This window comes from Taudactylus pleione, unplaced genomic scaffold, assembly GCF_031769625.1.
Source record: "Taudactylus pleione unplaced genomic scaffold, aTauple2 ptg000399l, whole genome shotgun sequence".
Lineage (NCBI taxonomy): Eukaryota > Metazoa > Chordata > Amphibia > Anura > Myobatrachidae > Taudactylus > Taudactylus pleione.
The window spans coordinates 2,922,428-3,054,329 of NW_028284801.1; the positions used below are offsets into that span (position 1 = coordinate 2,922,428).

General features: G+C 43.8%; 1 protein-coding gene across 1 annotated transcript; it reads right to left on the reverse strand.

Annotated features, from left to right (window-relative positions):
• Positions 1–62,002: 62,002 nt before the first annotated feature.
• DAPK3 (death associated protein kinase 3) lies at positions 62,003–99,186 on the reverse strand. The gene is made up of 8 exons (XM_088446478.1): positions 98,858–99,186; positions 90,502–90,862; positions 82,431–82,560; positions 74,300–74,348; positions 68,787–68,813; positions 66,890–67,042; positions 66,728–66,773; positions 62,003–66,507 (listed from the first exon to the last, which is right to left on the reverse strand). The coding sequence occupies exons 1-8, from the start codon at positions 99,091–99,093 to the stop codon at positions 65,974–65,976; spliced, it is 1,536 nt and encodes a 511-aa protein (XP_088302604.1). The 5' UTR covers positions 99,094–99,186; the 3' UTR covers positions 62,003–65,973.
• Between the last annotated feature and the right edge of the window lie 32,716 nt (positions 99,187–131,902).

Genomic DNA, 131,902 nt, shown 5'->3' on the forward strand with positions numbered 1-131,902 from the left:
GGCCACTAACTCCGTTTTTTTTTAATGACCCTGTACGGGTTGGGAAATGCCTTTACAGAAGGTTTGCAAAGGATTATTTAAGTCAATTGTTTTTGGAAGCACTCTTTCTGGTCTCCTGGGATGAAAATCCACTCCTAGTCGCAGAAGCAGGCACAGGATTCTTAAGAAAGACACAATGTAAGGCCTTAAATCAGGGGTAGCCAGCCTTGGTCCTCGAGAGCTCACGTTTTCCAGACAACCTAGCTGGTGCACAGGTGTATTCATTACTCAGCACCACATTTGAAAAGATCCACAGGTGGACTTAATTATTTATTACAGTTGTGATTCTGTGAGACCTGGCAAACATGCACTGTTGGTAGCTCTCGAGGACCAGGGTTGGCTACCCCTGCCTTAAATCATAGATCTTACGTTTGTACACATCTGTGCTGGTTAAGTGTCACTTTGAGGCCACTAACTATGTTTTTTTTTTATATCCCTGTACAGGTTGGGAAATGCCTTTAGAAGGTTTGCAAAGGATTATTTGTCAATTGTTTATTTGTTTTTGGAAGCACGCTTCCTGGTCCCCTTCTCGGATGAGGAAATCAACTCCCAGCAGCAGCCATGCTCAAGGATTCTTCTGTTACAAGGCTGCTGCCCGAAAAATAAATAAAAAAAATCATTTTTTGTGTGTGCATGTTAGCCACACCTGTCAATGTCCCAGTTTGTGCAGGGACAGATTAATTGCCAGCTTGTTTTGTGGGGGCCCAAATGAACCAATCATTTCAGCCGCAGTCATGTGGCAGACCCTGTCGCTGAAATGATGTCCTGTTTATACAACATAAGGGTGGGTACCCAAGGACAATTCCATCTTGGACCTCTTTTTGTTCTTTGCAGTATGTACTCTTTGGGGCTTGGGGCCTAGTTTTACAAACTGCCATTGTGTCTGCCACTGCAGTGCCACTCCTAACATGGGCCACGTGTTTGTGCCGCCCACTTGTGTCGCTTAGCATAGTCATCCAGCTACCTCGGTTCAACCTTTTGGCCTTAAACAATATTGTGAGGTGTTCAGAATAGACTGGAAATTAGTGGAAATGAATGTTATTGACGTTAATAGTATCGTAGGAACAAAAAATAAATACATTCTGTGATATTAGCTGTTTTTATGCTTTTTTCCAAAAAAATACAGATCCAAAACACAAAACACAGAAGGGTGGTTTTGGCAAAACCAATCCAGATCCAAAACACGAAGAAAGATCCAAAACCAAAACACGAAAAGTGCCCAGTGCACACCCCTAATTTAAAGGCTTCCTAAGTTGTTTTTTTATTAACCGGGAGGACTCGTCAAAGTCATCCTTAAGAAGTTGACCAATTTGTAGACCAACAAAAAACCCTTCCTTAGCTTTAGCAACACTCAGAAGTGGAAATCTTCCTCTCGTCTACTTGAAATCTTCACTATCTTTGATCATCTCCTTTACAGAGTTCTTCACAAGTCTAAGGGCCTGATTCAGAGCCGGACGCTCTTTGTGAGCGCTCGCTCTGAATCAGAGTGGCCTCTTTTGTTTTTTTGGGCGGCCTCCTGGTGACCACCCACAGCTTTAGCGGGCGGCCAGGTGATGGTTACGATGGTCGCGACCATCGGGCTTGCGACAAGACCCAGTGAGTTTACAGCTCTAATAGAGCCGGAAGCTCACTACTGACATCACTGGTGATGTCAGTAGGGCCGCCTACAAACGGCAGACGTTCCTTCAGGAACGCTTCCGTTTGTCCAGCCATCCCTCCACCTACAAAACGGGGCAGGTGTCGATCAACATCGACAGCCGCCCCGTTTTTAGCGAGCCCCGGAGCGAGAGAATTTCTCTTGCTACGGGGCTTGCGCTCGCCGCGCATGCGTAATGCACAACCATCAAACCACTTGCGAGCGCATAGCACTTGCGAACGGGTCTGAATCAGGCCCTAAGTTATGTGTAAAGGGGGAGGAAAAATTTTGCTTTGAGCAACCAGATGACTGTGATGGACTTTTTTTCCATGGCCTACAATGCATACTTGCCGACTTATAAATTCTTATGAATGAGAAGCAGGTGGGCAGCCTGGCCAGATCGCATCATTAAGCTGTTTCAAATAGGGGTCCGGGATAAATGACGCGATTCTCATAGAATCGCGTAATTAGGCCCCGTCCCCAATGCATGGACCCGCCAATCCCAGCTAATATTCTCCCCATTTTGCCCACTTCACTAGGAAGTGGGCAGAATGCGGGAGAAGTGCCTACCCTTCTGCGGGTGCGGGGGGGTCCAGAAAAATTTGGAGCCTCCCGGAAGGGTGGCATGTATGCTACGATGACTAGATGGCCTACAATGGCTCAGCATTCTTGTATTCAGGTTTGCCAACCTATATATTCCCTAGATGCCAAAAGTCCCCAGTATTTAACAAAGTACCCCATTATAAATGTACTATATATTGGAATGGTATGCAGTCAGGATGCAGACGGTCTAAATGCCGACCATCGGCATCCCGACTGTCTAATCCCGGCAAGTGTCTAATGACCGGCGTCAAAAATCCTGACTCCTGTCATTAGACCTACGCCGGGAGCCTGTTAGGTTTAGGCACTGAGAGGGGTGGTTAGGGTGATGCACTTGGGCGGGTGGTTAGGGTTAGGCACCCCTAAGGGAGGGTTAGGGGGGGGAGATTAGTAAATAGAAAAAATACTTACCTGTCGGGATCTTCACTGCCGGACTCCCGCTGTCGGGATTTGAACCGCCATGCGGCCAGCGATAAATCATACAGATTCCATTGGAACCAAGAGCTAACTGAGAGTTTTAAATGTCATATTTACTCTTCGTATGCGGAAATCAATTAGAAGTAATTATTACACGTCAGAAACATTTTCACTGTTGCGCAGTGTTATCAGACAGTAGAAGGAGAATCAGCTTTAACAGTAATTTGAATGTACTGCTTATGGATAATAACATTTATTATGTATTAGGATATAGGTGGAAAAGAAGGAAGGCATACAGCAATTTGAATGGCTGATTATTTATAACACTGAATCAAGCCTCTGAAATCCAAGTGTAATGGTTGATAACAAAGTCAAGGATATTCAGCGCAAATTTATACATTTACTAAAATTATTGGAGAATAGTTGGGATCGGGTATTGTAAGAAATCAAGTTGCTGAGTGTAACTGCAGAAATGCAGGGAAGATAAAGTAGGAACAATTCAAGAATGTAGTAAGTTACCTCAGATGTACTAAGCTCTGAAAAGTGATAAAGTGGAGAGTGATAAATGACCAGCCACTCAGCTCCCAACTGTCATGTTACAGGCTGTGTTTAAAAAATGACAGTTAGGAGCTGATTGGCTGGCAGCTTATCACTCTCCATTTTATCACTTTCCAGAGCTTAGTGCATCTGGCCCTGGTGTGATACAGAGAGCCTGATTCAGGTTGGATCACAATGCTGCGTTCGCATGCAACTGGCCACTGCGAAAATATGCTAATGAATGCATTGGCACTGCCGTCGCAGCACAAGATGCAGATGCCCAGCACTACATAATGCCGCACCCTTACCCTCTTCTCACATCCGTACTAATGTATGCAAAATCATCAGTAACATCAAGTATCATCAGAGCTTCATGCACATTTGTGGTTGACATGATCCTGCCGCAGAAGTTGCTAAACTTCCTGCATGCAGTGAGTACTCAGGCTGGGTATGGGTTGCTGTGAATAATATATGCATGCCCCTGCAATGGCTTTCTAACACACTGATACGCCTGCCACCACCCACAAATGGCACTTCCTGTCAATCACTGAGTGGTGGGTCTACGTACTGCCTGCAATCGCATTCCCTATTGCAGCGCCTGGTTCGCGTATGCACATTGGCCGGCTGTGAACGCAGCATTGCGATCCAACCTGAATCAGGCCCAGAGTCCAGTAATTGCAGAGAAACTGGGAGAACGATAAGCTGGAATGCAGGGCCTGATTCAGTAAGGATCACTATTCTGCTTACACGCACACAACGCAGTTGCTAATATCAGTGGTGATATGTAAATATTTGCATTCGCATAGCGATCAAAGCCTAACATAAGGACGCCCACTTCCCCTTACACACATCCGTATACTTTAGCAATATAGAAAAATAATCGGTAACATCGAGTAACAATGGAACCATGCGCACAGTTAAGGCAGGTCAGACCTCACTCAGGAATTGCTTACTTCAGCGCACACTATGAGGCCTCAGGCTGCATATGGTATCGCAGTGGATAATTTAAGCATGCCCCTGCAATGCCACTGAAACACATTGGCACTCCTGCGGTCACCCCACCGCCCCCTCCCCCCCCGTCACCACCCACAAGGCACTTCCTGTCAATCACTCTGAGACTGATCTGTGCAGTCCCGATGGCAGTGGCCGGTTTGCGCATGTATGCAATGGGATGTATACGCATGTGCAGTACGCAACAATCGGCTGATTGTTTGCGTATAAGCAACTGCAATCCTTGCTGAATCAGGCCCACAGTCCTAGGAATGCAGGGGATAATGCTGAGAATAGTGCCTGATCAACCATTAGGCTGTGTCACAAATCGTGGTCTAAGCCATCCATACAGGGTTAAAAATTCATTCATTGCTGTATATAAAACTTCCAACAGACTATCTCAGAGTATTATCGTTCACCTAGCTGCTCACCTTGTCAGCCTGACCAATTACCTGTTACCATTTCCTATATATTTCCAGGCATAGGAAAGGCTCATTGCATGAACAACTGTGGGCCTGATTCAGACCCGGTCGTTAGATGCGTACGCTCGCTCCCAGCAAATGCAAATTCATCTAAGTGACGGCAAGGCAGGCGATCGTATGGCAAGGCATAAGCACGTCCACTATGTCTTGGTGTGCGATCGCGGTGTGCATGCAGATGCCCACCAGCCTGTTTTTAGACGCTGTGATAGGATCACTGGTAAAGTGGTCTGTGACAGGGACATTTATCCCAGATTCCTGTCTTATGTGTTTTAAATCCCCAGGAGAAAGTCTGCAGTGTAGCAGGCTTGAGTCTCGGCTTTTTGAAAAGCCGGTTTGGGACCTGGGGGTTGTGGGTGAGAGGAGAGGGAGGGCTCCACCCACGGCCACTCCAGGTTTTGGTTCTCGCAGCCTGGTAACAGGCTTGTTAGGGTTTCCACCTGAGAGTGGCCAATATAAGCCTAGTATGTTTAGGGCTGAGTGTCTCACCTGGGAGAGCAGGCAGGGAGTACAAACCTATTTGTAAGTACTGTGCTGTGCCTTTGTTGCTGGCAAGGACATTAGGCCCTTCCAGGTTCTTGTAGTGAGGGAAGTCACTTGTGAAGTTAGCGCCCCGACAGGGCTAGGATTTATGTTTGTTTTCTTTATGTTAATTCTGACATTGTACAATAAAGACTGGCGCCGACCAGCTTGTACTCGAATCCAGTCTGGCGTACTGTTTCCCAGCTGCTGTGTGTGAAAGGAAGGAGTCCTCTACCCAGGAGAGGGACCCCCTAACCTGACTGTGTCACAATATGGTGGAGAATGCGGGCACCCACACACACTGAAGTTGCAGCGAAAGGAAAACTTTCCGTTTAAAAATTAAAGGGACAGACACACAATTTGTGAGTGTGGAAATAACGCTGTGTCCTTGGAGTCCCATAGAGGAGGCGTCAGCCAATGCTCAGAGAGGCAAGGTTCAGCTTCCAACCTACACCCCAGGACAAAATGGAGGACATTATTAAGGCCTTGCTCCAAGCTACAGCAGCTCATCTGGAATCTACCAGGGCTCAGCAGGAAGCTACAGGAGCTCAGCAGGAGACGAACAAACTTCAGCAGGAATCTATCAGGGCTCAGCAGGAATCCACCAGGGTGCAACTGTTGGCCTTGGAGACAGCCCAGAGGCAACAACAGGTCGCCATCGCGGAAAACAGCCAGGCCATAAAAGAGGTGGTACAGCACCTGGTCGCCCGGCCCAGAGATGTTAATACTGGTCCTCCCACCACCACTCACTCCGTACGAGCCAGTCACTTCCTCCAAAAGATTACTTCGGGCGATGATGTGGAGGCCTATCTCGCCGCATTTGAAAGAACGGCCGAAAGGGAGAGTTGGCCCAAGGAGCAGTGGGCAAGTCTGGTGGCACCTTTTTTGTCTGGGGAGCCTCAAAAGGCCTATTTCGACTTATGCCTGGCTGATGCCAAGGACTATAATAAACTAAAACAGGAGATCCTAACTCGCTTGGGAGTCACCACCTTTGTTCGTGCCCAACGGGTCCACCGCTGGGAGTTCCATATGGACAAGCCTCCACGTTCACAGATGCATGACCTCGTCCATCTGTCCTCAAAATGGCTACAGCCCGAGACGCTGACAGGGCCACAGATCGTGGAAAGGGTCGTGATGGACCGGTACCTGCGATCATTACCTGCGACTCTGCGCAAGTGGGTGAGCCATGCAGACCCTAAGTCCGCGGACCAGTTGGTCGAGCTGGTGGAGAGGTACGTGGCGGCTGAGGAGCTGATGAGTATGCCCCACCGAGCCCCGATGGCGCACCGGCGAACTCCCACAGACACTGGTAAGACTGTTCCAGGGGAGAAGGGTGCTGGGCGGTGGGATGTACCTAAGACTGAGGGCGTAGAACCTGGAGACAGGCCTGCCAGGCCAGGAAGGTTCTTGCCCCGTAAACGACTAGACATTAATATGACTCAGTGTTTCCGATGTGGTGGCTTCGGCCATATTTCCGCTAATTGTTCACTTACAACTGAACCTATGCAATGTGATACTGCTCATGTCTACCGCAGGGGGTCTTTCTTTGCACAGACAGCCTGTACGGCAGACCGGCAGGCTGAGACTGATAAGCACATGTGTGTACTCACTGTAGATGGCAACCGAGTAGAGGCACTGTTAGACTCTGGTAGCTTGGTGACACTTATGAAAGCTGAGCTGGTGAACCCCTTGAGGCATAAGGGGAAAACTGTTGGTGTGACCTGCATACATGGGGATACTCAATATTATGTTACTGCCGAGGTGAACATCGAGACACCATATGGTTCAGCTATAGTTTCTGTGGGTTTGGTTCATGGTCTGATGTACGATGCAATATTCGGGAGAGACTTTGCTCACTTCTGGAAGTTGTGGGAAAGTCATTTTGTTCCAGAAGTGAACAACCCCGGTCTATTTGAGAAGGTTGTCGATGTAGTGGAGGAGGGAGTTTCTTCTGAGTCAGAGTTATTCCCTTTTTCTACTATGGTTTGCGAAATAGAGAATGCGGAGCGTGACGGTGGCCCGCCAACTGATGTGCCGCCCACTGAGGTGGGAAGTGTTGTTGGGCCAGTGGATCGTCTGCCTGATTTAGAGGTCAGTCTTCTGAATGACAGAATGGCAGTTGAATTACCCTACTTTGGTAAAAGCCAGGGAGAATGTAAAAGTAGTTGATGGTAAACCCATAGACCCTGATAGTCCTTTGTCCTATCCCCACATGGCAATGTGTCAGGGTTTGTTATATCAGGTGAATAAGAAGGGGGAAGATATTGTGGAACAACTAATAGTTCCCAAAGCCTACAGAAGAACAGTGTTGGATCTGGCCCATGGTCATATAACGGCAGGCCATCTAGGGGTAGAGAAAGCCACAGAGCGAATAATGCAGAGGTTTTTCTGGCCCGGGCTTCATAAAGAGGTATCTGACTTTTGCGCATCCTGCCCTGAGTGTCAGTATCATGCTCCCAGACCACGTTTTAAGGGTACACTAGTTCCATTGCCTATTATAGAGGTGCCGATAGTGAGAGAGCACCTGGAACAGGCTCAACAGGCACAGCAGAGGGTATACAACCGCAATGCTCGGTTACGCAGCTTTGCTCCTGGGGACAGAGTGTTGGTTCCCACTGTGGAAAATAAACTTTTGGCTAAATGGCAAGGCCCCTTTGAAATCTTAGAAAGAGTGGGACAGGTCAATTACAAAGTTTACCAGCCGGGGAAAAGAAAGCTGGAACAGATATACCATATAAATCTGTTAGAGCCCTGGAGAGATAGAACGGTACTGTCGGCCGTCCGAGCCCCTCCAGTAAAACCAGGGCCCTTAGTTCCCGAAGTGACAGTGGCAAAACCCTGTCGGCAATTCAACAACAAGAGGTCAAGGAGTTTCTGATCAGAAATAGGGTGCTGTTCTCTGACGTACCTGGGAAAACCTCGGTCGTTAAACATGACGTCATCACTGACCCAGGGGTTAAAGTTAATCTAAAGCCAGTAAGGCTACCAGGCTATCTAAGGTTACCAGTAGCACAAAAAGAATCGGTGTCGAAAGAAATTAAAAATATGCTAGAGTTAGGGGTTATTGAAGAGTCACATAGTGAATGGTCAAGTCCCATTGTGTTGATTCCAAAGCCCGATGGGATGACTTCCGAAAGTTGAACAGTGTTTCAAAATTCGATGCCTACCCGATGCCACAGTGGAGAAGGAGGCGTTGGCCATAAAGAGGGCGTTAGGGGCTCTCAGGTACTACTTGGTTGAAAGAAAGTTCAAATTGATCACTGACCATGCCCCTTTGAAGTGGATGTCCGAAAATAAGGACAGTAATGCGAGAATTCCGAGATGGTTCTTGGCGTTACAAACTTTTACATTTTCAGTGGAACACAGGCCAGGGGGCCTGTTGTCTAAAGCAGACACGTTGTCACGCGTTCATTGTTTGGGGGCTTCAGTTGTTCCGCCCCATAGGTCGAAACAAAGGGGGGGATATGTGATAGGATCACTGGTAAAGTGGTCTGTGACAGGGACATTTATCCCAGATTCCTGTCTTATGTGTTTTAAATCCCCAGGAGAAAGTCTGCAGTGTAGCAGGCTTGAGTCTCAGCTGTTTGAAAAGCCAGTTTGGGACCTGGGGGTTGTGGGTGAGAGGAGAGGGAGGGCTCCACCCATGGCTACTCCAGATTTTGGTTCTCGCAGCCTGGTAACAGGCTTGTTAGGGTTTCCACCTGAGAGTGGCCAATATAAGCCTAGTATGTTTAGGGCTGAGTGTCTCACCAGGGAGAGCAGGCAGGGAGTTTGCTCAGAGACACTTGAAAACCTATTTGTAAGTACTGTGCTGTGCCTTTGTTGCTGGCAAGGGCATTAGGCCCTGCCAGGTTCTTGTAGTGAGGGAAGTCACTTGTGAAGTTAGCGCCCCGACAGGGCTAGGATTTATGTTTGTTTTCTTTATGTTAATTCTGACATTGTACAATAAAGACTGGCGCCGACCAGCTTGTACTCGAATCCAGTCTGGCGTACTGTTTCCCAGCTGCTGTGTGTGAAAGGAAGGAGTCCTCTACCCAGGAGAGGGACCCCCTAACCTGACTGTGTCACAACGCCCACTAGCGCACGTCATCTCCAGGAAGTGTATGCAACCATCGGTACATCAGGTTCCATCAGAAGTGAACGCAGCGCTTGAGGTTGACTATACCCTACCGCAAGCACTGCGAGCACTTCAGTGTATAATTCAACCAGGTGACGTGTACTATGAAGTTTTCAGAGAAAGCGTTTTTTTACTCCGCACAGAGTGAAAATATGTAAGTATCAGTATAGTTTGACCAAAATATATAATTATATGGGCGACAATATCTTCTCACATGATATTACTGTTGGTGGTGCACCCAGGAGCCAAATACAATCTTTAGACAAAAAGGAAGGGAAAAAAAGAAGGCTCTTTTTGTGGGGCACTCTTTTATCTCATAGTATGTATTAAAATATAACTTTTATTATATATTTTTTTAAAATAGTGGTACCTCAGGGTAAATGAAGGAGTATGCCCAATGAATGGGACTTTTACTTAGTCTACAGACATGTAACATGAACATACATGAAACACATAAGTGGTATTGTCACCAAAGAGTGGCGAAATACTATTCAATATAATTAGAAATTAGGAATTCTCATGCAGGGTACATTCTTTAAATGCCTTTCTTGGCACTTAAAAAAATCTTATCAAAGATATATAGCAACAGCAGAAATGTTACGTCCTCTGTATAAAATTCCAAGGTAATACATAGACATGTGACATAAACATACATAAAACATATAAATGGTTTTGTCACCGAAAAATGGCGAAATATGTTTCAATATATTTGGAGAATAGAAATTCTCATGCAGGGTACATTCCTTCTCTATATTGGTAAGTTGTGTATCAATGATATGTTACATCCATGTGTTATCATATATCTGAGGGTTAATCCTGAATACAGCAGTAGGATCGTTATATCAACTGTGTAGGACTCCCACAATTTATGCAACAAAGAAATTATCAAGATTTAAGATATATTATCTAGGTCATACACAGTATTGTATGCCATCCATAATCTCAGGTTTATCACCTATATATGTTATTCAATGCCTTTTGGCACCTCAAAGCCTCTTATCAGGGTTTATAGCAGCAACAAAGATGTTGTGTCCTCTGTACAAAATTCCCAAAATAAATGAGTAAATAAGTAAGAACAGAACTCATATAACAGAGGTTAAACCTTCAGTCATAACCCTTATATGTGTACAGGAGTGAGCATGAAAAAAACACAGAAACAAAAAACATCTTGTGTGTGTGTGTAGATACACATTACCACATTAGTAGATCAATGAGAAAGGAAGTGGAGGTCAGCGTGTGCACCCGCCGAAGTGATCCATCCATCACCGCTGCATAGCTTGTAGAGATCGGGACGCGCGTTTCGCCTGTTAGGCTTGGTCACCCGCACATGGCCAGAGAGTCTCCACTCTCTGTTTAAGTACTGGTCGTCGGGAATAGCTACCGGTTTAATGAAAGTAAAAGAGGATATTGTATTGGTTGTTCAGAGCACGTGATGTGTCCCTAATGTTATCTAACTGCCTATTGGAAAATCAGATCACATGGTGTAAATATTATGACAGGACAGAGGGGAGTGTAGTAAAAGTGGCCAGTATATTGAATATGTGTCAGAGCTGTTATCAATACGATCTATCAGAGTAAATAATGTTTGATCACACTAGAAAATGAAAAGAAAATTAAAAAGTTAAAAAATTGAATTGAAAGGATGCTAGAGAGTCATGGGTAAAATCGATTAGAATAAAACCCAGTGGTGCTTATGCATAGAATAGGACAGGCAGGCACATAGATCTATGTAAAGTCTAACTATTTGTGTTGGTAAGTATCAATAGTTCATGCTATTATTATTCTCTATTCAGAGCATCAGAGATGGAGAGAAAGGAAAATAAATTAGAAAGATTACTTCAGGGGTCATAAATAACATCAATTAGTATACATCCCATTAGTGTTTAGACATAAGTAGGACAGATGAACACATAGACATGAGAATTATCCTTGATTCAGCTGGTAGATATAGCACGTGCTGATATAGATAATACACTATATCCAACGCATATGTGGTGAAGGAGGAGAATAGAAAAATATGAAAATAGGGTATCTCTACACGTAGCCTATGACTGCAGCTGCTGCATGTCCTCTTGTAATGTTAGTGTTTAGACATAAGTAAGACAGATAAACATATTGATTTATTCTTAATTCAGCTGATAGATATAGCACGTGCTGATGTGGATATTACATTATATCCAAAGCATATGTGGTGAAGGAGGAGAATAGAAGAATCTAAAATTAGGGTATCTCTACACATTGCTTATGACTGCAGCTGCTGCATGTCATCATGTATGTCATAGGATGACATGTGAGCATACAGACTTAGCATGGTAGGGAAAGAATAAGAAAGATGAGCATCTACTGTTACATTGTATCAGCAGGATGGATCCTGATAAATGAATTGCAGGAAATTTCCCTGAAAGTCTGTAATGAGAGTGCCCAGGATTGAGTAAGAACAATAAATAGATGAATCATCACAGGGGCGGAAACCCGTGCTACTGCTAATCATGTGTCATCCGATATTGATGAAGAGTGAGCATTCGGGCCATGCATGGGATGATTCAGAAATCAGATGAAGAAGCCGTGATAATAGCAGTATTGACAAATGTATTTGCTCTGTTGCAACCGCATTGCAGAGCAATATAACCATCCACTTCCTGCGTAATCACATGCTTGAAATCTGAGAAACATAAAGCAGACAAAGATAATGCTGTTCAATTCAAATATGTAGCTCTGTCATTACATACATGTATGTATGCAATAGGGGTCAGGAATATTCCATGACACATATCCATTACAATTCTCTATTAATCAGGGAGATAAAAAAACCTGTATGTTTATAGTCAGAGATGAATTGACACTAGTATATGTAGATATACACTCCTATTGAGACTATCTATTCTATATCACCACACATGTATATAGACATTAAATCTACTGGTATTAATGAAGAATGAACATGTAGGACATAATAAGATGATATAGATATAAGATAAAAAGGTCTACAATCATACTGGTACTAATAGATAGATTTGTTACGACAGCATTGTAGAACAATGTAAAACTTCCATCTCCTATTATTGCAGGTATTGAAATGGGAATATTTAGCAGAAATAATGCAACTGAGTACAGATATCAGGTATTCTCACATAACCTATATAGCCCATAAAGTACACTCACATAACCTATATGTATATGAGTAATAATGATCCTGAATTGTCCATGATGTATATCTCTATCACATCTACACTAATCAGAGAGGATAAGGAAAGCCGCAAAAAATAAAAAATAATAAATAAAATGAAAATCAAATAACTAAAAGTAATATTCATATATATATATGGAATTTATCTATACTGTGTACCTATGCAAAGTGAATGGTTGATATGGTCATACATGTATATGTATGACCGTGCTATATGTGTAAGGTCTGCTAGAAAATGAGCAATATAAGAGAGTGCATGTGATATATGATCCATGTATACAGTGTGGTAAAGTTAACTGCGAAAGATTGTGAGTGCAGTATATTATTCGTGTGTGTTACATTTTGTATAAACCAGTTTTATATCTGGCTGGTTACTATACGTGTTATCTAGTAGAAAAAGAAATAGGGGGAGGGGGAAAGAAAAATCTTTTGAAAAGTATCATAAGCAAAGTGTAAGATGAGTATATTAATATAAAGAAACTAATTGATAATTGGTGTAGGTGAGGTATCAAAAAAAGATATCAAGAATTGTCACCCAGTGAATGAATAAATGCGGTCTTATCCAGATAAAATATAACTTGTGGATCAATATCTATTAGGGATATGTGTATCAAACTAATATATATCCTTATAGGAATACATTATAATTGATGTATTCGTTGAGTCCACCAGGTGTCAATGATCCAAGTTTGAAGGTCCAGGCACTTTCTCTTTTCAACCCCACGTATTCCTAGATTAACTTTCTCCAGACCAAAGATCTTAAATTCTTTATTTGACCCTTGATGATATTTAAGGAAATGTCAGGCTACTGAGGTCAGTTTTTTGTGTTTACTTAAGTCCGTGGAGGCTTTTCTGATAGAGCCAATATGCTCAAGTATGCGATGTTTGAAGGCACGAGATGTCATTCCCACGTATTTCATGTTACAACTACACGTAATGCAGTAAATTAATCCTACTGCATTGCAGTTCATGAAGTTCTTAATTGGAATTATCTGCCCATATTTGTCTTCCATTTGTTTGTTTTAAAAATAAAATGGCATGCCTTGCAAGTGCCGCATGGAAAGGTACCTGTAAATTTGGTCTCTCTTGGTGGATTCTTAACGAAGTGGCTCTTTACCAATTTATCTCTTAAATTCCTTGACCGTCTCCAACTAATGGAGACTTTGTTTTCTAAGATTTTGGATAAATCTTTGTCCAGATGGAGTGTGTGCCAATGTTTTTGCACGATATTCTGTATCTCCCCCCATTCATAACAGAAGTCACCCACAAAACGTAGTTTGTCCATTTTCTCTATATTGTCTTTTCTTGGGAATATAAGTGATTCTCTCGGAATATCCGCCATGAGTTTCTTTGCTCTTCTGATTGAGTGTTTGCTATAGCCTCTTTCAAGGAGTCTTTCAGCAAGTTCACAACTTTTCTTTTCAAATATTGTTTTATCAGAGCAATTACGTCTCAATCTAAGAAATTCTCCTTTGGGCAGGTTTTCTATAGTTGGTGGAAAGTGTGAGCTTGTCTGGTGTAGGAGATTGTTAGTAGCTGTTTCTTTACGGAATAAAATTCAGTTTGGATTAGGCCTGTGGGATCTTTATAAATTGTGAGATCAAGGAATGGTACTGATTGATGACTGACATAGTGTGTCAGTTTCAAATTTATCGAGATGTTGTTAAGTTTATTGATGAATGTCATCAAAGATTCTTCATTTCCTTCCCAGATCATCATAATATCATCAATATATCTCCACCACGCGGAGATATATTTAGTGAGGTTCTCATTCTCCACATGGAATACTGTTTCTCTCTCCCACCACCCAAGAAAAAGGTTCGCGTATGTGGGAGCACACGCTGCCCCATTGCCATACCTCTTATTTGTAGGTAATGGTGATCTCCAAAAGTAAAGTTATTTTTTGTGAGTATAAATTCAAGAAGTTCCAAGATGAATTGATGAAATTCATTGAATCCTTCCATCATAAGGAAATATTTGACCGCATGGAGTCCCAACTTATGTTCGATACTCGTATATAGGGATTCAACATCCAGAGTCACTAATATCTGATTCTCATCTAGTTTGATGTTGTGTAACTTACGTAGTATGTCAGCTGTGTCTTGGATGTATGAAGGTAGACTCAACACGTGATGTCTTAAGTGGAGATCTACAAACTTCCCTAACTTTTCTGAGATCCCTCCAATTATTGAGACAATGGGTCTTCCCAGGGGTTCCCTTAGATTCTTATGTATCTTTGGTAGTAGATAAAAGGTAGGTGTTTTGGGGTGTGGTGTTGAGAGGTAGTTGTATTCCTGTGTGAGGATCGTCCCATTAGATAAGGCCTTTTTCAATACCAAGTTTAAGATGATACTGGAGTTATCCGTAGGATTAAAAAGTATCCTTTTGTAGCATTTTTCATCTAATTGTCGCATAGCTTCTTTGACATACATGTCAGTGGGCCAAACTACAATGTTCCCACCCTTATCTGAGGGTTTAATTACTACATCATGCCACTTTTTCATTGTACTATGAAGTTGCCTGTTAATTATGCACGCCTCTGACACGGCGTTAAGATTCTTAGGCACGCCTGCGTTCACACCTCCACTCCCCCGTTTCCAGTAGCCTGTCCCTGTTACCACCCACAAACGGCTTGACCTGTCACTCATTCAGCTGGGCTGTCTCTGCTGGGTGAGCGAATGCTTCCCGATCGCTCAGACTAGTTTGCATACGCGCATTGCGATGCATACTCATGCGCACATTGCAAAACATTGCTCTGAGCAATTGCTTGCTGGCGAACGGGTCTGAATCAGGCCCTGTGTTCCTTTCTATGGATTGTTCCAGGCTCAGTGTCTCCTGTGTTTCCAGAGCTTTCTCCTGTGGATACTTTCCTTGCTAAAACTCAACCATTACCCACTTGTACCATAGATGTTTGCCTCTCAGCACTGCGGTTTCCACACCACATACAGATAACCACTGGGACTGTTTACCATCACCGCAGTGCATCATCTCTCAGCACTGCAGCTTCCACGCCACACACAGACTGATCATCATTGTCTGCATTCCATCTACAGCTGTGTACCATCTATCAACGCTGTGGCTCCCACACTGCACACAGACCACTTCCAGCTTCAGTTCTTACAGTGTACCTGTGGTGCATACCAACTGCTGTTGCCACACATTTTATCACCTGCGTAGATTCCACTCTGCATTGTGCGGGCATCATCTGGACTGTGTATACACTTTGTGGCTGTAGTAGGTTACTGTATAATCTAGGTTGACTATTTTGGTTATCCTGTACTGTGTGCTATTGTCTTGGGCCGACAGTCAGCGTTGGGTTCCAGGTCTTGAGGGCATGATCGGGTCACAGCCTTTTAGCATCGAGGTGTTCAGTACTGTGGGCCTGATTCAGACCCGCTCGCGAGCACTATGTTAGCATGCGCGAGACCCGGATAGCGACGGGCAAACCGTCGCTCCGGGTCTCGTACCAAAGGGGGCGCGCTGTCGATGTTGAGTGACAGCACATCCCCTTTGGTGGGCAGGCCGGGGGAGTGGCTGCCCAAACGAAGTTGTTCTCATGTGAACGCCTCCATTTGGGGGCGGCCCCACTGACATTACAAGTGATGTCAGTGTGAGAGATTTCGGCTCTGTGAGAGCCGAAATCTCTCTGGGGCTTGCGGCAACGAGACAGTACCACAACCCACAGCTATGCGAGCGGCCAGGAAGCCACTCTAAAAAACAAGAAGGCTGGCCCTGATTCAGAGCGAGCGCTCTGTCAGAGCGTCCGGCTCTGAATCAGGGCCTGTGTGTGCCTGAAGTGTCTCTCTATCCTGAGTTCCCCTTCAGGTCTTGCGTCAGAGCTGTACCAAGAATATAGCTTCATTAGTTCTTCCCTGGTTACATAAGACTCAGATTCCTGGCTTTGGTTCCGAGGCCCAGACTGTCAGTACTATACTGTTTTTAGTTCAGGTTCTTCTTGTCACTGGAGAAGTTCTCTGGCCTGATTGATCCTTGGACCATTAGGTGAGAGGCTGCCCAGTGGTTTGGGTTCCTGTTGCAATTCTAGTATCCTTGCATTGCCCAGGTCCGTGATTCCTAGTATCTCTTGTCTACCAGTACCTGTATTACCTATGAGTCGTGGTATCTTGAAGCCTCCCTGTTTCCTACATCCTCAGTTAATACCCTGGGTCCCGTGCCAGATCTACAGAATACCAGAATCGTGACAGGCTGATAAGACGCAGCCTAGGGCACCAGGACTTAGGGAGTGCCAATCCTCACTATTGGGGCACAGTCTGAGCCAGTGGGTTCCAAACTTTATTGAATCATGTTGCCCTAGAGTATCAGCATTTTTTCCATGGCACCCATAGGCCTAAAGTTTTTTATTGAGAAATTTAGGAAAAAATATTAAATTAAGTAAATTGTGCTTACCTGTCATCCTGAAGTTCAGTTATATAGTGGTTGTGCTTCTGTCCACCTATTTTATCATAGGCAAAACCAGAGCTAGTGGCTGCCAATCACATTAAACATTATAAATTTTATTTGGTCCTGGCCCAACAACCTGTGGCACCCCAGCAAGTACCCTACGGTACACAGGGCCAAATTCAGACCAGCTCGCGAGCGCTGAGTGCTAACAAGCGGGTTGATGTTAGCCCAGTGCGCATGCGCACGATGGAGGCGGCTCCGTCGTGCGCATGCGCAAGACCCGGATAGCAAGCCGTCGCTATCGGTCTCGCTACAAAGGGGGCGTGCTGTCGATGGTGAGTGACAGCACGCCCCCTTTGGTGGGCGTGCCGGGGGCGTGGCTGGCCAGACGGAGGCATTCCCATGGGAATGCCTACCGTCTGGGGCCGGCCCCACTGACATCACAAGTGATGTCAGTGGGAGTGCTTTCAGCTCTGATAGAGCCAAAAGCACTCCAGGGCTTGCAGCAATGAGACCCTACCACAAGGGTCTCGTCGCAAGCCCAATGGTCGCGATAGTCTTGACCATCGCAACCATCTCCCTGGCCGCTCGCTATAGCTGTGGGTGGTCACCCACAGCTATACGAGCGGCCAGGAGGACACTCTATGAATTCAGAGGGACAGCCCTGATTCAGAGCGAGCGAGCGCTCTGTCAGAGCGTCAGGCTCTGAATCAGGGCCACAGTTTGGGAAGCACTGGTCTGAGCAATCATGGACAACTTTGAGCTGCACCCGTCTCCTCCCTACAAGTCTAGTATCCTAGGGCGGCTGGGCCATTAATAAGGACCTGCCTGGGAATGATTCGCATAGAGATGATGAGACTGCTGGGAATACATAGAATGTTGTAGCTATAGGTACTGCATGTAGATTGAATATTATTTATTATTCATCAGAAGTACATTATAACCAGTGTGTAACACTTTGTGAGTTCTGCAAATAACCTTCGTAGGAAGAGAAACCATAAGAGGAGTGATAGCACTTGGTATCACAAGGAAGGGGCGTGGGTACACAATAGTACCCCCAATTGAAATTACTAACACAATCTTCTTTATTGCACCGTATATGGGGGCAGATTCAGACCCACTCGCAAGCGCTATGCGCTTGCAAGCGGGTCGATGTTTGCCCCCTACGCATGCACCACCTCCGGCGTGCGCATGCGCGAGACCTGGCCAGCAACGGGCGCTCCGTCGCTATAGGTCTCGCACCAAAATGGGGCGGCTGTCAATTGTGATTGACAGCTCACCCTGTTTCGGAGGTGGGCAGGGGGGGTGGTCGGCCCTACTGACATCACTAGTGATGTCAGTAGGTGGACTTCCTGCTCTATTAGAGCAGGAAGTCCACTGGGGCTTGCGATTGATGAGACCCTACCACTGGTCACCCACAGCTTAGCGAGCGGCCAGGAAGCAGAAACAAAAAAAAATAAAAATGCCCTGATTCAGAGCGAGCGCTCTTAAAGAGCGTGCGGCTCTGAATCAGGCCCATAGTGTCCTTAATTCACATTACACCACATAGTAGTGTCCCTGTGTAACAACACACAGTATTGCCCCTTATTATTACCCTTTATTTATATGGCACCAAAAGTGTTCTGCAGAGCCTTACAAAGTACATAAACAAATATGACCAGCGACTTACAGTAAAATACAATATAGAAGAAGGACATGGATACTATACATCAGGGCCGGATTTACCATTAACCAACCTAGGCACCCGCCTAGGGCACGTCGGGTTTCAAGGGGTCCGTAGCCGGGCCCCCCTACCCCTCGAAATCCGGCCCTGGAGTGACCTTTGTTCGAAGTTGAACTGCTGCTGGCACACAAAGCAGCAGCAGCATCAGCATCATGGTCCAGGGCCCTGCCCCTAGCCAGCCCCTTCTAACCAATCTCCAAGCAGCCTGCACTGCTGCAGCCAGCCCTCCCCCACGGTGTGACAAGCAGACTCCCCCCCCCGCAGCATAGCGAGCAGCCTTCCGCCCCCCCCCTCTGTAGTATAGGAGGCAGCCTTCCCCCCTCCGCACTGCCGCCCTCCGTGCCCCCCCCCCGCAGCATAGCAAGCAGCCTTCGCCCCCCCCGTAGTATAGGAAGCAGCCTTCCCTTCTCTGCACTGCTGCCATACGCCGCCCCTCCCCCACAACATAGAGAGCAGCCTCCCCCCTCCTCGGAGTATAGCAAGCAGCCTTCTGTCCCCCCCTCTGCAGTATAGGAAGCAGCTTTTCCCCCTCCGCACTGCAGCCTTCCACCACCACCCCTTCCCCCGCAGTATAGCAAGCAGCCTCTCCCCCCCTCCGCAGTATAGCAGGCAGCCTTCTGCCGCGTCCTTCCCCCGCAGCATAGCAAGCAGCTTTCCCCTCCTCCGCAGTATGGAATGCAGCCTTCTGCCACTCCTCCCTGCAGTGTAGCAGACAACCACCTCCGACATCGATCACCTAGCTGGATAAGTGTAACTGACATTATTTTTGTAAGGTGTAAAATAGCCCAGCTCTCTTTACCTGTGGGTGTGTATATATATATTTTTATTATATAGTACGTGTGTGTGTGCATATATATATATATATATATATATACACATATATACACACACTGCATGTGTATACATATACTGTATATATTGTACGTGTGTGTATATATATATATATATATATATATATATAATTATATATACACACATACACACTATATGTGTGTATATATATATAAATATTCACTGAGTCTACCTCTGTTCTTTCCCCTTTTCCTTCTCCCTTTGTTTGACCCCCCCATTCCTCCCGCCTACCTCTGTTTGCCCACCATCTGTTTCATATTTGATGTTTTCGCCTTGATCTCGTATGTATTTGATTACAGCAATAATTGCATATATTACAGTAGTGGCACTGGAGCACGTTAAACACATATATATACTGTATATGATATGTGTATATAATTTGATGTGTGTATCTTGCTCCAGCGACACCTACTGTAATATATGCACAGGATTGTTTGAGGGTGGGGGGCCCCAAACCGTTAAATTGCCTAGGGCCCCATGAGGTCTAAATTCGGCTCTGCTATACATTGCTACATTAGCGACCATAACACCCAGATATGCAACAGAACAAAGCAACCAAGCGTTAGGTGCCCTAGTGGGGAGTAAAAAAAGTAGATGAAAGTAAAGTAAGGAGAAGCACAAGAGGGTAGAGGGCCTTGTTCGTAAGAGCTTACATTCTAAATACATATACATAATGCCCACAGTAGTAGTGCCCCTTACACATAATGACACAGTTATAATGCTCCTTACACATAATGACAGGACACACAGACACACTATGCTTACATGAAACCGCTCTCCTGTGCCCGCCGCTGTCCAACAGCTCCTCGCTCTCAGAACTATGGGAGAGATGTGGGGTTCAGAAGGTGGAGTTCAGGAGTGAGCTCTAGCCTCTGGCTGCAGGGAGGGTGCCGCCGGGTGCCTGCTGGTAACAACATTTCAGCGGGCGCCTGGCAAATAGAGAAGGCGGCAGTGGTGCCTCTCCAGCCTGGCACCTCTCTACTGCTCAGGGCCGGCTTACCGTATCGCGCCAGTCCTGGCGACAGACACCTCCCACATGGGTCACCCTCTCTGCCATTTCCTGGGCTGTTGAAAAAAACAAGCATTTTCAAGCATTTTAAACAGCAATAGGATATTATTAGGAAAAGCTGTATATTACTGAGCTAAATCATATACCTAAAAATATGACACTATACCAAACAGTTAATTAATTCAGGCAACAGTGCATAAGTCACTCAATACCCATTAATTACCATTCATGTAAACTCATATACAACATTACTATTAGTTTGAGACTGGCCCATCGTAGGACCTGATTCAGACCCGGTCGCTAAGTTGCGCTCGCTCTGAGCGATTTTCGCCCGTCTGCGTATGCGTATAATTTGCAGTGTGTGTGCGTAAGCCAATCTTTGCAATCTGCTTTTGGTTGCTCGTAAGCCACTATCAGGTCGCTACTTTGAGTGACAGATAGCGCAGTTTGTGGGTGGTAACTGGGGAAAGTGCTTGTAAACGGGGGAGTGGTCTTGCGGGCACAGGCGCGCCAGGCCGCAAAAACGCAGTTTAAAGGGCGTGCATAATTAACAAGTAGCGTCATTGTACAGGTCACCTGCATGTATTTCAGCCCGCACTGATCGCTGTGCTTGCGGCCGGTTAAGGCAACCTCAAGGGCTGCGATCAGCTCCAATGGCTATTGATGGTCCCAATTAATCCTACATTTCCCAGAGATGACGTGTGCTGCGAGTGGCAAGGGGGCGTCTTTATACACTTGCGAACGCACTTTGCCATAGCTTGCTAAAACATAGTGGGCATCCTTACGCAATGCAGTGTGAGCACTTAATTTAAATATCTGGACCCTTTTTGCCAGCGAGCGGCTGCAACTTGCGATCAGGTCTGAATGAGCTCCTTAGTACGAATGCAGATTGCAGCACTGTTCAGCTTGGGAGGAGTTCATTTTAAAGTAAAGGTGACTGCTAGGTAATGCAGATAGTGTTGTAGTGAACCCCAGATAATATAGAGAGCGTCGCAGTAACCACCAGATAATGCAGAGAGCATCGCAATGAGCGTCTGATAATGCAAGGAGCGTCACAGATAACGCAGAGACCATAATTGACCCACATATAACATATAATATGAATACACCCCTCACACACACAAACACAATAATAGTACCCATGCACACACATAATACACTGGGATGTAATCAGGAAGCCGGTGGTTAAAATGCCGACCGCCAAAATCCCGACAGTGAAAGCCCGGTATGGGACTTAAGATAGGCGTCTAAATACCAATGCTTATCATTAGCCCCACGCCGAAATCCCGACGCCCAGCATACCGAATGTAGGTAAGCCGGGCGTCGGGAGCTCATAGCTGCAGTGGGGGGGGGGGGGTAGAGTTAGGTTTAGGGACTCCTGGGGGAACTTAAGGTTAGGCACCCCCCGAGAGGGTTAGGGTTAGGCCAGGGAAAGGGTGGGTTAGGCACTACCAGAGGGAAGTAGAGGGTTAGGTTTAGGGTGCGGGGAGGGGGGTTAGGTTTAGGCGCCCTTGGGGAGTGGTTAGCGTTAGGCACTATGGGGGGAGGTTAGGGTTAGGCACCACTAAAGGAGGGTTAGGGTACTTACTTACCCTAGTCGGGATCTTCATCTGCCAGCCTTCCGGCGTTGGGATATAATCCGCCGGGCTTAGATCCGGCGGTGTTCTATACTGATTCCAATACACAATTCCCAGCACAGAGAGTATAAACCCCACAAGTAAAAAACAGATACACCCCATCTCATTGCATAAGTTTAACATCCCCCTAGATAACATTTAAACATTTTCACCCCTCCATTAGCACTTACCTGTCCAGCAGGAGGAAGTGTCTCCCAGCAAAGCTCTAAGGTACAGGAAAACAGGATAGACTGGGAAAGGGGCGGAGACTCTGGGCTAGGGGGCATGGTCTTGGCAAGGGAAAGGACTGGAGTATAATAGAAAAGTCAGATAGGGTATATGAGTAGGCATGGGGCGGGGTCTTAGGAGGGCATAGAAGAGAATAGTCAGACACGGTGGATGAGGAGGCGGGGACTCTGTGTGAGGTGCGGGGTCTTGGCTAGGGACAGGAGGTGAGTAGATTCAGTAGAATAGAGTCAGAGTAGTGACAGACAAGAGGGGGCGGAGACTCGCGGTGAGGGAATAGATCCTTAATAGAATAGATCGGGAACAGTCACTGGAGATTCAATAGAGAAGAACACAGTCAGGGTAGTGATAGGGTAGGAGGGGAGGAGACTCGGGGTCTCGGGTAGAGAGGGGAGGGATCCCTGGGGCATCCGCACTGAGCAGGTAGCTGTTCAGAGGACTCAATAACCAGTTCCCTCCATCGTGCGCATGCGCATTTGGGTACCATCGACCCGCTTGCGAGCGTTCAGCGCTCGCGAGCGGGTCTGAATGAGACCCTGTGTGCGGTGGTATATCTTTCATCATCTGCACTCCAAAACAATTCTCGCAAGGGAGACCTGTTCCTGGTGCTTGAAAACAATTGCCAGTGTATGTGTAAAGAGAGGAATTATTTTAATAAAATTGCATATTGCTTTTTCTGGGATGTAGTTGGCATCCTGGCACATTGAATGCCGGCTGAGATCCCGAAAGTATGTTTTAGGGTTAGAGGTTAAGGTTAGTCACTAGGGGGAGGGTTAGGGTTAGGCTGTGGGATGGGAAGGTTAGGGTTAGGCTGTGGGAGGGGAGGGTTAGGCTGCAGGAAAGATAGGTTAGCAGTAGGTTTATGGAAAGGGTTAAATTACTTACCTGATGGTGTCGGTATTTCCAGACCCTCCAACATGACCCGTTCCATTAGGTACAAAATGCTCTGCTCTTGGACTTCCCTCTTAATGTATGATTGCAGTCACCTGTACTGTAACACCTGTCTCATCTATTATCTAGTTCAACACAGGTGACTGCAATCACACATTAGGTGGGAAGTCCAGAAGCAGAGTGGTTTGTAGTTTGTACCTAATGGAACGGATCATGTTGAAGGGTAGGTATTTCAACCATCGGGTTTCCGACGCAGAGTTTTCGAACGCCAGAATTCTGTGCGCCAGGATCTCATACACAACAGACTCTAGTATTTTAATAAAACTACATGATAAAAGTAACAGTCCCTCCTTTCCTTATCTAATTGTTGTACTTTCATTTGGTGGGGTAGCAGTTAAGTTGATCAACAGTAACTTTACTCCTGTCCTGATGTCAAAAATAAAACCAATAATGGATCAGTCGAGGAGCAGGAATGTTCCAGGTTCTTTGGATATATAGGCATTAATGAGACACACAAGGAGGTGCTAGTCCCAGCAATATAGTTTTATTGAGAAAATTATAAAATGAATATACTTAGTTTGGTATATGTGACAGAGGGCCTGATTCAGACCCGCTCGCGAGCGCTATGCGCTCGCAAGCGGGTCGATGGTGGCCCAGTGCGCATGCGCGAGACCCGGATAACGATGGGCAAGCCGTCACTCCGGGTCTCGTACCAAAGGTGGCGTGCTGTCGATGTTGAGTGACAGCACGCCCCCTTTGGTGGGCGGGGCGGGGGCATAGCTACCGTCTGGGGCCGGCCCCACTGACATCACAAGTGATGTCAGTGGGAGTGCTTTCGGCTCTGTTAGAGCCGAAAGCACTCTAGGGCTTGCGGCAACGAGACCCTACCACAAGGGTCTCGTCGCAAGCCCAATGGTCGCGATGGTCTTCCTGGCCGCTCGCTATAGCTATGGGTGGTTACCCACAGCTATGTGAGCGGCCAGGAGGCCGCTCTAAAAAAACAGAAGGCCGGCCCTGATTCAGAGCGAGCGCTCTGTCAGAGCGTCCGGCTCTGAATCAGGCCCAGAGTCTGATATTCCAGGGACCCCCTGCCACTTGCTTCAGTGTCTGATATCAGGTTGGTCTTCTTAATGTGGACACGCTGCAGGCTATTGTCCCAACAATGAGGCTGGCTGTTAATTTTAAAAAGGCTGCTTATATACCCTGCTCTCTGGAATAACTCCTGAATACGCATTTAAATGGTACAAAGCTTAACACATCTAGTGAGAGGGTCTGAATGAGCTCCCTTGTCCTCTCTAAATAAACACTTTTCAGTCAAAACATAATTTTAATTAAGCTTGTGGTATATAAGGATCTAACTCTAACTGTACCATAAACTACACCATTGTGTATCCATATGACAAGGAACAACATTTACTAAAAGTGGTCACGGGGAAAGAAGGTTTAAGAAAGGGCACCTGAAATTGAAACAATATTTCACAATTTTAAAGAAAAAAAACATCACCTCTAACAATAAAGGCTAAATTAACTGCTGAATAATGTAAACTTGCCAACACCACACAGTGGCAAGGAAACTCTCAGATCATAGACTTTCTTTGTGAGTGGTGGTCTTGCTAATGTTGTTCCATGCCCTAGAATGCCTATTGCGGAACCCAGGGCCAAACATAGTAAGGCATCGTCTGTAACCTCGCATGCAACACCTTCTCGCTCTGAGACCAGAGGTGTTAAAACAGATAAATCAGGGCAAAAAACAAACAAACTGTATGTTCACAATCTTCACAGATCCCTGAGGAGAGTCTAAGGGTGTCTATGAGTGCTATGTGTGAGTCTGATATTTCTAAAACTATAATTGTAGAGAAGCCTCCTTCCACCATATCTGCACCCTCTGCAAATGTGAGGATGAGTAGTAGTAAAAGCAATAATGGTGACATAGAAATTGAGGATGTCACTGTGGTAGTGCAAGTGGATGAGGAGAATATTTTTGTATCTGACACTAATGAGTATGTTGATGAATTTGTTGGACAAGAAAGAGTTGATATAATTCAGGAGATGGATGTTGTTTGTGTCCAAGTATATCAGCCACCAATGACAGCAGTTGTTTTGCCAGTCGTAAGAAGAGGGAGGCCGACATTAGACCAAAAAAGCCACCTCTTCTGAGTTGAATTATATTTGTCAAAATCCTGACATTTGTCAAGCCATTTGTGAGACCAAAGTAAGTAGAGGTAGGGATGTTAACCATTTAGACACCTCTTCCCTGTTATGTCATTTGCAGCAAGTTCATGCAAAATCTCAAAAATCCAGCAGCATGGATAGATCCCAGCACATGCAATCTCCACTGCCACACCTTCAACCTCCTCATTAATGATCGGCAAAGTCCATCGGCATCCAATGTGCAAAGGCTAACTGACTCCTCCCCTATCCAAGATTCCCAAGAAGAATCCTTGAACACTACTGCTGCTGCCACTGGGGGTGAATCTTCATCACAGAAGACTAGTAGTTTAAAACAACCATTGATTGTGAAACAATCATTTGCAAGAGAAAGCAAGTATGACAACTGCCATCCTGTTGCACAGCGAATCACTGAAGCCATAACAGCTATGTTAGCATTAGAACTGCATCCAATATCTGCCATTATTGCATCTGGTATTAGAGATGCATTAATGGCAGTCAAACAAAAGATTACTATGACAGGTCACTGTCCAAGTATGTTGGACTTGTTGATGAAAGGCCTGATTCATTACGGATCGCAATTACAACAGCGTATGCAGATCAGCCGATGGTGTGTACTGTGCATGGAAATGCATCCCAGTGCGCATGTGTGAGTTGGCATTGCGATTGCACTACGAGCACCTACGCAGATACAAAACCATCTCAGATCACGGGACGCGATGTCAGCATTTGGGGGTGGTGACGGGGGAGTGGTAGGAGAAATGCAGGCGTGCCTGTCTGTTTGAACGCTGGTGCATGGGCGTGCATAAATTAGCCATACACGACTGCATTCGCAGCTTGAGTACTCACTGTGTACGACGAGGTTAGTAATTTCAGAGTACGGCCAGACCTGTTGAAATTGTGCATGAGGGGCCGATGTTACTCGATGTTCCTGATGTATGCTCAGGACTGCAATCTATTACAAATATGAGATAACGGTAGTGGATGTCTCTATGCTGGCTGTACGATGGCGTTGCAATTGCATTCATTAGCATATTTTTTCAGCAGACCTGCGTGTGTAATCGCAGCCATCATCACAATAGCGATCCGGAATTAATCGGGCCCATAATTCTTTTTACGCTTCACCAGGAAAAGAATTTGCAACATCTTGAAATTAGATCACTACATTTTGGCAACCATGCTTGATACCAGGTTTAAATCGTACGTAATGTCTTTCTTTCCAACTGACACAACAGGGTCTGATTCAGACCCGGACGCTATTTGCGTCCGCTTGCTGGCTATAAGGGGCCGGCTATTTAAATCATGTGCTTGCACTGCATCATGTAAAGCCGCCCACTAAGTAATAGTGAGCAGCCGCACTATGTGCTCGCACCTGTATAAAGACGCCCCTTTGCCACTCGCAACACACGTCATCTCCGGCAGTTGTAGGATTAATCGGGAATATTGAGAGCCATCGGAGCTGCTCACAGTGCTTGTGTTAGCCTTTTCCCACCACAACATTACGAGAAGATCAGGCTAAAATACAACCCAGTCACGTGTATAATGACCCTACTTTGCTAATTATGCACACCCATTAAACGCCGTTCTGACGGTCGGGCACACCTGTGTTCGCACATCTACACCCCTGTGTACAAGCACCTTCCCGTTACCACCCACAAACGGCACTGTCATTCAAAATAGCGGCCCGACTACGGGTGAGCACTTGCCCATCACAATGACTGGTTTGCGCATACGCATTGCGACTCATACGCATGCGCGGATTGCGAAAGATCGCTCAATGCGAGCGAGTGCAGCATAGCGTCCGGGTCTGAATCTGGCCCACAGATCTTAAGAGATGCAAAGAGCTCATTGTGAGCAAGTTGTCAGCTCAAGTTGTACATGACACAATGATGACTCCTGTTTTATTTTCTCCTGCAAATGCTGATCTTTTCCAAGAGACCCACTGGTGATAATGATGATGTACCAGAGTGAAACACAATTATTACATCCCGTCAGGCTTAAAAGAATTGGACACAATTATTGACACCTCTACCAGGACTCAATCTGATAAGAGAAATCATCAATAGAATAGTGGAGGATTATTTTAATTGTATGACTGTATGTATATGTGTGACTATGTATATATGCATATTCCCCCAACTATTATGATTTGTAGGACAGTCCTGTTTTTTGAGCACTGTCCCACCTGTGGGCTGGAGGAAACGTAGGGGGGAAATGCTCCCACCTGCTGTATGAGGCTGTGGGCAACCATCAGCTAGGGAAGCGTGCAGTAAAATGGGGGCGTGACATGTGGCCAAACCCCTTGTTTATGTGCACGCTGGAAGATTACACACTATGACCTGATTCCCGTTTTGCACATGTTGGTCCCTAGGGCCACCCAGTCTTAAGTGCCCCAGGCCCTCCAAAGCCTTAATCCAGCTCTGCCTCCAGCATGCACATTGTGTCACACAATGCCCACACTATAAACATTATACTACACAGTGCTCCCAGTACGCCACACAATGACCCCTAAAATGCATATTATGCAACTGTACACAGACCCCCAATATAAACATTATGCCATAAAATGCCCCTTGCATAAATATTGTCACACAGTGCCCCAGTATGAAACACAGTGCCAGGGCTGTTGAGATAGCCTTGAGGTCTGGGTAGTGAAGGGGGCGTGTCCAAAGCTGAGATGCGAGGTCATGCTCCCTCTGGGATAGAAATAATGGAAAATACTATGCACTGTGCCAGGAAGCGGTGTTGCACAATGCAAAGGGGGACATTTGTTCCCCTCAGCACCTGGTCTTGGCACCCACCGAGCCCCTCCAAAAGGCCTTGGTCTGGGTAATTAGTACCCATTCCGCCCTCTCAGCATCCCTGCACAGTGCCACAGTATGCCACACTGTAGGGCATTGTGCTACAACACCCACAATGCCTCATTATGCCACACAGTACCCCAGTATACCAGTGTGCCCCATTATGCCACAGTGCCCCCAGTATACCACAGTGCTCCATTATGCCATACATTGCCTTCCGTATGACACATGGTACCACATTGTGCTGCATAGCGCTCACTTATGCCACACAATGCCCCATTAGGCTCACCTCAGTTGTGACGGGCTCCAGCCTCATGAGGACACACTGCTGCACTGCAGCTGTAGGGTGCAGGCAGCACAGCTCTCATCTTCCTTACCGATGTCATTATTAAGGGCTCAGGGAGCCAGGAGGCAGAGCTTTTCAGTGCTGGCACTCTGCTGAGCACTAGTACTAGGAAAATGGTGGATAGTATGGGGGTGATCACAATGGCAACCCCCCCCCCCTTCCCCCTCCTCACGTTAACATACCTCCCAGTTCTTTGAAATGGCAATTGGAAAAATGCCATGCGCACGAAAAGGGAATGTGGCCTTGTGAAATAGGCCGTGGCCTTGCAGAAAGAATTGCAGGACAGTGTCCAAAAAGCAAGACTGTCCCAAGACAGTTGGGAGGTATGAGTTAATTCAGCACTATCCTCCCAGGATCGCTGAACAATCTGGCAGTTAGTACTGGCCGAACAGTGTCTGAGATGCAGGAAAAGTGGCTGTAGTTGCAGGCAGCTGCAGAAGTCTGATTGCCATATGCTAATAAGAAAATCCATAGGACTAATACGGGGGCCCATGGGCCTGCATGCGGAAACCTGTATTGCCCATTGATTTTACACCAGCCTTCGCAACCTCCATTATTAGTATCGGCATTTGCACCAGCTACATGCAAGGTGCCAGAGAGCCATCAGTAATAGCTTCCCTTCCCCATACTCAAGACTCAAATCACAACACTCCAGCAAGTCAGGGCAGTTCTGTGCGCTCGTGTTGTTGCCGACCAGTTGCTGCCCTGAAGTGCGGAAAGACGGAACCACTGAAATCTGTACAATAGGACGGACATAAGTTAAAGTGTTTAAAGATAATTTACACCTGCTCATATGTAGTATGCAACAACTCCAAATCAGTGCCACAATGAGTTACGTTAGTGACAACTGGGCATTCAACAACAGGCCAACACTGGGTCCATCTACATATGGACCTCATGATTTTTATCAGACTGCCCATGCGCCAGGGCCTGTATACGTAGTTACAGCAGTTATGGCCAGGTAATTCAGAGTTGCCATATCTTCATTTGTGGCTGAGTGAGTGTTTGCATGTAGGATAGGTGTTTGGTGGGTGTGCCACTAGAATTGCAGGCTATTCATAGCTAATCGCATACAGAGATACACCTGGTTCAGTCGCGTATCTTGTACCAAGGATAGGGCTGGCACAGATGACTATATTCATGGGGGCAGATGCAGCCAACTCAATGCAGAGAGAAATATACATTTATATGTTTAAAGCAAAATATTTCATTATATTTTATTTGGATTATTGTTGATGAATATAATATATATATATATCTATTGCACTTGATATAATTGTTCACCCTAGGTACAGGACCTATTATCAGACACTAGCGCAAGACACAGGTCTTTAATGCGGGGCACACACTTAAACGCTGGATTGGTCAGCAAACCGTTCAGCCATCTATGAACAATGTAGTTCACAGACATATCAGGTGTACAGACATAAACGATGAACTCACAATATATCGTTAGCTGATCAAACAAATGATATAACGACAAGTGTGTACCCAGCTTAACCCTGGTTATAAAATACAGCTGATTAGTAATAGCATTCAATCTGTATACAGTACTTATTATCAAACACTAGAGGGAGACACAGCTCTGTTACACTGATTATAATAATGCAGCAGGGAAGGCACTGTCAGTGGAAGGGAGGCCCATTCCTGTGAGGCTCAGGAATGGAACAATCAGGGAGGCAGGGAGGGGCCCAGTGGGTACAGGGCCATTAGAACTTCGGACAGGGAGAGATAGGAGACTGTTGCTGCTCATTGCCAGCAGTCTCTCTCCCCAGCAGCGTGTGCTGGACAGCAAATGGAGGTTTCTGCCGCTGATATGTCCACTGGCTGGGGAGGCAAATATGCCCCCCTTCCCAGTGCAATTCGCAGCTTTTAAAATAAACATTTGAGAGGGGGCGTGGGCACACCTCAGTGATTTTGCCCCGCCCCCACCCATTACCCAGGCCCATCAATGCTCTTGACAGCCTTGGGAACACTTTGAGTAGACTATAAAATATAAAAATTGGGGTAGTGTTTAGGCCACATATTGGGTTTATAACCCAGTTTTAAAGTTTATGGTCAGTTTCACAAAAGCACTGTTCTGACATTTCAAGAAATTTAACACTGTTCCTTGCTGAATCAGGTCCACAGTCATGTGCTTTGCACAAAAAATAGAACAATGCCTAGGGCAATCAAAACTGATGTGATTTGCTGGTATGCATAAAAATGGTATGCAGTCATGTCTGCATTCATAATGTCAAAACCAGAATGTCAACATGATCTGAATGTTGACATTCAGAATGTCGACATGGAGAAAATGTCAATAGATGAAAAGTCGACAATGTAATTTTCGACAGGCATAATGTCGACAGTCCAGAGTACTGTTAGCAGGGGCGTTTTAAGAGAGGAGGGTGCCCGTGTGCAGCCTCCGTTTGGGCCCCCTCCTCTCTGCCAGCGGCTCAGATACACTGCGCGGGTGTCCGGGAAAATGGCGCCCGCGCCTACTTTCCTGAAGACTTCTTTTCTGCGCATGCGCAGATACCTGGGAAAATGGCTGCCGCCATTTTCCCAGTGAGTGTTTGCTGCTCTACAGCGCTGGTCCGGCACTGTGGAGCAGCACTTCGAGAAACGGCGGAGAGGTAAGTATAATTACCTGTGGGTGCAGGGTGTGCGGTGTGGGCCCCCCTGGACCTGGTAGCCTGTGCGCCCCGCACACCCTGCACCCATTATAGATACGCCCCTGACTGTTACAAACCCTATCACCGGGTTCCCCAGCCGAAACATTACCTCTGACTGCTAGTCAGCCCAGGCTTGGGGACCCCCCAATAAAGGGGTCCCCCTCTCCAGGGCACTCCAGGCCTAGACTGATAGCCCGGGGCTATCCCTGCCACCCCTGGGTGGTGGGTGGAGAGTTGATAGTGTAGGTGTAGTGTAAAAATAGATAAGTGTAAACATTGTCTTTACAGTAGAACTGCAAGTCCCAGCAAGCCTCCCCCGCATGCTGGTACTTGGAGAACCACAAGTATCAGCATGCGGGCATTAAGGGCCCGCTGGTAGCTGTAGTTCACCTGTAAAGAAATGTTTAAATAAACACAATACACACGCACCGTGATATTAAAGTTTTAATACATACATACACACTCACACATACTCACCTACATTATCTGGACTGGTCCACTTCTCCCTGTAGGCATCCATGGTCTTGGTAAATGAAAAAAATGAGAAATGCGAACCACGAACTAGGTAACTTGATGGTTGTTACCTCCCGAATGAAGAGCTCAGGCGCGGCTTCTCCCTTTGTAGAGCCATATCTGAGCGTTCATAGGCTGAGAGAGGTCAGCCCCCGCCTCTCTCAGCCAATGAATGGCTCACTCCATTGAAGTCAATGGAGAGCCGCAGGGTTACTAAAGTTTATTCTGCGGTTCCCACCATTGACTTCAATGGAGGGAGCCGTTCATTGTCTGAGATAGGCGGGGCTGACCTCTCAATGAACGCTCAGAGATGGCTCTACAAAGGCAGAAGCCGTATCTGAGCTCTTCATTAGGGAGGTAAAAACCATTGTGGTTGTTGCCTGTTGCGTGGATCGCGTTACTAATTTTTTTATTTTACCAAGACCATGGATGCCTTACAGGGTGAAGGGGACCAGTCCAGGTATTGTAGGTGAGTATGTGTGAGTGTGTATATACTGTATGTATTAAAACTTTACTATAACGGTGTGTGTGTATTATGTTTTTTTAAACATTTCTTTAAAGGTGAATTACAGGTACCAGTGGACCCTTAATGCCCCGCATGTTGGTACTTGTGGTTGTCCAAGTACCAGCATGTGGATTAGGCTTGCTGGGACCTGCAGTTCTATTGTAAAAACAATGTTTACACTTATCTTTTTTTACACTACACTTACACTATCAACCCATTGCCCAGGGGTGGCAGGGATAGCCCCGGGCTATCAGCCTAGGCCAGGGGTGCCCTGGAGAGGGAGCCCCCTTTATTGGCCTGGGCTAACTAGCGATCAGGGCTGATGCTTCAGCTGGGTGGCCCAATGAAAGGGCTCCCCTGGCTGTGGCATCAGCCCACCGCTAGAAAGGGTCCGGTGCTGGTTGTGGAAATTACAGGGGAACCCTATGCCTTTTTCCCCCTGTAATTCCAGAACCAGGACCAGATCAGAGCCTGGTGCTGGTTGTACTAAGTACAGGGATACCCTACACAATTTTTTCCCTGTACTTACACAACCAGGACCGGCTATGAAAAGTCCGGGGCTGGTTGTGTATTTAGGGGGGGACCCACGTATTTTTTTTTGTAACAGTAACTCTTTACAAGCTTGTTACAGTAAGATACATGCATGCATCTCACTGATGTATGCATGTATCTGTGGGAAAACGAACTGCTCATGCTGAAAATGAAAGCATGAAGCAGTTCTATTCATTTGGGGCTTTGAAGTTCATTTTGCAGTGGGATTTGCTGTTCGATTTGGACATGAACATGCAAAATCGAACAGCAAATCCCTTCTTAAACTGAAACCAGATCGAATTTGAGTTGAAAATCGAAAGCAAAATCCATTCTTAGTCAATTTGAGATATACTGAGGGATTTTGCTGTTCAAGTTCAATTTGATCTCAGGAGATTTCAGTGATTCATAAAAATGAATCTCTAATCGAACTTTAGTAAATTTACTCCCTGGTGAAGGCAAAACCATGTCACTTTGCTCCAGTACCGCTGCAAATATGGGGCGAAGATAAATAGACCCCTTTGCCACTTGTGCCTGCCTCCAGTGGCCTGTTTCTGAATTGGCAAAACAGAATGGGATGAGACAACGGTATGGCAATACCTTGCTTATGCAAATACTAACACGCAGACATGGAAAGGTTCAGACATAAGCCTGTGACATACACACTGTTAAATATGGGGTTATTTGGTAATTTGTTTTATTTGATAATTTTTCTAACTCATTCATCCACGGCTTGAGGATGCATCACTTTTAACAGTGAGATTACTTGATTATTTATCATTATATATAATTTTTTGGTTTATTTTTTATTTTTCATTTTTATGGCTTACAATTTTTTTAGTGTGATTTAAATATGTCTTTCATATCTACCCTTTTATTAAAAATATTTTTCTTATCTTATGCCATTTTATTGTCTGCACTCTGTACTAGTGAAAACACCTGTATATAAAAATGTGTTTGTCCATGACAATATATCTGGTGCACAGTAAAAGAAAAAAATTATTTTTTTTAAATAAAATCAATTTATGACACGCATTCATCATTGGAACATATTTTACACATGGCTCCTCTTTGGTGAGTAATAGATGGGCCTTCATTGCAACAGCGCCTTTGTGTGTACAATCTGGACCTCATTCAGAGCCGCTTGCAAAATGCGAGCGCTCGCTCTGAATGAGGGCGGCCGCATCTAAAAAATGATCCGGCCTCCTGGCTGCTCGCTAGAGACCATCGGGGTTTGCGACGAGACCCTTGTGGTAGGGCCTCGTCTGCCGCAAGCCCCAGAGAGCTTTCGGCTCTAATAGAGCCGGAAGCTCTCCCACTGACATCACTGGTGATGTTAGTGGGGCTGCCCACAAACGGCAAGCGTTCGCTTAGGAACGCCTCCGTTTGTGAAACCACCCCCCCCCGCCACGACTACAAAATGGGGCGAGCTGTAGATCAGCATCGACAGCCTCCCCTTTTGTAGTGAGTCCCGGAGTGAGACAATTTTTCTCTCGCTGTGGGGGGTGCGCACGCGCAGTGCAGCCGCTGCGCGTGCACACACTGCCAAACATCGACCCACTTGCGAGTGCTCAGGCACTTGCGAGTGGGTCTAAATGAGACCCTCTGTGTAATGCATGGGCCATACAAGTTTAGACATTTTCGCGCAGTTGCAGAAAATCGCTTGACTACGTGAACATCGGCATTACGTGCGGATTGTGTGTTGCTCTCAATCAGGCCCTGACTAACATAAAATACTGAGGGGCCCGTGTTACGTTTGACACATTTTGCACCAACTACGCAGCATAAAATGCCCCAGAAGCAAAGATGTGTTTTTTTCACTGGGTCCATCTCTGTAACGGCATATGCACCAGCTGTATGGATAGAGAACAGCAGTATACAGTATGTGCCAGGTGAAAACACTAGTACAGTATACAGCCATGGCCAAAAGTTTTGAGAATGACACAAGTGGATTGTTGGGAGAAGTTGCTAAAGCATCCTGAGACCATTCATGTGTGGGGTTTCTTCTCAGCCAAAGGAGTGGGCTCACTCACAATTTTGCCTAAGAACACAGCCATGAATAAAGAATGGGACCAAGACATCTTCCCAGAGCAACTTCTCCCAACCATCCAAGAACAGTTTGGTGATTAACAATGCCTTTTCTAGCATGATGGAGCACCTTGCCATACGGCAAAAGGGATAACTAAGTGGCTCGGGGAACAACACATGGAAATTTTGGGTCCATGGCCAGGAAAGTCCCCAGACCTTAATCCCATTGAGAACTTGTGGTCAATCCTCAAGAGGCGGCTGGAAAAACAAAAACCCACAAATTCTGACAAACTCCAAGCATTGATTAGGCAAGAATGGGCGGCCATCTGTCAGTATGTGGCCCAGAAGTTGATTGACAGCATGCCAGGGCGAATTGCAGAGGTCTTGAAAAAGAAGGGTTAATACTGCAAATATTGACTCTTAGCATAAACTTAATGTATTTGTCAATAAAAGCCTTTGACACTTATGAAATGCTTGTAATTTTACTTCAGTATACCATAATAACATCTGACAAAAAGGTCTGAAGCAGCAAACTTTGTGAAAACCAATACTTGTGTCATTCTCCAAACTTTTGTCCATGGCTGTACAGTATTTGCCTGGTTTGTCACAGGACTATCCACTAGGGCAGTGATAGCCAACCTCATACACTTTGGGGGCCATATTGGGAGGCCTTCTGAACCTTTATAAATGCCACACATGGGGATACTGTGATAAAGATGATGCTATGCTCTGCTAGTATGATAGGGATTAATAATAAATGTGAAACTGGTCTGATTTGAAAGGTTCATTTTTCTATTTATATTTTATACTATGGCGCTCCTATAATGACTGGCCACTCCCCTCTGGTTGAGGTGAGTTAGAGGGGCTGTACTGTCTGCTTTCAGGTTCCCCTTCAGGCAACTGACATCAAATATTAGCTGTACTGACTAATTCAGCTGACCACTTCAGGCCATTCATAGTCATGTTGGTGTGAAAAGTTGACACCTTCATTTTTTAAAGACAACAAGATTCAACAAAATATGTGGGTTAATTAAAACCTAAGCAGAAAGCTAAATTACTGGTTGAGAGGTTTGGCTGAAATAATTCTGGGAAATGTACTAATCTCAGTATAAATTCATGTACAATATACCTTACTGAAATAATAAATATGTTAAGTAGTAGAATAGAAACAAAAAAATACAGAATGTACAACAGGCAACGAGCCAAAGCAGAAGAAAATGTATGCGCCGAGGATGAAGAAGTCATACAAAATGCAGCAAAGTATGAAGATTTCTAGAGTTTATACAGACTAGAGTTAGCAGAGGGGTGAGAAAGTGTTGGGGGAGGAAAGCGGATTTTACTGCAAAGTATTGTGTGTATGGAGAAGACGTGCGGAAAGGTCAGTAAACAGAGGAAAGATTATTTCATTCAAAACTAGGGACAGCTGGACTAAATATATGCGTCTTTAGCAAATGTATACTCTGTAATACACTGTATGTACATGAGAAATTCCAGACACACTCCTTGCAATAGTCACCACACAAAAGCAACAAAAGAAAAAACACTAAATAGTTAATAAACAAACATGCTGTGTACTGTTTCTCCAACATTTTGTGGATAGATCTGAACATCAGGATGTCCATTTCCAATAATAAAATGACAAATAACCAAACCAGTTTTTCAATATGTACTCATGGTTTATTTACAGGATAGGCCTAAGCTAAGTCTATCCCAAGCATGCACAAATGTATTAATAATTACCTTCAGAGACAATTGATCCTCTAATTTGACTCCTTTCACTGTTAGGAAAAAACACAATCTACTCCCAACTTTCCACTTTATTCAGTCACAAGATTGGATCTTCTGTATCATGGGGCTAATTTATTATTAAATATTGGCAGCATATTCCCTGAAAACACATTTTCAGGGGGGTACATGCAAATATTAAGTATCACCCCAATGTATGAAGGAGGGACCGCAGCAGATATCTCCAATATCTCCTGCGGTCCCTCTATTTCCGGCAGCAGGCGCAACCCCTATAGGTTTCTATTGGGGTTGCAATGCTGTCAGATTTGTCAAGCATGAGTTTGGCCCCCGCAGCTAACGCCATCTAAAGATGGCGTTAGTTGCTGTAGCCTATAGGCTACACTTCGCAAAACTTACTGGTAGGGGGTCCCTCCGGAAACCTACCCGGTAATGGTCACCGGGGCTTTCAGGAGATCTGACGTGCACAGGTACAGGATATGTGGCCAAATCCGGATAAGTGTGGCCACGCACCCTTGAAAGAAAAAAAAACGGAATAAGCTATTATTTGCGGCTGTGCACTCAGATCGAACATGGGACGGCTGCAGAGAACACCCTTGCTCTCTGCTCACTACCATTGGCTGCGCCTGTATAGTAGCGCAGACCAGCAGCGCATCAGGCAGTGAGAGGGGACTGCTGCAGCGTATCAGGCAGTGAGAGGGGACTGCTGCAGCGTATCAGGCAGTGAGAGGGGACTGCTGCAGCGTATCAGGCAGTGAGAGGGGACTGCTGCAGCAGGAGTCTCCTCTTTCTCACTGCCCAATGCCGCAATACAGGCGCAGCCAGCAGTAGAGGGCAGAGTAGTGGGGCTGTGCACTCAGATCGAACATGGGACGGCTGCAGAGAACACCCTTGCTCTCTGCTCACTACCCTTGGCTGCGCCTGTATAGTAGCGCAGACCAGCAGCGCATCAGGCAGTGAGAGGGGACTGCTGCAGCGTATCAGGCAGTGAGAGGGGACTGCTGCAGCGTATCAGGCAGTGAGAGGGGACTGCTGCAGCGTATCAGGCAGTGAGAGGGGACTGCTGCAGCACATCAGGCAGTGAGAGGGGACTGCTGCAGCAGGAGTCTCCTCTTTCTCACTGCCCAATGCCGCAATACAGGCGCAGCCAGCAGTAGAGGGCAGAGTAGTGGGGCCCTCCAATCCGGCCTGGGTAAATAGTACCCAGACCCCCTACCTCTCGGCACCCCTGATGGCCACTACACATGCATTGTTAGTAGCCTGTGCATGTGCAGGAGTCCTGATAGAGAATGAAGAGTTCACTGATGCAGTCAGTTCACTCTGAGCACATTGCAAGGACCTTCGGAACCCCTTTCCCTGCATGTGCTATTTGATACATTCGGTCAGTATTATTACATACTGCAATGCGAGTTTAGGTATTATAATATCCCCATATCGCATTGACAATGTGATTATTGATAAATGGGCTCCTATATATTTGAATGTTGCATGATATGTTTATTTTTAGCTTTGAACCATTTGTATTTTAAGTTTAGTAGCCTTTATAAAACTGAAGAGCAGAATGGTATAGTGTATGTGTTATGTGTGTAAAGAGGAGACCTGGCAGTGAGACACAATAAGGAGGAGGGGTTCTCTATGAATGGAGGAGGTGGTGATGGAGCTGACTATTCACACATGAAAAGACAGTGTAATATGCAGGAAGGCTGAGTCACCACATATAACAGGAGCCACTACAGAGAGAGTCATCACCGCAAATTAGTTACTGTCAATTCTGAGGTTTAGCAGTAGATTCCAGATACCAGCAACCTTGTCCACTGGACAGATAAAAGTAATGGGGACCTTATGAACTAGACCACTGAAAGCGACAAGGCACCTGCAGTTTTAGCTAGATTTAGCTGAAAACGAAGCAAAAGAGCACCAAAATCCAGTAAATGACCAGTATAGCCTAAGGGGGAGTTTACCAATACCAAGAAAGTGAGCTTAAATTTGTTGTCTTTACTCTCAGACATGCCTCCTTTTGTCTTAATCCCATTTCTCCTGCTGCTCTTCACTCATGGGGCTCAACAAAATGGACCAAGGGGTTCCTGGAGCCGCAGATTTCGCTGGAAAACTAATGGGCGAGTGTTTAGTCTCCAGAGTTCAGGTTCTGACCATAGAGCTGGTACTTTCTATATCTCTGAGATTCGGAACCAGGCTGCCCCTAGAAGACATATGGGACCCAGGCTACGGGATGTGAGCACAATTGGTAGAACAGGAAATATTAATCAAAATCAAGGTATCACTCAAACCCCCACCCAAAGGAATTTTGCTACGTTAAGAATTTCTCCAAATGATGAAGCATATAGACTTTCCACTCAGAGGAGTGAGATCGATCATAGAGAAAACCTGCAGAGGAATGACATTACTCAGATATATCCTACAGTAGTAAAAGGCGAACTACAGCAAAATGGAATAATGAAGGCAACCAGTACGCAGAGAAATGATGCCACACAGAGAAGTGACACCAGAGAGAAAATGCTTACACAAAGGAATGATGTCACGCAGAGAAGTGTCATACAAACAAGTGATGCCACTCCAAGGACTAATTCTCAAAGAAATGACTTAATTCCTGCACAACCCAAAACGGTCAGTCACAGAACTGCGACACAGATAAATGCTTTGCAGAGCAGGGATGATGTCACACAGCGCAGTTACGTCAGTCAGAGAAGTATTACTCAGAGCAATGATATAACTGGAAATAGGGAGGTTATCCAGAGAACAAATTCCATCCAGAGAGATATAACTCCTGCAGATACTAATCACATTTCAAGTGATGCTTCCCCCCATGTCAGTCCAATAAGTCTCCCTCCTGCCATACAGAGAATGGCCGGGGATGAACCCAGGAGCACATACAGGAGTCGAAATTTTCTTTTGCCCAACTTTCCTCCTGCTGGAAGGAGATCTGGAGGACGCAACTACCAGTATGGTAAGGTAACTTATTAAGCTGGGTACACACTATAAAATACTCACTTAAGATGCAATGTTAGCTCACTGTTTTTTCTTGCAAGGAAACATCCGATTTGTGCGTATACATTATACAATTGTTCCTTCCAATCCTTATTTATCTGTCCTAATGATCGGAAGGAACAGAGAATTACATCACAACTATTTGGAAGATCTGTCTGCAAGTCGGTCGTTAGACTGCGCACATTATAAAGCTAGGTACACTACACACTATGCGACGGGTTCTGCCGATCAGATAAATGCTCCTATCCGACGGAACGATTATGGATCTGTACGCACCAGTACACACTGAGTAATTTCTTGCTGAGTATGTACTTTCCTTTGATCTCTTGAACAGGATCAGTTGGATCCAGTGTGCAGCTCATAAGATGCGACCTCCAGATATTTGTATGATTGGCCCAATAATTGTATAGTGTGTACCAAGCTTTAAATGTGCACAATATCGTGACCAAATGTATCTAATTTTTTAAGCATGCTTGAAGATCCAATCATGAAATGAGACTGATTTATCTGCGATAATTGGGGATTGTACAAGTGTACACACTATACAATTCTCTAGCCAATCATAACATTCTCAGATGATCTGCCAGATAATTGTATAGTGTGTACCCAGCCTTATACTCTGTTATGGTATGTTGCATCTCAAGTCGCCCATACACGGCACGATATGCACCTTGCAATGCGACCTGCGATCCGACGGCCGACATATCCGGCTGTCCTCACACACGGAGCGATACGCTGCCCGACCGCCTGTTATGCCAGCAACCCCCACCCGCATAGCGCTGCATGGCATCGTACATCGCATCCCCAGATCAAGTGAACATGCATTAAAATCTGGAGGTGCGATGTACGACCCCATGGGAGCGCGCACTGTCCAATATCATGCACATACACGGTACGATATAGCAGCGATATCGTACAAATCCGTTGGATCGGCTGCTATATCACACCGTGTATTGGGCCTTCAGTCTGACATTACAAAATCCAAAGTCAGTGATAAAGACTAAGGGCCTGATTCAGACCCACTCGCGAGCGGCTGTCCGCTCGCAAGTGGGTCGATGGTCTGCACTGAGCATGCGCACGACGGAGGGAGCTCCGTCGTGCGCATGCGCCAGACACGACGAGCGAAGGACTTTCCTTCGCTCGTTGTGTCCGATCAAAGGGGGCGTGCTGTCAATGTTGATTGACAGCACGCCCCCTTTGGTGGGCGTGCCGGGGGCGTGCCTCCCTGACGGGGGCGTTCCCACGGGAACGCCTCCCGTCAGAAGCCGGCCCACTGACATCACTAGTGATGTCAGTGGGAGTGATTTTGGCTCTGATAGAGCCAAAATCACTCCGGAGCTTGCGGTTGAAAACCTCAACCGCAGGCTCCGGCTCGCAATTTCGATGGTCGCGATGGTCACGACCATCGCGGCCATCAAAATGCACGCTCGTATAGCCTGTGGGTGGTGACCCACAGCTATACGAGCGTCCAGGAGGACGCTCCATGAAAATGGAGCCCGGCCCTCATGCAGAGCGTGCCTAAGGCCCTCATTCAGAGCCGTACGCTCTGAGCAGAGCGCACGCTCTGAATGAGGGCCGGGCTCCATTTTCATGGAGCGTCCTCCTGGACGCTCGTATAGCTGTGGGTCACCACCCACAGGCTATACGAGCGTGCATTTTGATGGCCGCGATGGTCGTGACCATCGCGACCATCGAAATTGCGAGCCGGAGCCTGCGGTTGAGGTTTTCAACCGCAAGCTCCGGAGTGATTTTGGCTCTATCAGAGCCAAAATCACTCCCACTGACATCACTAGTGATGTCAGTGGGCCGGCTTCTGACGGGAGGCGTTCCCGTGGGAACGCCCCCGTCAGGGAGGCACGCCCCCGGCACGCCCACCAAAGGGGGCGTGCTGTCAATCAACATTGACAGCACGCCCCCTTTGATCGGACACAACGAGCGAAGGAAAGTCCTTCGCTCGTCGTGTCTGGCGCATGCGCACGACGGAGCTCCCTCCGTCGTGCGCATGCTCAGTGCAGACCATCGACCCACTTGCGAGCGGACAGCCGCTCGCGAGTGGGTCTGAATCAGGCCCTAAGTTATTGTTTATGCATAAAAACATCTTGGTTGGGCTATCAGACTGCAGTGCTTGCTCTTGATCTGGGTTTTCAGTGTTTCCACTTACAGATTTTTGTTTTATTGATTAAAAAGGAAATTTAATTCAGGTCAACCTTTCCCTTGAAATAAGTAAAATTACCTTTCCAGCTGTTTGATTTTTTTTCTGTATTAGTTTAGCTATTATTTCAGAATTTCTAAGTGCACATTTTGTCACGATATGTATACAGGATTTTGACCAGGATAAAACAAATGTAGGAGTTTATTCAGGGAAGTAACAGCCGCTGGTCTTTGTACGAAGTGGCTGTGCTAACTTCTGCGAATGCAACAGGAGGTGTCTAGTGTAAAAAGACCCCTACTGCCGGTATCATAGATCCAAGGGCTGCGTCCAAAGACGCAGCATCGGATCACTCTGCATGAACGTCGGTCATCTAAGTAACCAAGTTACGCAGGATGGCCAGTGTTTTCATTCTGCCAGGGTCAGTGAAGCTGCATCGTAAGACGCAGACACTGACCTCGGCACGCTTCGAAAAATGAGGATGTCGCGTCCCCGTTTTCAAGAACGTTGTCCGCTCAATTCCCTTCCCCAAACAGCTTAAGGGGTACTGCAAGCGATCTCATAGAACAAGATCTGCACATGTGCAGTGTGACCTCTCACACCATCGGAGATGTACATAAATGATTGGGTTTGCAATTGCATACATCTCTGAATAAGGTCCATAGTTAGGAGAAAATCTGGACACTTCTAAGTGGAAACACTGGGTAACAGTCATAGCTCTTCCTTTCTTCTATGTGGACTGTCTGGCATAACCTTGTGACTGAAGAATGTATTTCTCCCGTCAGCCTGCCACCCCTTAATAAGAAATGTACTATGTCACTTGTGTATTCTAAACAGAATACGTAGTGTTTATTTCCATTCCCCATTATATGTTTCATTTTATTAAAGTTGCTATCATGGATATATATTTTTAAATGTAACATGGCAGCAATGTGAGGTCACAACTGTTGCATTAACAATCAGCATTACTATAAGTCAGCATTACAATTCATATTAATATCAATACCATTCGCAGCAGAAAATCACACTATACACATTATTATGACAAAACTTATGCAATATTTTAAATAATTATATGTATTGAATATAACCAAGTGTATTGCATTATCAGTAGGATAATAAGAAAATAATAACAATTATACCAAAACACTGATATCCAGATTTGACTTTCTTCTCATTTTGGCTTTGTGTTTGCAGGTCTCCCTGACCTGGTTCCTGATGCTCTTTTTATACAATCTGCAACCTACATCCAGAGAGTCCCTTTGTACAGTCTTTTGTGTGCGGCTGAGGAGAACTGTTTGGCCAGGTGAGAAAAAGGTCTATGACACACGCAATCACATTAAGATGCTCAATATCCAGGGGTGTAGAGATTAGAGGGTTTTTAAAGAGGTATATGGACTGAGGTGCTGCCTACTGTCCTATGACCCAGAGTATCACTCACATGAGTGTGGCCCACATTATGTTGGCTTGCTGTCACTGCATTAGTCTTAAACTCAGACTGCTCACTGAATTCACCCATTACAAGCAGCAACTGTCTTGAGTGGCATCATTTCAGGCACTGCTGCTGGACAATGGGCTTGATTCACTACCATACGCGACTGCGATTACGCACGCAATCGGGCGATTGTTGCATTCTGCACATGTGTATGCATCGCAGCGCACGTGCGTGAACCGGTCACTGCAATCAGGACTGCGATTGCAGTGACTGCACAGATCCATAGCAGAGTGATTGACAGGAAGTGCCATTTGTGGGTGGTGACAGGGGGACGGTCTGCGAAGTGTAGGCGTACCAATGCCGTTGCATTGGCATGCATAAATTATCCACTACAATGCCTTGTGCAGCCTGAGTACTTATAGCGAGCGAAAAGGTTAGCAATGTCCGAGTAAGGTCTGACCTTGGCCCTCATTCAGAGCCGTACGCTCTGAGCAGAGCGCACGCTCTGCATGAGGGCCGGGCTCCATTTTCATGGAGCGTCCTCCTGGACGCTCGTATAGCTGTGGGTCACCACCCACAGGCTATACGAGCGTGCATTTTGATGGCCGCGATGGTCGTGACCATCGCGACCATCGAAATTGCGAGCCGGAGCCTGCGGTTGAGGTTTTCAACCGCAAGCTCCGGAGTGATTTTGGCTCTATCAGAGCCAAAATCACTCCCACTGACATCACTAGTGATGTCAGTGGGCCGGCTTCTGACGGGAGGCGTTCCCGTGGGAACGCCCCCATCAGGGAGGCACGCCCACCAAAGGGGGCGTGCTGTCAATCAACATTGACAGCACGCCCCCTTTGATCGGACACAACGAGCGAAGGAAAGTCCTTCGCTCCTCGTGTCTGGCGCATGCGCACGACGGAGCTCCCTCCGTCGTGCGCATGCGCAGACCATCGACCCACTTGCGAGCGGACAGCCGCTCGCGAGTGGGTCTGAATCAGGCCCCTTGTGCATGAGGCTACGATTGTACTCGATGTTACCGATGGTTTTGCAGTCTTGCTAAGGATTACGGATGTGTGTAAGGTAAAGTTAATGTCCTTATGTTGTGCTGCTGTGGCGGCACAGCGTTCATAATGGATAAGCATACTATCGCAGTGAAACTGCGTGCGGAATCGCTATTGCAATTGCATTTGCGATCCGTAATGAATCAGGCCCTAAATTGTTAATACCCTGCACCAAAAACAAATATCACTTCTAAATATAAATTAAATCAAAAAATACAAAATTACCAAAAAATATCTAAAAGTAAAACGTTTTAAAACTCCCCAAAAATACAAACAAAAAGTACAAATAACCAGAAAAAAAAATGAAAGTTATATACACTTCAAACTTAAGGAATGTTTGTTGTTGTCTAGAAAAATAAAGTATTGTCTATATTGATTGAATAAACAAAAGTTAGGTTATCATGGTTCTCACAAAGCAGTTATTTAATTCAAAGATCCATCTGGATACCTTTTGTAACAAGGTTTCTCTCCGTCGCCTCCTCTCATCATTTCTAGTACATGGTCAATCAAAATACTCTGTATGGCTGATACTTGGGGGTAAATTTACTAAGAATCGTGTCTGATCGAGTTTTGCCGATAAGAAATGTTATTAGGCCCGCTGAAACTCGGTAGATTGTAGGCTTCTGAAACACTCAAATTTACCAAGACTCGTATTTTGCTGAGATTGTGTTTTCCGATGGTGTATGTGATCGAGATTTCTCACCCGAGTTTTCAGTGTCTGACCGCACATACATTGCTACCCGGCTAATGACAAGAAACCCCTCGTGGCATCTGTCATTAGCCGGAGCTGCCAGCCAGTCAGCGGCCGCTAGCGTGCTGGCGGCTCCAGCTACTGACAGAAGTCACGAGGGGTCTCCTGTCATTAGCCGGGTAGCAATGTATGTGGTCACACATGCATCGGTAAATGTCCGAAATGGTCCGGGGTCTAATTTTGTTATTTTACCAAGATGCTATGGAGACCAGCGCTAGGACGGAGGTGAGTATAGGATTATTTTTACAGGTAATCCATTGGATTTCTACCTCGAGAAGGCGACGTGAACATCTGGCAGTTTCTTCAGGTTTGGTCCTCTGGAGACTTATATGTACTAGAGTGCAGGTGTCACAAGCTGCCGCACTGCGAATACTGTGCGAGGCGAATGTCGGGCGAACATTCACTGAATCTCCACCTACCTCCTGTCCATCATTCTGGAATTACTCCAGATTGGCTCCTGCATCTATATCCTGCTGGTGCGAACGCTGCCCGGATGATAGAGTTTTCGTGTTTCCGATTCTGGCATTGTCTCCAGTCATCAGTCGAGCTCCAGTTCTCTTGTCCACTGTTTATTGTATCCTGCTGTTTGTGTCATCCAGACAGCATGGTTCACATATCATCTACCTGCCGTTAGTGTCATCCAGACTGCACTGTTCAAATATCATCTACCTGCCGTTAGTGTCATCCAGGTGGCACGGTCCGCATATCTGTCCTTTGCTGTTTGTGTCATCCAGGCGGCACGGACAGGTCTCTGTTTCATGAGTATGCAATCCAGCGTGCGCAGCTTGTGTCAACCCGGTGGCACAGGCTGCACTACAGCGTCAGCTGCTTGTGTCAATCCAGCGGCATTAGCTGCTCTACAGCGTCAGCTGCTTGGGTCAACCCGGCGGCACAGGCCGCACTCCAGCGTCCTCAGTACGCAATCCTGCGTACCCACGTCAGTGTCTTCACAACAGCACTTCTCTTCATCTGCCACAACGTGCCAAGTTACTCCAGTCCCCAAGGCTGCTGCATGGCCCAAAGGCCACTTCATATTCTAAGGCCCACCGGCCACAGCAAGCCAAGACAAATCCTTAACGTTGGGCTCAATAATATCCCCCCTGTAACTTTGGCAGTGCTTGGATTGAACATTTATCTTTTCAAGGCTGCTGCACGGCCCAAATGCTGCTTCATATTCTATGGCCCACCAGCCACAGCAAGCCAAGGCATACCAGCCCTCAAGGCTGCTCCATGGCCCAAAGGCCACTTCATATACTACGGCCCACTGGCCACAGCTAGCCAAGGCATACCAGCCAGGCTGCTGCATGGCCCAAAGGCCGCATCTCTTCTTACGGCCCACAGGCCCATTGAGCCAAGTTAGTCTAGCTCTCAAAGCTACTTCACAGCCGCATCTAGCCAAGAAATACCAGCCCCCAAGGCTGTTGCAGGACTACACCCTAAAGGGCCACGCCCGTGGCTTAACAGCAGGTTTTTAGAAGTGGAGATGTTGCCAATAGCAACCAATCAGATACTAGCTATTATCTTCTAGAAGGTGCTAAATAAATGCTAAATAGAATCTTATTGATTGCTATGGGCAACATCTCTACTTCTAAAAACTCTCACTTTAGTAAATATACCCCTTAGAGACACCTTGGATTGCATCAACTGTTCCAACAATGCGCCAGTATTTTTTTAATTGACCTACTGAAAACACTGCACAGTGTTTTGAGAATAATATCTGGTGAGTACCCTCTCTGGGGGAATCTTTCAACTGTTTACTCATTCTCTATTCTCTTTGGATCAATGTTTGTTCGCATCACTGTGACACTGGTAGTCCATTTTTTAATGGAGCTTTAGTGGTGGCTATATGCCTGTAAAGTGCTGTTGCGATCTGTTGCTTTTCTGTATAAGGTAGCGCCCATTGTCTTGCTATCACGGAATATTGTCACATCAAAGAATTCTATTGCATTAATATATATATTACTGGTAAATATTATAGTACTATCTAAACTATTCAAATTCAAAAAAGCACCAGTGAGTACAAGTAGATCAGTGGTTCTCAAACTCTGTCCTCAGGACTCCACACAGATCACGTTTTCCAGGTAACCCAGCAGGTGTGTTCATTACTCACTGACACATTTTAATAGATCCACAGGTGGAGATAATTATTTCACTTGCGTTTCTGTGAGAAGACCTGGAAAACATGCACTGTTTGTGGGATCCTGAGGACCGAGTTTGTGAACCTGTGAAGTAGATGATACTATTACTGCAGTACTGCAGCTAAGCCAAATTAACTCTTTAATTAACTAATTAATATTTGGGTATAAAGTTGTGCTTGGGATGAGAACTACATCCTAGCAATGTCACCGAAATAACATACTAGAATAGGCTGGCTGTTGTACTCAGAACATAATGGATAGATATGGGATGGTCACATGTTATCTAAGTTTCAAGTCTTATTTTACTGTCATGCCTCATTTTATTGTATTTGTTTTCTATTTAATATTCTTTCTTTTCTATAATTTCTCAGATCGGCCTACTCACCAGATGTTTCTGATGTAAGTTTCCGAGTTTTACTCCGCTTCCCTCAAAGAGTAAAAAATCGTGGGACAGCAGACTTCTTACCAGTGAAGCCAAGGCATACGTGGGAATGGCACAGCTGCCACCAGTGAGTACTAATTGTTGTCATTACATGATTTGTCTTCTCTACATCTTTGTACCAGTATTCATTCTTAGACCTATTTGTCCCCAAAAGGCATTATCACAGTATGGACTCCTTCAGTCATTATGATCTCCTGGATTCTGTGTCCCATCGGAAGGTTGCAGAAGGTCACAAGGCCAGCTTCTGCCTGGAAGATACCACATGTGATCCAGGAGTGAGACGGCGATATGCCTGCACTGCGCACACCCAGGTGACAATATTTGAGCATAATGCACACTTACTATATATAAATGATGCAGGCAGGAATGCACACTATAAATATGTTGCTGGCAGGTATATATATGGAGTACCATAATGTGTTAAAAAGTAAAATTTACAAAGTAAACAGGATTAAAAATATCCTGCGTACCAAAATAAACAAAAGCCCCCTGAGGAAGTATGCCATAGCAGATGAAACGCATTTGAGAACACCTACCTTTCCTGAGATGGACTTTGTGGAACCCACTCCTGGCCAGAGGATGTTTCTACTACTGTTTTCAGATCAGCTTCCTAAGGAATTTTCCATGTACAAGCATTACTATAATAAAACTTTATTATGGAAGATTGTTGTGGAATGGCCAGATGAGATATTTGGAGCGCTTTTATATACTATCTAAGGTACTTAGTATACTCACACTAGGTATTACTATATAGCCATTATATAATACACAATTGGTATTCCTTCTATTTGGAATAAACCATCATTCATCCAGATGTATCTAATCATCATGGAGAATGACTTCTCCAGCACTACTGGCTTATGAGCAGCATATTTTGTTTATTTTGTTACACAGGATAATTTTTTATCATGTTATTTAATTTGTAAATTTAACTTTTTAACACCCCTTGTCTTTTTGTTGGTTCACAGATTTAACACTTTGAACAGGTGTATCACACAATGATGCAGCCAATATGTTTGTATTTAACAGTTATGTTATCCACTAAATAATATTTCACTGAGTGCTAAAATACCTAATATATATATTATATTCAGGGCTGGAATTTACCTAGGAGCTGTGGTGGTGCAGCCCCCCTCCTCCACAGTAGAATCTGCCACTTCAGTGAGCCAGTTGTAGTCCGTGACTGCACTGGCTACACTATGACTAGAGGTGGCTTCTGATTGGAAGCGTCACCTGCCAGTCACGCACAGAACAGGCAGCCTGTTGCTACTGTACCTTCAGTCTGTCTCTATATTCCTTTTGTTTTTCTATTTTTCCCCCATCTCTGTATCCCCTGTTTATTTTTCTCTCTTCCACTTTCTTGTCCTGTTTGTTTCCATGCCCTGGATAAGAGCGAGTGCGAGCACTTCCCGTCTTACACACTGCTGAATGCTCCTGTTGGAGCCCTTACCCCTGTGACTGTATTCAGGTGAATCATAATTTTTTATTGACGCGAATAGACGTTAATGATTAATATGCCCCCAAAACAGCTGCTTTGGTGTAGCCTATTCACAGCTATATTCATTCTGTGCATGTGCATGGGAAGATGCAACTGACTGAAGAAATATTTGTGGGAATGAAAGGATAACAGGTTTTCGCAAACCACTGTCCTAGCTGAGAAAGTATCATACATTCATATAATGGAAATTGCATTGCAAAACACTGTGAATATGTTTCATAATCCGTGCAGCCACATTGATAAATATTGCCCAATACTAGGATACTTGTTTGCACAGCTGTTGGTAGCTCTGCACACAGACTGAACTACGTGGTCAACAGGGTAAGTATGGGGAGTTCATATATGCTAACATAGCGAGGCTCTTTAGTCGCTTCCACTGAATGCACTACTAAAATGCTCTACAGGCTTGTCCTTATTATAATTCATCACTTGTTACAAGCCAATAAGCTGACTAACTTGACCAATGTGTTTATGGAGGTGTGACTGTAGTAGGGAAATCAGATTGTGAACCCACTATAGGAGTGCATCAATAATAATCTGATTGTATTGTGCTACTGAATATAAAGAACTATAACAGCAATACAGTATGTTCACATTCTAGGGGCTGAGCCCAGGATGTTATGACACTTATCATGCCAATATTGACTGCCAGTGGATTGATATCACTGATGTTCCCCCAGGGAAGTATATTCTTAAGGTAAGTAGTAGATGTGATATGATAAACCTTTCTATCTGTATTAAATAGCTGATGAAACATGTTATACATATCATATCACATCATATATTACAGGTCTCTGTAAACCCCAATTTCCAAGTCATGGAGTCTGACTTCACCAATAATGCAGTGCGCTGTGACCTGACATACGCTGGAAGCCATGTAATAACTCGTAACTGCCGGCTGTCCAGGTACTAAAGGAATATATGAGTCAAATCAGATTAAAGAGATTTGTTTATCAACATACAGTATGCAAATAGAGTTTTCATAGCAACACAAAAGGAGACAAAACATTTAATTCTGCATTTTTTACTGGGTGTCTCTGTGTTTAATGGTAAGAACAAGGTGGCATCAGCAGGGATGGGTCAGTGTGTTCCCTGATAATGCTACTTATAGTAACATGCAAAATTAAATAACCAAGTCAAAAGAAGATTTCAATCAGGAGGCAGTTATGGTCCACCAAAGAAACACTATATAATTGCCACATTCTTATGGTACATACACACCGTCAGATTTTTCTTCAGATCTGAACGATAACGATTTAAAAAATCATTCAATCGTTCATATCTGAAGGAAAATCTGACATGCCTGAACGATGAACGATGCGCGTTCTCGATGATCAGATAACGATATCTGACATTTGATGTGTTTGTTTGCAGTCAGACTTGGACGATTCCATTCATTTTAATGCAGTCAAAAATCCTTCAATCGTTCAAATAGTTCAAATCTTTGGTAAAATCGTTCAATCGTTCATCTGACAGATCTGACAAATCTGACCGTGTGTATGCTCCATTACAATTGATGGCCTACCCAGACTGTCCCCAACCCAGCAGCAGTCTCTACTCTCTCCCTGCTCTGTGTGTCGCTGCGCTGCTATACATCGGCTTGTGGTAGTGGGCAGGGGAGAAGTGTTATGTGGGAGGGAGGGGGGTTGTTGCCCTAATCACCCCACCCCCTCCTGGATCCGCCCACACATAGGAACCAACTTTTTAAAATATTTGTTACTCCTTCCAAAATACAGGCTCTCCCCCACCCAAATAAGGGCCTGATTCAGTAAAGATTGCAATTGCAATCTCAATAGCGATTACGCACACAGGGCCTGATTTTGCAAAGAACGCACGCTAGCAGACGCACGCACCCAGCCGCAGCACAAGAAGCAGACACCCAGGAAAACGTAAAGCCAGCCACCTATGCCGTGATTGATAGCGTAAACATTGGGAACATCGAGTGCCATCGAAGCTGCGTGTAAGCGAAGTGTAGACCTAACCCTGCCGCAGGACTTGAGAGATTCCTGCACGTTGAAAGGCACCCGGCTGCGCACGGCGCCCGAGATTAATTTATGCACACTCCTGTAACGGCGTGCGAACACACAGGTACGCCTGTGGTCGGCCGACCATTCCCTGGGCACCACCCACAAACGGTCCTTCTTGTCAAACAACATCAAAGGTCTCTGCGGGCTCCCTGTGTACTCTGAGAGAGCCCTTACCGTACTCAGCAACCTGTTCGCGCACATGCAATGCGATGGATATGCAGATCGCAAACATCGGCTCGCACTGTGTGTTCTCTCACATTTGTTGACTGCTGAAGCAGGCCCACGTTCTCACTGCGAAGATATGTTAATCCTCTGTGATTGCTACACCATACGCAGCCTAACATAAGGATGCATGCATAATTGCAGTTCTGATCGCTGCTGTATCAGGCCCTAAGTCTGTAAAAATGTAATGGCAAGTGGCAGTAGCAGCACAAATACTGGGCATGCTCAGACACCCACAGAGCTGGCTCCTATGATCCCACCATGAAGCATCTATAAATGGTGCAGGGTGTGCTGTACACACAGGCTCCTGGATCAAGAGGGGCCCACAGCGCACACCCTGCACCCATTCACAACACTTATCTCTCTGTCAGTGCCACAGATATCACCAGGAACATTTGAAGATGCCATGTTTCCAAATGTCTGTGCATGTGCACTACAGAAATCACAGAGCAAATGGAGCCTGCCCCATTTTCCCAGATATCAGCGCATTCACAATAGACTCTGGCACAATGCCAGAGTCTACTTAGGACATCGCCTGCGAGATATGAGAAACCTGCACAGAGGCTATCTTGAAGCAACCCTGGATGCCACCGAGCAGGGCCGGATTATAGGCAGGGCAACAGTAGCGGTTACCCCTTGGCCCCCACACATAGGGTGCCCAACACATTGTCCCTGACCCATGGCCACATGCCCCAGATCAGGCCCGGTGAAAGGGTTGATCGCGATCTACTGGAAGTTCGCAGAGCTCTCGCTGGCAGATCTCGACCAACTTACTTACAGTAACTGGGAACACTGGCCTCTGAATCCTCTGATCACCAGTGTTCCCAGTGATGCAGTGCACGGTTGACATCATGATGTCACCCATGATGAGAGGAGCCTGCGTGCCTCTACTAGATTCAGTTAGATCCAGCAGGCAGCGTCAGCAACAGCGACGGCGGTACTCGTGAGCCCTGACGGCGTGGAGCGAGGAGAGGGAGCTAGTACTGGGGACACTACTTTAGGGGGCACGACTACAGGGGGCATTGAAGAAGGGGCACAACAACTGGGGGCATTGCAGAAGGGGCACAACTATAGGGGGCATTGCAGAAGGGGCACAACTACAGGTGGCATTGGACATCAGGCAGGTAGCCCGATGTGTGTGAGTATATATATAGATAGCAAGTAAAATAAGTATTGAACACATCAACATTTTCCTCAGTAAATATATTTGTAATGGGGCTATTGTAATGACATTTTCAACAAATGTCAGTAACAACAACCCATACAACCCACACATGCAAAGAAATCAAACCATAGATGTCCATAAATCAAGTTATGTGTACTAATGTGAATGACACAGGGAAAAAGTATTGAAAATGCTGGCTGCTGCGGAGAGAGGAGGAATGCACATGGGCCCCCTCCTCTCTTAAGATGCCCCTGGGTCACACAGTACCCCCCTGTGGAGTAAGTACTATTGTTTTTTTGTTTTGTTTTTGTAAGGAGGCGTGGCCATGGCTTCTTACTTAGGCCATGCCCCAAAACTACTGTGGACCAGCACAGCTCACTACGGCCCTGCATGTAGGAGGGGAGACCCACATGCCAAAGATGGTAGGGTGTGGAGAGGCTCGCTGCTTGGAGGTGGGGGGCACGCTGCACATTAATACAACCCTTTCTCAGATGATACGAATTGCAGTGTCTCACTTCCTGCAATTGTTCTCAGCAATTATTTTTAGAATGCTCACAAATATTATGCAGCACTTTACAAATACTATTTCTTTGTTCATATCAGTCCCTGCCCCATTTTACAGTATTGTGCACAATATACAGAGCTATACGTTGGTGGAGCTGACCGCCCACACAGGAACAATGACATACTTCCCAACAGTGGGCAGGAGAGGAACGGGACATTATGCGCGCACCGAAGTACAGGAGTGTGGCCTGGTGGTACAGAGGCATGGCCACGCATCACGTCCCTGTTTTTTGTCACGTTGGGGGCATGGCTAACTCTTCCCGAGCTGCTGGGCTACCCCCAGTTTCTCTTCATTCACCACTGCTCTGCTATCTCAATCATGCTCCCTCACTGGAGCCTGCGGGTGGGATGGAGGAACAGTGGCTGAAATGCGGGATTGTACTGCCAAAATCGGGACGGTTTGGAGATCTGACAATACATACAGCTGTAACACAACTGCACAAACCTCTTACACAAACAAAGCTGATCTCCATAATGAACCCCCTCCTATGTCAGTGTCACTGACTGTTGCAGGAAACAACATATTGTTCTCCTGTCATAGGGCCTGATATTGAGTTGGACACAGGGCCTGATTCAGACCCACTCGTGAGCGCACAGCGCTTGCAAGCGGGTCGACGGTCCCCCACTGCGCATGCGCGAGACCCAGCCAGCAACGGGTGCTCTGTCGCTACGGGTCTCACACCAAAGCGGGGCAACTGTCGATTGTAATTTACAGCTTGCCCCGTTTTGGAGGCGGGCAGGGGGGGGTGGCTGGCCAAACGGAGGCGTCCCCGATGGAATGCCTGTCGTTTGGGGGCGGCCCCACTGACATCACGAGTGATGTCAGTGGTGAGCTTCCGGCTCTATTAGAGCCGAAAGCTCACTGGGGCTTGCGGGAACGAGACCCTACCACAAGGGTCACATCGCAAGCCGCGATGGTCGTGACCATCTGGCCGATCGCTAAAGCTGCGGTTGGTCACCCACAGCTATGCGAGCGGCCAGGAGGCCGTCTTTAAAAAAAAACAGTGACTCCCTGATTCAGATCGAGCGCTCTCAAAGAGCGTCCGGCTCTGATCAGGCCCACAGTCCCTGAGCGTTGACTGAGATGTGGCTATTCAGATGCACAGAGATGCACTGTCTTATGGGCGTGTTATGGGAGTGTCACATAACTGGTTGTTAACTCAGATGCTTAATCGCTGGCCTTGTAGGCCATGCTCTGATGAGAATCTGCATCTAGCATGGGGCATGTGCTAATTTCGATGATTGTTGAGAAACAGCAAAAGCTGCCAGTTGATAAATATACCCCCAAGTGTGTTTTCTCCACAAATGTAGGCCATATCTTTACTGAAAAAAACCCGGCGTGTCCTAGAACTCACTACTCTATCCACAGTGGCGTCACAAGGGGGTGCAGGGTTTGCGGACCGCACCCGGTGTCACCTGCCGAGGGGTGACACCTCAATGCCTTCTCCTCATCAGTGACAGGACCCGGCACTGTAACAGTACATGCAGAACTCGGCTCCTGACACAGGGTGGGATGTACTAAGCATTGTATCCGTGATGCGGTACATCCCACCTGTCTTCGGGTAGATACCACTGTTCATTACCGCGTTATGTACCTAGAATATTGCAAAGGACAGCTCTCCCGATAAGAGCTGTTCTTTGCAATGTGTCTGGTCAGAGGGACCATTGGCATCGATAGGGTAACTACCCATTGGGACGAAGCTTTGCACATATGGTGAATGCGATAAAACCCCGAAAATGCCTTTTTCGGGGGTTTTATTGAAGTTTCACCCTTAGTACATCCTGTCGACAGTGAGGGAGCTGGTACTGCACACAGAGTGGTCCCAGGGGCAGTCCACACCTCCAGGACCCCCGGAGTGACTAAATCAGGGGTTCGGCCCACAAGATTTTAAGTACTTACTGTTCCATTCTCCAAGTCCATCTGGGAGATACTGGCACCATGGGGATGTGTTACGGCTGCAGGAGCTTCAACTTAATAGGTTAAAGTACAAGTATAAAGTTCCACCCCCTCAGCCCCTTATCACTTTTTAATTTGAAAAACCTCCAAGGATAGGGTGCAAACAGAATTAAAAAGAAAATAAAATTAATAAGGGAGGGAACACAGTATCCCCCAGATGGACTATGAGAGATGGATTTAAAAGTAAATCCTACAAATTCTGTTTTCTCCTATCTGGGGGACACTGGAACAATGGGGAGGTTCCAAAACTAACCCTAGGGGCGTAGGCGTATTTCTAATGTGTGTATGGTGTGCAGTGCACACAGGCCCCTGTGTCCAGAGGGGCCCCTTACAGCACATCCTGCACCCAAATTATACTTACCTTGCTCTGACAAGGGGGTCCCTACTTCTGCACGACATCACTTTCCCAGTAACGGAAGGATGGCGCCGCACAGTGGTAGCAAACACTCTGGCACTGTGCCAGAGCCTTTGCTCTCTAGTGCGGATGAACCATCTTCCCGATATTACTGGGAAGAAGGCACCGCAGAGGAGGAGGGACCTGATTGCCAGAGCAAGGAAAGATGATTGCATGGATCAGGGAGATCTGTGATGCATGCATCTGTGTAAACAAAAAATGAAGCACAGATGCTTGGACGGATCAGTGAGCTCCGTCTATGCATCTGTGTTAAGAAAAATTAATACAAAGTGAAAAAATAAAAGCACAACTAACCCCGGGCTTTTGAGACCCAGTACTGGTTGTGAAAATACAGGGGACAAACGACATAGGGGTCCCCTGTATTTATCACAACCAGCACCGGGCTTTTCAGAGCCAGTCCTGGTTGTCAAAATACTGGGGACAAAAAACGTAGGGGTCCCCTGTATTTAGCACAACCAGCACTGGGCTCAACTGAGCCAGTGCTGGTTATGGAAATACAGGGGACAAAAAGAGTAGGGGTCCTTAGTGTTATCCATAACCAACACCAAGCTCTTTCTAGTGGGGGAATAATGCCACAGCCAGGGGAACCCTTTCTCCGGGTCCCCCAGCCAAAGCATTACCCCTGACCAGTGGCGTAACTATGGAGGGTGCAAGGGGTGCACTTGCTATGGGGCCCGGCGGCTTAGGGGGCCCGCCGGCCCAGCAAGCAAGCACTCTCTGCACCGTGCAGCCTTTCCACTGTTTATACACACTTGGCCCCTCGATGGTCTTAAAGAAAGGGCCGGCGGGCAGGAGGCTGGGTCAGTTCCCCTCGGAGCCCAACAAGTCGGCTAGTGGTGATCGGAGGGGGAATGAGGACACCGTCGCACTCCCCTCCCCGGGCTTAAAGAAAGGGTCGGCAGGCTGGCAGGATAGAGGGAGCCCCGGCTGGTTCCCCATGGAGCAGGTCCCTCCCCTGGACTGAAGAGTCTACTGACTCACCTCACCAGATGGGGGATAGGGGACTCCTGGCGGCCGCAGGGCTGGACCGATACTCACTATACAGGCATGTGGAGCGCCGTCCGGCAGAGAGCAGAATTAGCTGCCAGGCCATAATTCAGTCCCCGCTGGTACTCAGACAGAGAGAGGACCCCCAGCTGTTAATTCACCCTACCTGCCGTCCTACCTGGACCCACCAGTGCTGCACTCTGCCTGGCCTGCCACCCAACCAGGACCACACAGGGCTACCCCTTTCTCTGTACACCCGGGCCCACCAAGGAGTGAGTAATATATACACATATAGATATATAAGTACTATATATATATATATATATATATATATATGTGTGTATATATATATATATATATATATATATATGTGAATATATACATAAATACATGTTTACACATATATGTGTGTATATACATACACACCCATGTGTGTGTGTGTGTGTGTGTATATATATATATGTGTGTGTATGTTGCTTTTTCATGTCCTGACAAAAATTATGTAACTGAAAGGTTGACGAGCAACGGCTCTGTGTTATTCTTTGGCATATTTACTCCGTGTGCCACCTAATATTTTCTGGACTATATATATATATATATATATATATATATATATATATATAATGTGTATATATATAATGTATGTATATACAATTCATATGGGATGTAATCAGCATCCCAACGGTTAGGATACCCACACTGCTGTAGACCCGAGTCGGTGGGGGGCCCTTCACAATTTTGCTATGGCCCGCAAAGTTCTAGTTACGCCCCTGCACCTGACAGCTAGTGAGCCCAGGCTGGAGATCCCTGGGGAGTTGGGGACCCCCCAATAAAGGGGTCCCCCTCTCCAGGGCACCCCAGGCCTAGGCTGATAGCCCGGGGCTATCCACGGCACCCATGGTCGGTGGGTACTGGATTGATTATGTAGTGTGATGCATATGAAATAGTTAAAAATATTGTCTGTTGCTGTGGAACTACAGGTCCCTGCAAGTTTGCCCCACATGCTGGTACTTGGAGAACCACTTCCGCCTCTCAGCCAATGAGCGGTTCTCACCATTGACTTCAATGGTGGGAACCGCTCATTGGCTGAAAGGCGGAAGGCTCGCCTCTCTCAGCCAACGAGCGTTCAGCAACGGGATTTCCATAGTGAAATCTCGCAGTTGAGCGGTCATTCTGGAAGTACCGGAAGTATGGATATTCTACTGGACAAGTGGACGTGATGGGTTTCAGGTATACATAGGTGAGTACTGTATGTGAGATAGTGTGTGTACAAGTGTGTGCATGTATGTTTTAATAAACTTTTACTTTCTATGGTGTGTGTGTTCTGTGGTTATTTAAAATTGCTTTTGCTGTGGAACTACAGGGACCAGCGGGCCTATAATGCCCCGCATGCTGGTACTTGTGGTTCTCCAAGTACCAGCATATGGGGGAGGCTTGCTGGGACCAGTAGTTCATAGTAAAAGACAATACTTTTAACTATTTCAAATGCATCACACTACATAATCAACCCAGCACCTACCAGCCAGGGGTGCTGGTGTTAGCCCAAGGCTACCAGCCTAGGCCTGGGATGCCCTGGAGAGAGGCAACTCCCCAGGGATATACAGCCTGGGCTGACTAGCGGTCATGGGTAATGCTTTGGCTGGGGGACCCGGTGAAATGGTTCCCCTGGCTGTGGCATTACCCCTCCCCACTAGAAACCGCTCGGTGTTGGTTATGGATAATGCAGGGAACCCCTATTCTCTTTGTCCCCTGTACTTCTATAACCAGCACCGGCTCAGCTGAACCAAATTCTGGACCCCTACGTTTCTTGTCCCCTGTATTTTGACAACAGTACTGGGTCTCTAAAGCCCGGATCTGTTTTTTTTTTATTTTTTCACTTTGTATTAATTTTTTTTAACACACATGCATAGACGGATGTCACTGATCCGTCCATGCGTCTGTGTTTAACTGGATTTTTTTTAACACAGATGATTGCAGCACGGATCTCACTGACCCGTGCAAGCATCTGTTCTTCATTTCTTTTAGACAGATCCGTCCATGCATTTGTGTCTAGATGCTTGCAGCACGCATCTCACTGATCCGTGCATGCAAGTGACGTCGGCATCGTATACTGATCTGAACGACATATTGTTCAGCATAAACTCTGAACGATATGCCGCCGGATCGTGTACGAGATTGGCAGATCTTGCCTGCTGTAGGCAAGATCTCAAGATGCGATGTACCACCCGCGGGACATATTTTACACAATTTGTCGCTCCTATGCGTTCAAATCAGGCAAATTGTGCAAAATTTTGTCCAGTGTGTAAACACCTTAACTAGTAATAAGACCGTCCCCAATTCATTAGGCTGTTCAGATGAAAACTCCTGAAATGAAGCCTGCTGTACTGGACAGTCTCGAAAGAAGATAAAAAAACATTTTGCATAGAAGTGTCACCAACTCTTATTTTTTTTTATTCTGGTAGATAAACTCTGTACAATGTTGTATCGAAAATGAACCCCAGTAAAAAGACTTGGGGCCTGATTCAGAGGCGCACGCTAATTGCGTTCGCTCGCTCTAAATCAGGGCGTCCCTACTTTTTTTAATTTCAGCGTCCAGGCCGCTCGCACAGCTGTGGGTGACCACCCACAGCTTGTGCGAGCAGCCTGGCAATGGTCGCGATTATCGCGATCATCGGCATTGCGAGGAGACCCTTGTGGTAGGGTCTCAGCACTCGCAATGCCAAGTGGACTTCCTGCTCTAATAGAGCCGGAAGTCCACTACTGACATCACGAGTGATGTCAGTAGGGCCGCCTACAAATGGCAGGCGTTCCTTCGGGAACGCCTCCGTTTGTTCAGCCATCCCCCCTACCCGTCTACAAAATGGGGCGAGCTGTCGGTCAACATCGACAGCCGCCCTGTCTTGTATTGAGCCCCGGAGCGAGTGAAGGTCTCACTCGCTACGGGGCTTGGCACGCCACGCGTGCGCACTGGGCCACCATCGACCCGCTTGCGAGTGCAATGCGCTTGCGAGCGGGTCTGAATCAGGCCCTTGGTTCATAAATATTTAAAATCCAACCATGAGACTGCAGTATTGCTACTGTTCTCTTGAGCTCTGCCTGCAATATGGCTGGTGAATTGACTTCGACAAGAGGTTTATCTAAATAAGGGATAAAATTGATCCCCTGAAAACAAAGCCCCCCAGGACTGCCATAATGTTTGACTCTAAAGCCATTACCACACTAAATGGAAAAGTCCTGAGCTCAAATAGACGGTTTGGATGATGAATCTGCCCAAATACAAACGAGCGGTACAGTAAGCTTCTTTTATATCTTAAGAAGCTAAAAATTCTAATCCATCCATAGATTTTATAATTGATCTTAAAAATTCCATCTTGAACCAGTCTATTTGCATGCTTACATACAAGGACTTTAGATTTAAGATTGGTCAAAATGTTTTGTGTTTTTTTTCACCAGAAAAGTATTGGAGTAAAAACTCAGATTTCTCTGCTCTGTAGGAACTGGATCAGGGCTGTAACTAGGAGTGTGTGAGCGGTGCTGCCACACAGAGCCCAGGGCCGCTTGGGCAGTATTGTCGCTGCCCCATGGCACCTGCATGTTGCTTCTTAGGTGCCTGGAATTGCACCCTGCAGCCTCTAGCGCTACTGCAGTGCCACCTGCATCCCGCTCAACTTACCAGAACCGGGGGCGCCGTCCCCTAGGCGTGACGTCATGCTATCACATGTTTAGGGAGCTGGGCTGGCATAAAGCCCTTTTTTGGCACTGACTTGAGCAACTAGTCCTGATGCAACTGGTGAATGGCCTGCAAAAAAGCCACTCTTTTTCACATGTACATCTTTAGCAAAAATCTTATGGGTGGTGGTGGTCCCAGAAGAAGAAAGATGTAGGCTCTCTCCATGACTCCCATAACCAATTTGTCTGAAAAAGACTCCCTCCATTATCCTTGAAACAAAGTACTAGCTCTCTAGCAGCATCAGCGACTGCTTACCTGTCATACCTCAGCCACGGCATAGCCGCATCATAGTCCTCGGTCCAGCCATCATGCAGCCTGGTCACTCCAGACCATGATTGGGCCGCTCCACAGCACTGTAATTCATTGTCATGCCATAGTCTGAAACCCTGCAGTACCACAGTCCCGGTCGCTCCTGCTCCATAGATAGTGACTATTCACCCAATATTTAGCAGCTTCATGCCTGGCAACCCAGTCGCACCATAGTCCCTAGAAACTCCTGAGATCATCTGTACTTGTCGCTACTAGTGAACCTTTTCCATCATTCCTGTGCAAGTTACTATCTGCCTGCAGCCTCACTCCAGCTAGATATTGTAGAGGAAGAACTGCCACTTCTCAGCTTTACCTTGTCTCGTCAGTTGTGTAAGCATCTACTGCTGGAGGCTTAAGTCCAGGCGGATACCTAAGCACCGGTGTGAACATTACTAAGGGAACAGCGAGTTCCCGTTACTGGCGGAAGATCCTCTCCTTGGCACTAGAGGTCTTGCATAACTGTGTGGCAGCCATAACAGATACCAGGGCAATTTCTATATATAATCTACTATGATTATAAAGACCTATACACCGGCAGTGAAGTTATCTTCTTTGTGCATATATAAACAGTGCTCCGAAACTATGGCTAATGTTTCTATGGCTATTACGTTACTTATGTAGGGATTATGTCATATTTGATTTGATTGTTGCTTTTTATTGTACCTAGGTATCCCTTTTATATAATTGTGGTTTGTGATTTTACTTATTATAGTAAATTTTTACAATGAACTAGTGTTGCGTGAATAAAAACTACCTCTCAGCCACTCCATAGCTTTCTTTCCTTTTCTTGTATGTTTTTTTCTGTTGGGGAGACAGATGGTTTTCCAATCAAGACCAGCTGTGTGACCATGAGGCATCTTTCATATAGGAACTTTTTGCCTTATGTTACATTTGTTATGTGCCTGAGATGCTGGCATATTACCAATACATGCAGCGGCCTCCACTCCCGAAGTGACTTGTATTATTTGGTTGACTCTGTGGTCTTAGTATGTGTTATTACAAAATATAATGAACTAGGGCCCTGATTCAGAGTCGGTCGCTCTGACAGAACGCTCGCTCTGAATCAGGGCCGGTCTTTTTAGAGCGGCCTCCTGGCCGCTCGCATAGCTGTGGGTTACCACCCACAGCAATAGCGAGCGGCCAGGAAGATGGTCGCGATGGTCAAGACCATCGGGCTCTTTTCTTTATTTTGTATGTGACTCTTGGGGGTAATGGTGAATTTTCCATGGCATCTGCCTGGGCGTGCCACTTGTTGGGGGTGGCAATTGGATTTTGTTTTATTGCTGTCAATCTAAAATTTACCAGTAACTATGTCAATCGACTGTTTTGACAACCTGCTGGTAGTATATATACCCCTTGGAATTGATCCGTTTAATGCAACAGAGCTGCAAAACAGGAAACTGAATTTGGAGTGAGCTCTTTCAGTTTCAACAGATATGATACTTATTCAAATACAATTTTTTTAAATGTCATTTAGTGTTTTATCTTGTTGGTATCAGTGCATGTAAAAACATTTGTGAAAGACTAAATTTATCATGTATAGCAGCAGGAACGCAGATTTACACTAGCAAATTATAAAAGACAAAAAATGAATCACAAATTTGATGCAATGGGGATTATTTTTATTTATAAAAGTAACTTGAAAGGTCCAGTAATATTTATTACACATTGTCACACAATACATTTAGAAATTCAGTATAACCCATTTCATCGGAACACACTCATTATTTAATTGATATAAAAACAACAGAGACTTGTTTAGCCCAAGAGAAAAAAAAAAGTGTGTTTTGAAACAGCAGATGGAATGTTAGGTTTCATGGGTATAATAGCAATGTTTTTATATATGAATGACATGTTTGTGTGTCCCTGAAGTCATGCTCATTTTTTTATTTCCGCCCTAGCCTATGATCCCCACTGTGAATACTGTAACTGGAAAGGAACTAACTGTTCAGTGACCTGACACATCGAAGACAGAGGCTGCGTCCAGACTGGAACTTTGCTTCTACAAAAAGTCACATATAATGTGACGACCCCTCCCCCCAAAAAGAAAACAAAAAACTTTTAGACAATTTTTTTTTTACACTGATTTATCAATATAAAACACCCAAATCTTTCTTTGAGATCATGTTCTACTTCAGAAATTGGTATATTTGGAGGCATTTAATTGCCAATAAGAAATAAGAAATTAAGTTCTTACCAAAGATCATGGTTTTGTAAAAATAAAAAAAATATATAAACAACAGAAGCCAGATACCTAACAAATATTTATATAGTTTTAGAACTATGGGCCTGATTCAGAGCCGTTCGCTATTTGCGGTCGTTCGCTCAAAAACAAGGGGCGGCTATTCAAATGATCCGTTCGCAAATTGCAGTCTGTTCACACCTCTAAGTCTGAACGAGCGAGCAAAACATACGCTCGTTTATTTGATAAAAACGCCCCCTGGCCGCACGCACCATACGTCATGTCCGCTATTTATTAGATTAACCGAGTACATCGTACAGCGTATGAACTGCTCGCTATTCTTGTGGTTGGTGTTTTCAACCGCTATTTTGCGAGCAGTTCTGAGTTAAAAAAAACCAAGTGACGTGGTCAATGACGCTGATGTATTAATTATGCACTCCCTTAAAACGCCCGTTTTGACCTTTAAGCACGTCTGCGTTCGGATCTCCACTCCCCGTTTTCAAGCACCTTCCCCTGTTACCACCCACATATGCCTCATTCTGTCACTCAAAAAAGCAGGCACTCGCTATATAGCGTACAAACGATTTTCGGCCGCACTGACTGGTTCGCGCATGCGTACTAAAAACCGTACGCATGCGCAGATGTGCGAACATCGCTCGGAACGAGCGTACTGCCGCTAGCGAGCGGCTCTGAATGAGGGCCTATATACAGAAAATCCTTTAGTTAATTATTAAACATGCTGAAGACCATTTACAAACCCAGGAAAGAGTTTGAGGGGGTGTAATACTGGTATACCCATTGCTACACGTGAACTGATTGGATCAATGTTTGAGGGAAACATTTTCTGTGTTGCACTGGTGTGAAACTTAATTAATCATTAAGGGGGTGTCAAAGTGGCTCTGAACCAAGTCCCCAAATTTGTATCTTAAAATAGGAATTTTCACCAACTTTTCACCTGGTCAGGGGGTCAAAAAACAAAACATAAAACTGTTAACTCCTATGGAGAATTAACGCATGTCATAGCTGAATAGTTTCAAATTAGCATCTTCCGTTGAAAAAAAAAAAAAAAAAATCACATTTCCAACTGTTAATTGGTCATCCCCCAGTTGCTTTATTTAATGAAATGTGATCTGTCAATAGCAATGAATTTTGCCGTGGAATTCCAAGAATTAATTTTCTTTCTCTTAAAGCCAACACTTTACATTTTCAATTGGAATAATATATACATACACATACCAACCAAAAACTATAGGTTTTCCCTTGAAAATCTCTGCTTTTACACCATGGGAAAAAATCATGAATTTGACAAATCGTACTTTATTAAATAACCACTAGGATTCAACTTTTTATTTTAACCTTACTCTGGTTTTACTATTCTCTCTCATGGGGGAGAGCTATCAAACCTTGGAGATATAAAGTACCAATTAATCAGCTTCTAACTCATTTTTCAAACACAGACTGTAAAATGACAGACGCCGATTGGTTGAAACTTTATCTCTCTGTATTTGATGGTGGTACATCTCCCCTTTGATCATGTACTTTGTTGATAAGTGATACAGTAGTAATGGAACTCAAAGTGTGGTTTAGAACAAATAAAAATGTGTCTATACAAAACTGTTTTGCCCAGGAGCATCTTTTATGGTGTTGGTTACTAGTGTGCAATGTGGTTTATAAATGATTTAGGCTTCCTGATGTCTGCAGATAGGGATAAGCCATATGAACATGCTAACACCATGTCACCTTCAATTTTGCACATCAAATCAGATGTTAAACCCCTTGGTTATTTGTATTTCTTTAAAGTCCTTTTGTATGGAAGATGGTTTCTAGCTGAATACATCCTCCGAGGCCTTACAATGATGCTGTATAGGTTTCCCTGCACTATAGCACCAGTGATGTACTGCTCACTATGATATAAGTTGAGCCTGTGCTCACAGCAGATTTGATCAGTGCTGTTTCCATAAGCTGCTGTGTTTACAGGTGATCATTCTCTTCTACTGATCACTATTTTGACGAGTTCTTAGTGATGTGTTCTTCTTCCTGTAGACAGAGCACAGCAATGCACACTACCTGTACTTATACACATTTTTTAATAAAAGATCCATATTCAAAAAGTGGAGTAACGATCATAAAAAGGCAATTCCAGACTTTAGTTAGCAGCTGTTTGCTCAAGTATGATTTAACTACTACCTTCTTAGTTTAGAATATATATTTTTATTTTGCTATATAGAATACAAAATGTAGACACTATAGTCTTCACTTTCATTTCTTAGCACAGGCCTCAGCTACAATCTGTATAACAGTTTAATTTCTAGCAGCCAGAAATAAAACCTATTTGATGCTCAAGGAGGTTCAGATTGAAAGTACAATTAATAATATATAGGTATATAATTTATCTCCACTATACACCATCTTTGTCTGCAGCTACATTACTTTCTTTCTTTTTCTGTCCACCACTGTTTGCTCTTGTACTCAGACACATGCAAATTTTGATACATCTGTGCGAGACAGAGAGAAAATCTCCATCTCTGTGTGAAATCCGTGGTCTTGTCCTTATTTCTTTCTTTGAAGGTCAGGAACTCCAAACTCTTACTAAGAGATGTGAAAAAAACCTTATATACACAGTCCTGTAAAAGTATTGAGAGCAGACAGATGGTAATAGTAACAAGATTCCTTTTTGTAATAGTATATTTTGGATGTACGCAACACTGCTCTCTGGTGGCAAATATACAGGATTACAACTGACTTAGTTTACTTTAATTGTATAACTATGGAATTTTTCCTAAGCCTAAAATAATTGAGGAGTCAAAACAGCTCATGTATAAAATTAATTTTGAAATGAAATATACACAACAGGGCGAAATAGGATGAGTAGCTTCCCTAATTCCATAATGAAGATACAAGTATGTGTGTATTGCTGTCTAAGAAAGGACAGAAACAGGACTACATACAAATATAAAAGAACCACATGGGTTTTCTGCCTTTATACACTTTAACATCAAAATGGTATAGTTCTAACTTTCTCTCCTGTTTAACTTTTTTTACCATTCATGGAGTTGCTCATCCCTTACTTTTCCTTCTCATATGCCATTAACATTCCATATAAAATATGGTTTTATTATCTTTGTTACACACTTTGCTTTACATAACCACTCCTACCCTATTGCAGTGCATCTATTAGTCCTATTTTACATCATTACAACTTGTGCCCATCTCTGTGACAGCGTATAACATCTTCTTGCCCATTATGGCTACAAAATGTGTCCGTACGCTCTATGTGTGAGAGAAAAAGATATCTCAAAAAATATTATAGCAAGAAGGCCATGTATAACATCATGCACACCCCTCTATTACCTTAGGTTAGTATGAGCACATCCCTACACTTACTAATTCTAGCAAACACCTCTAACACCCTCTACCCCTGGCCTCTCCATAGTTTTCAGCAACTCTTCTACAAAGCTCATCTCTGCAGTGACCTGTGCAGCTAGAGCCTCATATTTGTTTTCTAGTCGCCCAAACTTCCTCTTCAGACCATTTGCACTAAGCATTGCAGTCCGGAGATCTTCCTGAACCTGCCGACGTTGCCCTTCCCCACGCTGTAGCTCCTGTCGAAGCCCCATCAGCTGACGTGCTACCCCTTCTTGCTCTTCCTGATACCAACTTTCTTTCTCCTCATAAATTGAGCGTAGAGCACAAAGATCATCCCGGGAGGTAGACTGACACTTTTGCAATTCACGTAATGCATCCTCTGCTGCTCCTAGTTCTTCTAACACATGGCTGAATCGTTCAAAATTCACATAAGTATTATTAGGAGGCATGCTTGAGTGTGATTTGATGGTGTACTCCTTCAGTCGTGTGGTCTTTAACCTCCGGCGCTCAGGTCGCTTCCCGCTATCCTCATGGCGAACATTACGGCGCTTGATGGCCTGCGGAGACAGACATGCATTGTTATAATTCCCCTCTTTTGCCACTGTTACCCAATACCATGTTTATTATGTCCTGTTTTGTATTTAATATTAATCCAGCATCCAAAATCACCAAAGATAGTCAATTTAGAAAATCACTGCATAGTACATTTACCCCACAGGCGCACAGTACAGTGACATACAGTGAGCGGTATTAGAATATCTGGCACGATGATCTCACCTTAATCCATGAATGTTCCAAGCTCTGGTCAATAGTCATCCGCTTCCTAGAAAGAAAATTACATGAAAAGGTTTCACACTATCCGCTCTAGTACACATAACAGAGATTATAACTATAAAAAAAAACATTAAAAGTATATGGGGTTTTGAAATAATAACTCACTTGGGATCCTTGACCAAAAGTCTTCGTATGAAATCCTTAGCAAGTTCACTTGTATTACTAAAATATTCCTCATCAAAATCATAATTGACACCTGAAATATTGGTCAGTGTTTCCTGCTTCGTCTCTCCCAAAAAGGGAGATGCCCCACTCAAGCTGGTAGGAAAAAGAATATCAGGAAACTCAATTAATAAAAACATGTCACAAACCTAACAGAATTCCATGACAAGTCAGGCAAAATACTTCTAAGGTCACTCTCCCACACACCACACGGTGCGTCTTCAATTCTGAATTTACAGTAAAAGAGGTGGTCCATCTAATGAATCTGGTTCTCTCCCTGCAAACACCGTTTTTACCTGTGGTAAGTAGGTGGGACTGTACAATGGTGGATGTCACTTGGCTCTGAAGCGAGTGTCTAGTGACAAGACTTTGGGGCTGATTCGCAGCTGGGAGCAAAGAAAAACAGAGCCAGTAACTTTGCACCTGACAAACCAGGTTACACTGCAAGTGGGGCAGATGTACAATGTGTAGAGATTTAGATGCGAGAGGGACCTGTCCAAATTCAGACCTACATTGCTGTGTACAAATAAAGCTTTGTGGGTTACAGCCAGTATTTACACCTCTTGCAGTACAACTTGGTTTCTCCAGGTGCAGTTACAGGCTTTGTTTTGTTTTGTTTTTTTACTTTCTCCCAACTCAAAATCAGCTCCTTTACCTCATATATACATTGTATTAGTGATACTCCCAGAGAATATGGATAACTGGCAAGAAGACCTCTGTCTTCTCTACATAATTATATAGATACATAATTACAGTGTGCAATTATATCTCCTAAATCTATACAGAGAGATATATATACACACACACATACACAAGAAAACGGGGTACAACTTTTATTGCTCTCACACCAGATTAAAAATCACGTACAAGATAAACATCTTGATGAACTGCACAATTTGCACATACTTAGACACCATCGCTACCCTGCGTCCACAGTATTCACGCTTCCAGGTCTCCCAATAGTTCTGGCATCAGGGAACTGTGTGTGCATCACCAGTTCAGTCACACATGACCGGCTTCACACACACTATCAATGTTCCCCATGTGCAATGCTATAGAACCCATGTGGACCCTAATGAATAACACAGCCTAACAAAAATATTGTTCAGTTGCCAAGGATTTTTGAACACATTAAGGGTCTTTGGGGGGTTGTGGAATTAAAAAATGGAAGTAGTTTTTTCAAATTGGCTCTAGTTCTTGAAATAATGGATACCCTCAAGTAATAGGGAACTTAGATTCCCATATGCACGAGTTATGGCTGTCAGAACATTGTGGTAAGCGAGGCATGTGAATATACTAGGGGGTATATTTACTAACGTGCGAGTTTTTAGAAGTGGAGATGTTGCCCATAGCAACCAATCAGATTCTACTTAACATTTAACTACACCTTCTAGAAGATAAATGCTAGAATCTGGTTGGTATGGGCAACATCTCCACTTCTAAAACCCCGCACTTTAGTAAATATACCCTTAGGTGAGCACTCCACGATCATTCTCGAATATTCTCCCTCCGTAAAGAAGTCATCAGCCACCCAATCAATAGTCAGTGACAGTTGTGTATTGTGTTTTCCCGGTTTCTCGTCCGTGTATCTGAAAAATGTAGAGTCAATCTAGCAAAACTGATGATATATTCAGAATTGGCACCACAAAATTACTCCAGAATCGCTCCAATATGATTAGCAATAATAGGAGTGCCAGGAAATGTAGATAGACACACTTTCCACAAATCGAACACATAACGAATTACACAATTCTGTAAGTGGATAGCCCTGTAACATGTCCTTTCACTGTCTAATGAAAATAAGTTTTCTTGTTTATTAAAATGGTCAGTGCATACTCACAGGATATAAGTGATCACGCCAATGCTCCTGTGGGTAGATAAAATAATATGTCAATGTTAAATCCCTCAAACACATAATATTACTACATTTATTCTAGTTTTCCCAAAACCTTCTTCAGTGCAATGTTTTACGATATTTATATTTACCTGGATAGATTAATTTGAAATACTGGAAGCAAAAGTATTTACAAGTCATACCGATTACCTGGCAAACGTACACTTGGCATCAAACAATTACTTTTGTTTGTCTTTATTATGTAGGTACAGGATATATATTTTAGCAATATTAAGGAAGTATGAAGAAATCAAATTGCCAAGTTTCCAGAAATTTTATTATTACAAAAACCTGTAGTTATGACTGCAAAGGACAGTCCTTTCTCATACATGCAAAGAAATAGTAACGTACTCTGCAAAGGCTTACGTCAGATTTAAAACGGCTTTGGAAGATTTTATAGACTCCATGGCATATGGATTAAACCTTCCATAATACATTTTAGAGACAAATGATTCAATAGTGACACTTTAAGGGGGGGGATTCAATGAGACATGGTATATACCCCACAGCTAATTGACAGCGCCAAGCTGGGAATAGCTATTATTTAGCCTTTACCCCGACAGTAAACACTGGGTTCACACGCACTAACCAATAGATTCGGAGTAAAATGAGGAATAAATGGGTTTCCCTGCATGTTATGCTGTAGAATCTGCATTTTAACTCAGATTTTTCTATGCAACTCCTGAGGTTGTGAGGAAAAATCATCCAGCCTCTGGTAATTAGCACGCAGGGTTTCTGCAACTAATTGAATTCCCCCATATGAGTGTTACGTGTAACCTGCAGCTTCTCCAATAAAATGAGCATATATCACACAATAGCCTGTGATTTGTAGGCACTAGCAAGTTCCTGGCGAGTCACCCAGTATTTTAGAGGTGCAATCATTTAAATGCAAAACCAGGTTGGCAGACGGAACTCGTTGATGGCTGCAAGTCCCATGCTATTACATTTACTCAATAGTCTGATATATTCATGGCCTAAAAAGGAGGGGTGTCACACAAGCCTCGTCTTTTAGCAGAGCAAAGCAGATGTAGAGCAGAAACAGTTCTATTGTTAGCAAATGTATTTAGGACAGAGGATCTGGATGGTTCTGGTGCCACTTGCCAACCATTTCTACTCCCAGAGGTAGGAGGCATGTTATGCATGTCTCAAAGTTTGTAAAAGACTGCTCAGTATAAACAGCATGACCCGTGTGGGTGATGTCATCAAGACAATCGGTGCACAAGAAGATGTTAACCCTGCAGAATTGCTGCGTACTTCTACAGCTTCCAGTCAGTGGGTCGGAGGACAACAGGTATAGGGAAGCCCTACTAAGGAGTTTATTTGTTAGGTGCAAAATAGAAAAATAAACTATACTACTTAGTACTCTTACTGATCCTGTTATAGGGAAAATCTAACAAGACAAATTACAGTGTTTCTGGAGATTGTGATAAGGATTTACATTACAAATTACAAAGAAGCATTATGTATGGACTGTGGGCCGGATTCAGGGCCGGATTCAATGCCTATATGTATGCAGAACGAGTGATTGTTTTACCACACTGCGCACGCACAGCGATTGTTTTGCGACTATGTTCATATAGAGGAACCAATTGCAAAGTGAGTGACAGGTAGTCAGCGTTTGGGGGGTGGTGGTGGTTAAAAGAACGCAGGCGTGTCTGACCGTATAAACGCAGTTTCATGGGTGTCCATGAAAAGTCACTGCGATCTCTCGTGCAGCATGAGAGGTCTCTGCATGTCAGGAGAGCTGTAGTGTTACGGCTAGTCAGACTGGCCTTACATGTTGTGTGACCGCCTGCTGTGCGTCCATGTTACCGATGTTTGTGCTGTTGCAAGTCATCGGACGGCGGGCGTTCCTTTGCTCGGGTATGCTTTGAAAGGCATATTTTAGCAACTTGGATCTGTGAGAGAATACAGTTGCAATTGCATTAGCGTCAGTCTCTGAATCAGGCCCCGTATCCCGAGGAAAGCCAAATACACACTCAAGAAAAATATAAAGTTAAATGGATTAAATTCTTTGTATCCAAGGGGGAACTTCAGACAATTGACATTGTTAAAAGGGAACTTCTAAATAGTAGATACAGTGATAAAACAGTGAGTATACAGAATATAATTATTTTATTGGGAAAAAATGTGTATAAAATGCAAATTATTCATATTACTGTACATATGGTTATTAAAGCAAGATAAGGCATGGAATGAGCTGTAGAAAGGACAAACTTATTTTAAAAGATAAAAACAATCCTTTCAGGAGACTGAGCGCAACACTGGGACTCTACACCCAAAGTGGATTCAGCAGTAGCTTCTCTATGAGCAGAAAGATGGAGAAATGTTCTATAAAAACATGAAATGTGACTATCAGACAATCTGTATAATGATACTCAATAGCAAGTAAGCAAACAAAACTGACTAAAAGCTTTGGAGATTATAAGAAAGGAATGTATTCCCTTTGCCAGGCATTAGTGGATACTATTATGCTTCATCACAGTGGTTCCCAAACTCTGTCCTCAAAGCACCCTAACAGTCCAGGTTTCAGGATATCCATACTTAAGCACAGGTGACTTACAACCTTATTCAGAGATGGACGGTATTGCAGGTCTGCACACAAGCGGCTGTGCAATTCCATCCATCTAAAATGCTAATGCAGAAGAAGGTGTCTGTAGGAAACAAACATCTCCTAGCTGCATCTGCGCTCCCACCAAGGTCGCAGCCTGAGCGGGTTCTGGCAGCTACGAGGCCAGGAAAGAATCTGTCTCCACTGGCACAGGCCCTGGTCTCGTCCCTCCCGGAAAACAGCGAGGCCCCCGTTTTAAGGAACGGCTGCCAGCCCTATACCCCCCAGGTACAGGTATAAGAATGCTTTCAACAGAGGAAGTTTGGGTCCAGGACAGTGTAAAGAAATGGAAACAAAATATTATTCAAGGTAATGTCCAAAAAGATATGTGTTTATGAAGTCAAACTCCACAATTTTAGGTGCAAAGGATACCTGAGAATTATGCAACAGCATACGAACACGTGATTTCCAAAGTGCTCGCTTCCCAAAAGAAAGCAGGAGGTTAATTCCACATGCTTTCTGATAGAAAAACAGGAGAAGTTTGCACGGAGGTATTTCTGAATTGTCTGGAAGGTGCATCTTCAGCACTATAGGGGAAGTTCTTTTATCAATAGATTTAAAGGATGCTTACCCCCATATACCAACTGTACCACATCATCATTCCTTACTCTACCGTAGTATGGGAATCCATAAAGATACTGAGTGAGACAAAGCTTAACGCTGGGGACACACTATACAAGCTATTGTCCGATATATAGTTCCGACGTGAATCAGAACGATATATTGTACACATTGTACATTGTGTATGCCCAAGCTGTCGTTCATGTGCTACACATCAGATGGGATGATTACACGGCTGCGGCTGTTACATGCAGCATGTAACGACACAACGCAACGGATTTTGTAGTGTGTACAGCTACGTGATGTATCATTACATAGCATCGCTAGGTCGCACCATCGTAAGGTGTGTACCCAGCTAAAATGTCACAAGAGAGAATCCCAAAGATTCAACAACTGTGTTACTTTGGAATTTCCCAGAAGGACTTGCAGGCCATGGTTCGCAGAAGCATTGCTCCTCAAACAACCGCAGCCTCTTTGGCAAGACTAGTCCTACACCCGAATGCAGAAAGCGCTCTTTGATGGCATGAAAATTGAGAGGTCATTAATAAGCAGCTTGGAAAGGAGATTCTTGATGTAGTTGATCATTAAAAGATAATTATGTGCATGAATTAATTTGATTTTTTTTGTTTTTTTTAGACCCTTTTGGGTCCATCCCATACATCAGTGCTTTCAGAGATGGAAAAAAAAAATAATATAAACCTAGTAATGGCTTACATAATTTCATTACCTTGAAACTCTCCCTAGCTACGCAGTATTTATTTTCCATGTTACAGTTAGTATATTTTTTCAAAGGCAGCTTGGGAAGTTACTCATAGAGAAGGGACTCTGACAAGGGGGCAGAATTAATTACATGCAGGGTGCTACCGGATAGGCTTCACGATATGCATCGCTCACTCATTTCTGCCTGTGGTCCATGGAGACGCGAGCAGACATGAATGTACATTTCCCCACCGTAACTGCAGTTATGTTTGCAGGGCACATGTTTTAATGCTCTGACGGTACCTCAGGTGCAACTGAATCAGCCCCAGGGAATCACAGAGGAATCACACTATGTACCTTCCGGGGGAGGGAAGACGGGCAAATTATTCCTGTTACTACAGAATACATTAGGGCTGCCATAGATGCTGCAATCAAATTCAAACAGGTAAACAATTTACTTAAATTAAATCTGTTTCCTCTGTGTGCTGGCATAACCTTTCCTATTATATAGATAGAAACAAGATGTTGGAAACAGAATCAAACGTCTTTCCTGTATGTAAACCAGCACTAAACCAAGCTGGCTATTTTTCTCCCAGGTGAATACTGGAATTAAAGCACACTTCTCTCATTTATATCACCACTACACATCTTCTACCTTGAGAACATATGATGAGGTCCTGATGCCATTATTTGCAACTTGTATGTAAATAGTGATGAATAGTGTCCACCACTTTAGGTGGGAGATGCAGCTTTAGTTAGTGTTATGCATTTTGTGTAACAAGATGTCTAAGCAATGTTGTTGGATTCCACTTTATTATGATTTCCCACTTTTCACTGTGCTCCAAAGAAAAGGAAGTTGCTTTATCACAAAGTAACCAATAAATGTTGTATGTAAAATAGATTGGTAGCTTTAAATTTATTTAGCCCATTCACCAACTAGATTTGTTGCCAATTAGGCCACACATGTGGAGTGCCAATTTTTATAGATTTGCCAATTTAACCACTGGGCCAAATGACAATATTTCACAGAAAGGCGTGAACTACTTCTAGATATTTGTGACCAATGACCAAATGCAAGATGAAGCAACTGGTTTCCATTCTGCTCAATAAATACAATTCCAGAATGGCCTTCAGGAGTGCTATAACATCTGGCTAATTTAGTCTAGAACCACCACACTGCAGATTGATTAAGGGAATAGAGCAAGACCTACCTACAAGATCCAAGTCAAGTTAAATTTGAATACTCAAGTGGGTTACCAAATAAGGCAATTTCTGTCTCCCATAACCACTAAAGCCCAGTGGTATCTCGCTACAGCAATTTATGTCAGGCCAGTAATAGCACCTTAACCATTTGATATTTTAATCAGTTTGGGGTCACATACAGTGTGATATCAGACCATTTGGCTGATACAACAGAGAAGCTCAAATATATGTATAAGCTTCATCCATGTGCATTAGTAAGATTTAAAAGTATGTGCATTTGTGTACTGTATTTCTCTTCTCATCACATTGTCTTCCACAGAACAGTAGAATTCTATTGCATACCTTCAGTCACATATTACATATGTATATCACAAACATGTCTTACCACATATCAGCCTCCAACCCAAGCGGTTCATAGTTTACAATCTCAGGAGCTGTAAAAGGAGAAGATGGTAGTTGGTTTAGGTTTACTCTGAGTTTTTGCTACAACAAGGACTGTTAAGGTTATGTGCAACCCTAATTGGCCTCACCCCCTAAATGTACTGATGTCATTACATAAAACATTTCTACATTAGAATTCCCCTGCGAAATTAACAATTACATGAGCAATCACAATTACACACATCCAAGTTCATAAATAAGAGTAGAAGCCCTTCAGATGTATTTAGTGTAATGTAATGCTAAATATATATTGTGGGTTGCTGGCCAGGTGGCATAGGTTTGCCAGCTGCTGAAGCAATGGAGTTTGGAATACTCACCTTCAGGAGCAAAAAGAGGTGTGTGACCACACCAAACACCTGCTGAGTATACGGCTCAAGGTGCCAAGCAAGGGGAGAGAAAAAGTCAAGTTTGAAACCACTGTGCACTGAAAGAGGCGGCTCAGAGAGGATTAGGCCAAGTAGGAGTCTGCAGTGTGAAGAGAGAAGCTTGCAGGCACATGCAAGTTGGTGGCAGACAGGGTCACTGTCCATGAAGAGAAGCTGTTTCAAGATAGGAACTCAGGAGTAATACAGAGAGAAAGGCAGTGAAGGAACATCAGTTATATAAGGTCTTTGCACTCTTGTGTGCAGCCTCAAAAGTGTTATGTGGCCCACTGGTTAGAGAGGGGCCAAGGAGTGAGGTACTCCCCTAAAGAGGTGCTTCTTATTTTCAGATACTTTTATGCTCGCAATTAAAGCACAAGTTCAGTACCCATTGGAATCTTTAGATTGCACCTAAACACTAGGCACTGTTAGAGCGAAATTCCATCACAATATGTATTTACTAAAGTTTCATTTTACTGCTTGCATATTTCCTATTCTTTTTTAAGCAAAAGAAGTGTCACTATTATCAGTAGGGAGCCAATCCGCAGGATCCTAGGATTTAGCCTCCCTCACAACAGGATTTAATCCCGGGATTGCAGGCTTCAAAATTGGAAAGTCACAATCCTTATGGGTAAGTGGAGGATTTGGGCAGGGGCACTGTAGAGGTAATTCATTTTATAGGGGAGAGACAGATGGCCTAAGTAGGTGATGTGCAGCAGGACTGGATGTGGGTAGATGGATTTAGATGTAGACTGTGGCTGGGATGCAGCATCTACTGTTATTTATGCACATAGCGAAGCCTTGCATGGCTGCTGCTGGGCAGTATGGTGGTGGCAGGGCCCTTCAATGTGCTGCAATGCTGCCTGGCATTCCCCGTATGACAGAGTATGGGGAGGGCTGGGACAGCAGTGGACGATGTGGAAATATATTCTCTGCACTCATTTTCATTGGAGACTTTTTGTGTTGAACCACTGTACCAGTCGACCTTCATCCATGTCTAACTTTTGTCTCTGTCAATCTATTGCCTGTCTAACATCTGTTGTTTAGCTAGACATTGTCAACCCTTTTACTGTGTATCTACTGACTGGAACACCTATATAATATGTAAACACTGAAGCAATGAATCATGAATGTGTTTTATTTTTCTGTGGAGGTCAATGTGTGTTTGTTTTTTTGTACTGTAGGGACCAATGGGGGCGATTCAATCCCGAGATTACCAGTGAGCAGGATGGCAGTTTCTCTGCCATAATAACGAACTTCGCTCAATATCCTCATCCTTGTTACATTATTTGTAAGTCCAATTATATTAATGATCATTGTTGTCTTAGAGCATTTTGATAACTTACTTATTTCAATTTCTAATGCTGAGACTACACTGTCCAATTGGTCATATCATCTGATAATCATCTGACTGGGCCGATAATTGAACATTGCCATTATCTATCAGTAATTTTCGGAAAGAACGTCCAGCATGTCCGATCACTCCGATAATTGGTCGGCCGCATCCAGCAGTGTATGTACTGCCGCGCCCACCATTACCCCTGAAATAGCTCACAGTGTATGGCCATGATAGCTGATGGTTTCTGCTAGTCAGAAATAATGTCTGTCAGTCTGACAGTGTATACCTAGCTTAAAGAGATTTCTTGCTGTATGGATAATTTATTATCAAGATTTGCAGTTTCCTTAGATATAAGCAATGTGGTTAATGATGGGGCAATTCAGCAGTTAAAGTCCAATTCCGTCAGCATGTAGATGCAACATGGCTAAAATTAGAATATATAATAGAAGCTGCTGTCCAAAATGCAAGACTATGATCCTAAATGCAGGATTACACATTTCCTGTGTAGTTTTAAATCTAAAATATTTCATTTGTTCTATGGATGTCATCAGGGACGAGTAATGAGGTAATTTGTCATGTGCCTTTCTGAATTATATCAGAAAATCATTGAGAGTTGGGGCAGTTTGGCCACACACAACCTTAACAGCACAATCTCCAGTGTTCTTTGCTGTGGAAAGAAATGTATTTCTAAATAACTCCCTGCTTTCAACTCAAAAAGACAAGACAAAAAAGGAACATTTGAAAGTATTTCACATTTAAACCATACATGATGCATTACCAGTTGGGAAACTATGCAGAAAACGGTCTATTATTGTCACACTTCTTAAGGTTACTCATAATATATGTTTTTAGTACCCATGGCGTTTTCAGTAAATAGGGTTGTGAGGAAAAAAATAAAAATATGAGGCACTAAGAAGTGGCAATTATACAACTCACGTTGTGCCCCTCTTTAACTTCGGCCACCCTTAATCACTGCCAAAGCTGGTGTGATGGTTTTATAATTTTAGTAGAGGGAACCAAAAAAAAAATATATATATATATTATCCCACCAAAATAGCCACCAACCATTCTTTTAAACTACTTAATTGGCAAAGGGGTCTATTTACTAAGCAGTGTTAGGAGACAGAGTGAAAAGTGATAAGAAAGTGATAAGGTCCCAAGCCAATCAGCTCCCGACTGTCATTTTTCAAACACAGCCTGTGAGATGGCAGTTAGGAGCTGATTGGCTGGCACCTTATCACTTTTCACTCTGTCTCCCAACACTGCTTAGTAAACAGACCCCTAATTCTTTTTCCAACAATCACCCCAAAATAGTTTTTTTTCTATATTTATAATCAAATTATGTAAATACCAACTACTCAAACCTGATTCAGTATAGTATAAAAGAGTTAAATTGCTGATTTTTACATAATTTGATCATAATAAAAAAAAAAAAAAACTATTTCGAGGACAGCATGAAAATATATATCTACCTATATATCTCATGCGACCACGTCTGACAAGTGATTAAAGGAAAGACGCTCCAGAACTGAAAAACAGAGAAGCTCATAGAGAGGTTATGGTTGGTATAATGAACTGAAACTCACAGATGGTCTTATTTTGAATAGACATTGCCAGAAATAGAGGGCAGACCAGTATGCATGTTGCTACCAACAAGCAGCAATGACAAATACAGGTGCCTCCCCTAACATTTATCAACTTCTAGATCCCTCCAATAATTCTGTTTACAGAAAATTGTTTGCCCATTACTCAACAGTTCTAGCCAATCAGCTGTCAACCATGATTATAGAAATAACAATTACAATGGGCACGGGCACTCAAATAAAAATGGCAAGTCTGTGCTGGGCTGTTCAAGCCCCTGTATGGAATAGTTTCTGAGAAAAAACAAAACAAAAACACACAAGAACACACCTAAGGTACTAAGGCCCTCATTCAGAGCCGTTCGCTATTTGCGGTCGTTCGTTTAAAAACAAGGGGTGGCTATTCAAATGATCCGTACGCACATTGCAGTCTGTTCACACCTCTAAGTCTGAACGAACGAGCAAAACATACGCTCGTTTATTTGTTAAAAACGCCCCCTGGCCGCTCGCACCATACGTCATGTCCGCTATTTATTAGATTAATAGAGTACATCGACCAGCGTATGAACTGCTCGCTATTCTTGTGGTTGGTGTTTGCTACCACAAATTTGCGAGCAGTTCTGGCTCTAAAATAACCCAGTGACGTGGTCATTGACGCTGCTGTTTTAAATATACACACCCATAAAACGCCCGTTTTGACCTTTAAGCACGCCTGCGTTCGGATCTCCACTCCCCATTTTCAAGCACCTTCCCCTGTTACCACCCACATACGCCTCATTCTGTCACTCAAAATAGCAGGCACTCGCTATATAGCGTACAAACGATTTTCGGCCGCACTGACTGGTTCGCGCATGCGTACTAAAAAGCGTACGCATGCGCAGATGTGCAAACATCGCTCGGAACGAGCGTACTGCCGCTAACGAGCGGCTCTGAATGAGGGCCTAAATCCACGAGAGGAGTCTCATTGCCACATCTCAGGAATACCTGTGTAATAGATATGACATTCACAGAACTCCATGACAAATATGCAGCAGCCAACGCACAAGCACCATCATTTTGAAAAAACTCAAAATGTGATCCCTCTCAATTTTGGGTGTTCCGCTAGTAACAGATTGGGCTTGTCCAAACAAAATGGTGTCTTTTGTTGCATAGAAGGCAACATGAGACCATGGTGGTGAAAATAGAGAGAGAAACCAACTGATACTTACGCCATCATGAGTATAAATCAACTGTGTTGATAGCAATGAAATATGGCTAGGTGTCTAGGAGAAAATTAGGGCTGATGACGGGAAGTTGGCTAATAACAGGTGGAAACTTGGAAAGAAAATTAACCCCAAGGCATGATAGCACAAAAAGCCTATGAAGCTGCTGCAAGGCGGGGATGTCAACCCAGAAGAAGAAAAACAAATAATCACAATAACAATGCTATAATAGGCATCAAACAGACTAAATTGATCTAATTGAGCTTGCAATATGAATAGGTATATTAACGTAATGACACACATACAATAATAAACATATAAAAAGTGCTGGTACCAGACTCAATGCTGTATTAAAGGTACAAACATACATATACCAAATGGATTACATAGGATCCAGGGAAAAACTGCAATCAATTATTTTCAATAGATTAATAATCAGCTAATATCAACATATCAGAGAAATATAAAACTAAATTCAACAAAAAAAAAAAAAAAACCCAGAAATCTGTGCTTATAAAGTTGTAATGGTTGTTTCTGTACATAGAATTTTTTTTTGAAGAAATGTACTATGTATGAAACATTTTTCTGTTTGTTCTGGCATCATGCAAAAACCACTAAATGAATTTGGATTGCATTTTCAATATTGTAAAGTTTAGTCACCTAGAAAGAAACTGAGGTATGTATTATCTCAATGTGACATCAGGGAGAGAAGCAATAAAGGAACAAACAGATACTTGGCACGTGCAATGATCATCAAGCCAATAATAACTAGATGTATGTAAATATAATTTTCTTGAGACCAATTTACTTTTAGGAATGTTTATTAATAACTATGGAGAAATTATTTTTTTTTTTATTGGAATTTGCACTGGCTCCTCAAATCCAAAATGACTACGTACAGCATTGTGTGCGTGCGTGCGTGCGTGCGTGTGTCTATATGTTGCCCACCCCGAATGCAAACAGTTATATATGTATGCATATATAAAAACATAGGTATATATAGCTCAAGATCTATTTAGCAGGAAAATCCACCTATATATTAAGCACTAATCAGGCAAACGCTTAGTGCTGCAGGTGTAGATCTCAGGACCAGCTGCTTCTCCCATGGGCAGCTTTACGTGGCTTGCTCATGAGTTAATAGCCCCAAGCATCTTTTTGTCTTAGTCACTGAAGGAAAAACTGCAAGGGGGGGAGGCCACAGGATTTCAGAGCAAATGCCTATAACTTTTCCTTAAAATATGGATTTTAGGAAAAACCTGTTCAGGAGGCGCTCAAAAAAAAAAAAAAAAAGATACCCTGCACCCAATTAAATTCCAAAAATCGGTATGTAATGCCGGCTGTCGGGATGCCTCCTGTCAAAATACCAACAGCGGCATCCCGATGGTTGGTATCCCGACAGACAGTATACTTACCCTCCCCCTACCTTCCCTTGTAGCCTAACCCTAACCCTCCCCATTAGTGCCTAAACCTAGTCCTTCCCCCTTAGTGCCTAACCCCAACAGCCTCTCCCCCCCCCCCTACTGAAGCCTTTGCCTAACCCTCCCCCATGCAGCAGTTTAGTCAGAAGGGGAAATAGCTAGTGATAACAGGTTTTACAGTATATCAATCTCCTAATTAATGATTACTTCCACCTGATCATATGTCGATGTGCTGCCAATTTAGAAACACCACCAATATAAAGACGCTCAAGTATATCCACAATTGTTTATATATATAAAAAAAAAAAAAACACATACATGCACACATACATACACGCATACAAACATGTAATGAAAAAGAAAAGGATACGCCAACAATACAAAAAAATTTGTTAACAAGTAATATAACCTAATCTATTTAAAGCAATCATATAAATATCTTTTTACTAATGGAGTGATATTCTCCACAAAACAACATTATTAGTGGCTTAGACTTAACACAGACACGTTAGGAAGATATGTCCTTAATAGATACAGTATCAAAAGCTGCACTGACATAATATAAATAAGCAAACACTACAAATATATGAATTTAATAAATGAAAAGTAGATGGATAAAGTCACATGTATAGTAAACGTACAGAAAAGACTCATATGAGTAATGAAGAGGTGTTAGGAAAGAGATATTAAGATGGAGATCTATAGATGCATGTACGAGGGTGAGTCAAAAATTATCCGCACTCCAGTTATATTAAAACTTCTGTTGGCCGCACTGTGTTATCAACACTTTCCGTACTAGGTCGCTGTCTCCCCACTCACTGCTCTGCAGGTTTGAATGTGTTACATCAGTTCATTTGTGACTGCAGTGTAAGAAAAAATGGCTGCCCCACTTGTTATTTACATGAAAGAAGAGCAGCGTACAGTGATTAGTTTTTTGTGGTTTGAGGGTGTGTCTGGTGCCGATATTTATCGAAGACCTTGTGCGTAGTATGGAGAAAGTGTTTTGTCGCGAAGAAGTGTGTATGAATAGATAGAGAAGTTCAAAGAAGGTCGCTCAATTGTCAGCCATGAAGAAGGCGCCGGACGCCCATCCACATCCACGACTGATGAGAACATTGAGTGTGCACGTGAACTGATTCTGTTGGATATCAAGAGTTACAGTGGATTATGTTGCAAATCATTTGCAAATCAGAAGCCCCAAGAGGATGAAGATTCACTTCTGAAGAATTGAGGACCGCGGTGCATTCGTGGCTCGCAGCTCAGCCTAAAACATTTTTTGATGTAATACGAAAGCTTGTTGAGAGATGGACAAAGTGTATTGAAATGCAGGGAGATTATGTCGAAAAATAATGTATTTGTCTTTTCTGAAAGTTGATTAAAATAAATTGTACAATTTTTGACTCACCCTCGTAGATAAATGAGGGATAGGAGCAGGCAACTGTTCTCTAGCATACACATAGGACTAAACACCAACCCATGTACACAATAATTACCTAACACAACCCATAAATGCAAATAATCAAGTGAAACATACCCAAATCTAACTAAGACATGAATAATAATATTCATATTATATATTATTAATTATATTCACATATAGTATTTTTAGTACCACTTAAAGCAGAAGGTACAAGTTTCCACCTAAAGCAGAAGGTACAAGTTTCCACCTATCAAAATAGCAGCGCTAATAATAATAATAATAATAGGAAAATAGGAATAGCGCTGCTATTATTTTGATAGGTGAAAACCTGTACCTTCTGCTTTAAGTGGTTCTAACAGATAAGCTACATACACACACAACGATTTAGTAAATGAACGATTTTAGTTCATTTTTTCAAGGGAAAAATTAACGAAAATAGGTTAACAAAATCGTTCATTTACTAAATGCAATGAACGTTTTTTTTTAACTACAAACGATTTTTGCATATTTCCTTACTGAAAATCGGTGAGTTGGTAAGTCTGACTGAACTACAAACGTGAACGCGCATGAACGATAATCCTTCATCGTTTTAACTGAGAAAGTGAATGATTTTCAACGATTGAACGATAAACGATAGTTATCGATAATCGTTCAAAAAATCGTTGTTTGTGTATGTACCTTAAGACTCAAACTGAGGCTTGAGGTCTTTCCATTGTGAATAAAAACCTACACTAGCTTAGCCATGGTTACTTACCAACAAATTCCGGTGTTCCAAAGATATTTTTGAACTCATTACCAGCTTGTATTTTGTGAGCAATTCCAAAATCTATGAGTTTGATCCGAGGATTTGGGCTGCTCTGATCCAGCAACATGATATTTTCTGGCTGAGGAGACAGGAATGATGGAAATATTCAAAATTACCCAACCAAAAAGAATATCTTAGCAACATCTAAAAAAGTAAATCTCTGGATTTCATTTAGCATCCAATGACCTTTTAACCAGACCTAAGGTGACAGAGACAAGCTCAGAATGAGTTATCTAATACCCCTTTCACACTTGCTGCAATAACCTGGGTAATTGCACTTGAATGCGCAGCAACCCGGGTTACTGTGCAGTGTTAAAATAAGGCCAGGTTGAAATAAGATGGGTCAAGAAACCCGGCATTTCAACTTTGATTAATGAGCAGGGTTGAACACAGGTTCAACCCGGCTCACGATGCAGTGTGAACGGGTAGCCCGGGTCCCATTCACAGCATAGGAAGAGCCGTCGTTTGGAGACGAGATTGTGATGACGTTATCGACCCAGCATTAATCCAGGTTGGGCCGCCAACATCTGAAAGGGGTCTCACCCGGGATGGACACGTGAACAAACTTCTGGGTGCGACGCGGCATTGAAATGTGAAATGGGTATAACTGAGACGTTCATATGACAACTGTATAAAGTGATGTAGAGAAAGACAACATTTATCCGACTTTGTAACAGCTAGTAACAAATACTAACATTCAGATAAGTATAGATGTGGATACATTTGTTGGTATCCTTACAGCTCACTGAAACAATGCTTCTTTCCTACTCAAATGTGATGAAATTCAAAGCTAATGGTCTCATGTATATCTGCATACCTTTGATATGGAATACTGCGAAAGATAAATTATTGCTGTTTCTCCAAAAAGTATTCTAAACTGGTCTGCACAGATTTGTTGGTACCCTTTAGAAAAAATAAATAATACGATCATAGTGATATTTCAAACTAATTGCTTTCTTGAGTTAGCATCACACGTCTTCAATCTCTAAGCAATAGCCCATTTAAAACGGAGAAAAGCAGTAACTCTGCTGTTTGGTATCATCGTGTGCACCACACTGAACGTGGACCAGAGAAAGCAGAGCGTTATCTGAGGAGATCAAAAAGAAAATTATAGACAAGCATGGTAAAGATAAAGGCTATAAAAACCATCTCCAAGCAGCTTGATGTTCCTGTGACTACAGTGGCAAATATTAAGAAGTTTAAAGTGCATTAAACTGTACTCAACCTTCTTGGAAGTGGCCACAAGAGGAAAATAGTCCACAGGCATAAATAGAAGTATAGTAAAGAAAGGTAGTAAAAGAGCCAAAGAGAACTTCCAAAGAGATGCAAGCTGAACTCAAATCTTAAGGCGCCATTGTCTGATCACACCATGCAATACATTTTCAGCGACAGTGGGTTCCATGGATCTAGTAGGACTACACTTTTGAAAATATAAAATAAGCCAGACTGGAATTTGCTAAAATGCATATTAACAAACCACAATGCTTCTGGGAGAATGTACTTTGGATAGATGAGTCAAAACTGGGGCTATTTTGCAAGTCACGTCAACTCTATGTTCACAGACGAAAAAAAATTAAGCTTTCAAAGACCAGAACACCTCACTTACTGTGGAACATAGAGGAGGCTTGGTTAAGTTTCGGGGCTGCTTTGCTGTGGCTGGTATGGAGTGCCAGGAATCAGTGCAGGGCACAATGAAGACTCAAGACTATTAAAGCATTCTGGAGCTAAACATACTGCTCAGTGTCAGAAAGCAGGTCATAGGCCCTCCATCAGGATAATGACCAAAAGCACCCAAAAAAGGATAAAAACAAAAATATTGGACTATGCTGAAGTGGCTTTATATAAGCTCTGATCTTAATCATATCGAACATCTATGGAAATAGCTGAATTTTATAGTCTGGAGAGGGCAGCCATCAAACCCGAGACAGCTGGAGCAGTTCTCCGGAAGAGTGAGCCAAACTACCTGTTGACAAGTGCAGTCGTCTCCCTGAGAGCTACAGAAATCTATTAATTACAGTAATTGCCTCTAAAGGTTGTGCAACAAAATATTAGGTTATGGATCCCATCATTTTTGTCCATGCCATTTTCATGTGTGTTATTATTTACAATATTCTATTGAATCAAAAATCAAATACAAAGTCTAATTGCTATTAAATATGGAACAAACAATGATGTATGTAATTACTTTTTTCAGTTTCCAATTATTTCAGAGAAAATAAGAGTTATGGTAAACTTACCTTTGTTAACTCTTATTCTTCGAAGTCCATAGGGTCCACAAAATACCATGGGGAAAATGTGGTTGGAGTGATCCAGGCACCAAACAGTTAAGCTTTCAGCTCCCAGGATGCCTCAGGTCCTCCTCCACATATACCCCACCCCAGGCCACAGGCACTCGGTTTTGTAAACAAGCCCAAGGCAGGAGAAGGAAAGAGAAGGAAAACAATGTACACCAGAAACACCCACACAAGATGAGGTAATCCGTGACCGAAAGAAAAATACCCAATGCAGCCAGGTGAACCAGTCGCCCAAAGGAAGCATCCTGAGAGGCAAAAGTGTCAAAGGCGTAGAACCTAAGAAAAGTGTGGACAGAAGACCACGTGGCTGCCTTGCACAATTGTTCAGCAGAGGCACCATGATGAAATGCCCACGATGGTCCCACAGACCGGGTAGAATGTGCGGTCGCCGTATTTGGAACAGGGAGATCAGCCTGCATGTAAACCTGAGAGATAGTCATACGCAAACATCGAGCCAGAGTTTGTTTATTAACTGGCCAGTCTTGTTTGTGAAAACCATATAAACACAAAAACAGCATCTGATTTTTAAAAGAGTTTGTACTATCCACATAGATGCAGAAGAGCACTTTCAACTTACAGGGAGGTATCACCTACAGAAATGTCTGAAGGCTGAAAAACTGGAACCACAACCTCTTAAGTGACATGAAAAAGGGCCACTACCTTAGGAAGGTAACCAGCCCGTGTAGGGAGAACAGCTCTATCCTGGTGAAATAATTCTAACATCCAGCAGAGAAGCAAAATTTTGCTGAAATCAGACAGCGCAGAAACCAGTACTCTGAGTGGCCAGGTGGCGACAAAAAGCAAGTACCATGGAAACCCTAAAAATCTTAGGGTTATACTTTCTGTGGGAACATCATTGACCGAAAGAATGGCAAACTCTGTAATAGATGCGGGCAGAGGAAGGCTTTCGTGCCCTAAGCATCGTTTGTATCACAGAGCTGGAGAAACCTTTGGCTCTTAAGATGGAAGACTCAAGAGACGTCGTCAAAGCCAGACGAGGTACAGTGCATCCGGAAAGTATTCACAGCGCTTCACTTTTTCCACATTTTGTGATGTTACAGCCTTATTCCAAAATGGAATAAATTCATTTTTGTCCTCAAAATTCTACACACAATACCCCATAATGACAACGTGTAAAAAGTTTTTTTGAGATTTTTGCAAATTTAATTTGCCTGGAGTTTGCCGAAAGGTATGATGACCTGTCACTACCGCTCATCCGCAAAGACTGGCGTCCGTGGTGAGGAGCACCCAATTTGGTATCCAAAATGGGCGACCCATGTCCAGATGAGCCTTTTGTAGCCACTACAAGAGAGACGAACCTCCTGAGTGAGAAGGATCCTTTGGAACGGTTTTAGATGATACTTCCCGTTCCATTGGTAAAGAATCAGTTGTTGCAGAGGCCTGGAATGGAATTGAGCATATTCCACCATGTCGTAGATGGACACCATTGACCCCAGGACCTGCATCGCTGATAGAATGGATACCCTTCACTTGCGTAGCAATTTGCGTACTCGCAATATTAGGGCTGAAAACTTGTCCTCTGGCAGAAATACGCTTTGTGCCTGAGATTCCAAAAGTACCCCCAGATGTACCATCTGCTGTATTGGAGAAAGGATTTCTTCCAATTGATGATCCAGCCATGTGTCTGTAGGCAGGCAGGCAATGGTCAGTTGGAGATGGTGATGTAGAACAGCTGGAGACTGTGCCAATATCAGAAGGTCATCCAGGTATGGGAGTATTTAGATTCCCTGACCCCTGAGGTAGGCAGTCATAACCACCATTATTTTGGTGAAGACCCGGGGGGCGTTGACAGACTAAAGGGCAGTGCCTGAAATTGGTAATGTTGTTGTAGGACAGCAAACCTGGCTGGCATTATGCAAACATCCCTTTAAATAGTACTGGCCTTATTAAAATATCCACAGCTGTAATTAATTGCATTGTAATATTGCAAGCAAATTATAATTATATTATATTATAATATAATTATAAGTATGTATATACACATACATACATACATACACACACACACACATTTTGCAATAAAATGTTGCAATAAATAGAGGTTTTTAGCATAATCATGGCCAAGATTACGGGCCTACCCACCATATCCAGGTAACCTCTGTAGGGTGAAAGGACCAAAAATATTGCTTACACTTTGATGTAGCAGTTGATGGCAGACCTGCAGATTTTGAGGCTGCCAGAGTAGTCACTATCGTAACCAATTCTGCTCCAAAATGTTTCCATAAAAAGGATTCCAGAGCCTTCTTGGATCAGATATCGGCTTTCCAGGACCTTAACCAAAGAGCTCTATGAGCAACAACCGAAGCTGCCGATACTTTAGAAGCCAGGAGCCCAGCATCTATTGCAGCTTCTCCCGAATAAGAGGCCGCTTCCCGTATGTGGGAGATTTACGTCAGCTGTTCTCTGGTAGCATTCGGTAGAGTATCTTCTCCCATCCATTCTTCAACAGCCTTGGACACCCAAGCCGCAGCTATAGCTGGTCGAGTAACAGCTGTAGACAATGATAACACTGATTTACTGTAAGACATGTTTCAAGTTTTCTATCTGTAGGATCTCTAAGGGAAGGTGCTGACTGTGTAGGAAATGTTGCACTCCTGACTAAATGTGTCACATGAGTATCCGCAGTAGGAGGGACTTCCCACTTAGTACATTCAGTAGGTGGGAAAGAATACAAAGATGCTAATCTTTTTGTAACATGGAATAGTTTATCTGGGTTACTCCATGCTTCTTCCATAAGTTCAGTGAGTTGCTCAGAGACTTCGGAAACTCAGCTTTTACCACCTTCTGGTGTTGAAACACTGGAGCCTTAGGTCTAGGGGCTGGCTCATAATCCTGTATATTTACGATTGATTTGACCACCCTCACCAAAGAAAGGAACACCCACTACAGAAGGATGGTCCTCCTCTCCTGAGATAGACTCTGCACATCCTCTGATTCCTCCAATGAAGAGTCGGAATCTACATTCTGAGCAGACTGATAAAATTATATCGTCCGCTTAGGCGCTTTAGTGACTACTGGTCTGTTCACCTGCAACATTTGTTGAAATGCAGCAGCTGACTGAGCCGTACTCTTTGAGTGGGCATAAACATCCATCCAGGAAGGATGTACAGGAGGTACAAACATAGCAGGCTGGAACTGCTCTGGGTATCCCATTAAGGAAGGCAGCGCGGGAATAGCCAAATGGTCCACTAGCTGCCTCATAACCTGAGACAAGGACGACACCCAAGAGGACTCCTGTACAGGGGCTGTTAGACTGGACTGGTGAGGTGTTTTTTTTTTTTATAACATACAGCACACAAACCATCCTGTATAAAGTCCTGAGGGGACAAGCCCGCCAAACAACTTTTACATGAAACCAGCACCGGAGCCTGTTTCCTGTTTAACCTTATTCTTAGACATAAGTAGTAGGTGCAAATGTGACTGCCTTCACAAATAACAAAAAAGTACAAAAAATATATATATATTCCCCACACACCTGTAGCAAAGGGTTGAGGAGAAATAGTAGTGATAGTTATACCTGACAGTACAGAAAAATAAAGGCAGTAACAACACAGCAGAGCTAGCAAAAGTCACATACAATGCATATACAATATACTTGGAATAGAACCTGAATCAACTACTCAAAGCACAAGGCTTGGTAGTATTTTGAGCACTGTATAACCTGGCCTCTGGGGAGAGGTATACAGGGAGACCAGGACCCAAACCTTCCGAGACCAGCAGCTTCAGCACAACAATGATGGTGGTTGCTGTGCGTCATAACAGAGGAGGGTAGGAGGAGTAACCTCAGCTGGATCTGCATCTGGGCTGGGGGAGGGGCTACCGGGGAGAGCCTACCTCCCCTATGCTGTAACAACCCCCGGGTGCGTTGGCCTTATACTTGGCCGCCGCCACTGTCCCCAACGGCTGACTGATGGTGGTCTAGTGGGGGAGCAGGCGCCCCACTACAGCGGCCTCCGCCGGGTCTCCTACCGCTGGAGGTACGGACCCACCTTACCTGCTTCCCCGTGCTTCCGGCTGCAGTCCCAGCATCGCTGTTAGCCAAGCTACGCTGGTGCCCGCCGAAATCACCAGTCCAGTTACTAGTGATGCGGCGCCGGTAGGGGTAGATGTAGAAGCAGAACAGACGTCCTTTAGGACGCGTAGCGCTGCTTGCTCCAATAGCAAAAAAAATAAATAAAATAAATCATAAAAGAAGAAGCTTGGGACTGCCTGAGCAGTCCCCGTTATAAAAGGTGCATCTGAAATCTGCCGCACTAAGCTCAAAACTGAGTGCCGGGGGCGAGGTATATGTGGAGGAGGACCTGAGGCATCCTGGGAGCTGAAAGCTTAACTGTTTGGTGTCTGGACCACTCCAACCACATTTTCCCCATGATATCCCTGTGGATCCGTATGGACCCATGAAGAATAAAAATATGGGTTAATATTTCATGGAAGGTACCAACAAATTTGTTCACTTATTGCCAGAACAAAATGAGGGCAATTTAAAATGTTTAGGAAAATGTGTGGCTCATTCACAGCTGTAAACAGAACTTGAGCTTGAAGATTACAAAATGTCACAACCAGGATGAATATACAAAGCTTAAATAATTAAATTTCATTATATTCAAAGATTCCTTCCTGGCATCAATTTAAGACAATTTCACAGAAGCAAACTAAAACGATTGCAGTCAAAAATATTGTAATCTATAGTTTTTAGGATCTATTTGATAATGCCTGTCCCAATACGCATACAGTGGTGCTTGAAAGTTTGTGAACCCTTCAGAATATTCGATACCTAAAACTACCTCAGATTTTCACACAAGTCCTAAAAGTAGATAAAGAGAACCAAAATCAAACAAATTAGACAAAAAATAGACATGCCCTTTTTTTTTTAGGAAAATGATTTTATTTGTCTCATTTGTTTGATTTGGTTCTCTTTAACTACTTTAGGACTTGTGTGAAAATCTGAGTTAGTATTAGGCCAAATTTCTGCAGAAATCTAGAAAAATCTGAAGGGTTCACAAACTTTCAAGCACCACTGTATGTTACTGGTACAGTTTCCAAAAGGCACTTTCTTTTGGAAGTTTACAACTGGTTTAATAGAGACTTTCCTTTTAAAACAAACACAAAACCAGGCATGTCAGTATACAGAGTGTTTGTTTATTAAACATTTGGTACTCTAGATTAGATTGCCAAGTAGACAAAACTATACTAATGCTGCCCATCCATTTAATGATGCGGGAGACGACGGCACGATTACGACGCCATCGTCTCCCGCGGGGTGAACTGCATACACTGAACGTTCAGACGTTCAGTGTTTGCAGATCAATCATCCCCGAACATGGCAACCTGGCGGCGGTCGTCAGGTTGACCGTCATGTTCGGGCGATGATTGATGTTAAAGACGACCAGCGGGCGTGCGGATCGCTGGTCGTTTTTAACCTTTTATTGCCCGATTTGCGGTGGATTAGCAAGTGATGGAGCGATAACGACCATCGTTATCGCTCCATCGCTAGGTATAACCGCCTTGTGGAAGGGTAGCATTACATTACAGGATTGCTTTTTAATTATTTGAATATTATTGGTCTATTAACGAGTACATTTTGTTTTCAATAATTAAACTTTATTTATGTTGGTTGATAAAACACAGGTTCTTTACTTCACCACACAACATATTACACTCACAAAGGATGACACAACATACATATAAAGCTCCATATATAATACCTTGAGATCGAAGTGTGCAATGCTTTTGTGGTGCAAATAGTGGACCCCATCAAGAATCTGCTTTAAGAACATTGTGGCCTCCTCTTCACTGAGGCTCTCCTTTTGTGCCAGGAAGTCAAACAGCTCACCTCCAGACACTAATTCTAGAATTAGCACCACATCTGTGCGATTCTCAAACACATCGTGCAGGGTGATGATGTTTGGGTGTTGTATCTCTCTTAAGATGTCCACCTCCCTTTCAATTTCCTCTCGGCTCACTCCTCGGCGACTGGATGACAAACGGCGCTTCTTAATGAACTTTGCTGCATACTCGAGTCCAGTCCTGCGCTCTCTGCACTTCCGTACAATCGCAAATTGACCACTAAAGTGAAATAATGAGTTCTTTCAAATATGTATGTACATGACAAATGATGCACAGTCCTGCTAGATTATTTTCCAAACACAATAATGGATAGGGTTCCCAAGCAAGGAATTACATGTAATTGGAGGAATCCACTGTACAATTGACTTTTAGAAAATGCAACACATACCACTTTTTCTGGGTCTCATTGTGAGAATTTTGTGCAGAGGATACGTTCATTAAAGATGAAGAGAGACAGTAAATAAGATATGGGAGGAAATAGAAGACAGAAAAGAATAGGCCGATTTACAGTAACCCATAAAATGTTTTAATCCATAAAGAATCACTCATACCCTTTTCATACTTTAGACACGGGACCTCGTTCCGGATTTTTTTTCAGACATACCAAAATCCCGGATTGATGCACGTTCACATGCAAAAACCCGGGATTTTAAAGTAGGTCTAAAAGGGTATAATGGTTTAGAAGAGGAGAGAAAAAAAAAAGGAAAAGACTCCTATCAGGGCACACTCCTGTGCTGTATTGATGGCTACAAAATTAGTATTGGAGAAATAGGACAAACTGATTACATCTAAGTGAGATCATGATCATATGTGAAATTTACATTAATGTCTCAATTAGCAGACAGACCACCATATATTTACCCATTTAATACATCTGAAATAGATGTATTGATGTTGATATTAAAACTAAAGTTTATTAAAGTCTTAAAATGAAACATAGACACTCGAAATCAACTTATTGTACAAAGACAGCATAGACAAATAAGAACATTAATAGTGTATGATACACTATATCTATTAACAGTGATCCACTATATCCAGGTCTATTTGACAGTACTGGAAGTATAGTTATAAATATTTGCTAATGATATACACAATTGAAATCGACAATTCATCGAAATGCCACCCTAAATAGTACACATGCGATACTTCACTAATCACAGAAACCATGCATATGGTGCTGGGGGTATAGTTATAAATATATGGACAATTGGAATAGATAATTCATCAAAGTACCACCCTACCTAGTACACATATTAAGATGCAATATTTCAATGATCACAGGAAACATACATATGGTATGTCTAGTGAAAGTAGTCCCTCAGTAATCCACCGGAACCAGTGAAAAAATAATACATAGGATGAGCCCACCACAGCCTTCTAATGTGATATTAGTTAATAAAGGTGTAATGTACTGTTATCTAGGGTAGGATATTCTAAGGTTGAGTGGATCCACCTGTATATTTAGATATACAAATAACATATAAATATAAAAAAAAACATGTATCACAATTGACATACAAATACAAAACTAAAGGCGAAATAATAAACAAATACATACAACATGCAAAAGGTATAATGATACCACAATATTAAAATGCTGAACACCACGGATACCACCTATATATATAATATGGAGGTTATTAGAGGCGTCCCTCTATTCTGATCTGGGAGAGTACATATGGTACTAAATATTTTCCTGATATAGATACAGGTATAGAGTGGTGTGCTTATATGCCCAGGATCTGCTGTTGCCTGTCTTAGATATTAGAGGACAGGGAATGAGAGTCCCAGGAACTGGCACCAGAAATTAGAAAGCTGCTTCTGCTGTTACAGCCCAGTCTCACCAGTATCCCTGTTGCCGTACAGCAGCGCAGGGAATCCAGGCAGCTGGCTATAATGAGAGAGCAGGAAAAAGTAGAAGGAAGAAAGTACCTGCCAATATTGTCTCCCTTCTGTATGATCGTCCGTGGTGCAGGGGTCCAGAGTGCAGGGGTCCAGAGCAGCTGCTGGTGGGCTCCACAGTGCGCACTCTGGACCCCTGCACAACGGACGATCATACAGAAGGGAGACAATATTGGCAGGTACTTTCTTCCTTCTACTTTTTCCTGCTCTCTCATTATAGCCAGCTGCCTGGATTCCCTGCGCTGCTGTACGGCAACAGGGATACTGGTGAGACTGGGCTGTAACAGCAGAAGCAGCTTTCTAATTTCTGGTGCCAGTTCCTGGGACTCTCATTCCCTGTCCTCTAATATCTAAGACAGGCAACAGCAGATCCTGGGCATATAAGCACACCACTCTATACCTGTATCTATATCAGGAAAATATTTAGTACCATATGTACTCTCCCAGATCAGAATAGAGGGACGCCTCTAATAACCTCCATATTATATATATAGGTGGTATCCGTGGTGTTCAGCATTTTAATATTGTGGTATCATTATACCTTTTGCATGTTGTATGTATTTGTTTATTATTTCGCCTTTAGTTTTGTATTTGTATGTCAATTGTGATACATGTTTTTTTTTATATTTATATGTTATTTGTATATCTAAATATACAGGTGGATCCACTCAACCTTAGAATATCCTACCCTAGATAACAGTACATTACACCTTTATTAACTAATATCACATTAGAAGGCTGTGGTGGGCTCATCCTATGTATTATTTTTTCACTGGTTCCGGTGGATTACTGAGGGACTACTTTCACTAGACATACCATATGTATGTTTCCTGTGATCATTGAAATATTGCATCTTAATATGTGTACTAGGTAGGGTGGTACTTTGATGAATTATCTATTCCAATTGTCCATATATTTATAACTATACCCCCAGCACCATATGCATGGTTTCTGTGATTAGTGAAGTATCGCATGTGTACTATTTAGGGTGGCATTTCGATGAATTGTCGATTTCAATTGTGTATATCATTAGCAAATATTTATAACTATACTTCCAGTACTGTCAAATAGACCTGGATATAGTGGATCACTGTTAATAGATATAGTGTATCATACACTATTAATGTTCTTATTTGTCTATGCTGTCTTTGTACAATAAGTTGATTTCGAGTGTCTATGTTTCATTTTAAGAATTTAATAAACTTTAGTTTTAATATCAACATCAATACATCTATTTCAGATATATTAAATGGGTAAATATATGGTGGTCTGTCTGCTAATTGAGACATTAATGTAAATTTCACATATGATCATGATCTCACTTAGATGTAATCAGTTTGTCCTATTTCTCCAATACTAATTTTGTAGCCATCAATACAGCACAGGAGTGTGCCCTGATAGGAGTCTTTTCCTTTTTTTTTCTCTCCTCTTCTAAACCTTGATAATATTTACTCCTGGGATGCACCTCCAGTTTTTGAAATATACCTAGATACGTGTATCCAATAAATCTATAATTAGATCGTTAGAATTAACTGTTTTCCTGTGCAATCAATCTTCTTCCCCTTTTCCTGTATGACTAAAAGGGTATAATATAAGATCAGTCCTGATTTTTGGTAGGGAATTAAATTCAGCGTTATGGCCATGAACTGAATCTGGAATGATCAGATGAAGGCACCATGAGACAAGTAACATCACTACTTTTCACAGAGGTTTTTAGGAAAGTGATGTTTGGTTACCATAATTATTGGTGATGCATACAGCTGAACATTACAGAGGCACATTGCACTGAATATAAATTCCCCCTTATATGCTTGTCCTTTCAAACATTTTCCACTACTTCATTTAAAAATATGTCTAAAGTCTCTCCTTAGATATGCAGTATTGGCAGATTTCACATACGATTTTTTCTATGTATTTAATATTTTATCACTAAAGAGTATTCAAACACAAGATACTTACAGTAGAACAATCATTTCCACACACATTATATGGGATTATAAATATTTAAGTAATTACACTCTCAAACACATAAGGTGGCCATACACGGCACGATATACGTGCCGATCTGACAGATCGGCATGATATAGGTGCTATATCGTGCCGTTAATGGGCAGGATATCGAACCTGATATGGTACTGCGGGATCGTAAATCGCATCCCCAGATCTTCCTGCAAGTTCATATGATCTGGGATGCGATGTACGATCCCATTCAGATGGAGGAGCCGGCATATCGTGCGGTCAGCACGATCCATCTGCCGACGGATTGGCAGTTACCCTACACGGTGCATCCCGCCCCTAGTCTTTGTGGCAGCCTTCTTTCTGTGTGACCGCACCGTCATGTCAGATGTGTATGTTGTTATTATTCACCTATTGTTTTTATCAGTGATTGTAGTCACATCCCTGTACCCACCCATGCACCATCATGTCATCAGAGCACTGCACCCCATTATGTCATCACTGCCCCGTGCCCCTACTCTCCATGTCAGCACAGCCCTGTGCCCCTATTCTCCATAAAAAAGAAAAAAGAGGGAAAGAAGACTCTTTGTTTGGGGGCACACTTTTGTTTATATTAAATTAAAACATAACTTTTAATACACCTCTATCCTAAAAGTCATTATAAATGAGCTTGTATCGGACAAACAAAACACAAATACTTACAATTAAAAGGATAATTAAACGAATAATTAGATATTAAACCATATTCCAGTCCTCACCGGACTCAGACAGGGTATTAATATACTGCACTGTGGCAGACTATAATTATTGTTAATCTCCTTGTATGAAGACAAATAGAATATATAGTTGGTATGCAAAATCTACTTAAGGACAAAAAAGTCAAAATAAAAAGAAAAGCATGCAGTGTTATATGTAAGGGACTATTTAACACATTTAGCAGGGAACTGCAGTAATATTAATAAATAGGCCCTGCATGTCTCATTTGTTCCACAGGGTTAGCATATAGTCAGTCACGAAAAGCACATATATGGGATAGGAATAGGGATCTGCTTCTGGTTATTTGTCCGTCGACATTGAATAATCAGTGAGAGTCCTTTTTTCCAATATATGTGATGGATCAGTGCCCTGCATCTGCTGTCAGCTCCAAGACCCAGAGCTGATGAGAGTACAGAAAGGAAAGTACAGTAACAGTGATGATAACACTATAATATAAATTGTATCTTGTCTAGGAATAAGTTATCTAGAAAATAATCTCCCTTAGGAGACCTAAAATTCGGGTGATAGTAATAAATAAACAAAATTTAAGTATATACAGCCATATATTATGTCTCCATACCATGTAACACAGTTATTTTTTACTTCTTTGTAATTATTACATACTTCTTTATAATTGACAAAGAAAATCGTTATTGTGTATACCAATAAAGGAGCAAGATGTAAAGGAAAAGGAAACTCCTCCGTTCCAGTCCTCTATGACTCTGACTGGGTATTTTGCCTGTAGGCAGTGAATACTTCAGAAAAAGTGTCTGTAAGGAGGTACTTGGAGGGAAAGTCTAAAACTCCTTTGTGTGAGGTATGGGGAACTGATTCCCTTAGTGAGGATAAACCTCACTACCTCTAGGGAGAGATAGAGAAAGAAGTAAAGTGAAAGTAAATACCTGTTTCTTCTATAATAGGTGGTAGGCTATATAGATAATATCATTTGGGAAACCGGATTGCGCAAAGACCGGAATCCCTGTGGACCAACGCGCGTTTCACCCCTTAGGCTTGGTCACGGTCTCGAGCGTGTCAGATAAAGTTCCATGTATATTTATATGCAACGTAATCAAAGAACCCGCATCCCAGGTGTCCGGCCGTGCAACCAATCTCCACAGTGTTTAGAAATGTCAGCCAATCAATGCCGGTGGGCGGAACAAGTGACGTTCTATTCAAAACGAAGTCCGTATAAACTTCGTAGCGGGTAAGTAAATTAAATGTTTTAATTTAATATAAACAAAAGTGTGCCCCAAAACAAAGAGTCTTCTTTCCCTCTTTTCTTTTTTCTGATATTCTCTGACTCATGGGGAGCACCACCGAATACACACATTCAATAGGTTAAAAAGAAGGGCATGATTGCTATTAATTACCAAATTTGATTTATATTGTCGGTAACTAAATATGTTTTCTCAACAAAAATACTATTTGTGAACACACTTGTGCACTGACCATCCTCAGAAATGTATTACCCCTACTCTCCATGTCAGCACTGCCCCGTGCCCCTACTCTCCATGTCAGCACTGCCACGTGCCCTTCCACCACAATGTCATCACTGTCCCTTGCCCCTCCACCATAATATCAGCACTGCCCTGTGCCCCCCCAACGTCATGTCATCACTGGTCCATGGGACCCTACTGTGCAGTGCTAGTGTTTGCTGGAACACGTTTGGGCTGTGCTGCCAGTGTGTGGTGGGACCCTTCGGTGCAATGCCAAGGAAAGCCCCTAACCCCCTCCTTGCCCCACAAGCTGCACATCTTAATCCAGAAAATCCCAGGAGTAGAGGTACCAACCCCGGGATTGGAATTCTGCCGTTTTTGTTGCCCCAAATCCCAGGCTCCTGATCCCGGGATTGGCTTCCTTAAGGTGCATACACACATCGATTTTTTGAACGATTTAACGGTAACGACGTCGTTACCGTTCAAAAAAATAGTTAACTTTCTGAATTACATCGATGAACGATAATCGTTCAAGCGCACTCCCATTTGAAGTTTGAAGTTAATCGTCCATTTCAGATTGTCCAACTTAACGTTTTTCATTACGGGAAGGAACATTTTTCGATCATTGTTCAAAAAATTGTTCATTACACTTAAAAAAATCGTTCACTTTTCAAGGGAAAAACTGAACGAAAATCATTCATTAACAAAATCGTTACGTGTGTATGCAGCATGAGTCCCTCCGTCGTCAGACCTGGCAATGGCAAGTGTGTGTGTATGCACTTGACGCATGCTGGGTCCCGTCGCCGGCGATGTCACGCTTGGTACACACTGGCAGATATATTGGACAATCAATTGATCGCCCAATGTACCGTGTGTGCGCCGGCCAGGGTGTACCAGCGATAGGTCTGTGAACGACCTCTCACAGCAGCTGCACTTATGTTAGTTACACTACTGGTTCTAATTGTCTCTAGATTATATTAGGGGGTCTATTCATCAAGCAGTGATAACCCATTTTTTGTGGAGAAAAATTAACCACTGCTTGGTCCTATTTACCAAGAGTTTTATCCTGCAATATGTGGTCTCTAGAATTCTGCATGTTACTGCAGTCCCCCTAGCTTGCTACGGGGACTGAGAAGAGGCTCAATATATCAAGCACCAGAATGCTTAGCTTTTACCCAGCAACAGAGAACCAACAAACCTGGAGACTTTGTGGCACCCTCGCTGGGTCAAATCTGACCAAGCATTGCTAGAGCTTTGGCCAGTACTGCTAGGCTGCCGGTGAATCAGTGCCGTCCCTGCTCATTTTTGGAGCAGCCCCATGGCCGCCCGCATAGCTGTGGGTGACCACCCACAGCTATAGCGAGCGGCTAAAATGATGGTCGCGATGGTCAAGACCATCGCGACCATCAGGCTTGCGACGAGACCCTGCGGTAGGGTCTCGCTTCCGCAAGCCCTGGAGTGCTTTTGGCTCTATCAGAGCCAAAAGCACTCCCACTGACATCACTAGTGATGTCAGTGGGGCCGGACCCAGACGGTAGGCGTTCCCATGGGAACGCCTCCGTCTGGGCAGCCACGCCCCCGGTACGCCCACCAAAGGGGGCGTGCTGTCAATCACCATCGACAGCACACCCCCTTTGGTGCGAGACCCTTAACGACGGCTTGGCCGTCGTTATTCGGGTCTCGCGCGTGCGCACGACGGAGGCGCCTCCGTCGTGCGCATGCGCACTTGGGCACCATCGACCCGCTTGCGAGCGGGTCAGAGTCAGGCCCTGTGTTCTGCATCTAATCCATGCTGCAATATGGAACTCACCCACTGAGTCACCAATAATAAAATAGACCCCTAGATGTCAGATCATGAGTCCATAAACACTTACAGCAGATCACTTTTACAAGTTTTAAGTGACATTTTTTCCCAAAGAAATCAGACTCTGGCAAATGGTTGGAAAGAAGCATTTGTAGTTACTATAATTTTGATTTTTTTTTTTCTGGCAGGTCTACTTTAAGGATAAGCAATAGGGTGACTTGGCTTATGGAATTATCACCTTAGAATTTAGGTGGATCAATTACGTTAGTGAGTGCAGTTTGACAGTCAGGCCCTGTATATTGCCTCCTCGCCCTGTTTTAGGAAAGAACCCATTCATTGCCTGTATTATGGTCTCACCTCCCGAGCTCCTCTCCCATCTCATACACCTCCTCCACATTCTGCTGCTGGAACCCGCTCATAGTGCTCCCGGGGTGAGTCGGTGATGAGCTGCTGGTAGCCGGTCTCTCTAGCCGTCTAAGCCCGGTTGTCCGCCCTGTGTGTGTTGCTTCCGGACTCCCTAATACTCGGGATGCCTGGGCCGCTACGTCATCCCGCCCTGTGTGTGCCCAGGGCCTGCTCCCTCCCCAGTGCATCCAACCTCCTGCGATTGGTGAGGAGGAAGCTCGGCCCAGTGATGACTAGCAATGTAATAATGCTGCTCGCTGTCCGTCTAGTACAGGGAGGAGAAGATTGCACCCGGGCAATAGCTCTGCACTGCCACTGAGCACTCTGCAGCAGTCTGCTTCTTCCATTGCGAGCGCGGGTGACGTCCGGCTCGCTGGATGCTGCAGCGCAGATGAGACTATACAAGGCTATTACATTTTTGAGAAGTGACACACTAAAGCGGTGAGGCGGATAGTATTGCATATTGCTGTAGACAGACCATAAGCAGGAGTCATGGCGCTATTACTATCTGATGCAGTGGCGTAAGTCATCCCAGACGCCCGAAGGCAATTTATAATTTGGTCCCACTGTTACAGCCACTGACACTAATGTAGCGTTTCGCATGCAGATACAGCCGCAGTCACACACACAGAATATAGGCAAGCTGCAGTGGCGTAACTATAAATTTTGCACCCCCATGCCAAAAAAGTTTCAGGCGCCCCGCCCCGCCCCAAGATCAAACACACCCAAAGACGACGTTTAAGGTGTGTGATTACATGATACAGTAACGTGCCTTACACATTATGACATATTAAGTAATGCCACTTATAACACAGTGTGCCACACCGGAATGCCCCATACAACAAATTATGTCACAAAGCAATGCCCCTTACACATTCCACACAATAATGCCACGTATAACACATGACATACAGTAATGCCCTTATAACAAATTGATGCCATGCTGTAATGCCCCTATTTCACATTATGCCACACTAATGCAACATACAACACATTATGCCATACAGTAATGCCAAATACAACACATTATGCCACACAGTAATGCCCCTTACACATTATGCCACACAGTAATGCCCCTAATAGCACATTGTGCACACAGTAATGCCAAATACACATTATGCCAAACAGTAATGCCCATTACATCCCACCCTGACAGATCTACTTCACCAACCCTCCTCTCTGCTCCTGCCAGTCTGTCACCTCAGCTTAAGACAGGTTGCACAGTTTTTATGTCCGTGTAGAACCAGATTATTGTGAACATAGTTTATAACCTGTAAACTGTGTGTATCAAGTTAGTGCCCCTTATACAGTGCCCCCTGTAGTTGTGCCCCAAAATGCAGTGCCCCTATACTAGTGCCCCTTATGCAATGCCCCCTGTAATAGTGCCCCTTATACAATGCCCCCTGTAGTAGTGCCCATTATGCAGGGCCCCCTGTAATTGTGCCCATTAAAGTAGTGCCCCCTGTAGTTGTGCCCATATGCGGTGCCCCCTGTAGTTGTGCCCCTTTTAGTAGTCCCCCCTGTATTTGTGCCCATTTTAGTAGTGCCCCTTTTAGTAGTGCCCTCTGTAGTTGTGCCCCTTTTAGTAGTGCCCCCGTAGTTGTGCCCCTTTTAGTAGTGCCCCCTGTAATTGTGCCCCCTGTAGTTGTGCCCCCTGTAGTTTTGCCCCTTTTAGTAGTGCCCGCTGTAGTTGTGCCCCTCAAGTGGTGCCCCCTGTAGTTGTGGCCTCTCCAAACCTCCCCCCCCTGTACTTACCTGACTCCGCGTACTGTCATGCGAGCTGTCTCTCCCGCTGCTATGCGACTGGATCTAAATAGATCCAGCAGACGCGGCCGCGCAGGGTCCCCATGTCGCGGGTGACGTCATGATGTCACCCGCACACTGCATTACTGGGAACGGTGGCCTCTGAAGTGATCGGAGGCTTCCTTAGCCTCCGATCACTTCAGAGGCCAGCGCTCACAGTTGCAGTGGCGCAACCACTGCCCCCGTCGCCCCCAAGCTACCCGGCGCCTCCAAGCCTCCGCGGGGGCTGTAGTTACGCCACTGGCAAGCTGCCACATATTTTAATCAGCAGAAGCTGTGCGCCTTGTTCACATTGCTGTTGCACGAAAAGATGCTTAGCGCTAACAAATCACTTTGCGCTCACACGCTATGTGTAACGCGACGCACGGAGGATAGATGTATGTGGACACATCTGTATGCATTAGTCACAGATAAGATAGTGACCTGTATGGTGCAATTAGTATGAGACTCAGAATCCTCCTGGTGAAAGCTACCTGATGTGGGGTGGGGAGCCCTCCTGATACCCCTGATGTAGGGGAAAATTACCTGGGCCGGGATGCACTAAACGGCAAATGCGGTAAAACCCCTGTTTAACGCATTTTCCGTATGCATCAATCAGCTAGCCGTTGGGCTTCAATGCGGAGGGTAATGCCAGCTTTTGCTGGCCTTACCCTATAGAAGCCTATGGGCTTCTACCACATTGCGCTGCTATGAAGGATCCAATTGTATCCCTCCCAGCATGCCCCGCGGCCGCCGCGTCATTCTGCGCATGCGCAGATGGACTCCGGGTCGTAAACCCGGAAGTCCACAAGGCGGCAGAGATCGCAAAGGACAGCTGTTATCGGAAGAGCTGTCCTTTGCTGTACAGATCGCATATATTAGTGGATATGCGATCTGTACAATTTCGGTATCCGGCGGTAAGTTTTGCACTCTGTTAGTGCATCTCGCCATGATGTGGTGGCTTTGAGGACTGAGTTTAAGTCAAAATACTGTAAGACTGCCACTGTGGTGGGACTATAAATCACAAATTGCCAGTCTACTGCTGACTGCATCATATGCCGTGAGGTTGCTCCACCAGGAATCTGCCCTCCAGACAAAGGGGTCTATTTACTAAGCTGTGTTAGGAGATAAAGTGAACGGCGATAAGGTACCAGCCAATCAGCTCCTATCTGCCATGTGTCGAAGCTGGATTATTGGCTGAGACAAGATCAGTTTAAAATTGAATCGCAGCGACACCATCTTGCGACTGGCCGCAAGACGCCATCTTGCGAAGTGGCCGCCTAGGCGCCATTTTGGATGGACTCACATTTTAGTACATGTGGCGATGGTGCCATTAGCGTCATGCTAATGCATCTGTGACCATCATCATATGTTGCGGCGATTCACTAAAAGGCTATTTAATTACTTTACGTATTATAAGGGATATATTCCAGAAATGGCTTTACAGTATTGCATTAAGCAAGTGGCCAGGTGACAACTGGCTTGTGCAGCTAAGCTTCCTGCATAGTGTTTGCCCACTACGGGTGGTCTGGCTAGAATAAATAAGCAGGCTTCCTGGACATGTAGAACTATCTAGAAAATGTTAGAGACAAATGCACTCATCTTCATACACACATTAAATATGTCTTTATATCAAACCCCGAATACTCACACATTTCATATTCACACATAAGGTTCAATAAGCATCAAAATGTATGATTTAAGTTGGTTAAGTTAGTTTAAATGCTGAGAAATAAAGGTATTTGATAACTAAGGTATTATACATGATAAGCAAGTTGTGTTTGGTTTTGTTCTGATGCGTACGCTTTTTACAGCATTCTGGTGTTATCGGTGGAGAGATCGCATCATGCAAACTCAAGTTATGGATCGCAGAACTTACAAGCAACAAAATGTTTAAATGTTACAGAGGGCGTTACTAGAAAGATTCCCCTGTTGTTAAAGGCAGGGAGAGTCTATTTGAACCAGCCTGTTAAATGTGCTGTAACATATGCTTCTCCTCTGGGAACCAATGACATCAGCAAGAAACTTCCCCATTGTCCTGTTTTAGTCTGGGGGGGATAAATATGTGTGCCCGGATACTGGTTTTTTAGTCCATGCTGAATGCTGTATGAACTGGAGGTCTCTTACTGATGCCTATCTCCATGTCCGGAGGCGCAGCGTATGTATACTGTACTTGGGTCTGTATTATTTCCTTTTACGCCTAAATTGTGTATGTATCAATTGCGTGTAACTGACTGAACTTTTACCTGAATAATACTTGTGCTTTAGAACCACAGATTCCACTCCTGTCTTATTTGCGGTCAGACGGCGTACGCAAATTGGCGTTATTCTTAGAGTTTTATAGGAAGTATTTTAGAAAGGTATAGGCAGGGGTATATAGAGGTTCATTTTAAAATCAACAGATGGGGGCTCATCCAGTGAAGTCACTTACCTACTCACACGGCACATACGGCTATCGATGTCTCAGCAAAGGGTGGAGTGGCCACATGCAGGGTTTTCCTGCAACCGCTTTGTGCTGAAAAATCGCTATCCGTTTTCGTGTGAGCAAAGGAAGCTGACTAGAATCCAGGGACAAAAAAGGAAAAAGTTTGTTTTCCTTTTGTTGATAGAACCTAGCATTTAAAGGGGTGCCATAGTATTGAGTATGCGGCTGAATCGCAGTTTTGCGCACAGAAAAGACGCACTTTTGCGTACGCAGTTGAAAAGTCATTATACGGTTGTGTGGTAGTTGCATTAATGTGTATGCGGCTGGTCGCACAATAGCGTATACGCACTTCCGGTTCTGCTGCCACGTGTTTGAACAAAGCCATTGAGGTTTACATTTTATTCTATTACCAATATCTGGGTAACGTGTATTTTTCTGCGCAGGAAAAAAGTGTGTAACAGTGAATATTTGTTGAACAAAGTTAAGGGTATTGTATGATCCTTAAGGGCTAGGTGCAAGGGTTAGCCTAGTCGCTCGGTAAGCAGCTTTACCGTTCTATACACAGTAGCAGGTGTACATGTTGTCTTTGTTGTATAGAGGTGCGTGAGAGTAGCCGACATATAAACTCTCATAGGTTTGGAAGTTACCTTACTAAATCTTATCCGGGTGTGGAAGTTGCCTTTTTCAAATCTTATCCAGGTGTGGAAGTTGCCTTACTAAATCTTATCCAGGTGTGTGGGCGCCGCCGACTTAAATCGTCCACAGGTAAGTGAAAGTGTCGATTGTCTTTCACCGGTTTAAATTTTTATTGAAAAGCATAGGAGTTGTCTCAGAATGGGAGCCATGCAAACAGTAGAGATGTTAGACAATGATGTGCTGCTAATGAAAGCTCCGATTGGATCGGCCGTCGTATTATGCATACTACGGTACTTATGCAATGAGGTATTGTGATTTATGGTTTAATATGACGAGGAAGCGTGTTAGACCGTTTCCCAGAATTGGTAGTTTTGATAAAAATGTGTTAGACAATGTCCAGGATCATGTCAGTATGATGCACTCCCGAGAGAAAAAGGTTAAATATTTTGAATGTTTAAAACTATTGCAGCATGAAGGGGATGGTTGGCTTAAAAATGTGCTAACGACGCAAACCAGCGTTGCGAGCGCATTGCCAGAAAATACATCTGCGACGCTGAGTTGCAATACGGGCGAGCCACAAATTTGCGCGCACGTGTGGCAAGGTAGCGTCGTGGAGAGTATTGCCAGCAGTTCACGCTCACCTCCCCCACCATATGTGGATGGAGGTGCAAGTACAGTTACAAAAAAAACCCATAAAAATGTAACAAGCAATTTGTACCCTCTCTTAAGCAACCATAAAGAAAATGTTTATGATGTGGATGATGAGCCTATTGTAATGTATGCCATTTCCCATGCTGTGCAAATGATAGATGCTGCATCACCTCAATCACGGGTGGTGCCGCCATCTCCATCGGTAACAGCAAGGGAAGTGTTAACACACTCTGCACCCGTAGAGGAAGTTGTTAATACCATACGTAGCAGCAGCAGATTAAATCCCCCAGCCAGGTAACCAGGTCAGAGGTAGCAACGCTGCCGGCCTGTATCCCATTTGGACGATAACCGTTCCAAATGGAAATGCGGATGCAAACGGTGTAGTGCCCACGAGGGAAGTAGTAATGCATTGTCCATGGACAAGAGCAGAACTAAATTCCATCATAAATTATTTCCCTGATCCCAAAAAGGGAACTAGCCAAATGTGAAAGATTTTTTAGAAATTTGGGTAGTTCTCATGAGCCCACTAATAAAGATTGGCGTGTGGTGTTAAGGGCCTGTCTACCACGCAATACCGACGTGACAAAATTTATAACGGACTGTGTATTGGATGGCGACGTTCCCTTAACAGACCAAGTAAACCAAGGTAACATTTCCCGCATTGTAACTCAATTGGGTATATATTTTCCAGTAGTAGTTAACTGGAACAAAATCTTCACAATCAAACAAAAGGAGAGTGAAACTGCAGAAGACTATTGCGACCGGGCTCTGCAGGCTATCACCCAGTACACTGGGATAGAAGATATTAAAGATAGCACTCACTACAGGGGAATGATAGTCACGGTACTCATGGACTGTCTGAAAGACGATTTAAAGATTCGGGTTCAGACCTCACAACCTGGCTGGAGGGGACTCGCAATAGATAACCTCATAGAGTCTGCTATAGAACATGATAAAAAATATCACAAAGAAGAGAGAGACCCAGAGCAAAAAACTAATGGCTCTGGAGTATCCAAGCTCTGGAAGGAATGACAATAACATCACAGCCAACCGACACACCTGCACCCACACACACACCTGCACCTGAACAATTACACGTCCTCACCAATCCCACACCACAGCAACCACATCCTTACCCCACATATCATACCCAACCACAGGTCCCATACTCATATCCCCCACAATATCCTTACCCTCCCTATCCTTACCCATACCAACCACCTTTCCCTCTTGCTCAAATCCCACAACAATCTTTTCATCCACCCCGTTCAAAATTATGTTTTAACTGTCACCAAGTGGGACACGTAAGTAAGAACTGCAAAATGAAGAACACACAGGAACACGAGTTTCCCATGGGTTCATAGGTAACCCCAGTATCTTCTCCCAGGCCTTATATGACTGTTTATTATCTTTTCAACCTATCAATAGATCTGTTCTAATGTAAAATGTGGATGATTTATTGTTGTATTTTAGGTCATGTTTAAATGATATTAAACGGTTGTGCTTTATCTCCCACTCATAGGACACAAGGTTGCTGAGGATAAACGGCAGCCATGCCAGGCTGAGGTCGACTACTCGGAATACTATCCAAAACAATGGCACAGGCATTATTTAGAACAGTAGCTATTAATAACAAGATTTAATTGTAGGAACCTGTATGCAGATACTATGTGGGTCATTCAGACCCGGTCGTTAGTGCCGATGCGCTCGGACCGGGTCGATGGCCCCCCACAGAGCATGCGCACGCTGGCGCCATCGTGTGCATGCGTGAGACCCGCTACGACCGACAGCACCGGTCATAGCGGGTCTCGATCCAAAGGGGGCGAGCTGTCGATGTTGATTCACAGCTCGCCCCGTTTGGAAGGCGGGCCGTGGGGGTGGCAGCCCAAATGGAGGCGTTCCCATGAAAACGCCTACCGTTTGGGGGCGGCCCCACTGACATCACTAGTGATGTCAGACAGAGCCAGAAGCTCTCCGGGGCTTACGAGAAGGGAGACCCTACCCTAGGGTCTCGTCGTAAGCCGCGATGGTCTCTGACCATCGCGACCATCACCGGAGCATTCGTTAGAGCTGTGGGTGTTAACCCACAGCCTAACGACTGCAAAAGAGGCGGCCGGTCAGTATGCAAGTGGCCGCCCAGTTTCTGAGCGACCGCTTGCATCCTCCGACCACCTCTGAATGAGGCCCTATATCCCTAGAATTATTAAAAATGATAGGGGGACTTATTTTACAGGTGACGTTTCCAAGAACATGTGTAAAATGATGGGTAACAACACTGAGATTATCCCAGACTGTCTTTTCCTTTATTTGCCCCCCCCCTTTGAGATACTGTTCAAACAGGCAGCCTCATGTGAAAATATGATAATGAGGTTACTGTGCAGGGTCTCACGAAGATGAATGAGAATAACCGAAATTGAAAGTGTTATTAAATAACATGTCTAATGCAAACTGTCATGATGTCAAATCTGGAAGAATTTGTTATGATCCAAAAAATTTTTTAGCTCAGGTCGTTTGACTGTTCGGTGGAAAGGTCCGTATCTGACGATACAGCATCCTCAAAGGGTGGCCGGGGAAGATACGTGGGTCCATTCCACTCACTATAGGGAGGTTAATCAACCGGTGGAGATACAAGGCAGAGACAAGGCCGATAACGTGGACCTGTCGATTGCGAGCTTGTGCCGGAAGAATTAAAAAGGTGACGATGAGATACCTGAGCTAAAGAAATGTGTAGATCAGTGCTTCCAGCAACGGAGTGGTCTTCTGTGGTCATCCTAGTTCTTTTTCTTTCCAGAGTTTTTGTCATGATGATCTGTTTGGGGATACTCAGTGTCTGTGATGGGGGACCGATAAAGGAGATGTGAGCTGATGGCGGAGCTGATGGAGTGGAGTCAGGAGGAGTGCAATGCCAATCGGGAGTTTCTGACCAATTTTAGTATTGTAATTTTTTATGTTATTTGGGAAAAATACTTCCAGAAGTTATGACCCTCACACATGTTGAAATGTTGGGAATACATAAAAACACACCGTCACCATATCTTCGCACACAATATGAACACAGAGGCAAGAGAAATATGATACCTGGTGATATGCATAAAGCCGCTCAGTTAATCAGTGAGACAACTGGCTTCCAAGTTTTAGTCACCCTGGATCCCACCAGGATTGCTAGGGGTACATTAAATTTTAGATATATCCAGGAACTTGCTAAATTAATAGATAATATCACCGAGATGTACGATGACACATTCAGGTACACAGGGAGAGAATTGCAAGCGTACAAGAAAGAACTAGTGCAACACAGGCTAGTGTTGAATTATTTAACTGCTGTTACTGGAGGGTATTGCGTAACGTTAGCCACCCAATTTGGAGTAAAATGTTGCACTTATGTCACCAATGATACCAGCGACCATAAGGAGGTGTGTGAGGATACGGGGTTCTCTCAATCACCCAGACACCGAACAGATGAAACCAACGTGATGGTTTATTTTTCCACAGCACACAGAAATAGATAATATGTCAGGACAAGCGGTAAATCCAGTGAACAGGCAGCAGTCCAGACAGAGGCAGTTCCAGAAAGTATAATGTCCCAGAACAATTCCACAAAATAGCTAGAGACCCTCAGTCCCCACAGTAGAAACTATCACTGATCACACAGCAGTGAATAGCGTATGTCCACTCAATCGCTTCCAGGACCCCACACGTAGAAACTATCAGAGATCACACAGCAGTGATAGTCCCTGGGTACAATCAAGCATTTCCAGGACCCCATACAGTAGAAGCTAATCACAGAACACACAGCAATGAATCCACAGAACTAGTGATGCATTCCACTAGCACCTTGGCAGAGCGAGGCCTCTTAGCCAAAGTCAGCGACTAACATGTTAAGTTGCCTTCGGTGACATGTTTTAAAATCTTCCAATTTCCCACGATATTGTGACCACCCAGGGGGGGTTGCACCGTCTCCTGATTGGTGCGGGTCCCTTATGCTGTCACTTTCTCCTACCTCCTCCGGATATTACTTCCCTGACGAACACCTGCTGGGATGGTTCCGTTCGGGCTACCAGATTCATGTGAGACACAAAACAGGCAAATGGAAGGAGGAGTAAATCCTGAGCGTGCCCTGGGGAGGTGGGAATTAACTTAGAGGGTCTTTTGTTCTGGGAGGTGTCACCTTGCTCTAGTGGTTACAAATAACACAGACATATGGACCAGGCTAACATCAACGCTTATCCAGTATTAAACATTACAATTACTTACATTATTATATTACAGTACATAATAGACATGCTAATGGAAATGTGTGTCCTGAGAATGATCACACATACACTAGGAGACGGATGGGGGACACAAAAGGACTAAAAAGTAAATTGATCTCTGCAATGACTGAGATGCTGCCAGTAAATTTGTAACACACATCCCATGTCCTCACAAGGTGATAGACCAGAAGATGGATGAGATTCTGCAGCTAAAGTGGGAATTTCGTAAGAACCATAACGCATCAGTGGCTGAAGCAGGGGAAAAGATAGAAGGATGGGTGTCATGGCTGAACCCAGTGAAATGGTTCTCAGGTCTAGTGGAATGGGTCCAGGAAGTGATCGCCAGCATAGGCAAATTCTTGATATACTGATTGTCATCATAGTAATTGGCATATGCGTCCGGTGTGTTCCTATTGTGTTGAAGTGTGGAAAATGTAAAAATAGAGTAAAACGAAAGAATGAAATTATGATAGTGGCCAGTATGAATACCGAGGTAGACACAGAACTGCATTACAACCCTGAGCTAGGAAGTATCATCATTTAATGTATTATATTTAGACATGCATAGAATGTATTATTGAAATGTTATTCATAGAACGCCTCAGATAATGTAAAGTCTCAATTCCCCTTCAAGACTGCTGTTATAAGACTAGTGCATTCCCACACCTGTCACATGATCTTCCAAGATCCGCGGTGTGCGTATAATAGTAGTTTTATGTCCCCACTCAGAGACACATTATTGATGGAGTACGAACCACCTAGTGCCATCCCAGAATAACACTAAAGCTGCATACACACACAACGATTGAGTTAATGAACGATTTTAATAAACGATTTTCTACCTTGAAAAAATGAACTAAAATCATTTACTAAAGTTGTTCATTTACTATGTTCATTTAAATGTAATGAACGATTTTTATGAACTACAAACGATTTTTGCATATTAACTTAATGAAAATCGTTGAGTTGACAAGTCTGACTAAACTACAAACGTGAACGCGCATCAACAATAATCGTTCATCGTTTGACTCAGAAAGTGAACGATTTTTTCAAACGATTATCGTTAAATGATATCGTTTAATGATAATCGTTCAAAAAATCGTTGTGTGTGTATGCACCTTTAATAATATGTAAATGTAAGCCTAAATTAAATTTTAATAGCAGATTGTGATAGCATGTTGTTCGCTATCAAAGGGTGGACTGTCGAAGCTGGATTATTGGCTGAGACAAGATCAGTTTAAAATTGAATCGCAGCGACACCATCTTGCGACTGGCCGCAAGACGCCATCTTGCGAAGTGGCCGCCTAGGCGTCATTTTGGATGGACTCACATTTTAGTACATGTGGCGATGGTGCCATTAGCATCATGCTAATGCATCTGTGACCATCATCATATGTTGCGGCGATTCACTAAAAGCCTATTTCATTACTTTACGTATTATAAGGGATATATTCCAGAAATGGCTTTACAGTATTGCATTAAGCAAGTGGCCAGGTGACAACTGGTTTGTGTAGCTAAGATTCCTGCATAGTGTTTGCCCACTACGGGTGGTCTGGCTAGAATAAATAAGCAGGCTTCCTGCAATGACATGATTTCGGGGGCTGGAGTGTCACCTTGAGTCTGTCTCTTGTAGTTGGGATATTTTGCATTTTCACACAAGAGACCGACAGAGGTATCTTTCCTTTGAACACAGGAAAGGTGGGAGGGCCTGTTGACAGGACATGTAGAACTATCTAGAAAATGTTAGAGACAAATGCACTCATCTTCATACACACATTAAATATGTCTTTATATCAAACCCCGAATACTCACACATTTCATATTCACACATAAGGTTCAATAAGCATCAAAATGTATGATTTAAGTTGGTTAAGTTAGTTTAAATGCTGAGAAATAAAGGTATTTGATAACTAAGGTATTATACATGATAAGCAAGTTGTGTTTGGTTTTGTTCTGATGCGTACGCTTTTTACAGCATTCTGGTGTTATCGGTGGAGAGATCGCATCATGCAAACTCAAGTTATGGATCGCAGAACTTACAAGCAACAAAATGTTTAAATGTTACAGAGGGCGTTACTAGAAAGATTCCCCTGTTGTTAAAGGCAGGGAGAGTCTATTTGAACCAGCCTGTTAAATGTGCTGTAACATATGCTTCTCCTCTGGGAACCAATGACATCAGCAAGAAACTTCCCCATTGTCCTGTTTTAGTCTGGGGGGGATAAATATGTGTGCCCGGATACTGGTTTTTTAGTCCATGCTGAATGCTGTATGAACTGGAGGTCTCTTACTGATGCCTATCTCCGTGTCCGGAAGCGCAGCGTATGTATACTGTACTTGGGTCTGTATTATTTCCTTTTACGCCTAAATTGTGTATGTATCAATTGCGTGTAACTGACTGAACTTTTACCTGAATAATACTTGTGCTTTGGAACCACAGATTCCACTCCTGTCTTTATTTGCGGTCAGACTGCGTACGCAAATTGGCGTTATTCTTAGAGAAGGATTTTAGAAAGGTATAGGCAGGGGTATATAGAGGTTCATTTTAAAATCAACACATGTCACAGGCTGTGTTTGAAAAATGGCAGGAGCTGACTGGCTGGTACCTTATAACCGTTCACTTTATCTCCTAACACAGCTTAGTAAATAGACCCCTCAGTCACTGCTGCTCCAAGCACCTCCTCCCATGCCCTCTTACCCGCAGCTCCGTCCAGTGCATCCTTGTTGACATCCATATCCTGGAAAATCTGTAGCCGCTCTTATGCTCGGGCCAGCCACTCAGGTCTCTGCTGTACGGCGCCGTGGTTAGAGCTGCCACCAGGGAGGAGTGGGATGGGGAGTTGTGGGTGAGGGGGAAGCATGGTCTGACACGGAGCTCTCCACTAGTGTATGGTGGCTTATCAGGTGCCGGGAATAGGTGCCATGTATTGGGTGGCAGTGACCGTACACTCAAGGTACATAGTTATAGTCGTAAGTGGGGTGAATATATTGTGGGCAATGGAGGAGATACAGGTTAAATACATACTATGCCAGGTTCAGTTGGTCATTGTATAAGAAAATAAATTTAAAAAAAAAGGAAAAAAGCTGTGTGTCCATAATTAAATCTTTAACATGCAAAACATAGGCAGTTATGGTCCTTAGTAGGAATTAAAAAAAATCCATATAATAATTTTGTATGGTCTGTTCTGTCTCAAACGTGTGCGCAGTGGAAGCCGGCTCCCAATGCTAGTGAGACGGGACAAACATAGGAGAGAAGCTGGGAACTTGGTAAGTATAAGAGAGGGAATAGGTCCCGTATAAAGTGAGGGGATTGGATGGGTGGATCAGAGGGGGTTGGCGGACACAGCGGAACGGGGAAGACAGGATGAGCACCAGTCAGAGTAGGTGGCAGGCTTGGATAGAGTGGAGAGGTTGAGCAAGTGAGTGGAGGACAGTGTGGCGGATCTAAACTTTACTTTTGGGGGGGGGTAAGAATACTGACTCCTCCCCTCTCTACTCATTACCCCTTCCACTTACAGTCCTGTCCCCTCCCATTTTCAGTCCCAACTCTATTGGGCCCTGCACCTCCCTTCTGTTTTAAGGTAGTTTCAAACTGGCGCTTTTCACTCCGTGCTTAAAGCTCAGTATGCAGACGCGCCTTACTCAAAGAAATTATTGCAATATATTATTGAAGATATCACAGTGGCACTTAAATCACTTAAGCGATTTTCAAAACGCAGAAGGCAACATTTTTATTTTTATCTTTATTATTATTACTATTACCTGTAGCATGGTGACTTATCAGGGATTCCCATGCTGGCTTCCTCCAGTGGTGGCCATCTTTGTAAATGGTGCAATACCTCATGGGATTTGTAGTTTATCTTTTACTGCTCAGATAAACTACAAATCCCATGCCACTTCTCTTGCCGGCTGTGTGTCTGCGCTGACAGCTGATTTGTCTCAGCCGCCCTGGCAGTATGTGACCGGCACGGCCAGGTACCGGCTGCTCGCCCACAGCGCAGCTCACCCCGGCCTCTGCTGCAGAATCAATCAGTAGTTGGGCGGGTTTAGGGCTGTGTGTTATGGCCCACCCTGGATCCGCCACTGGTGATGCTGTGTCCCTTTACTAGTAATAATATTATAACAAACTTTGAAATGTTTAAAAGATAATATTTATGTAGGTTTATTCCTATTATGAAAAATAGAACCTATGTTATATGCTTTATGTTAGGGCGTAGCATTAGGGATAGCTGGTGAAAAATGCTACTGTCTACAATAGTTCTGGGGGTTTACTCATATGCTACTTTATGAACTCTCAGAATTACTTATTTTTCCATTTGCATTTCTTTGAACCTGTGAATGGAAGGAAAGATAGGAGATTAGGGGTGGAAGATCTGATGGGATGAAGAAGAAATAAGAGAAAACAAGCAGAAAAACAAGAAGGCGGGCAACATAGAGGAATTTCTATGTACAAAGTAGGAAAGATGTCTGTGACGGATTCTCCTCTACTGTTCTGGGAGTTTCCCGAATGGCTAATGGTAGCGCTGGGTCTGTCCAGTTGATACTGCTTCCTTTATTGCTGGTGTCTATATTATAGGATTTAGCAGTTTTAGGGCTCAATCCAATTAGCCACGAAGGGTGCGTGTTGCCGTTGTTACTGCGTTAAAATGCTGGTGACGGCACCATATCTGGCACCTCTCGCGGCCCCCTCCGAACCCGAATTCGCCAATTTTGCTCGGAACCCTATGGGGCTGCGAGCACTTTTGTGCGAGTTCAGGCTGTTGTAAAGTGCGGCTGTTGCCAGGGATGACTCTCATCCGCGAGATCATCGCGGCTAATTGGATTGATACACTATTTTATTTTTTCTGTGATAACTCTAGTTATACTATACAGGTAATTATTTTTATTGGTTTCAAAAGCAAACCTAATAACTAATGTGTATATTGTAAACAAAACCAATGTAAACAAACTTAGCTGATGTTTATAACATTTATATAAAGCTGGGCGTACATTATGCAATTATCCTGTTCCGCTGATTATTGTCGGTTCGTGGCGATAATTGCACGGTATATTGTTGCGACCGATTAGCAATGATCAGACGGTTGGGCATAAGAAATCTTCCATCACGCCTGTCTGATCCAATCATTGGTCAGCCGCATCTGGCAGTGTATGCACTGCTGCTACCAGCAGCCCGACATTTCCCCTGTTCCTTCACAGGGAAGGACAAGAAAATGTTTCCTGCCCAGGGGAGGAATGCAAATATCATAGCCATACATTGTGACATATCTCACAGTGTATGCCAACTACAGATGTGTCCTCATACATCTAGCCTCCTTACATGTTAAACGGCCCTTCTAGTCGCGCCATGCTGTAGCGTAACTCGGTAGCGTCAAGCATCTTTTCGTGCAACTTGTTTACCTACAAATGCATCTTATTCGCACAGTGATGTGAATAAATAGCACAATCAGCTTCTGCTGATTAAAATGATATGCAGCATGCCTATGTTCTGACACTGCATAGCATTTCACATGCGCATACACCCGAAGTCGATCACAGAATATAGGCATGCCGCATATCATTTTAATTACCCGAAACTGTGTGTGTATCATATTCACATCGCTGTGTGAATAAGATGCATTTGAAAATAAAAAGTTGCACGACAAGGCGCTCGATGCTACCGAGTCACACGGAACACCTGCGTTATGTGTAGCATGACTTATAGCTCATGGAGGATAGATGTATGTGGACACACCTGTATATCTGATGGGTACAGGCTGTTAGATAAAATGTCTGTTGGTCTGACAGACATTTTATGTGACAATGTATGCCCAGTATTACATTGTTAAGGTGCCCATCCACTAGACGATTAAGTTTGATCGCTCAATCGTTCCTAAATCGTTTGCAAAAATGTCTAAAACGACCAGCAATGCCCATGCCCGCTGGTCGTTTTAGACATCTATCATCGTGCAAACATGCTGGTCAACCTGACAATAACTTCAGGTTGAGCATGTTTGCAGATGATTGATGAGCCTGCACTGAACGACTGATCGTTCAGTGCAGGCTCATCACAGACTGACAAACGACTGCACGATTACAATGTCGTAATCGTGCAGTCGATTTCATGTCTGCTAGTGGATGGGCACCTTCAATGTCTCTCTACTCTGATTTGAATAACATACATTGCATAGATTCACACTGTTCATTTTTGTGATTCGCTGCATCAGTCATTTGCACTAGTTTAAGTTTGTCTTTTTATCCTCTCAGATTTCATTGGGTTGAAACAAAGAACATGTGTTGTTGTTTTAATGATATACCTTTTTTTTTTCCCGTAAAGAAAAAAAATGTAAGCAGCTAAAGTTATTTTGTTTTAGTATTTTAAACTGATCACATTTTATTTTAAATAACTTTTTTCTTATGTAGAGACACTCAGGGCCGGATTATAGGAGGGGAGGACGGGGCGGTCGTCCAGGGGCCCCCACACTGCCGCAGATTTTGACCTGGACGCTGGCCATTCCCCGTTGCCGGCTCCCGGCAGAATCACACAAACAGCACACTGACAGTCAGCGTCAGGACACTGCTTGATGGACCTTTAATTGCTGCCTCCTTGTTGCCATATCCCCGCGATTCACGGGTGCATGTGTAGGGGGCGGGCCTAATGTAGTGAAGTGCCCACCCCCATAAGAAAGCTGATGGCTCCTGCAGCTGCAACAGGTATGTGTACCCCCTCTCTCCTGCGCCCTTCTCTCGCTCTCCCCCTCTGTCAGTTCCTTCCTCTCTCTCCCTCCATTCCCTTACTCCCCTCTCTGTCTCTCTCCTCCATCCCTCTCTCTCTATTCCCTGTCCCTCTTCCCCCTCTGTCTCTTTTCCTCTGTGTCCTCCCTCTCTTCCACCCTTCTCTCTGTCTATACTGTCTATATTATAATACAGCTATAATTTATCTTATCTAAATAGAAAGCTTGTCTTTGCCACACTTCAGAAGAGATGACTGACAGTTTTTCACATGTGGAAGGCAGAATCCATTTCCCCACAATGAAGTCTGCACCACTAATTTATATATATATATATATATATATATATATATATATATATTAGGGGTGAGCGGGTTCGGATTTCTGAAATCCGAACCCCCCCGAGCCCCCCCGATCCGAGTCCGATCCGAGTCAGGCTCGACTTTTCCCGCCTGACTCGGATTCTGAAATCGAGGCAAAACGTCATCATAACGCCTTCCGAGTCTCGCGGGTTTTGGATCCTATATAAGGTACCCGCGTCGGCGCCATTTTCTCACTCGGCTGTGGACAGTGAAGAGGGAGGGTGGGAGTTAGGGCTGGCTGGGCTGTGTAGTGTAGTGCAGAGTAGTGTTGTGCTGCGCTGTGCTGCTGTTGCTCATAGGGGCTGTGTCCACTACTTCAAAGTCCATAGGGGCTGGCTGGACTGTGTTGTGCAGTCATTTGTCCATAGGGGCTGTGTCCACTCCAAAGTCCTGTGCAGTGTCCCAGTCCTAAAGGGGTGCTGTAGTGTTGTCCAGGGGGTGCTCTGTCCATCAGGGGTGCTCCCCCCAAGTGCTAAAAAAAATATTTTTTCTGTGTTTGTGAATTGTGTGCGCACTAGCCGCACGTGCATCAACAAAGTAGTGCCAAGCGTGCGCCTGTGTCATAAGTAAAGGGCCGGCTGGCTTGACCGTTAAAGGGTGCTGTAACCCCCAAAGTACACTCCAAACCAAATAAAAAAAATTTTTCTGTGTTTGTGAATTGTGTGCGCAGTAGCCGCACGTGCATCAACAAAGTAGTGCCAAGCGTGCGCCTGTGTCATAAGTAAAAAGCCGGCTGGCTTGACCGTTAAAAGGTGCTGTAACCCCCAAAGTACACTCCAAACCAAATAAAAAAATGTTTTCTGTGTTTGTGAATTGTGTGCGCAGTAGCCGCACGTGCATCAACAAAGTAGTGCCAAGCGTGCGCCTGTGTCATAAGTAAAGGGCCGGCTGTCTTGACCGTTAAAGGGTGCTGTAACCCCCAAAGTACACTCCAAACCAAATAAAAAAATATTTTCTGTATTTGTAAATTGTGTGCGCAGTAGCCGCACGTGCATCAACAAAGTAGTGCCAAGCGTGCGCCTGTGTCATAAGTAAAGGGACGGCTGGCTTGACCGTTAAAGGGTGCTGTAACCCCCAAAGTACACTCCAAACCAAATAAAAAATGTTTTTCTGTGTTTGTGAATTGTGTGCGCAGTAGCCGCACGTGCATCAACAAAGTAGTGCCAAGCGTGCGCCTGTGTCATAAGTAAAGGGCCACCTGGCTTGACCGTTAATGGGTGCTGTAACCCCCAAAGTACACTCCAGTCCAAACCAAATAAAAAAATATTTTCTGTGTTTGTGAATTGTGTGCGCAGTAGCCGCACGTGCATCAACAAAGTAGTGCCAAGCGTGCGCCTGTGTCCCATAAGTAAAGGGCCGGCTGGCTCATTTCTTAAAGGGTGGTGTAACCCACAAAGTGCACTAGTCTCCAACAAAATAAAAAATTATTTTCTGTGTTTGTGTGCGCCTTAGCCGCACGTATATATCAATATAACATAAATGGAGGACCAAACTTTCTCCGATAAAAATAAAATAGGGAAAGATCAAGAACCACTTCCTCCTAGTGCTGAAGCTGCTGCCACTAGTCATGACATAGACAATAACATGCCATCAACGTTGTCTGCCAAGGCCGATGCCCAATGTCATAGTAGAGGGCACATACAATCCCAAATGACAAAGTTCAGGAAAATGACCTTGAAAAAAACATTTAAATCATCTGAAGAGAAACGTAAACTTGCCAATATGCCATTTACGACACGGAGTGGCAAGGAAGGGCTAAGGTCTTTCCCTATGTTCATGACTAGTGGTTCAGCTTCACATGACGATGGAAGCCCTCCTCCCGCTAAAAAAATCAAACGAGTTAAGCTGGCAAAAGCACAGCGAAGAACTGTGCGTTCTAAGAAGATATCACAAATCCCCAAGGAGAGTCCAAGTGTGGTGGCGGTTGCGATGCCTGACCTTCCCAGCACTGGACGGGAAGAGGTGGCTCTTTCCACCATTTGCACGCCTCCTGCAAGTGCTGAAAGGAGCACCCACAGTCCACTTGCTGATATGCAAATTGAAGATGTCACTGTTGAAGTACAACAGGATGAGGATATTGGTGTAGCTGGTACTGAGGAGGAAGTTGGCGAGGAGGATTCTGATGGTGATGTGGTTTGTTTAAATCAGGCTCCAGGGGGAGACAGTTGTCCGTGGGATGAAAAAGCCCATCATGGTCATGCCTGGGCAGAAGACCAAACATTCCACCTCTTTGGTCTGGCAATATTTCTATCCAAATCCGGACAATAACTGTCTTGCCATATGTACCATATGTAAAGGTGAAATAAGTAGGGGTAGGGACGTTAACCACCTAGGAACATCCTCCCTTATACGGCACCTGCAGCGCGTTCATAAAAAGTTACTGTCAAGTTCAGAAACTTTGGCTCAGACCGTAAGCAGTCCAGGGTCACCTAAATCCCTTTTTCCTGTTTTATCCAAGGAATCGGTGGATGAGGAGGATGAGGACGACATCTTGCCTCCGTAGAACCAGTTTGTGCAGGGACACATTAATGCCAGCTTGTTTTGTGGGGGCCCAAACGAACCAATCATTTCAGCCACAGTCACGTGGCAGACCCTGGCGCTGAAATGATTGGTTTGTTAAGTGTGCATGTCCTATTTATACAACATAAGGGTGGGTGGGAGGGCCCAAGGACAATTCCATCTTGCACCTCTTTTTTTTCTTTGCAGTATGTACTGTTTGGGGCCTAGTTTTTCAAACTGCCATCCTGTCTGCCACTGCAGTGTCACTCCTAGATGGGCCACGTGTTTGTGCCGCCCACTCGTGTCGCTTAGCATAGTCATCCAGCTACCTCGGTGCAACCTTTTGGCCATAAAAACAATATTGTGAGGTGTGAGGTGTTCAGAATAGACTGGAAATGAGTGGAAATGAAGGTTATTGAGGTTAATAATAGCATAGGAGCAGAAAAACCCACAAATTCTGTGATTTTAGCTGTTTTTATGCTTTTTTAAAAAAAAATACAGATCCAAAACACAAAACCCAGAACCCAAAACACGGAAGGGTGGTTTTGGCAAAACCAATCCAGATCCAAAACACGAAGAAAGATCCAGATCCAAAACCAAATCACGAAAAGTGGCCAGTGCACACCCCTAATATATATATCTTTATCTTTCTCTAGCTATAAATATATCTCTATCTATCTATCTAAAATTATCTCTCTATATATCTAGCCTATCTATATATTTATATTCCCCACTCAAAATCCTGCATTTTTCCCTGGCAGTATATTAGATCATGGCCGCTATGCTGCCGGGAGTCGGTTCCCAGCAGTGCCACGGACATGATGTAGTATGCTGCGACTTTGCCAGTCAGTGGAGAATCCAGAGAAGGTAAGGCTGGGTACACATTAAATGATGTGTACCCAGCACAATGTCTAGAGCAGCGGGTCCTGGCATTGGCAAGTGCATACACACTTGCCCATGTCGGGAGCGACGGTGTAACAGCAGGGGCATGCTGCATTCAGCAGCATGGCCCCGCTGATGATATTGCCCTTTGGACCTGCTTGCAGGTCCGACGGGCGACGTCAGTGACATAGTGGGTACACACTTGGCGATGTGTACGATATGTTCTCCAATCCGCCGGATCAGACGTCATATCGTCTAGCATGTACTCGGCTTAAGGGGAATAGTAGTCGCTGCGTGTTATTGATGGGGCCCCCACAACTCAGTTGCCCCGGGGCCCCCACAAGCCTTAATCCGGCCCTGGAAACACGTATGAGGGCATTTGCTGTGATGCTATCACTGAGACGCTGTAAGCAACAACAATATTAAAGGCCCACATGGAGCGTACCTACATGTCAAGTGTAAGCATCTTTCAAATGTCAGGCAGTGAGGTGAAACACTGGTGCAGACTCCCATCGCCTGCCATTCTGAAAATATTGAATACTCTGAAACATGACCTTGAGACTATAAGGGGTAAATTTACAAAAGTGAGAGTTTTTAGAAATGAATTTTAAAAGTGATGTTGCCCATAGCAACCAATTAGATTATACTTAACATTTAACTAGCACATTCTAGAAGATAATAGCTAGAATCTGATTGGTTGCTATGGGCAACATGACTTTTAAAACTCACTTCTAAAAACTGTCACGTTAGTTAATTTACCACTAATTGGCAATACCATCATGACAATATTGTTGCCTGTGATAAATTCCTCTGCATATGGGTCACGCCAGAACCACAGCAGATGTGGTAATAGTAATGTCACATACTACTTTTATTTGCGTACTAAAATGTGCTAGAGAAGCCTAAAGATTAATTTCTCGAACCTTCACCCATACTAGGAAGCCAGAGAGTTCAAGATGTTATCCAACAATATTTATTTGCAAATGCTACCTAAAATTACATATTAACAAAGGAAAATACTACATATTATTTCTTGTTTGAGTTATTAAATGGTAACTTAAACCATGTAAATCTGTTTTTGTAAATGTGATTAATTCTGATTAACTATAGAATACATGCTACATTATATTGAGATGTGCTTCTCAAATTTTTTAAAACATATTTTCCATAGAATATATTCATTATTGGTCATTGACTTGCAGATTTTACCATGCAGCATGTAGTTTTAAATGCAAACAAATATATTGACTAGCTTTACAATGAGCAAAACATATACTCTGCCCAGATATCTATTTATGACTAACAATACCTTTTTATTAATAGCATCAAATAAATACAAATACATAAGCATTGTATGCAGGATATACAGAGAATAAATCCAATCACAGTTCAATTTGTTATAGTAAATTAGAGAGACCCAGACTGTCCTACTTATTCTGGGGTGCACCATACAAAATTTGGATCAACTATAGATATTTAGAGAATATGTAATATTTAGAAGTGTTTTTTTTATGTTATTTCATTAACTAATTTACATTTTTGGAATCTTCAACTAAGAAAATTCAATATCAGAGGGGCCCTGAAGCCATTCAAAGACATGCCGAGTTATGGTCAGTATCAAATGGCCACTAATGTGGCGGTTTCAACAAGAACACTTTGTAGGGAGGCCTGTAACCTAGCAGTTCTACGGAACAATAAATGTTTTTATCAGGATGACAATGCCACCTGTCATGTTTCCAGGGCGATGCTGGACTGGTATACAGAAAATTCAGTAACCTGGATGGACTGGCCAGCTCAGAGTCCAGATCTTAACCCCATTGAGAACCTCTGGGACGAATTGGAGTGACGGCTGCATTCTAGGCCGACTCGACTTTCTTCAATGTCACAGTTGGTCATTGTACTTAAGACAAAATGGCAAAACATACCGCCTGCTGTTGTCCAGGAACTTGTGGACAGTTTGCCAAGAAGGGTGTCTGAAGTAATCACTGCACGTGGTGGACCTACAAAATACTGACGTCAATAAAATCTTGTTGATCTATTTGCTGTAGTGTCCAATAACTTTTGTCTACATAGTGTACTTGCATTATCCACTCACTCTGTCCTGCCCTGCCCCTTCTCGGCTATTCAAAGTCCCCACCACTCCATCCCAGCATTCCCCCTGTCGCTCCGTACAGCTTCCCCTCCCCCCACCTATTGCTCCGTCTCACCCACACCCTCCCCCCATGCTCAAATACCTCATTCCCATCAGCCATTACTCCTCTTCCAAGTTTGTCCCATCTCGCTCACAGTTGGGGCATGTGTCCAGGCTTCCACTGTATGCGCATTGAGACTGGATAGACTTTCTACATTATTATATTAATACTGATCCTTTTTGTGACATTTTTTGGTACTCTATTTTTTTTTATTAATAGACTGTTTAAATACAACCTTGGACACATTTACCAAATATTCTTTTTTTTTTTTTTATTCCGTAATTTGTTTATAGCTTCGTATTGATTAAAGTACCAGAGACTAGGACAGTCATCTCAAGGACTGGACAGTAAGGCAACCTGGGTATATGGGACAGGAGATGGTGATTGAAGCCTCAGGACAGGAGGCAGCCAGTTGGACCATTGGGACAGGAAAGCAACACTTGGACCCTCATGACAGGAAGCGGCCAATTGGATGCTCAAGGCGGGAGTCGGTGACTGAACCCCCAGGACAGGAGGCAGCCACTGACCTCTAAAATCTATGAAATTCTTTATACATGGATGTGTTGCCCATTATAACCAATCGAACATTTTCTTTAATTTTTGTAATGCTATTTGACAATAATAAAGTAAAGTTTGTAGGCACAGGATGTGTGGTATAAACGTGTACACAGGATGTCATTCTAGGGGGGCCATTTTATCATTCCCTGCATTTTAGCCAAGATAAACATAAATTCTTATCACCATAATTGCGTCCATAAGAAAATTATTTACAAGGCAATCTATTAAAAAAGGCTTGCAGGGATATGATCTCCGATAGGAGCCCATCCCTGCAAAGTGCAAAAAATAAGGTGATCGTTTACACAATCACTTTACTTCCGGGCTCAGACAAGGCATAGTTACGGCTTATGTGGCTGTCATGTGCAAGCAACCATTACTGAGCTTTCTCTGGAAAAACAAAAGCAAACTTGTAGCCTATAGCAGCGAGCAGCATGTGTTTTATAATAACACACTAGCTCGCTCTTCCAGGGCTAGATTTTAGCTTCAGCAAGAGATGCTTCATATCAGATATACCACTGGTGTTCCTGAGCTCTGGTGATTTTTCCCTGCCCATAAGATTTCATAATGACTGACTTGCACTTATCATGGTGAGCATTGTGACATCATTGCAGACAAGCAGCATAGTTCCTGCTGGCACTGCGAAAATCAGCTGTTATATTTTAGGGTGGAGCTGGCAATTACTGCTGACTAGTCTCCAACATAGGCCCGTATTCAATTAGAGGCGAAAAGTCGGAAAAGTTTTGCCTGTCCAACTTTCCGCCTCCTTCGCCTGTTTCCCCGCTTTTCTCCATATTCAATTCCTAAACAGGTGAAAACTGAAAGCAGCGACCGCGGAACAGGCGGAAAGTATTGTCAGAAGTGAGGAAACCAGTCTGTACCCCCAAAAAAGATGCAGTAACATAGGTAATCAATGCAGATGTGTACTAATAGCCCTAATAAAAGTGTTTGGGGTACTTAAGTAGTTTAAATTGCTTCTAATTAGCGTCTTTGCAAAAGTGGTGAAGAATGGCATAGAGCAGTTTATTTTGGTGACAATAAGTAGTCCAGTCAAATTTGGGGTACTTGAAAATGGGTGCTAGCATATTTTTATGTTTGTAAAGTGAACTTTAAAAAAACATGAAAAACCACCCTCATACATGCACCTGCAATCCCAAAAACACTTGGCCCCTCCTTACAGCACTCCAAGATGTCTATTTTCACTAGTTTTTATAGTTGTCCCCCCACTTTTTACTTTTCCGCCCCCAAAACGAAAGTACTTTTTTGGGGTGTTCTGAGGTAATTTTTTTTGCTGATTTGTTCTTTGGGGGGCTGTCCCAAGGGTTCTGAGTGATTTCCCCATGTTTGCACCCCAAAATAACAATTTTGCAGCTTTTTTCACCTGCTATTCATACAAGATAATTTTTGCCTATTACAATGCATTGACTTTCTGCTTAGGCGACATTGTCCTGGAATTGAATATGGAAATACTTTGAAATCAGGTGGAAAGTCTGAATCCGTGAAAACTTTTCTCCAAACGGCACTTTTCGCCTCTAATTGAATCCGGACCATATTGTGGAATGTGATGATGTCATCAGTTATACCATTGATATAATGGAATGTGTATTTCCAGGTCTATAGTTTCAGTCGGGGAATACTTATCATGACATAAACTTTGGCAAATTAGTCCTGCCCCATATCCAAGCAAATAAAACATGCCCCAATCCACACAGTCATGCACACTTTCCAATGAAGCACCACATTCTTCCCAATAAACACCACACTGAGGTAATGAATCAGGACTGTCCCAATGCATAACCGTTGTGACATTTCTCATTTTAAATCCCTATCTCTGTTCAGGATGGGTACAGGATCCCGGCAGTCAGAATCCCGACCAGGTTACAATCCCGATACCTAGAGGTAAGTAAGCCTAACCCTCCCTCCCTGCAACCTAAACTCCCCCCTAGTGCCTAAACCTAACCCTTCCTCCCGGCCAGCCTAAACCTAAGCTCCCCCCACCCGCAGCGTAACCCTTCCCTAACCCCAGTACTTACCTTTGGGATCCCGGCGGTCGGGATGCCGGCACCAGTATTCTGATAAGTGTCGGGATTTCGGCGTATGAACGCTGGAATCTCAGTCATCGGGATTCTGACCAATTCCCCTCTGTTCCATTGCTAATGTTACAGCTTCAACTAAAACCTGCTCAATCCCAAAATATGCATGCTACACACTAATTCATATAGTAACTTGCAGATGTGGTTATTTATTTTTTTGCAGCCTTATTTAAGTATCCTTCTCCCAAACAGTGTGCACAGAAAAAAAGCACTAACATACGTCCTTATGCAAAGATCTGTCATCTCGATATGCACTCTTGTATTTGCTGCTAGGCTTCCTCATCATCCACAGGGCGCTCTTTCGCCTCCCTATATTAGGTGCAAATGCTGCTTCTGGAAACAGATGTATTTATGCTTACGTCCATAGGCCTTGGTTCAGCAGTGTGCTTTGCTTACCGCAGATTCCTGATGGTCGGGAATCTGCGCAGGCGTCGAACCCGTACTGTGTATGTACAGTAGCAGTCCCACGTGATCGCACACAGAGCGGCAGCAGACTGTCAGTGATTGACAGTCTGCTGCCGTTTGTGGGAGGGGGCGGTGACGGCCTCCGTTTCCAAAGACGGGGGCATGTTGCCACCGTTGGGGGTGGAGGGATGGTGGGGAGTTAAGAGTTCAGGATCTCTGTCAGCTGACAGTTTTCCTGGCCTCATTGTTGTATCTGTGGCTGCCGGCTTGTGTGACCACATGGGTCACTCACTGACGCCTCCTGCTGCATTACCATAATGGTGCTATTGCAGCTGCTAACATGTTAGCAGCTGCAATAGCACTTGCGACAATAGCTGAATCGCCCCCATAGCCCGCAGTTGCAATGACACAGTCTCCATGAACATTGCATAAAGCTGGGTATACACTATAAGATATATTGTACGATATATCATATCATTCCGACAAGTATTGGAATGATATATCATGCGGATCGTATAGTGTGTACGCCTGATTGTGCATGCAAAGTGGTCATTCTTCGCATTGTCCTATCTGCTTTGTTGCACAGCAGATGGGACGATGCAATGAATGTCGCCACGCTGCTACATGCAGCATGTAATGATATATTGTGCTGTCATACACTAGATCATGCAGTGTGTATGGCGCACATTATATATAGTTTCAACGCGTTGCACCGTCGCTGGGTGCATGCATCATATAGTGTGTACCCAGCTTAAGTGAGAATGCCCCAATACAACCCAATGTCACCTCTTTGGTCATAGATGTAGATGCTATTGTAATGTGTACAACGTTGCCTCACCCATACTTGTGTGTGCTTTGTTCTGGAACTCCATAGTATATTAACACCACATATACAGAAGCACCAGGAAGAGCAGGTAATTCATTATAGGACTATTCTGGGAATGTATATGTCACTATGCCTCCCTGGCCCACAGCACCCCTAGAGAATGCACATTTTCATGTGAGACTGCAGGTGTCTGCACAGCCTATTTTCTCTAGCAGGATGTATTTGGTAGTAGTCGCCCAATGATTGAAATAGAATGGCAAGAGGGGTGGTTGCTATAAATATAGTAAGTACGGTCGCTGCTGTGTGATGTTTCTCCAAGCTGCAATTAAAAGGGAGTTAGTCAGTCTTCTAAATACATATATGCACAATCCAAAAGAAAACGGCGCTAGGATCAATGTTTAAAATAAATAAAATATTAATCATTTAATATCATAAACATGACATAAAAGGACAGCTATAAGTAATAGAAAACATATATAAAACTCATGAATGAGATCAATCAATGTAACCTTGGCATTTCAATGGGCAGTTCATGCATATAAATCATTGTCCTGTGGGTGATGATACTCCAGCTGTTAAACTGCATTACCGGCTTGTGGTGTGTTGAGAGGGATTTTAACTAGCGATGGTCCAAAGAAGAACAACGGAATCCTTAACCACAGTCCTGGAAGTCTTATGCTGATAATCCCAACTTTGGACAATGTAACGATTTGGACGGAGAAGCTTCTTGCCAAAGTTCCCTGTGCTAAGGTACAAGCACCAATGCATTTTGCTGCTATCGTGCGGCTTTTTCAAACAGGACACTTCATTAATGCTAAATGTCCACAGCTGTCACTAAATATCCACAATTTATTACAATCAAGCAAAAATTATAATCGTATGTTCACCAACGCGTCAAGGAGTTGATGAAGGCCCCACGGCCGAAACGCGCTGGAAAACATATATCCCCCACACACCACCACTGCAAAGCTATACAAGTTTCTCGACCAGATCCACCTTCCAACAAAGCTGCAGAGGACCCAGCACTGCAACACTCGGCAGTCCCTGGGTCCCCCCTGCCCTCCGGGCAGTGCACTCAGCACTACCTGACTGACCCCACGGGACTGTGGGGCAGAACCAACAGCGCGGACCTCCGCATCACCTCGCTGAACAGAGCAGAACACCAATGGGCGCCCACTTGCCAGACACCCTGCGGGCTCGCAGAGGTGTCACGAACCACCTGGCCCACACCTGGGAGCAGAACCAATGCTGCACCGAACCACGAACACCCCTCCACCTACCGGTAGGTTTTCAGATCCCAGAATAAGTGCGGGACCCTGCCCACTGCTCACTGTACCGGACTTCCTAACACCATATGCATCCCGGTCCGGAAGACTGTAGACCATAGGTCCAGCAAGGTGACGTGCAAGAATAAGGACTGCACGGTAAGAAGCCCCCTAAAAGGGTTCACCCACTCCCTGACCGAGGATTGCACAGAGCCATCTGCTCATCCCCACACCAAAACAGAACCACCTAGGGAAGCATTGTGCCTCACCCAATAAAATAGGTTGGATTCAACACACTGTCTGCCTCATTATTTGCTCATTCACACACACCGCGTGTACCCTACACGCACACATCCCACTACGCCTCTCCCCTCCCCCTCCCCACATACCTATCCTTCCCAGACACACCCCATCACACACACCCAGAAGCGCATGTGTACCCTGTATTCTAACCCTGTTGGACACTGCTATTCCTCCCTCATCAACTGAGTGGTACCGGTTAATGTGTGCTATGTGGAACTAAAATACGAACATCGATCGAAACCAATTTTGCCTCTGTTGAACAAGATACTGTATACCCCACATTTATCTAATGATGCTAGTTGTTAGATAAATGTTTACTGATACATTTTTTATTTGCTTATTAAATTTGTATTGATTTTATGAAAAGGTACTCACATCTCTCCTTTTATAGTATATATAATTTTTATTGTGCATTCATATCTAGTTGACAATCATTTTACGATTAGATGCAACTTATGCGCCGTTTGCTCTTTTGTGTGTGATCATAAAATTAAAAAAAGACATTCAGACCCGTATTAACAATGTTACAGATTCAGTTTCGGGGTCTCATGTGTAACTATTCATGCTGATAAAATTCAGTAGATATTTCATAGTTCATAATACAGCATCTTTGGGTATGGCACATACTTTTACTTGAAAATGGATCTAAAAGGGTCATCAATAATAAACCATGAGAAAGCATTAAGGCAAAAAATAGTTGATCATACTATCGCATCCTGTTCCAGTGCTTCATTAACCCCACTGCGATGTAGAGTTTAATTGAAAAGTCCAGTATATCTCTTGTTTACAAAGTTTCCTGAAACTATCCCCTCCACATTGTGTTAGTGGGATATATTCTAAACCAGTAACAGTTAGTGAGCCCAGATCACCTTTATGGAATTCAACAAAATGTTTTGGTATACTATGGTTTCGCACCCCCTTTAAATATTTCTACAGTGCTCCATGAACTGTACCTTTAGCAGTCTTGTTGTCCACCATCCCCATCGCTTGTTTGATAAAGGTATCTTTTGTAGAGCAATTTCTCTTGAGGCATAATAGTTGGCCTTTTGGAATGTTTAATTTCCAAGGAGCATAGTGTGCAATACTGCCTACTTCTTTAATGTAATTTGAGGTCAGTATCTCATATTTTATATTTCTAGGGTTACATCCATGAAATTCATCTTCCTTCTGTCATATGAGTGAGTGAAAACTAAATCATAAGTGTTGGTGTTGAGAAAATTAACAAAATCAGAATATGTGACAATCCCCATCCCAAATCATGAAGAGATAATTTATCTAATGAACATAAGAGACCAGGTGATCACCAAGTCTGCCACTCCAAATGAGTTCTTCTTCTACTTGACCAATATAGAGGTTGGTGTGACTCGGCACAAATCTGGTCCCCATGGCCATCCCCATGGTTTGAAGGTAAAACTTTTTCGAAAAAATTACATTTATGAGTGAGAATGAAGTAAATAAAATCAAGAATAAACAATCTGTGTCTCAGTGAGGTCAGCATCACAATCAAGAACATCTCATATGACTTGAAATTGAAGGAATTTGAACTCCTCCCTGGATATGACCCCATCATCTAGTACACATTTCAATATTTTATGTAGTACAGAAAGATATGAGATGGTGGAATCTTTTGGTAGTACAGTACAAAATTTGGAGTCCTCCAGTTGTCTTAACGTTTCCTTAATGTAGTCAGCTCTATGAAGTAATACTAGTCCCCCTCCCTTGTCAGTTTCTTTAATTATAATGGTGGTGTCTTTGGTCAAGTTTTTCAATGCTCTTTTTTTCTTCTTTGTTTAGATTATTTGTTCTAGTATTATTCTTAGATTATAGTTCTGAAACTATCTAGCGTGGTTTTATAAAAGGTCATGATGCTGCTGCTTTTGAAACTAATTGGAAAAAAAAATCAGATTTCAACTTAAACTCACTTTTGTTAATATTAAATAATTTTTGTGTTTTCCTAATTTGATTGTATGGCTCTCTACTGAATATGTAATATGGGGTCGTCTGAAAAATCTAGGAGGATTGGGGTGGAGACTTCATTGTTCTGCATTCCTGGCAAAGTATCTCTTTCTACAAAGGGTACAGATAAATCTATTTAGATCAAAATATAAATCAAAAATGTTTGGTTCAGCAGTAGGCAAAAACTTAAGACCCTTATTGAGAAGAGAAATTTATCATTAGATAGGGTTTTTGAAGACAGGTTAAAAATACTCCTAGTCATGGTTCCCTTACATATGGATGTTAATTTCTTATTGTTATGATATCCAATGCCTAATCCAGGTGAAAAAGTCTAGAACCAGGCTAGTGAGATCTTCTGCCAATAACAACCGCCCGTTGTTCCCTTAGAACTGGGATACGTTCACTGGTACTTAGGTGGCCGCCTGGACTTATAGCTCGAGGTAGTAGTAATTCACATGGAGGAGCAAAAGGATTCAATGGTGAGAGCAACAGTAGAAATGGAGACTAAATTGTGGATAGTAGATATGATTATAGATACAGATCAGGAGGTGGTACACAATCAATGCAGCAAGAAGCTGGTTCAGGATGCTGTTGGTAGTAAATGTGGTATGGTTATGAGTAGAAAAGGCAGCCTGAGGCCAGTACTTAAGAGTAAGATATTTGAGTTGGCTTTGAGAGCCGGTGGTGCAGCTTGGAGCCGATGCTGAAGAGTTTGGTAATTGATTTGGCTTGGAGAGCCGATGTTGTGGCTTAGAGTCTGTACTGAACAGTTTGACAATTGATTTGGCTTGGAGAGCCGATGTTGTGGCTTAGAGTCCGTACTGAAGAGTTTGACAATTGATTTGGCTTTGAGAGCCGATGTTGCTGCTTAGAATCCGTACTGAAGAGTTTGACAATTGATTTGGCTTGGAGAGCCGATATAGTGGCTTGAGCACTTTACTAGATGCAATGTCCTGATAAATAGTACATAGATTAGAGTAGGAGTTAGTGTACAAGTTAGGTGTACATATTAGCGACCAAAGTCCTGACAGACAATATGTAAGTTTAAGTACAAATTAGTGTACAAGTTTGTGTACAAATTAGCGTCCAAAATCCTGATGGACAGTACATAAGTTTGAGTACAAGTTAGTGTATAAGTTTATGTACAAATTATTGTCCAAAGTCCTGATGGACAATACATAGATTTGAGTGCAAGTTTGTGTACTGGTCTGTGTACAAATTAGCATCCACAGTCCTGATGGACAATACATAGGTTTGAGTTTAAGTTTGTGTACAGGTTGGTACAAACTAGCATCCAAAGTCCTGATGGACAATACATAAGTTTGAGTACAAGTTTGTGTACGAATTAGCATCCACTGACCTGCCGAGAATGCTGATTCGGCTTGGAGGGCCGTCACTGCCGGTGCAGCTAGGAAGCCGCAGGTGGGATAAGGAAGCTGGAGCACAGTGCAGGAGTTGATGGTGCGGAAAGGGAGCCGTCGGAAAGGCCACAAGAGCCAGAGGCAGCTGGGAGACAACACCGAGGAGACGGAGATCCTTCCAGCAGAGACGACAGGATACTGCTCGTGCCACTGAGCCAAGTGAACCCACAGGAACGCTATAGTCGGCGAGGAGGCAAAAGTCCAGTGTGTACAAATAGGAGGACCAATCATGCTGCACTGAGGATGATACATCACTTCCTGAGACGTGCCGATCGCCTAGCAACAGAAGAAACTGGAGTAATCTGGTCCTGACTGGGTAATCTGCTTAAAGGAGACAAGTCGTGACTGCGACTTGTAACACTTATATTTCTCCTTTTTCCCCCCTCTTCTTCCTCTACACTTATATCAAGGCTTCTTTTTGGTGTATGCATTTGTTTTTCCATTCTCCATGGAAATTGTTTTGGTTGTCTGCTTAAAAAAACATCAGATTATTCGCCTTTATGTTCAGAATGCAATCTATGAGTCTTAGGACATGCACCCAAAGGTCTATTTACCCATGAGTTATATATATGTTTTCAATTTTAGAATGTCTTTTGCACCTGCCAGATGACTACCATGTGGGAAAGTACACTTTTATTTATGCAAATTCTAATGCTAAAAAAGTATTGAATACGCAAGTGAGACACATGAAATAGTCTCGATATTCACTTATTTTTATGATTTATTTAAGACATTAATGAGGGTTTTAGGCAAAAAAACCCTAAAAAATATAATTAATGGAGAGTGGCACAGAAATGATACCATACATGACTTTTAAACAACAGTTTAAATGTCAATACCAAACATAAAGAAAACCTAGGGTACGAATCAAAGGTGATAAGAATCACCCAGAGCTACCGTCTTAATAAATCCATGTGATTTATAGCTTACATGATATTAATAGGTGATTAATGCACTGTCTTTTCATTTTGTTTAAGCTAGTTTAAATGTTTCCACTATGCATATTTCCAACTGCAATCTGGCAAAGGGTCACAGTGGATTTTCAGACAAGCATTACCAATTGTATGTATGGCCATCACCAACAGATACAGTATGTCCATATGAATAATATGAAATGTACTATGCATTCGAATATAATGAAGTAAAGCTGGCTGTAAACTTTAAGATTATCTGTCCAACCATCCAACTAGCTGGCTGGTCGAAGCAAAAATCTAGTAATGTATGGGAACAAATGACAATCAACCACTTGCTCAAAAACACTGGAAAACAGACAATAAGGGGTAAATTTACTGAAGCGAGAGTTTTTAGAATAGAGTTTTAAAAGTGATGTTGCCCATAGCAACCAATCAGATTCTAGCTATTATATTCTAGAAGGTTCTAGTTAAATGTTAAGTAGAATCTGATTGGTTGCTATGGGCAACATCAATTTTTTTTTCCAAATATATTTTATTATGACTCTTTAGCATGTGAACAAGAAATAATATGCAGATGTACATAATGATATATAACAATTCAGCATACAATACATAACATTACATTGATGTCAGTCAAATAATCAACGGTATGGTATATGACACAGCAATTTAAATAAGTGAATTCAAAATTGTGTTTGAGATTTCCATAACCAAAAATTTCCTCTACCATGCGGATAAAAGTCCCCCATTCTACATCAAAATCGATGGGTCGTTATCCACCACTCGCAAGTCAAACCATGATGTAGGAGAGAAACATTTGTGAAGCAGCTGTTTTGTATTCAATGGTAAAGTATTTACATAACTCTCACACAT

Excerpts from the sequence above, each read along its gene's own strand:
- DAPK3 (XM_088446478.1), bottom strand. The coding sequence starts at position 99,093 with ATGCACTGGGGAGGGAGCAGGCCCTGGGCACACACAGGGCGGGATGAC. Across the intron at positions 74,349-82,430 it reads TGGAACACCGGAATTTGTTG|CTCCTGAGATTGTAAACTAT; the intron begins GTAAGTAACCAT and ends CTCCTTTTACAG. Across the intron at positions 66,774-66,889 it reads CTTTTGGTCAAGGATCCCAA|GAAGCGGATGACTATTGACC; the intron begins GTGAGTTATTAT and ends TTTTCTTTCTAG.